This window comes from Aquarana catesbeiana, linkage group LG02 (assembly GCF_042186555.1).
Source record: "Aquarana catesbeiana isolate 2022-GZ linkage group LG02, ASM4218655v1, whole genome shotgun sequence".
Lineage (NCBI taxonomy): Eukaryota > Metazoa > Chordata > Amphibia > Anura > Ranidae > Aquarana > Aquarana catesbeiana.
The window spans coordinates 438748549-438892727 of NC_133325.1; positions in this window are offsets into that span (position 1 = coordinate 438748549).

Below are 144179 nucleotides of genomic sequence, written 5' to 3' on the forward strand. Positions count from 1 at the left end.
GGGACATTGAAGTCTCCCCCCAAGACTCCCCTCAGTCCCTCAGTGGAGAGTGAGGAGGTAGTGGGTGAGGGTGGCGGCGACCGATACTATAGTTGCCCGCCTCGGCAATGCCTTCCATTGATGTGGCTCTTTTCATCGATGGTAGGCAGAAGTCGCTGTACCAGTCAGGCAGATGTACAGGTGGAATATCCAAGGTGGAACAGAAATGTTCCAGGTCTTCAGGTACCCTGAGGAGAGCTGTACGGCCTTTTTGTGATGCTAAAAGGCCAAAAGGAAACTTCCAGCGATATACTATGGACTTGGCCCTCAGGATGTCTAGCAAGCCGTAATTCTTGCCTGCGTTGCAGGGTGATGTTGGATAGATCCTGGTATATCTTGATCACTGATCCTTGGAAGGATAGCTGGTTGCAATTTCTGGATGCACGCAGGATTTCTTCCTTTAGTGGAAAATCCATAAGATAACAAACTGTGTCTCTAGGGTGGTCTGTATCCCTTTCCTTCAGGCGCAGTGCTCTATAAATACGCTCAAAAGTGATCGTTGTGTCCAGGGGTATTTCAAGTAGATCATTGAAGATGGAAGCAACCATTTGGGAGAGCTGGTTGGGGTCAGGCCCAGACTGGCTATAGGGCAGACTGGGCATTTGCCCAGTGGGCCGGAGGCCGCCGGGCTGCATGTCTTGGACATGCAGAGTCAGTCAAGGGTTCTGACATGCAGGACCGGTGTTCTAACACCGGCTGCTGATGTTCCGCCAGTGGCGTACTAAGTGGGGGCGGGCCGCCAGTGACAGGCGCTTTGAGAACTGTAGTTGTGCTTTGCAGTGAGGGGTGGGTGCATGCAAGCCTCAGAGCCGCATTCGAGTGACACCCATCGGTACATCAGGGGGCCGGGACCCACAACAATCCCCTTCTCTCTGGCACGGTGGCCGTGGCTCTAATCAGTCTTGGCTTGGCTGTCTCACACAGCCGAGCAGAGTGAAGCCGCCTCCACCTCCTCCTTTATGTCTACACAGAGGGAGGGGACCTGACATACAGTCCCGGGCTGATCTGAGGTACATTATGGGTCTGAAGGGGGGTCTGTATTTTAGGGGGGTCTGTATTGTAGGGAGTTCTGTAATGTAGGGGGGGGTTCTGTAGTGTAGGGGGGTCTGTATTGTAGGGGGGTCTGTAATGTAGGGGGGTTCTGTAGTGTGGGGGGGTTTGTATTGTAGGGGGGTCTGTATTGTAGGGTGGGTTCTGTATTGGTGGGGGGATTCTGTATTGTAGGGAGGGGGTCTGCACTGTATGGAGGGGGTCTGCACTGTACAAAGGGGGTCTGTACTTTAGGGAGGGGGTCTGGACTGTAGGGAGGGGGTCTGCACTGTAGAGAGGGGGTCTGGACTGTAGGGAGGGGGTCTGCACTGTAGGGGGGTCTGTGTAACATGCAGGGGGTCCAGAACTGTTAGGGGGGTGTCGGTGTCTGTGTAACAAACAGGGGTCCAGAGCTGTGGGTGTGTCCAGAGGTACAAGGTGCTGTGTAATGTAAAGTGGTCCAGAGGTGCAGGGTGCTGTGTAATGTAAAGGGGTCCAGAGGTGCAGGGTGCTGTGTAATGTAAAGGGTCCAGAGGTGCAGGGTGCTGTGTAATGTAAAGGGGTCCAGAGGTGCAGAGTGCTGTGTAATATAAAGGGGTCCAGAGGTACAAGGTGCTGGAACCCCACATCCCATCATCAAGCGCCGCTGCGAAGCACCGCCACAGCGCTGCCGCCGCCCCCCCCCCAGGGTTGCTCAGTCTAAAATGCCTGGGCCTATTTTTTTCCCAGTCTGGGCCTGGTTGGGGGTTGATCGATTCTGGGACTCCCCTTACCCGGAGGTTGTGGTGCCTTCCGTGATTGTCCAGGTCCTCCATATGACGATTAATGTCTCTAAGATGGACAGCGTGCGATTCGGTTATCTGCTGTATGTGGCATAGGGATGAGTCATGGCACGCCTGTGTCATTTCTACTTCTTCCACTCTGAATGACATGGCTTGTATGTCAGACCTCATGTCTGTAATGGCTGCCATGAGAGTATTCTTGATGTCAGCCGCAACTCTGTGGAGGTCATCAAGATTTACTGCAGGGGGAAGCCTCTGTCCTGTCCCTGCTCCAGATGAGCTCTGAGTTCCGGAGCGGTGGGGGCTGTCACTCGGGAAGTGGGACTTACGTGAGGAGGCTGTATGAGAGGCTTGCATCCTGTCCCCGGGCCGCTAGCAGAAGATCTCGTGGATGTGTCTGCTGAGCTGTGTCTCTTGGCTCAGTGGGGATTGGGACCTTGTTGCTGAAGCGTTGCATGATGTTCTCACCACGGTAGGGCTTTCCGATTTGCAGAGAAGCTAAAGAACCTGAACCTCATGGACGGGAGCTCCAGTTCTACACGTCCACCTTGGAATGGCACCAGACCAAGCCCCTTTATTCATTTTTTATATCTCTCTTCTTATACTGTACTAGGCCTCTCAAGTGTCTTTCTATACTACCAGTAAGCTATAGTTCAATACCCAGGGGACAATTTTTGAGCAGGGTTTGGCAAACTTCAGAGGAGTTTGGATGCCAAACCTGAACCCCATTGAAGTCTATGGGCACCAAATTTGTAAAAATCAAAAATGCTAATTTTCTAAGCTACTAAGCAAAGGTCTGTCAATAAATAACATGGGGAGGGGCATCTGACAACAGATGCCCCATTGTAAACTTAAGGGTGATCTCATCACCCAGGCTCTGCAGCCATTGTCGCCACCTCTCTATACTAAAGCCGGTGCTGGGACCAGATCATGTGACCAGACCAGAGTTGCTACAGGATAGGTAATATAGACATTTTTTTCTTTTACAGGGTAGATAGAATATTCTTAGAATGGTATGGGAATAGGTTTAGCCTTATTTAGAATTTGACTGGAATTCCACTTTAAATTATTTATTCTGAAGACCCAAATAAGAAAGTTGTTACTGTACTGGGACACAAGACGATTATAATTACCAAAATGTCAGAAAAGCCATACAAGACAAATAGGATGAATAAATAAATAAAAAACAAACAGTAATTAATACAAATCTTTATTTACAATACACCATGGGTGGGGTCAAGAAATACACATGAATCACTGCAGAATATTTCTTTTAATTGTTTTCATGTTTGATGTTTTGGTAAAAATGCCTTTTTAGCTTGTCAAGTTTAAGGCATTCATTATGAAGAACTCGCTCACACAGAACACATTTTGTGCACCCTTCTCTATTTCTGCAAGCTTCAAAGGAGAAGCCCAGCCTGAGCTTTTTAGCAGAGAGCAGTCTGAAGTCCACTCTCCGCTGACGTCACTGAAATCAGAGACGGCTGTTCCCCGCCCCTCCACAGCTCAGCGTTCCAGTTAGCGTGGAGGAACAGAGCAGGAGAGCTGCTGACTGACAGTCAGTCTGCGGAGACTCCTGGGGACAGCTGCAGCATTGGTCTGATGCTGCATCCACCTAGGTAAGTATGAAAAAAAAAAAAAAAAAAACTTCTCTTTTAATAAATCCTTGGTTGTATTTTTGTTAGTAGCAGTTATTTATATATATAGTCTCTTCAACTTTTTCGTCATACAGTCTTATCTTGGTTGGTCTTGTCTCTGCCTCCACCTCACACACACTTGGACTTACAGTGTTACTAAACCAACAACAGTAAAATCACTGTGGAACCTAAGGGGTTAATCCTCCGCATTGTGTAAAAAGGTTGTTTGATCCTGTCTCCTCTGATCCTCCCCATTTTTCACTGTCCTCAATCCATCTCCTGATAAGGCAGAGCATTTGGAGTCACTCTGCACATGCTCAGTTTGGTGTGTAGTGCTAGAGTTTTTTTTCCTTGGGAGGGTGCATGTGATCAGCACAGGTCCAATCAGCACTGTCTAGACAGAAGGTCAAGGGAATTTCAACCTCATAGGACAGCCAGAGCACAATGAAAACTCCTCCTACAACTTTTAACTAGCCAAAGATAGAAGTCACAAGACTGCTATATACTGCTGATGAGAAATGTATTTAGCAATTTATATTTACTAAAATAATTGCATTTCCATATTCTGTGAACTGTGGGAGACCAGATATAGTGAATGTAGGGCCCTGAGTTTAGTAACTAGTACATTTATAACACTATACATATAGTACATATAGTAAATTTCAGGCGATGGCGATGACGAAGAAGAAGAAGAACAAGAAGAACAAGACGACCGGGCCACCGCTAGCAAAAGTGCTGGAAGAAGATAGCAGGGAGCCTGGCAGAAGAACCGGAGCGGAAAAGAACCGGACAGCGACAGAAGAACCGGACAGCGGGAGAAGACCGGGCTCCTCCACTAGCAAAAGAGCGGCAAAAGAGCAGAAGATAGCGGAGGAGCCCGGCAGAAGAGCCGGAGAGCGCAGAGAAAAACTGGAGACCGGGAAAAGATACGGAGAGCGCGGAGGAGACCCCCGAATTCGGAAGAAGACCCCCGGAGCTGCCTAATAAATTACTTTAAAAACCTATCTAGTGTGTTTTTTTTAACTGACACTTTTTTCCTAGGTGAATGGGTAGGGGTACGATATACCCCATACTCATTCACATAGGGTAGGGGGCCGGGATTCCGATAAGCCCCCCGACCGCAGACCCCGACAACCAACGGCCAGGGTTGTCGGGAAGAGGCCCTTGTCCTCATCAATATGGGGACAAGGTGCTTTGGGGTGGGGGGGCCGCAGCGCGCCCCCGTTCCCCAAAGCACCCATCCCCCATGTTGAGGGCATGCGGCTTAGTAAGGTTCAGGAGGGGGGGCGCTCACTCGTCCTCACCCCCTTTCCTGACCGGCTGGGCTGCGTGCTCGGATAAGGGTCTGGTATGGATTTTGAGGGGGGACCCCACGCCGTTTTTTTGGCGTAGGGGGTTCCCCTTAAAATCCATACCAGACCAAAGGGCCTGGTAAAAACCCATGCCGGTTTTTTATTTAAAATTTGGCATGGAGTTCCCCCTCAAGATTCATACCAAACAGTGCCGGGCATTGGCGGGGATCCAAGTCGGATCCCCGTTCAATACAGTCGGTACCCTGTCGGGTTGCTATGGAAATGGCAAACCGCAGCTAATCGCACTGTACCAATGCAGCTGATCGCAGTGCCTGGAATTAAATTTCACATAAAAAAAAACATGCTTTTAACTGCGGCAGTATAGCCGTCCGTGTGAAAGGCACCTAAGGCCCCTTTCACACTGGGGCATTTTTCAGGGGCTATAGCGCTAAAAATAGCGCATGAAAAACGGCCTAAAGAAGTGGGTCTATTCACTCCAGCGTGAATCGGGCTTTCACACTGGAGCGGTGCGCTAGCAGGACAGTAAGGCTCAATTCACATCTATGCATGTTGCTTTTGAGTGTTTCTGCAGTGCTTTTTGCGGTGCTTACCGCGTTTTTGGACCATCGTTTTTATCGTGATTTTTCTGCAATTTCAGGTTTTTTTTACACTGTATATAACCAGTTGCTAAGGAGGGGGCCAGGAAGCAGGCTGCCGCATCCTTAAAAACTGATGCGTCATCAGCTGACTTCCTGCTCAATGTAAAAAAAAAAAAATGCCTGCTAAAAAAAAAAAAAACGAGAAAAAAAACAGCGTGGAGTCCCCCCACAGGTCCATACCAGGCCCTTGGGTCATCAACACGGGGGCAAGGTACTTTGGGGTGGGGGGCGCAGAGCCCCTCCTGCCCCAAAGCACCCATCCCCCATGTTGAGGGCATGCAGCCCCTCCCTTTTCTGACCTGCCGGGCTGCGTGCCTGGATAAGGGTCTGGTATGGACCCAAGGGCCTGGTATGGACCTGGGGAGGGACCACACGCTGCTTTTTTTCATGATTTTTTTTTTTAACTGGCATTTTTTTCTTTACATTGAGCGGGAAGTCAGCTGACAGCTGATGACTCATAGGTTGTTAAGGACGCGGCGGCTGGTTTCCCGGCCCCCTTCTTAGCAATCAGCTATATACAGTGTAAAAAAAAAAAAAATTTTTTAAAAATGCAAATCGCGGTAAAAACGCGGTACTTGCATTTTGGATGCAGGTCCATTGAAATCTATTACAAATGCTGCATTTTGTGGGAAAAAAGTCCCCGACCCTTTCCAAAAACACAGAGGCACAAAAATGCATTGATGTGAACATGTTCCATAAGAACCCATGTTAAAAAATTCCCATGCATTTCTGCAAAATGCATCAAAAAATGCATTAGTGTGAATAGAGCCTAAGGCCTTTTTCACACTGGGGCAGGGGGGTGTCTGCGGTAAAGCGTCGCTATTTTTAGAGCCGCTTTATTGTCGTTTTAGCGTCATTATTCGGCTGCTAGTGAGGCGGTTTTAACCCCTCTGCTAGTGGCCAAAAAGGGGTTAAATCTGCCCGCAAAACGCAGCTGGATCGGCATTTTGCCGGCAGTATCACAGCGCTGCCCCACTGATTTTAATGGGGAGGAGCAGTGAGTTCACCACTCCAAAGAAGCTGCTGGCAGGACTTTTTGTGATGCCCTGCCAGCGCACCACTCCAGTGTGAAAGCCCTCACTGGAGTGAATGGAGCCGCTTCTTTAGGGCATTTTGCAGGCGCTATTTTTAGTGCCGTAGCGCCTAAAAATGCCCCAGTGTGAAAGGGGCCTAAAAAAAGTCCTGCTAGCAGCATCTTTGGAGCAGTGTATAAACCGCTCCTGCCCATTGAAATCAATGGGACAGTGCGGCTATACCGCTGGCAAAACGCAGCTGCGGTGGCGTTTTGCGGGCAGATTTAACCCCTTTTCGGCCACTAGCGGGGGTTAAAACCGCTAGCGGACGAATAACGCTGGTAAAGCAGTGCAAAAAATAGCGCAGTTTTAACGTTGCCGCCTGCACCGCCCCAGTGTGAAAGGGGCCTTAGGCTCCCCTCGGGACCTAAACGGACACTCCATAGACCTCTATGGAGGGTCGGATGTCAGTGGTGACATGTCCGCTGACATCCAACCCACTCCAATCCTAAAAAGTGTAACGGGGAAAAACCTATTTTTCCATCCATCTGCGGATCGGATCGGGTATCGACGGACTCTACGGTCCGTCATCATCCGATCTCCCATAGAGGAGAGTGGCACTCTGACAGGTCTGTCCTCTGCCTGCCCAGCGGGGATCGACGGAGCGATCCCCCGCTGAGCAGAGCGGGCTCCGTACATGGGGTACAAAGTCCCATCGTGTGTATGAGGCTTAAACACCAGTAATTCAAGTTTTCATATCTTTAAAGGTCACCATACACTGGCCAATCAGTTAGATCTTCCATAAATTAGATTCAGTGCAAGAGCCTGTTTGATTTTCTACAATTAGAAGTAATTCTTACAGTGCATCTTCCTATTACAGCTTTAGCCTAATGCTCTCTTTCCACTATTTCAACCCCAAAGTTGCGTGATTTACAATGTGCTTTTTCAGCTTGTTTTCCACTATTGCAACTTGTCATGCCAGTAGGGACTGAAAAGTTGCATCACAAGTTCTACCCCATGATTTATGAGTACCGTTCATATGTGTGCGACTTCAAGTCGCAGCAACGTCAAAGTAGTCCCTGCACTACTTTGGTCCCACTTTGATGCGACTTGAGGTCTATAGACCTCAAAAATACACAGGCATTGCTTCAAGTTTTGGCAAAAAGTTGCGGGAAACTCGCGGCAAAAAACACGCAACTTTGGGCTTGCAATAGTGGAAACCGAGCCTTAATGCCCTGTCATGCGACTAATTCAAAGCATCTGAGAAAAAGTCGCACTGAAGTTGGAAGAAAGTAGTGCAAGAACTTTTTTTGGAGTAGCTCCAATTAGAACGGGGGAACATTGAAATACATGTTTTTTGACTTGTCCTGTGACTTCACATGTGTCAAGTCACACAACAACTCGCAGTAGTGGAAAGAGAGCCTAAGGCCACTTGGGACTGAAAAGTTGCATCACAAGTTGTACCCCATGATTTACAATGAGTACCATTCATATGTGTGTGACTTGCTTACGCACATGCCGTATACACAGCGGGCACACATCTTTATTACAGAAATCCATATTTGGCACGGAAATTAACCACTTGCTTACTGGGCACCCCCCTGCTGTCCTGACCAATTTTCAGCGCTGATCCATTTTGAATGACAATTGCGTGGTCATACTTAGCCAAATGTTTTTTTTTTTTTAAGTTCCCACAAATAGAGCATTCTTTTGGTGGTATTTGATCACCTGTGTGTTTTTTTTCTTTTGTTCAAACAAAAGAAAAGACAGATTTTTAAAAATAATTTTGTATATTTTTGGAGATTTTGATATTAAATTTTGCAAACAGGTAATTTTTCTCCTTCATTGATGTACGCTGATGAGGCAGCACTGATTGGTTACACTGATAGGCAGCACTGCTTGGGATCACTGGTGGGCATTGATAGGTGGCACTGAAAGGTGGTACTGGTGTGCACAGATGAGGCAGAATTGCCTCTTCAGGACCAATGTCCCTTGCACCTAAGCCGGTGATCAGCTTTTATTTTTATCCTCATGCTGTCAGCATGAGTAGAAAAAATAAACAGATCGGCCCTTACTTCGAGCTGTGATCACCCGAGTCTCAGTGACTCAGTGCGTGCGCAGCAGGGAGCACACGGGGAGCCGTCCTATGACAGCCTCCCAGAAATTCAGGTCCACGCTGTGGCCGTCGTTTGGCTATAGCACAGACACCAAGTGGTTAACCACTTGAGCCCCGGACCATTATGCTGCCTAAGGACCAGAGGTCTTTTTCCAATTTGGCACTGCGTCGCTTTAACTGCTAATTGCGCGGTCATGCAATGCTGTACCCAAACGAAATTTGTGTCCTTTTCTTCCCACAAATAGAGCTTTCTTTTGATGGTATTTGATCACCTCTGCAGTTTTTATTTTTTGCGCTATAAACGGAAAAAGACTGAAAATTTTGAAAAAAAATGATATTTTCTACTTTTTGTTATAAAAAAAATCCAATAAACTAAATTTTAGTCATACATTTAGGCCAAAATGTATTTGGCCACATGTCTTTGGTAAAAAAAATGTCAATAAGCGTATATTTATTGGTTTGCGCAAAAGTTATAGCGTCTACAATCTAGGGTACATTTTCTGTAATTTACACAGCTTTTAGTTTATGACTGCCTATGTCATTTCTTGAGGTTCTAAAATGGCAGGGCAGTACAAAACCCCCCCAAATGACCCCATTTTGGAAAGTAGACACCCCAAGGAAATTGCTGAGAGGCATGTTGAACCCATTGAATATTTATTTTTTTTTGTCCCAAGTGATTGAATAATGACAAAAAAAAAAAATATTTACAAAAAGTTGTCACTAAATGATATATTGCTCACACAGGCCATGGGCCTATGTGGAATTGCACCCCAAAATACATTCAGCTGCTTCTCCTGAGTATGGGGATACCACATGTGTGGGACTTTTTGGGAGCCGAGCCGCGTACGGGGCCCCGAAAACCAAGCACCGCCTTCAGGATTTCTAAGGGTGTAAATTTTTGATTTCACTCTTCACTGCCTATCACAGTTTCGGAGGCCATGGAATGCCCAGGTGACACAAAACCCCCCCAAATGACCCCATTTTGGAAAGTAAACACCCCAAGCTATTTGCTGAGAGGCATGGTGAGTATTTTGCAGCTCTCATTTGTTTTTGAAAATGAAGAAAGACAAGAAAAAACATTTTTTTTTCTTTTTTCAATTTTCAAAAATTTGTGACAAAAAGTGAGGTTTGCAAAATACTCACTATACCTCTCAGCAAATAGCTTTGGGTGTCTACTTTCCAAAATGGGGTCATTTGGGGGGGTTTTGTGCCACCTGGGCTTTCCATGGCCTCCGAAACTGTGATAGGCAGTGAAGAGTGAAATCAAAAATTCACGCCCTTAGAAAGCCTGAAGGCGGTGATTGGTTTTCGGGGTCCCGTACGCGGCTAGGCTCCCAAAAAGTCTCACACATGTGGTATTCCCGTACTCAGGAGAAGCAGCAGAATGTATTTTGGGGTGTAATTTCACATATTCCCATGGCATGTTTGAGCAATATATCATTTAGTGACAACTTTGTGCAAAAAAAAAAAAAAAAAAAAATTTGTCTCTTTCCCGCAACTTGTGTCGCAATATAAAATATTCCATGGACTCGACATGCCTCTCAGCAGATAGCTTGGGGTGTCTACTTTCCAAAATGGGGGGGTTTTGAACTGTCCTGGCGTTTTATGCACAACATTTAGAAGCTTATGTCACACATCACTCACTCTTCTAACCACTTGAAGACAAAGCCCTTTCTGACACTTATTGTTTACATGCAAAAAAATTACTTTGAACCCCCAAACATTATATATTTTTTTAAATCAAATGCCCTACAGATTAAAATGGTGGGTGTTTCATTTTTTTTTTTCACACAGTATTTGCGCAGCGATTTTTCAAACGCATTTTTTGGGGAAAAAACACACTTTTTTAAATTTTAATGCACTAAAACACACTATATTGCCCAAATGTTTGATGAAATAAAAAAGATGATCTTAGGCCGAGTACATGGATACCAAACATGACATGCTTTAAAATTGCGCACAAACGTGCAGTGGCAACAAAATAAATACATTTTTAAAAGCCTTTAAAAGCCTTTACAGGTTACCACTTTAGATTTACAGAGGAGGTCTACTGCAAAAATTACTGCCCTCGATCTGACCTTCGCGGTGATACCTCACATGCATGGTGCAATTGCTGTTTACGTTTGACGACAGACCGCCACTTGCGTTCGCCTTAGCGCGAGAGCAGGGGGCGACAGGGGTGCTTTTTTTTTTGTTTTTTTTTTCTTTATTATTTTTTTGCTTTTTTATCTTATTTTTAAACTGTTCCTTTCATTTTTTTTTTTTTTTATCATTTTTATTGTTATCTCGGGGAATGTAAATATCCCCTATGATAGCAATAGGTAGTGACAGGTACTCTTTTTTGAAAAAATTGGGGTCTATTAGACCCTAGATCTCTCCTCTGCCCTCAAAGCATCTGACAACACCAAGATCGGTGTGATAAAATGCTTTCCCAATTTCCCAATGGCTCTATTTACATCTGGCGAAATCTAAGTCATAAAATGCTTGTAGCTTCCGATTTCTTAGGCCATAGAGATGTTTGGAGCCACTCTGGTCTCTGATCAGCTCTATGGTCAGCTGGCTGAATCACCGGCTGCATTCTCAGGTTCCCTGTTGAGACAGGAGAGCCAGAGAAAAACACGGAAGACGGTGGGGGGGGCATTCCCTTCCACGGCTTGTAAAAGCAGTCTAGAGGCTAATTAGCCACTAGGATTGCTTTTACATGAAAGCCGACCGCTGGCTGAAAAGAATGATACCAAGATGATACCTAAACCTGCAGGCATCATTCTGGTATAACCACTCAAAGTCGTGAATGGCGTACCTGAAGACAAAAAAATGGTTAACAATAAAGCACAGTAAACGGTAAAGTATAAAAAATTGCATACCTGAAAAGCAAACATGATAAAACATAATAATAATAAAACATTGCAGAATAGAATACAGTAAAAAAGAGCAGAACAATAGAGAGAATAGAGAGAGAGAGAGAGCAATGAAACGACAACTATTTTTTTTTATTTTATATATATATTTTTTTTTTTACACTTTTTTTGTAACTAACTTTTATAACGGTAACCGGTTCCAGGTTCGGGTCTCTCAAAATGCGATGGCATCTTGGGAGACCCTGTGAAAGTGTGCCTAGTTTGTGCAATGCTGTACCCTACGCTAATACTCAACTAGTGAATGGTAGCGTTCAAAACATTCACCAATGCAAAGACCAGGATTGTCAGGACAGGAGGGACAATAATAGCGGGTGTCATGCCTATATCCGCGCTTGCTGCAGACACAACATCTTTTTTTGGGGGGTTTGTTGGGTAGGGGTACTCGGGAGGACATAAAGAAAATGCCTCTCATGCAGCCGACTGCATTTGGTTGGGGATGTGAATGGGGAAAGTACGGGCGCTGCAGAAGTGGTGGGTTCCCAATTAGGATTGGCGAATGCAGCAGGAAGGGCATTATGGGCACGACGGGCCTGTGTTTGTCTTTTTGGTGGCAGCGGGACACTACTTGTGCTTGCCACCTCACCAGCTTGAACTGCACTTATGGGACTCGCCACGTCACCAAGTGTTACTGCAGTGCTGGTTTGACTACGACCGGGGTGTACTAGGCCGCTGGCGCTTGCCAGTTCAATAAAAAGCTACAAAAAAAAACTGTTAGCGATTGCAGGGATCAGGCCTGACTCTGCGAACGCTGCAGTTATGCGTTAAGTGTTTTGTAAGTGACAGTGATCGATCGATACTGCACTTGGGTGGGCTGGGCCGGGCCGGGCGGAGGGGCAAAACACAGGTGCTAGCAGGTATCTGGGCTGATCCCGCTAACACTGCGTTTTTGGGAACCCTAAACTGCTGGGGACACCAGTATAGATCTGATCGGATCAGATATTGATCCGTTCAGATACTATACCACTAAGGGAGGCGTATGCTGCGTGCGTGGGTGTTAGCGGTACTGGCGCTAACCTAAAGCTGCTTGGGGCTGGTGCTTGCCAGTTCACCAAAATACTACCAAAAAAACTGTTAGCGATCGCAGGGATCAGGCCTGACTCTGTGAACGCTGCAGTTATGCATTTAGTGTTTTGTAAGTGTCAGTGATCGATCGATACTGCACTTGGGTGGGCTGGGCTGGGCTGGGCCGGGCGGAGGGGCAAAACGCGGGTGCTAGCAGGTATCTGGGCTGATCCCGCTAACACTGCGTTTTTGGGAACCCTAAACTGCTGGGGACGCTAGTATAGATCTGATCGGATCAGATATTGATCCGATCAGATACTATACCACTAAGGGAGGTGTACGGTGCGTGCGTGGGTGTTAGCGCTACTGGCGCTAACCTGACGCTGCCTGGGGCTGGTGCTTGCTTGCCAGTTCACCAAAATGCTACCAAAAAAACTGTTAGCGATCGCAGGGATCAGGCCTGACTCTGCGAACGCTGCAGTTATGCGTTTAGTGTTTTGTAAGTGACAGTGATCGATCGATACTGCACTTGGGTGGGCTGGGCGGAGGGGCAAAACGCAGGTGCTAGCAGGTATCTGGGCTGATCCCGCTAACACTGCGTTTTTGGGAACCCTAAACTGCTGGGGACGCTAGTATAGATCTGATCGGATCAGATATTGATCCGATCAGATACTATACCACTAAGGGAGGCGTATGCTGCGTGCGTGGGTGTTAGCGGTACTGGCGCTAATCTGTTGCTGCCTGGGGCGACGCATATCACCGCCGGGCGATCAGGGGGCTAAACCTTTATTCGGTAATAAACGGCGGGTGCCCTGACACTATAAAAAATAAACGAACTAACCAGTGTCAACCGTAACACTTATACGGTGATCAGTGGTGAAAGGGTTAACTAGGGGGCAATCAAGGGGTTAAAACATTTATTCAGTAGTATATGGGGGTCCCTGTCACTATAAAACGCTGACGGCGAACCTAAATATTTACGTCCCTAACTAGCGTCACTAGCGACACTAATACAGCGATCAGAAAAATGATCGCTTAGCGACACTGGTGACGGGGGGTGATCAAGGGGTTAAAACTTTATTAGGGGGTGTTAGGGGGGTACCCTAGACCTAAAGGGGGCTAACAGTAACTGTCCTAACACTGTAACTGTCACAAACTGACACCAATACAGTAATCAGAAAAAAAAAAAACCTGCTTGGTGTCAGTTTGTGACGGGGGGGGTGATTGGGGGGTGATCAGGGGGGCGATCGGGGGGGGGATCGGGGTGTTTTGTGTGCCTGGCATGTTCTACTGTGTGTGTAGTGTGTTTTCACTCACAGTGATGTCTTCTCTCCTCGGTGCTGGAACGGAAACTACCGAGCCGAGGAGAGATGACATCATTTCCTTTGCTGCTGTTTAGCATACAGCAGCAAAGGAATGTTCCCATTGGCCGGCGGCGATCGCGAGGGGAGGGCCACGAACGGATGGCCTCCCCCTCACCTCCGATCACCGGGGAACAAAAGACGACCGCCTCAGGCACCGGGGGGGGTCCAATCAGACCCCCCACCCGCGGAAGGCAAATCACGTACATGTACGTGATTTTGCCTGTCTGTGCCACCTTGCCGACGTACATCGGCGTGAGGCGGTCGTCAAGTGGTTAATAGAAAAACAGATGCAGATTTCTAGGACTGGCCAAAAATGATGTTTAGAGTCAAAGGCAACTGATGACTTTCTATTAAAGGTCTAAATGGGCCATTAACATGCATCACAATTGAACTTAGGAATGTGTCTTTGCAAAGTTAAACTCATTAAAATCCTTTCTTATTTTTGCTTGGGGATAGACTGCAGAGGGATTATAAGTTTTGGGGGATGTCTACACCCCTGATAGGGTGAAGACACCTCACAAATTTTGCCAATTTCGCATTCAAAATTATTCACTTCCTGTCACATAGCCAAACATGAAGTTAGGATAAAACCCTACCAATGTATGTCCTTGGGGACACACAGGTCAATCCAAATAGTTTCCCTTTTCAGGAAATTGCACTCTAGCATTTTGCCATGTACATCCCAAATTATTATGTATCTTGGGGTTTATTTACTAAAAGGTAAATCCACTTTGCACTACAAGTGCATTTAGAAGTGCAGTTGCTGAAGATCCGGAGGGGACATGAAAGGAAAAGAAAAAAAAAAAGCATCTTTGCTTCTACATGATTGGATGATAAAATCACCAATGCTACCCCTCTGATTTTCATCAACTACACTTGTATTGCAGAAAGGATTTGCCTTTAATAAACCCCAAAATACCTAATAATTTGGGGTGTACACAACGAAGTGCTAGAGTGCAATTTGCATAATGGGTGCATTAGTTAGATTGACCTGTGTGAAAAATATTAGGGTTTTACTCACACTTCCTGTTTGGCTATGTGACAGGAAGTGAAGCCAATTTTAAGAAAAGGGACACAAAGCCCAACCTTTAAAAAAAATTAAAAAAAAAAATCTTGAGTTCCCTCAAATGTCCACAATTAGAATAGGATTGTCTGCAGCTTGATTTTAGTTCAGTGCTCTAAATCAGTGCTTCTCAACCCTGTCCTCAAGTACCCCCCCAACAGGCCATGCTTGCAGGTTTTCCTTCATCTTGCACATGTGCTTTAAATCAAAATCAATGGCTTTGTATTTTGGACAGCTATTTTAGATAAGATAACATTTCCTAAACATGTCCTGTCTGGGGGGTACTTGAGGACTGAGGCTGAAAACCACTGCTCAAAAAGAAAATTTAATATTTACCAGGAAAGTAACATTTCAGAGTGGTAACTATCCATGGCAGCATACGCACAATACATGCATGTGCTACCATGAAGGCATCAGGAAAGTATCTTAAAACTAAAATGAAAAAAGGGATTTGTCCAAGACATGCCAATCAGCCTAGTTAAGCTGCAGCTGGGACATCCATTGCATGAAAAGAACACACATAAAACAAAGAATTTGAAACAATTTTATTGGTCAAAAAAAAAAAAACAGGACTTGGAAAAGAAGCAAGGAAAGCAAAATACACATGTATGTTAATTTGAGACACTAACAGAATAGGTTTGAGGTTTGACCCTTTTGCAGTGTAAATTAACAGGCGTTAAAAGGAGTGGACCCACAAATGGACATCTATTAAGGATTAAAACAACATTAGGCACAACATCTTGAGAAAGAATTTTAAAAATAAGGGAGCACAGACAGTTAAATCAAAGTCAACAACGTAAAAACAACAAAAATTGCCAACATAAAAAAGATTTCATGGTAAAATAACCACCACCCAAAAAAAAAAAAAAAAAAAAAAAAAAACAGCAAACCAAAGTAACAAATAAATTACATAAAAACACATCTGTTTTGCAACAACATAACAAACAAAATACAAATAGAAAATACATGTGTTAGAAACTCAATAAGGACACCCAAATATACTCTCTTGCCGGCCCCACACACACAATCTTGGCTCTTTTCAGGGCAAAGTAAAGATTGCTATCTGCAAGCTTTATATAACATAGGTTTGTGTGCTAATGAGGCAATTGCAAACACATGAACAGTCCATTAAACACACAAAATGCAAGTTCACCCAATGTAGAGACTAAACTTCAAAGTGGGTACACCTGTTAAGGATGTCCTTAAATTACTAACCCAAAAAACACACTCTAAACATGCCCAGAAACATCCAAGTGCTGTTCACACACAAAAAGCACCACCAAAAAAACCAAAGTCCCTGAGCATGCCCAGAACAACCCAAATGCAACTAGCACAAAATAAGCCACCCCACTGTCCAAAATTAAGCACATCATCCAGCATGCACCGAAATTACAGATGGGGGGGCGCATGCGCGGCGCGATGCGGGAAGGTCGCGAGTGATTACAGCTCCGCCGGACCCGGATAATACAGGCCAGATCCTGCCGAAAATACCCAGCACCCCTGTGGAACACATCAGTGCATGCCAGCGAGGAAGTTCAGGAGATCACGCCGCTCTCAATCTAACCTGACAAACTTTCTTCTGCAAGCCGAGGCTAAACAGTACAAGATGTCCCAAAATGGCTCCGGCCCTCATGCAGCCTTTGTGAATCTCCTCTCTACTAACAAGAACAGTGAGTACTCTTCCCCCCTTTCTAAAGCAGACTTGGATGCTAGTCTCACAACTATATTTGACAAGTTAGTAGATAAAATTGAGAGAGAAGTACACAAATCTACCACTCAGGAGATAGCTTACATAGGCAATCGTTCAGATTTATTGGAAACAAAGCACGATGAGCTCTCATTGGCTCATAATGATTTGAGAAAGGATTATGAGACTTTAGCTGACAGTTTTGCATTCATGCAGGCTCAAGTTGAAGATTTGGACAACAGAAACCGACGCCAAAATATTAGCGTGCGTGACGTCCCAGAAACAATCACAGATCTTATGCCCACTGTCTCAAGAATCTTTCATAACCTCTTGCCTGACAAACCACAGTCAGCATTCACCTGTGATAGAATCCATAGAGCACTACACCCTAAGAACACTCCTGACAAACCTCCCAGAGATATCATCATGTGCATGAAAGATTTCCTAGTTAAGGAAGAAATCATGCGCGACTCAAGGAACACCCCCAACATCGAGCTGGATGGTAAAAGACTGCAGATATATCCAGATATCTCTCCAGCCACATTAGACAGAAGGCGCAGAATGAAGGAGGTAACCAACATCCTGCAAACAGCAAGAATTAAATACAGATGGGGTTTTACTTTCAAACTCACCATTCCACATAACGGCTCCACCTACACAGTTTACAATGTAATTGAAGGCAAGGAGCTGTTGGTAAAATTGGGCTTGCTGGATCCAGAACCTCCAAATCGCCTCCCATCCACCCCGAGATCTTCCCCGATTTGGTCTACCCCATCCTCTCGATGCAATCAAAAAGACCAAAGAGGTTGGCGTCAATCCCATTGGGATCAAGCCCCTTGATCAACGGTTTAGGTTCTCGTTCTCACAATGCATCTTTATTCTGACTACATGCACACCCTGCCTGCTAGCTAAAAGATAAGATAGCGTGTATGTGTGCTCTATAACTTTTCTTTGATGTTTTGTTGCCATATAAAAAATCTTTTTTTTTTTCTACAATTTTACTGGTTCTCTCCTGGAAATTCGGGATATACCCTACAAAATTCAATTCTAGGACGTCTATCAGTCGTCAATCCTCTATTGGATCGATACAGGACTGTACCCTTTTATCTCAACTCACCTTATAGCCTTGGAGAAAAAGAAAAGATAAGACACCCTCTTTCACCCTCGAAATGACATTTATCAAAAGTTATTATTTTTTGTCCCAACAAGTCTACACTCCATTGGTTACATGACTATTGGTCACATTCTCAACCGACCTTCAGTTTTTGGTCACTTGTTACTAACTTTTCTTTCGACAGGTTAATGCTACACCAATGATCCTGGTATTCTAATTTTCAAACCCCAGAAGATCCAATTATACTACACCCCCCCCTTTTTTTTTTCTTTCTCCAGGTATAGTTGTGAAAGTCATTTAAGACTTCCCAAGTCTTTTAGCGCAACTTATTTCATTTACTAATTGAGACACACAAATGATATTATGTAATATTTGGTATATTTTCCTCTATCCCCTGGCTGAAACTGCATGCTTTACAACATTCATATATTTTATTTGCCTGTTACATCCATCGTCGCTGGATTGTCCCCCATCCTCCTCTCGCGGTTAACTGCCTCACCCATACCCTGGGTGCTGCACCGGACCAAGACTGCAGGAAAAGGACGGTTTTGTCCTTTTGACCAATGTTCAGATTTTAGTGACAAGATATTTCTTGTCCCCATGACACTGTTATACCTTTTCTGTTCATTTGTTATTTTTACCATTAAGGCTAATGATGTATTTAAGTTAAATAATGGAAGTCACACGACAGTTATTTGTTATATGTCTATTTGCGCCGATATACTATTCATAATATTTGATATTCAACCCTTATTGTCATTTCAATTGTTACATTTGACCTCTCCCTTGGAGATAGTTGATAAATATATTGCTCCACATATTAATGAGTCTGACCCCCTCTCTTTCTCTAAACTTTACAGTTACATAACCGAATTCTACCATAAGCACCATTACATCATTCTTACCAATGGGTCTTAAAATAATATCACACAACGTGCAAGGTTTCAATTCCCCCCATAAAAGAAAGAAAGCTTTTCAACATTATAAGAGATTAGGTGCAGACATTATTCTTCTTCAGGAAACATATTTTTCCTCTTCCAGCCATCCCAAATATTTTGATAAAACATACAACCAATTTTATTATACCACTTTTAATAACAAAACCCGCGGAGTCGCTATCTTCATCTGTAACTCTATTATTCTAGACATTCAAAATATATACAAAGACACCGAGAGTCGCTTTATAATTATTAAGGGATCAATAAATAACCGCACTGTAACCATTTCATCTATTTATGCTCCCAATGAGTCACGGTCATCCTTTTTCACTAATTTTTTTGAGATTTTGGATCGTTATAGTTCAACCCCATATTATTCTAAGCAGTGATTTTAATCTAGCCTCACACCCAGCCTTGGATAGAAGTAAAGTGTGCCCCTCTTCCAAGGCTTTCTCTAAATCTCTTATCCATTCTATCAACAAGCTCCAACTCATTGACTCCTGGAGGGCCCACAATGTTGGAATACAAGCCTAAACTTATTATTCGCATCCCCACGAAGTCTATGCCAGACTTGATTATATTTTTTGCACTCCCATATTATTAGCTAACTCATCCAAAGCCCTTATCCACACATGTCCCTGGTCTGATCATAATATCACTTCATTTGAAACCACACACACAGGACTTGCACCCTCTCCATTCAATTGGCGATTAAATGACTCTATATTAACTGACACTTCAATAATACAATCTATCTCTACACACATAGAAAATTACTTCACAGAAAACACAAATGATGAAACCCCTCCCACGACACTTTGGACTGCTCACAAAGCAGTCCTCCGTGGACAATTAATCAGCTTAGCTGCAAATAAAAATAGATCGAGACTTACTGATATCAAGTGTCTTACTAAAGACCTAAACTATCTATATAATAAATTACAACACTCTCCATCCCAAGAACTCACCAAACAGATCCAAGAGAAATGCCAAGCCTTAGACCTTATACTATCAGCAAATATAGAAAAAGCTCAAAAGCTACATTTTTACTCCATGGTAATTCTCAGAAATCAAGCTGGCAACATCATCACGCATCCACAAGAAATTTTGAGTATTTTCTCTGCCTTCTATAAGGACCTTCTTTCAGGCCCACATATCCAGCCCAATCACACCTCAAAAACCTGGTTAGATGACTTACAATTACCTTCCCTTAATACAAAACAAATAGAATCTCTTATAGCACCTTGCACAGATGCAGAAATTGTCAAAATAATCAAATCCCTTAAAACCTCCACAGCCCCAGGACCTGACGGTTTCTCCTCTTCATATTACAAAAAATTTGCATCTCTATTAGCCCCCAATCTGACCAAACTATTTAATCACATTCTTAACGGTAATCACTTCCCAGAAGAGATGTTCCTGGCCAATTTATCCCTAATCCCTAAACCACTTAAAGATCATTCCCTCCCACAAAACTACCGCCCTATCTCAGTCCTTAACAACGACCTAAAAATTTTTGGTAGAATGCTTGCTGACAGATTGGCAGCAGTCATCACAAATTTAATACATAATGACCAAACAGGATTTATTCCCGGTCGCCAAATTGTTGACAACATAAGACTGGTCACCAATATTATTCAAGACGCCAACCTACATTCTCGCCAGCTTTGCCTCCTTAGTCTAGATATTCATAAGGCCTTTGATAGTGTCAATTGGTCCTATCTTAACCACCTTTTACCAAAATTTTGTATTTCTGATAAATTCCTCAAGGCTTTAATGCATTATATCATTCCCCCCAAACCAGAATTAGAATACCTGGATATAATTCGGAATTCTTTCCTCTTAGCAGAGGGACTAGGCAGGGCTGTCCCCTATCCCCTCTTCTATTTGTGCTAGCAATCGAACCATTGGCCCAAAAGATCAGGAATAGCATAGATATAAAAGGCTACTCTAAAGGAGACAAGAATTCAAGCTCAGCTTATACACTGATGATGCTCTCATATTCCTCACTGACCCTCTCACCTCCATCCCATCCCTCCTTAAAGAACTTAATATCTTTCATAACATTTCAGGCCTTAAAATTAATGTAAATAAATGTTCCGCTTTACCCATTAATTATACTCAACACACACAAACTCTCTTATTATAAAACTTCCCATTTATGTGGAGTTCTCAATCTTTTAAATATCTAGGCATCACAATCACTTCATCTCACAACCTTTTATACAAAATTAATTACCTCCCTCTCTTCTTCCATATTACCTCTCTTCTTAAAACATGGTCGATGATTCTCCCCAAACTCCTATATTACTTCCGTGCCCTCCCAATAAATGTTCCAAAATCTAAACTTGCTTCTCTCCAAAGAGAAATAAATAAATTCATATGGGCTGAAAAGAAACCCAGATGCAGTTATACTGTCATGCATAGAACACAATCTATGGGTGGTTTTGGTCTCCCTAACCTTTTCTGTATATTTTTCCTTGCTGCCAGACTGACGCAACTCTCTCAGTGGTTCACACCTACCCAGGAAACTCCATGGAAACCATTCAAAGACGCCTCAATTTCCCCACTATACTTACAGGGGATTCTATGGTCTAATACCACATCATACAGCAAACTTGTCAAACATAACATAATTGTAGCACATTTTTTTCAGCTGTGGCTCAAGGTCAATAAAACCTTCAATCTATCCTCAGATACTTCCCCACTCACCTCCTTCCTAGGCGACCCTAGATTTACTTTGGCATATAACAACAGACACTCCTTTTCCCTCTGGATCAGTAAACAATTAACCACATTAAAATCTTTACAGACAAAATGGGAATTCTCTTCATTCCCCACTTTACAAGCTAAATACAATCTCCCTTCCTTAGAGCTCCAACACTATCTTCAAATCAGAGCCTTTTATGCAGAGCATTTTTCGCTCTCCACTCACTCTACTAACACAATCTTTGAACAAATTTGCATCTTTTCAACCAGAGACAAAGGCCTCATATCATGACTATACAGCTACTTCAATAATTTTGGTTTACCAGACAAATCTGGTCCAATGCTCCATTGGGAATTGGATCTAGATTTCTCTCTCACAATAGATATGTGGCACACTATGTCAGACAACTTACGCAAAAGCAACAAAGCTATCTCTTTTAGGGAAACCCCTTTAAAAATATTCTCTAGATGGTACCTTACTCTCTTTAAACTCCATACTTACTATCCCTCAATCTCTCCAAACTGCTTTAGAGGATGCCCAGAACCTGGCACAATCTTACATACATTTTGGAGCTGTAAATATTTAGACCATATTTGGCGTAATGCTGTTGAAAAAATTGAACGTTCATCCAAACAGAAAATCACCCCCACCCCCCAAATATGCCTACTATATGCAAACATACCTAACATTCCTAGACCTTGCATGAAACTATTCCACTCATTATGCAGCTCCATTCAATGGATGATAGCATATAATTGGAGATCCAACAACCTACCATGGCCACAAGTACTAGCTAGAATGGAAATGCTCAAGCTTTCAGAATGGATTCTCCATACTTTAAATGACACCATCCACATATATGAGAAAAAAATGGTCTTACTGGAACTCAAACTAACTCTAATTTACCCCTCAGTATCTTACACTACCTCTTTCTACTACAACTCATCATACATAAACTGTTACTACCATCTGACTCTTACATTGGATATGAACCTTTTTCACATTTGAAGTATTTGGTATGTTACCTGCTGTTATATTTTTTCAAAGACATATTTTACTGCTGATTGTCTTTATTGACTCTGTTCGACTTTTGTACACTTGAACTTCCAAATAAAATATTTGTAAACAAAAAAAAAAAATTACAGATGGGACAAAACACCCCCCAGTCCAGCAACTAAAGAGCCTAACGTTCAAAAGTTATACAACAAATACCATTGCAGTCTAAGGGAACTGACTTGGCAATTTTACTAGTCCCCACTTGGCTGGCTTATCTTCTAGTTATTGGCCTTAAAATGAGTATGGGGCCCACCCTAAGGGACATATATCAATGTCACCAATTGGACAACCTCAAAAATGAAACAAGGAGAAATGCCTTTAAATATGCCAAATTGTTTAAGGGCCAGTTCGCACCAATGCAGTCCAGTGCATATTTTATGCATCATAAATGCATGGAAATTCAGTTATATGGTGTGCAATGGCATAGTTCACACCAGTGCTTACCGATCCAGTGCGCTTCAGTTCCAGAAAAAAAAGTAGAACATGCTGCATTTTTTCTGCACTGGACTGTACTGGAAAGCTGTAAAACGCATCAAAAACACACTGGAACGCACTTGTCCTTATTTAAGGTTAAGAAAAAAGAGGGGGGAAAAAAGCACTGGACTGCATCAAAAATGCACCAAAAATGCACTGGAACGCATCATCAAAAACGTGCATGCAGAAAAGCACCTGGAACGTGTCCGGACTGCATTTCTATGGTGTGAACTGGCCCTAAGGGCCCTAAGGGCCAGATCACACCATAGAAACGCAGTCTGGATACGTTCCAGGTGCTTTTCTGCATGCACGTTTTTTATGCATTCCAGTGCGTTTTTGGTGCATTTTTTATGCAGTCCAGTGCTTCCCCCCTCTTTTTTCTTAACCTTAAATAAGGACAAGTGTGTTGCAGTGCGGTTTTGGTGCATTTCACAGCGTTCCAGTACAGTCCAGTGCAGAAAAAATGCAGCATGTTCTACTTTTTTTTTGGGAACTGGAAACGCACTGGAACTGCAAGCACTGGTGTGAACTATGCCATTGAAAACCATATAACCTACTTTCCGTGCGTTTTTGATGCAGAAAAAAATGCACTGGACTGCATGTGGTGTGAACTGGCCCTTAAGGAATAAAAGTTATTTAAAACTACTCGCGGCTATAATGAAATGTCGGTCAGGAGACATTTCGGGAGCAATGATTTTAATAATGCTTAAAGTGAAACAATAAAAGTGTAATATTCCTTTAAATTTCGTACCTGGGGGGTGTCTATAGTATGCCTGTAAAGGGGAGCATGTTTCCCGTGTTTAGAACAGTCTGACAGCAAAATGACATTTCAAAGTAAAAAAAAAAGTCATTTAAAACTACTCGCGGCTAATAATGAATTGCCGGTCTGACAATACACATAAAAGTTCATTGATAAAAATGGCATGGGAATTCCCCACAGGGGAACCCCGAACCAAAATGAAAAAAAAAAAAATGGCATGGGGTCCCCCAAAAACTCCATACCAGACCCTTATCTGAGCACGCAACCTGGCAGGCCACAAGAAAAGAGGGGGGGACGAGAGAGCGGCCCCCTCCTGAACAGTACCGGTCCACATGCCCTCAACATTGGGAGGGTGCTTTGGGGTAGCCCCCCAAAACACCTTGTTCCCATGTTGATGGGGGCAAGGGCCTCATGCCCACAACCCTTGCCCAGTGGTTTTGGGGGTCTGCGGCCAGAGGAGAAGAAGATAAGAAGACGCCGTGGAGGAAGATGCCGGACGAGAACACCGGAGGAAGAACCAGAAGAACCAGAAGAAGAAGAAGATGGAGGAAGAAACTGAAGGAAGATAGAAGATAGGAGAAAGAAGATAGAAGAAAGAAGAAGCATTTAAATAAAGGAATTGTCAAAAACTGTCTCTTGTCATTTTTAACATTTTTGACAGTTTTTTTGTGAAATGGTAGGGGTACTTTTGTACCCCCTTACCATTTCACACAGGGGGGAGGGCCGGGATCTGGGGTCCCCTTGTTAAAGAGGGCTTCCAGATTCCGATAAGCCCCCCGCCCGCAAACCCCCACAACCACCGGCCAAGGGTTGTGGGGATAAGGCCCTTGTCCTCATCAACATGGGGGCTACCCCAAAGTACCCTACCAATGTTGAGGGCATGTGGCCTGGTACAGTTCAGGAGGGGGGGTGCTCTCTCGTTCCCCCCTCTTTTCCTGTGGCCTGCCAGGTTGCCTGCTCGGATAAGGGTCTGATATGGATTTTTAGGGGGACCCCACACCATTTTTTTTCTTTTTTTCTGGTGTCTTCACGCATTTTTTTTTCTGAATTTTGTTTGTTTTCTTAATGCTGTTTTTATCAATTAACTTTTATGTGTATTGCCGGACCAACATTTCATTAGAGCCGCATGAAGTGAACCAGCGTTAAAAAAAAAAAAAAAAAGTCTAGAGGTGCGCCCGTTCAACCTATGCAAATGCTTTTACGTTGCCTGACATTTACTAATATTTTGCTGGTGCAGTGAACCAAAGCATTGGAACAAGCGCAAATGCCGTTTGAGCATGCGCAGTGTATAAATTCACCTCCCGCTGTTTAAATGTATTTGCTGCCGGCTTGTTCAGAGAAAGCCACTTTCTCATTCTATTTTGGCCATATTTGTGACTTGGACAGTTAGAACTACACTTCCCCACATCACCCCACATCACCCCCATATTATTGGCACTTCCAGCTTGTTTAAATTTGAAGTTAAAGATGCGGTGCACCAGGTCTATAATGGCGTACAGATCACCTCTTCCCAAGCGCCGGGAAGAAAATAGTAAATGGAGGATCACGCTGTGTTACCGGCGCAAATGCTTCGTAAATCAGCCCCACAGTGTTATAAATGAGAGCAGCAAATTACATTTCTAAAGGAAAAATTTTAATTTAAAACTGCTTGTGGCTGTAATGTATTATTGGATCCCAGCAATACACATAAAAATCATTGAAAAAATGTCATGAGTTCCCCCCAGTCCATTACCAAGCCCTTTAGGTCTGGTATGGATATTAGGGGAACCCCATGCCAAAATAAAAAAATAACATGGGGGCCCCCCTAAAATCCATACCTGGCAGGCCATAGGAAAAGGGGGGATGAGAGAGCACGCCCCCCCTCCTGAACCGTACCAGGCCACATGCCTTCAACATGGGGATGGTGCTTTGGGGTCCCCCCAAAACACCTTGTCCCCATGTTGATGGAGACGAGGGCCTCTTTCCCACAACCCTTGCCCGGTGGTTGTGGGGGTCTGCGGGAGGGGGGCTTATTGGAATCTGGAAGTCCCCTTTAACAAGGGGACCCCCAGATCTCCCCCTTTGTGAATGGGTATTGGGTACACTGTACCCCTAATCATTGACCAAAAAAATAAAAATGACAGGTAACAGTTTTGAACAAGTCCTTTATTAAAAAATGTATCCTGCAATGTAAATCCATCTTCAATGAAATCGCAGACGGTCTCGAGAAAAAAAATGGAAAAACTCCACCTCCATGGGAGGCGTCCTGCAGACTGCAGCCTTTTCACAATGACAGCTGTTATACAGCTGGGGCGGGGCCACCCAGTGACATAAACGGGTTACCCCGCCCCCTCTGATGTCACATGACAGAAAGGGGCGGGGTCACCTGGTTACGTCACCGGGTGGCCCCGCCCTTAGCTATATAGCAGCTGTCATCGCTAAAAGGCTGCAATCGCAGGGACGCCTCCAATGGAGGCGGAGTTTTTCCTTTTTTTTTCTTGGGACTGTCAGTGCTGTGATTGAAGATGGATGGACATCGTGGGACACTTTTTTTTTAATAAAGGAATTGTCAAAAACTGTCTCCTGTCATTTTTACTTTTTTCAAACATTTTTTGGTGAATGAGTAAGGGTACAATGTACCCGACCTGAAGGGCCTGGTATGGATTTTGGATGGACCCTCATGCCATTTTTTTAATTTGACATGGGGCTCCCCTTAATATTCATACTAGACCCAAAGGACCTGGTAATGGACGGGGGGGACCCACACCATTTAAATGAAATGTTTTCCTTTAGAAATGGCATTTTGCTGTGTTACTGTTATGAACATGGGAAAGATGTGCTACTTTACAGGCATACGAAGGAGACCCCCCAGGCATGATATTTAAAGGAATATTTCATTTTTATTGTTTCACTTAAGCATTATTAAAATCACTGCTCCTGAAAAACTCCTGTTTTTAAAACTTTTTTTGCAATGATGCATGTCCCCTAGGGTAGGACCCCAGGTGAGTAACATGCACATGTCTGACCCGGTAATATTATGTATATCTGCCTTGGACACCGTTTACAGCATAATGCCATGTTTTTCCTCACAGTGTTCAGCTAAAATTACAAGTTAGTGTAGTGCGAGCTCTGCACAGTGTTCAGATAAAGCTACCTGTAGAATGTTGGTGGTGTTTTCCTGATCCTATCACTACCGCAGGTAGCTAAATAAGCTACAAGTTAGTTTTTTGCGAGCTCTGCACAGTGTTCAGCTAAAGCTACCTGTAGAAGGTTGGTGGTGTTTTCCTGATCCTATCACTACCGCAGGCAGCTAAATAAGCTACAAGTTCGTTTTTTGTGAGCTCTGCACAGTGTTCAGCTAAGACTACAAATGAGTGCAGTGCGAGCTCTGCACAGTGTTCAGCTAAAGCTACCTGTAGAAGGTTAGTGGTGTTTTCCTGATCCTATCACTACCGCAGGCAGCTAAATAAGCTACAAGTTAGTTTTTTGGAGGTCTGCACAGTGTTCAGCTAAAGCTACCTGTAGAAGGTTGGTGGTGTTCTCATTATAAATTTAGGCAGTTGATTTTGCTAGCTGCAGTATCAGTATATATATATATAGATATATAGATATATAGATATATCTATATATCTATATATCTATATATATTGTAACAAGCCCCTTGCTCGCTCGGTTCCACTCTCCCGACACTCCTCTGCAGCTATTGAATCACATTGCAACGTCTGATGGTTCGGTCATCCAATGCTCCGGGATTAGAACTAGAGCCCAAACACCCTGGAGAGAAGACAGGGTGTTTGGGCTCACTCCGTCATGCTGTTGGGGATCTGGGCCGACTGCCCAGCATCCCTGGGGTATACAGGTGGAGACTGAAGTCCCATCCACCTTCACAGGAAATCCATCCTCTGTTAGTTGAGGGCAGAGGCCAGCAGTACTTGGCCCTGTTGCCAGCCCTTCTGCTGGAAACTCCACACCATCTGCTCCGGGTAACTGTTGGGGAAGGACAACACACTCCTCCTCTCCTGATACTGGTCCTCTGTGCTGTATCTCCTTCTCTCACAACCTCCTTCTGAATTCCTCATCCATGGTGGCTGGTATCTCTCCTCTCCTGCTATCCTGCTACCTTGGATCCAGGTGATGGTTTGGATGTGTTCACGGCAAAAAAGCAGGATCCCACCATTCCCTCCACGGCTCTCAAGTAAGTCTTTCAGCGTGGCTCTCCTGCAGGTTGGTTTGGAGTGTCCCAGTAACTGGAGAACAAATCCCACGGCTGCCAACCAATGTAACGAGCCCCTTGCTTGCTCGGTTCCACTCTCCCAACACTCCTCTGCAGCTATAGCATCAGATTGCAGATCGCAACATCTGATTGTTTGGTCATCCGATGCTCCGGGACTAGAACTACAGCTCTGTGCTGTTCTAGTCCAGTTGTGATAGCTCAGAACAAACACCAGGCAGGCTGTATGTAAGTTCAAACAGGACTCTCACTTTATTGACAGGAATACAGTCTTATTTATACAATACAAGAGGAGGTGCAGACCTCCTGCTCATATTACTCTAACAATACAGCTGTAACCTAATTAACCTAATTAACATGAGCTAATTAACTAATCCCTTTAGGCAGCCTAGATGACTCAGACATGACCTTTAGGCCAGACTGGCCATTTTGTAGTTCAGAAAATCCAATCAACATTATCACAATCAACATAGACTCTTCTTCACACAATAGCAGAGTTAATTAACACAAACAACAATGGGGTTCTAATGACTCTTAGATCCCATACTAGAGACTTATTTACAATACACATTTTAGCAGACAACAGACAGAGAGGTGTTGGAATATACATCAGCATCTCCTAACAGTATCTGTCCCAGCATTATGAATCAGCCACTATTTCTAATATGGCAAATCCAGGGTCCCCAGAGTCTGTGTGTCCTGGGGGACCAGGACCCGAATCCACAGTAATACCGCCTCAAGGGTCCCCAGGCATACAGCTCACAAAGAGCACCGTTCCCCCAAATGCCAGGGCCCACGATCGATCGGCAAGAGGCTAGCATACAGTCCCCTCCAAAACTCTCTCTCCTGACTAGGTCTGTCACATATATATATATCTGTATATATATATATATATATATATATATATATATATATATATATATATATATATATATATATATATATATATCCCAGCTTAGTGCAGCTACAGGCCATTAGTATGTCTGGAAGGCCAACAAGGAGAGGCAGACAGTCACAAGCCAATAAAAGAGGGCAAGTAGGCCAAGCCGTCCTCATTCTCCTCATCCTCTCTCACCCATGCTCAGGGTACTTTGTTTGGCAAAGCAGCTGCCAACGCGGCCTCTTCCCTCGGCTCAATGGCATCAGTGACTCCTTCCCTAGCCCCACCATGTCCTCCTAAGGAGTCCCTCGAACTGTTTGACCACAGTGTTGGGTACATGATCCAGGAGGATGCCCAGCGTTTAGAAGGCTCTGATGGTGATACTGAGCTAGATGAAGGCAGTAACGTGAGCACAGACAGAGGGGGTGCCCAAGAAGGACAGCAATCTGGCAGTCATGCTCCCCCTGCTGCAGCATACTGCCAGGTTTGCTCCAGTGATGAGGAGGGAGGGGATGATGAGGTCACTGACTCAATGTGGGAGCCTGATAGGAGAGAGGAGGAGGCACATCACCAATGAGGCAGGATGCCCTCCAGGGGCCAGCCTAATGGCAACACACTGACTGTATCACACCCCAAAGCTCCGCATGTGCAGGGCACTGCTGTCTCTGCACGTTATTCCAAAAGTTCTTTGGTGTGGGCCTTTTTTGAGATGAGTGCATCAGATCGCACCGCTGCTATTTGCAACATATGTCTCAAGCATATCTCGTGTGGCCAAAACATCTCCCACATGAGCACCACATGCTTGACCAGACATATGTTTACCTGCCATGCAGTTCGTTGGCAAGCGTATCTAAAAGACCCACACCAAAGAACAAAGAGGACCTCTCCTTGCTCCTCATCAGCTGAGATCTCCAACCCCACTATACTTTCAGTCCTCTCTGAGACGTGCACTGAGAGGAATGAAGGTGTAGAATTAGGTGTGTCACAGCCAAGTACTTGTGGGCAATCTGCTTTCGGTACACCGACGTACCAGGCAAATTTCCCTGCCCCCGCTGCTGCACTGCCGAAAGAAGTTCGCTCCCAGCCATCCACATGCCCAGTGGTTGAATGCTAGCTTGGCAAAATTGCTAGCACTTCAACTGCTGCCTTTTCAGTTGGTAGACTCTGCCCCCTTTCGTGAGTTTGTGGAATGTGCGGTTCCTCAGTGGCAGGTACCCAAATGCCACTTTTTCTCATGGAAGGCGATTCCGGCTCTCAACTGGCATGTGGAAGGCAATGTCCATGCCTCGCTGGACAGGGTGGTCAGCGGTAAGGTACATATTACCGCTGACTCATGGTCCAGCAGGCATGGACAGGGACGTTACCTATCTTTCACCGGGCACTGGGTGACTCTTCTGGCAGCCGGGAAGGATGCAGGACAGGGTGCAGTAGTGTTGGAGGTTGTTCTGCCATCACGCCTCCAAAATACTACTAGTGGTGATTCTGCCACACCTCTCTCCTCCACCCCCTCCTCTTCTTCTTCCTCCATGGCCTCTTCCTGTGCTTTGTCCTCGGAACCAGCGGTGCTCCGTAGCCATTCAAGGGGCTACGCAAGTATGCAGGCCAAAAGATGCCATGCCGTGCTTGAGCTGGTGTGCTTGGGGGACAGGAGCCACACTGGGGCAGAGGTTCTGTCAGCTCTGCAGGGGCAGGTTCAGAGGTGGTTGACGCCATGCCAACTTAAGGCAGGAATGGTGGTTTGCGACAATGGCACCAACCTCCTCTCTGCCTTCCGACAGGGACAAATGACCCATGTGCCCTGTTTGGCTCACGTCATTAACTTGGTGGTGCAGCGGTTCTTGGGCAGGTACCCGGGCTTACAAGATGTCCTGGGGCAGGCCAGGAAAGTCTGTGTGCATTTCCGCCAGTCATATAATGCCAGTGCTCGGCTGGCAGACCTCCAAAAGGAGTTTAACCTGCCCAAGAACCGCCTAATCTGTGACATGCCCACCAGGTGGAACTCAACCTTGGCCATGCTGCAGCAGCTGCACACGCAGCAGAGGGCCATCAATGAGTACCTGTGTGACTATGGCACCAGGACAGGGTCAGGGGAGCTTGTTTTTTTTTTACCCACGCTAGTGGGCCATGATCAGGGATGCATGCACTATCCTGTCATCATTTGAAGAGGCCACGAGGATGGTGAGCAGTGACAGTGTATGCATCAGTGACACTGTCCCCCACCTGTTGGAGCACACGCTGCATGGAATAATGGAGAGGGCACTTGAGGCAGAACAGAGGCAGGAAGAGGAGGACTTCCTTAGCTCTCAAGGCCCCCTTTATCCAGACAGTGTTCCTGCGTGCCCGCCAATCACACAGAAAGAGGATGAGGAGGAGGAGGAGGAGGATTGTGTCAGTATGGAGGTGGAGCCTGGCACTCAGCATCAGCAGCAGTCTTTAAGGGATCAGTCCCAAGAAACACATGGACTTGTACGTGGCTGGGAGGAGGTGGCTGCGGACCATGTCGTCCTTAGTGACCCAGAGGACTCCGGACCGAATGCCTCAGCAAACCTACGCTGCATGGCCTCCCTGATCTTGCAAAGCCTGCAAAAGGATCCTCGTATTCGTGGTATCAAGGAGAAGGACCAATACTGGCTGGCAACCCTCCTTGATCCACGTTACAAGGGTAAGGTTGCGGACCTTATCTTGCCGTCGCAGAGGGAGCAGAGGATGAAACATCTTCGGGAGGCCTTGCAGAAAGGGCTGTGCAAAGCGTTCCCAGAGACTCCTGTTTTTAGACAACGTGTTGCTGAGGCTTCAGTCAGTCAAAGAAGGAGCAGTGGAGAAGGTTGCCATCTGACTGATGCGTTCAGACAATTTTTTAGTCCGCAGCCCCAAGGTATGATCGGTTCCAGTAACCATCGACAGCATCTGTTTTACATGGTGCAGGAATACCTAGGGGCAAGATCTGACTTGGACACCTTTCCCACTGAAAATCCTCTGGGTTACTGGGTCTTGAGGATGGATCACTAGCCAGAGCTTGCACAGTATGCAGTTGAGCTACTGGCCTGTCCTGCATCCAGCGTTCTTTCAGAATGCACATTCAGTGCTGCTGGAGGCTTTGTAACTGATCACAGGGTGTGTCTGTCCACCGACTCGGTCGATCGACTGACCTTCATAAAAATGAATCAGTCTTGGATCACCACCAGCTACCAAGCAACTGATCCTGATGTAACCGAATAATTTTTTTGAAATCTCAGATCCCTTCAAAGACTGCCTATGTTGATGCTGAGTGACTATCCTGAGTAATTATCCTCTTCCTCCTCAATGATCACGCTGATAGCTTGTAAGAACATTTTTGGTTCTGGGCACCGCCACCAGTCATCCTCCTCATCGTCTCTCTCCCAATTTTTCATCCCTTGTTTAACAGGGGCGTGTAATTACAATCTTTGATGCAATACTTTTCAGCAGGGCTCGTTCCTGCGTTCCAACTAGAGTATCTGTGAGGGGTTGCAGTGTTGTGGCACCAGTGCCTAAGGCCCAATTTTTCAGCCCCTGTTTAACAGGGGCGTGTAATTACAATTCTTGATCTAATATTTCACAGCAGGGCCCGTTTCTGCGCCCACCAAGAGTGAGTGAGGACTTACAGTGTTGTGGCACCAGAACCACCACCACCACCAAAGGCCCAATTTTTCTGCCCCTGTTCAACAGGGGCATGTAATTACAATTCTTGATCTAATATTTCACAGGGGCATGTAATTACAATTTTTGATGCAATACTTTGCAGCAGGGCTCGTTTCTGCTTTCCAACTAGAGTATCTGTGAGGGGTTGTAGTGTTGTGGCACCAGCACCAGTGCCTAAGGCCCAATTTTTCAGCCCCTGTTTAACAGGGGCGTGTAATTACAATTTTTGATGCAATACTTTGCAGCAGGGCTCATTCCTGCGTTCCAACTAGAGTATCTGTGAGGGGTTGCAGTGTTGTGGCACCAGTATCTAAGGCCCAATTTTTCAGCCCCTGTTCAACAGGGGCATGTAATTACAATTCTTGATCTAATATTTCACAACAGGGCCCGTTTCTGCACCCACCAAGAGTGAGTGAGGACTTACAGTGTTGTGGCACCAGCACCACCACCACCACCAAAGGCCCAATTTTTCTGCCCCTGTTCAACAGGGCATGTAATTACAATTCTTGATCTAATATTTCACAGCAGGGCCCTGTAAGGGCTTATAGTGTTGTGGCCACAACAACACCTAAGGCCCACATTTCTGTTGAGTATATAGGGCAGGCCCCTACTTTCAAACATCCAACTTACAAACGACTCCTACTTGCAAACAGAAGGAGACAACAGGAAGTGAGATGAAATCTACCCCTAGGAAGGGAAATTCTCTCCTGTAAGAGTTAATATGGGAAAAACATTTCTCCTTTCCACTGATGCTTTATCACCAATCTTTGTTTCACAAAAAAACCCAAATTTTCAAAAAACATTTGTCATTGGGACAAAAAGTGAGGTGAAATCTTCTGAAGAGGAGCACAGACAGCAAAACAAATGTCACAGGGGTGATAACCCTTCCCTATGTTTTCATAAAAGCTTAAAATAGATTTTTTGGCTGGAGCTAAACACGTTAAAAATGTACCAGTTCAAAATTACAAACAGATTCTACTTAACAACAAACCTACAGTCCCTGTCTTGTTTGCACCGCCTGTATACTGCTATTCAGAGTACAGAGCCTGTATACTGCTGTTTCCTTTTTTAATTTGGGTGCGGAGTTCCCCTTAATATCCATACAAGACCCAAAGGGCCTGGTAATGGACTGGGGGGTACCCATGCCATTTGTCTCACTGATTTTCATCCATATTGCCAGGACCCGACATTACATTAAAGCTGCAAGCAGTTTTAAATGACTTTTTTTCCTTTAAAAATTACATTTTGTGCAGGGACTGTTCTAAGCACGGGAAACACGCGCCACTTTACAGGCGTACTATGGACACCCCCCAGGTACGATATTTAAAGAAATATTTAACTTTTTTGTTTTTTACTTTAAGCATCATTAAAATCACTGCTCCCGAAAAAAACGGCCGTTTTTAAAAGTTTTTTTTGCATTGATACATGTCCCCTGGGACAGGACCCGGTCCCCAAACCCTTTTAAGGACAATACCATACAAATTAGCCTTTAAAATGAACACTTTTGATTTTGAACGTTCGAGTCCCATAGACGTCAATGGGGTTCTAACGTTCGTGTGAATTTTCGGTCCGTTTGCAGGTTCTGGTGCTAACTGAATCGGGGGGTGTTCGGCTCATCCCTAATACATATATATCCACTGCATACAGTTTAGCTAGATCTCACTGCGGTCTGTTCCTGGTGTACTGTTTCTACTCTACTTCTGGCAGGCAGGTGATTCAGTTAGCTGCAGTGTATTTCATATAAATATACAGTCAGTCTATTATATAAACAGTATCTCACAAAAGTGAGTACACCCCTCACATTTTTGGTAAATATTTTAATATATCTTTTCATGTGACAACACTGAAGAAATTACACTTTACTACAATGTAAAGTAGTGAGTGTACAGCTTGTATAACAGTGTAAATTTGCTGTCCCCTCAAAATAACTCAACAGACAGCCATTAATGTCTAAACTGCTGGCAACAAAAGTGAATATAACCCTAAGTGAAAATGTCCAAATTGGGCCCAAAGTGTCAATTTTTTGTGTGGCCACCATTATTTTCCAGCACTGCCTTAACCCTCTTGGGCATGGAGTTCACCATAGCTTCACAGGTTCCCACTGGAGTCTTCTTCCACTCCTCCATGATGACATCACAGAGCTGGTGGATGTTAGAGACCTTGCGCTTCTACACCTTCCGATTGAGGATGGCCCACTTATGCTCAATAGGGTTTAGGTCTGGAGACATGCTCGGCCAGTCCATCACCTTTACCCTCATCTTCTTTAGCAAGGCAGTGGTCATCTTGGAGCTGTGTTTGGGGTCGTTATCATGTTGGAATACTGCCCTGCGGTCCAGTCTCTGAAGGGAGGGGATCATGCTTTGCTTCAGTATGTCACAGTACATGTTGGCATTCATGGTTCCCTCAATGAACTGTAGCTCCCCGATGCCGGCAGCACTCAGGAAGCCCCAGACCATGACACTCCCACCACCATGCTTGACTGTAGGCAAGATGCACTTGTCTTTGTACTCCTCACCAGCTTGACACCATCTGAACCAAATAAGTTTATCTTGGTCTCATCAGACCACGGGACATGGTTCCAGTAATCTATGTCCTTAGTCTGCTTGTCTTCAGCAAACTGTTTGCAGGCTTTCTTGTGCATCATTTTCAGAAGAGGCTTGCTTCTGGGACAACAGTCATGCAGACCAATTTGATGCAGCGTATGGTCTGAGCACTGACAGGCTGACCCCCCCACCCCTTCAACCTCTGCAACAATGCTAGCAGCACTCATACCTCAATTTCCCAAAGACAACCTCTGGATATGACGCTGAGCATGTGCACTCGGCTTCTTTGATCCACCCTGGTGAGGCCTGTTCTGAGTGGAAACTGTCCTGTTAAACTGCTGTATGGCCTTGGCCACCGTGCTGCAGCTCAGTTTCAGGGTCTTGGCAATCTTGTTATAGCCTAGGCCATCTTTATGTAGAGTAACAATTCTTATTTTAAGATCCTCAAAGAGTTCTTTACCATGAGGTGCCATGTTGAACTTCCAGTAACCAGTATGAGAGAGTAAGAGCGATAACACCAAATTTAACACACCTGCTCCCCATTCACACCTGAGACCTTATAACACTAACAAGTCACATGACCCAGGGGAGGGAAATGGATAATTGGGCCAAATTTGGACATTTTCACTTAGGGATGTACTCACTTTTGTTGCCTGCGGTTTAGACATTAATGGCTGTGTGTGAAGTTATTTTGAGGGGACAGCAGATTTACACTGTTATACAAACTGTACACTCACTACTTTACATTGTAGCAAAGTGTCATTTCTTCAGTGTTGTCACATGAAAAGATAGAATAAAATATTTACAAAAATGTGAGGGGTGTACTCACTTTTGTGAGATACTGTATATATATCCAATGCATACAGTTTAGCTATATCTCACTGCAGTCCGTTCCTGGTGTATTGTTTCTACTATACATCTGGCAGGCAGGTGATTCAGTGAGCTCCAGTGCATAAAATATATAAACAGTCTCCTACATATATATCCACTGCATTCTAGACTAGCCAAGCCTATATCTGACTGCAGGCCATTCCTGGTGTACGTTTTAAAATATACTCTCAGGCAGGCTGGTGATTCAGTTAGCTGCAGTGTATTTCATATATATATACGGTCAGTCTAATATATATATATATATATATATATATATGTATTTACACTGCATACAGTTTATCTAGATCTCACTGCAATACATTTATGGTGTACTCACTGTTTCTACTATATTTCCGGCAGGCAGGTGATTCAGTTAGCTGCAGTGTATTTCATATATATATATATATATATATATATATATATATATATATATATATATATATATATATATATAAATACATATACAGTCAGTCTAGTATATATATATATATATATATCCACTGCATACAGTTTAGCTAGATCTCACTGCAGGTTCATGGTGTACTCTTTGTAATATACTTCAGGCAGGCAGGTGATTCAGTTAGCTGCAGTGTATTGAATATATATATATATATATATATATATATATATATATATATATATATATATATATATATACACCCAGTCAGTCTCGTGTATATATATATATATATATATATATATATATATATATATATATATATATATATCCACTGCATACAGTTTAGCTATATCTCACTGCAGGCCGTTCCTGGTGTACTGTTTCTAATATACTTCACAGTACCGTGCACCCCTAGTGCAGCTGCTACTACTTTTCTGGTGGTGTACACAGTACACAATACAGTGTAGTGTGGTGTTGCAAAACAAAATCCCCATCATGTCCGGAAGGCCACCAAGGAGAGGCAGACCCTCACAGGCCACTAAAAGAGGGCAAGCAGGCTCTGTGTCTACAGTCCACAGTGCTGGTCATGGACATGGTGCATCTTCTACAGGTGGCCATGGGGCATGCTTGTCCTTTTTTTCTGCTGCTGGGACAGGGGCAGAAAAATTGGGCCTTTGGTGGTAGTGGTGCCACAACACTGTGATCCCTCGCAGATACTCTTGTTGTCAGAAATTGTAATTACATGCCCCTGTTAAACAGGGACAAAAAAATTGTGTCTTAAGTAGTGGTGGTGGTGCCCTAAACTAAAAATATTGTTGGAAGCTAGCATCATCAAGATTGAGGAGGAATAGGATACTTACTCAGCATAGGCAGTCTTCAAGGGATCCTACATCCAATATTGCATTTCAGAATTTCGTTTTCATTCGAAAAATACATTTATTTAGTTACTCCCGAAATTCGTTTTTTTTATTTCATTTTCATTAAAAATTGCATTCGTCAGAAAATCCAAAATAATTAAGGTCGAATCTGTCATTGAAGGCTTATGGTGTCTGTCGAATGTTCAAAGAAGATTCGACGGAGCAGCTAAACTGTACGATGCCGCAATCATGCATTTCCGGTCGAATTTTCCGCCTACAAGCTAGCTGTAGTAGAATTCTAATGTTGTATGACTAGTAATAATTATATTTATTAATCATTTTACAAGTCAACCAACATTAGAATATTTCTATAGTTTATGGGCGGATGCATTTGACCGGAAATGTACGATTGCAGCGTCGTACAGTTTAGCTGCTCCGTCGAATCTTCTTAGAACTTTCGACAGACACCATAAGCCAAAGATTCTACGTTTGTATATTTTTCGTTGCTTTGTCGAATTTTCGTCGTTCATGTTGAATGGTCTACTCTACCCCAACAGTCAGCCAACTTTCACATTCGTTTCTCAACCTCCAAGTGCAATGGCGGGCGCGGCATCCGACGTTGTGTCAGATATTGATATGGCATTATAATATAGAATCTATAAAAATAAATCCCCCCACAACACGATAGCCTCTGAGGCTATCACAACACTAGCAACACTGGTATCACTATCAAGTTCATAACACTAGCACAATAGCAGCAGTTTATTATTAAAAAGTTAAGTTGAACTGTAGCTTGCTTCACTATTGTTCTGCTGCTGTGCTTATGCTTAATTGCTAAATAATTCAGGTTCTCCGACAAACGGACCAGCTAAGATTGACTGTCTTGTGAAATGATTCAGTGTGTGTGTCTCTCTCTGCTAGCAAATCGTAAGTGAAAGTAAGTTGGCTGTACGTGTGTACTTAGTTCTAGCTATTTTACTGCCCCTCCTCTTTGGTTACAATTGGCCAATAACATTCATCACATCATTATTTTTATTTTACTTCCTCCACCCAATTCCAGCAGCGATCTTTTCTCTCTATGTCGAATCTTTTCTCTCTATGTCGAATCTTTTCTCTCTATGTCAAATCTTTTCTCTCTATGTAGAATAATCTTGGACTAATAGAGTTGAGGTTAGGCACATTCGACCACAGGTTCGATAGACACAGATTGTTATTGTCAGCGTCATGTCTAATCTCCTATCCATATCGAACTGTTGTCGCAACGAAAACGAAAATAAAGCATTTGTTTATGTTGAATCTTTCGGTTTCCCTATTCTGTGCTTTTATCGTTTGTTAAAACGATAATGAAAATACCTGAAATTCAGACGAAAATGCATTAGGACGAAAAAGAATGCACATGTCTAGTGCATTCAGAAAGAACGCTGGGTGCAGGACAGGCCAGTAGATCAATTGCATATTGAGCTAGTTCTGGCTAGTGGTTCATCCTCAAGACACAGTAACACAGTGGATGCTCTGTTGGAAAGGTCTCCAAGTCTGCTCTTGCTCCTAGATATTCCTGAACCGTGTAATGCAGATGCTGGTGATGGTTGCTTGAACCGATCAGACCTTGGTGCAGGGGACTGAAAAATTGTCTAAAGGCATCGGTCAGCTGGCCACCTTCTCCACTGCTCTTCATCTGATTGAACGATGCTGTCATGGTTATGCAGTAATCTTTGTCTGTCAACTTACCTCTCCTCCATGTGTTTACCTTTAGAGGCCAGCCACACTCACCTGGCTACTTAAATAATTTCTTCTCAAAGCATGGCTCCACCCCAACCCCTATCAGGGAACTCTATATTAACCTGTGTACTGCAAGCCTGCCTTGCTGATCAACCTTTGCGTGTTTAGCTTCCGTGTGCATCTTGCTGTGTCTTCTACATCTGATTCCAGTTACCGATCTTGGCTTGTTCTCGACTATCCCTGTCTGCTTGTGACCCTGACCTTTGGCGTGTTCTATGTTTATCCTTGTCTGCTACTGCTAGTCGCCCTAACCTTTGGCTAATTTCCTTACTATCTCTGTCCTCCTGTAACCTACAGTGGGCGTGAGCTGGGAGACCCTGGGGGTCATGACCTGGAGCCAGTTGCAGCCCAGTCCATCCTCACCACTAGAGGCTCTGGTGAACACCCGCTGGCTCTTAGACTCCACACCCTGGGGAATCTTACGCTCTAGCCCCTGTGGGATCCGTGTTGGTGTTCCAGTGGACCTTCCTTCCTTAACCACCTAGACTCCCATCCACAGCAGTCAGCCGTAGGGTCCACTACCTTTGCGGTGCACTCCTGACCCCAACGGTGTGCATCTGTCACCTGGCCTCAGGTGACCTGACAGAAGCCTCAGCAACACGTTGTTCATCACCAGGAAATTGTAACCTCACAGGGTCTGGAAATGCATTGCACAAACCTTTCTTCAAGGCCTGCTGAAGATGTTTCATCCTCTGCTCCCTCTGCGAAGGCAGGATGATTTCTGCAACCTTACCCTTGTATCGTGGATCAAGAAGGGTTGCCAGCCAGTAATGATTACTTCTCTTTGATACCATGAGTCCTAGGGTCCTTACGCTGCATGGCCCCCCTGATTCTGCAAAGCCTGCAAAAGTTTCCAGAGGCATTCGATTCTGAGTCCTCTGGGTCACTAAGGATCACATGATCCTTAACAACCTCCTCCCAGCCACGTACAACTCCTTGGGTTTCTGTAGACTGAAAACCATCTCTTGAAGACTGCTGCTGAGTGTTATCCTCCACGTCAATGCTGACACTATCCTCCTCCTCATCCTCCTCCTCTTCTTCCTGTGTGTTTGCCGGGCCTGCAGGAATAATATCTGGATAAAGGGGGCTTTGAGAGGTAAGGAAGTCCTCCTCTTCCTCACACTGTTCTGCCTCAAGTGCCCTATCCATTATTCCATGAAGCGTGTGCTCCAAAAGGAAGACAAAAGGGACAGTATCACTGATGCATGCATTGTCGCTGCTCAGTGTGCTCACCATCCTCGTGGCCTCATCAAATGGTGACAGGACAGTGCATGCATCCTTGATCAGTAGCCACTGGCGTGGCAAAAAGAAGCCAAGCTCCCCTGACCCTGTCCTGGTGTCATACCTACACAGGTACTCATTGTTGGCCCTCTGCTGCGTGTACAGCCCCTGCAGCATTGCCAATGTTGACTTCCATCTGGTGAACATGTCACAAATGAGGTGGTTGGTGGGCAGGTTGCATTCCCTTTCAATGTCAGCCAGCCAAGCACTGGCATTGTATGACCATTGGAAATGACCACAGACTTTTCTGGCCTACCTCAGGAGATCTTGTAAGCCTGGGTACCTGCTCAAGAACCGCTGCACCACCAAATTCAAGATGTGTGCCAAACATGGAACATGGGTCAAGTGTCCCTGTCGAAGGGCAGAGAGAAGGTTGGTGCCATTGTTGCATACAACCATTCCTGGCGGAAGCCGACGTGGCATCAACCACCTCTGGGCCTTCTCCTGCAGAGCTGACAGCATCTCTGCCCCAGTGTGGCTCCTGTCCCCTAAGCAGTGGTTTAACCTTAAACTACATAGAGGGTTCTTTACTGTAAGAGTGGCAAGGATGTGGAATTCCCTTCCACAGGCGGTGGGTACTCTCAGCGGGGGGCATTGATAGTTTCAAAAAAATATTAGATAAGCACCTGAATGACCACAACATATATACAATGTAATACTAACATATAATCACACAAATAGGTTGGACTTGTGTTTTTTTTTTCAACCTCACCTACTATGTAACTATGTAACTCATGCACCGCATGGCATCTTTTTGCCTGAGTGCTTGCGTAGCCCCTTGAACGCTTACCGAGCACCGCTGGTTTAGAGAACAAATCTGCAGAAGAGGCCATAGAGGAAGAAGAAGAGGAGATGGTGGAGGAGAGAGCTGTGGCAGAATCACTGTGTCTGCGGTAATATACACCTTATTGCTGACCGCCCTGTCCAACAAGACAAAAACATTGCCTTCCACAAGCCGGTAGAGAGCTGGAATGGCCTTCCGTGTAAAGAAAGTGCGTTTTGGTACCTGTAACTGAGGTACAGCACATTCTACAAATTCATGAAAGAGGGCAGAGTTTAACAGCTTAAAAGGCAGTAGTTGCAGTGCTAGCAATTTGGTCAAGCTGGCATTCAAGCTAGCATTCAGAAGGTGAGCTTGTGGATGGCTGGGACCAAATTTCTTTTTAACGTTTAGCAACTGGGGTAGGGGAATTTCCCTGCTAAAATCAGATGGTGGTGTACTGCTAGCGGATTTGCTGCAAGTACTTGGGACACCTATTGCTAGACCTTCATTCCTCTCAGTGCAGGTTTTCCAGAGGACTGGAGTAGGGTTGGAGATCCCAGATGAGGAACAAGGAGAAGTCTGCATTTTTCTTTGATGTGTGTCTTTTGAAGTGCTGTTTCCGTAGGATATTGTAATTATGAATATATTTAATATATATTTAATTTATATTTGATTTATTTATATTGAATTAATATATTTAATTTATATTTCATTTATATTTCATTTATTTATATTTAATGAATATATTTAATTTAGCTTGTAGCTATGTAGGGCGGAACATATTATCTTCACCGAAATCTCTGGTAGACCAGACAAGTCGGTGCCTAGGCTTGTGTATACAAACAATGGGATCCAAACCTCATTGTTTTACACATACTCACTTCAAAGGATCACATGCTTGGATATGCAATGAAGGGAGACCAACTCGTAATCAATACTTAATTTCTCAGGAAAATTCAAGTTAAGCTCCTGCTCAGACCCCGAGGAGTCTGCTTCTCAAGCCTCTGCAAACTTGAGGCGCATGGGTTACCTCATGCTTCAAAGCCTGCGAAAGGACCCAAGAATACATGGCATACGTTACCACCGTTATAAGGGGAAGGTCTCTGAACTCATCCCGTCCCCACAGAGAGTACAGAGGATAAAATCTCTTGAGGACACATTAAAGAGGATTTTATTGAACATTTTTCCTGACTCTAGTAGGTTACAGTGTGGTGGAAAACGTTGTTTTGAGTCTTCCGTTGGTAAAGAAAGGAGCGTTGGAGAAGGCATCTGCCTAAGTGAGGCATTTCGGAATTTTTTTAGTCCTCGCCGCCCAGGGCTGTCAGCTTCCACATCCCATCAGCAGCGTCTGCATCACATGGTGGATGATTACCTCGGGGCCAAAACAGAGATGGATAGCTTTCCAGCTGATGATCCACTGGCTTACTGGGTTATGAGAATAGACCACTGGCCAGAACTTGCCCAGTATGCTATTGAGTTGTTGGGCTGCCCTGCATCCAGTGTGCTTTCAGAACGGGCATTCAGTGCTGCAGGAGGTTTTGTTACTGATCATAGAACGTGTCTGCTCACAGACTCTGTGGACCGTTTGACTTTTATAAAAATTAATGTAGAAAAAAGGGGAGGGGGAAGGGAAAGAGGTATGATTCAAAGAACCCCTAGTCGGACTTTAAAGGCACAGCAAATCAAGGAGATCATATGTAAAATAACAATATAATACAAATTTTTGGGTGTGGAGGTAAGTCAAGATTATCCAGTGTCACCTCTATGGGGGCATGGTCGGATATGGTTATGTCGTGAATGTCAGCACTGTGGAGCATGGGGAGAAGGTTGTCTGAGCCAAAGAAATAGTCTATCCTTGTGAAGACATTGTGTGTGTTGGAGTCAAAAGTAAATTCCCCGTCAGCTGGGTGAGAGAGGTGCCATAGATCCTGGAGGTGGATGGCATCCATAGTGGTTGCAAAGTATGAGGGGGCTGAAGGGGTGGAGGGGTCCGAACTAGATTTAGGGCGCTTGGGGGACGATCTGTCATCCGTCTGATGGATGATGTCATTGAAATCTCCTCCAACCAAATGGGGGGGTGGGTGTTGCTAAGTAGCCAAGTAGACAGTTCAGTGTAGAACTGTCCACCTGGGCTATTAGGAGCATAGAAATTTGATATCTTTAGCTCCTTGGAGCCTATTTGGATATGTGCCATGATAAAACATCCCTGGTTGTCTGATTTCACAGACAAGACTGTGCAGGGGAGGTTTTTGTGTATCAGCAGGAGAACACCGCTTTGCGTCCAACCGCATCCGAGCCTAAGACAGTGCCTACCCAAAGCTTCTTCATGCAATGAAAGTCTGGGGTTAGTAAGTGAGATTCCTGAAGTAAGGCTATGTCAGTTTTGATTTGTTTGAGATGTTGGAGAATTTTCATCCTCTTGTGGGGGGATCTGAGACATTTTACATTCCATTTTCATATTGGGGGGGTCGTGAGAGGGATATGGGCCAATATACTAGATTTGTCACTGTGTAAGTGGTGTGATAAAGTCACAGCTATATCATGAAGTAGGATATTGTTGTCATGAAGGGAATGTGGAGGAGAGAGGTATGGAGGTTTGCATGAGCCCCAGAGGAAAGGGAGCGGGGAGGGGGGATATGTCAGAGGTGGAAACCTGATTAGAAAACAAAACATTCAAACATGTGAACTTCTCTTTTTTCCGCATGAAGTCACTGTGTAGGTCAACTCCCAGGACGAGCCCTAATGATACGACCTTAGAGAGCCCATGGCTGGGTAGAGGGTTCTTGTGAGGCTCCTTTGGGCCGTGTATAGGGGGAGGATGAGTTAAGCCGTACACAGTGAGGCCAGTAAGGATTGTAGAGCATATTAGAAGACATTTGTAAAAGAAGATATTTGATAACTTAATAATGTAACATAGTAACATAGGGCATATTGGTGTACATACCGAAGCCTATATAAAATAGTGATATTTAGCAGGTATAGCTGGTGAGGTGAGAGGAGGAAGAAAAAAAAAAAATAATAAAAGAAGTAATGAGATAACGATAATCGCGCGAGTGCATGAGCACAGACAGAGACAAGTCCTGAAGTGGTGCAGTATGAGCTACATTAAAGGAATGGTTATCCCAGAACATAGACTGCGAGTCCTTTTTCAGAGAGGGGGGAAGCGATGCTGATCTGGGACCGATGATCTGAAACATTTGGGAGAGTCTTTGCGTGGGCTCCTTTGGTCCAGGGAGCGATTGATAGGAAGAGCTTTTGATGGGGTGTGCGGGTGAGAGTTTGGATGTAGAGACCGCAAATAGGCTTCCGCTTCAGAGGGGTCTTGAAATTATAGCTGATCGCCGCTTGGTGTCTTGAGACGGAGGGTGGCCGGGAAGGCCAGTGTGAATTTGATCTGTTGTTTAAAGAGTTCTGTGCAAACCTGCTGGAAGGCTTTTCGTTTCTTAGAGACCTCGATTGAGTAGTCGGCAAATATCAGAACCCTTATGCCATCAATTTGGAGTGAGTGGGTTTGTCTGTACTTTTGGAGGATAAGGGCGTTGTCAGAGTAGTTTAGGTATTTAGCGATTATAGGCCAAGGGTTCTTGCGTTCTGTGTTTTAGGACCCCATACGGTGGGCATGTTCCACTGTGCAAGAGCCTGAAAGGCCTAGAGCTTACGGGATGCATTGTGAGCAAAATTCAGATAGAGCTGGTGCTTGTAGGGATTCAGGTATACCCACGAATCGCAGGTTGCTCCTTCTGGATCTGTTTTCCAAATCGTCAAGTTTTTGGATAATATACTGATTTGTCTCGTTCTGTGCTTGTTCTGTGGCCTGGGCCTGGTACATCTCCTCTTCCATGCTGGATAGGCGGTGTTCCAGCTCGTTCAGCCTAGTGGTGTGTTCTCCTAGCTGAGCCTTTATTTGCTTCATCCCCGCGTTTACTGCCTTTTCCACTGAGGCAGAGATCATAGTGGACAGGAGGGCTGCCACAGCCTGTGCTATGCGCTCTGTGCTGTGATCCCCATTATGCTGTGGAGCAGAGGCTTGTGGAGAGAAGGCCTGTGTGAGGGAGGCTTGTGGAGAGGAGAGATGGGGAGGTTGTGGCTGAGCAGAGGAGGCATGTAGGGAGGTATGAGTGGCAGTAAAGCCGCTTACCTCCATCTCCGCCATCTGTGAGCCTGTGTATGGCTCTGTGTAGGCCGAGACCTGGGCCTCGATTTGTGGCTGGGCCGGCGGCGCCGTCTGGGCTGTTTGCGTGCGGGAGCCAGTTTTCTTCACAAACCGGTCCATAGGCTGGCAGATGTCACCCAGAGGTAGCTGAGGGTGGATGAGGAGGCTCTAGGTAGATTTTACAGGCAGATTCGGTCTGTAATGCAGGAACTGAGGAGAGGAGGAGCTACTCCATGCGGCGCTGGAACCGGAAGTCAAAGGCCAAGTTTAATGCACCCGTTACTTCTATCCAAAGTCAAAGTGATACCAGAATGTATCCAAAAAATCTCTAATCTTTTTCCCAGTGCACTACATTGTGGCCTCATCATACACACTGGTTCCCCAGTGGTGGTGAGCAAAATAAAGGCAGCTTGCAGGAAAAATGTCATTTTTTTGGCCTTATAAATTCAATTGTTGCTGCAGTAGATTCTAGACATGGTACAAGTCTGCCACTTTCCAGTTAGACTACGGGGACCCCCCTGGCACTATATTGGAAGGAATTTTAAATTTTTAGGCTTTCAATTTAAAAATCAAAAAATCACTGCTCATTTAAAAATGACATTTTTCACAAACTTTTTTTTATTGATCCATGTCCCCCAGGGCAGAACCCGGACCCCTATAACCATTGTATGCCTAATTACTTGAATTTAAGCCTTCAAAATTGGCACTTTTGATATTTGACATTCGGCTCCCATTGACTTTAATTGGGTTCGTTATTCGGGTCCGAACTTTCGCGGTGTTCAGACATTCTGGTCCGAACCAAACAGGGGTCCATTCGGCCCATCCCTACTCGCCAAAAATTGTTGTTATTGTGTGAAAGCTTTCACTCATGGTCAAAGAACTCTCATTTAACTCAAATCATATCTGAGAGATATTAATTCTCAATTATAGTATACGGGAAAAAGACTGCATGTGAGTTCGTCATATGTCTGGTCAAGCATGTGGTGCCAAAGTGGCTACTGTTGTGGCCACGCTTGATCTGCTTCAGACATAGGTTGCAAACAGCAATGATGCGATCTGCTGCACACGTGTCCAAAAAGGCCCACACCAAGGAACTTTTCAAAATCAGTGGGGAGTCAGCAGCGCCCTGCACCTGTGGAACTCTGTGTTGTGATGCAGTAGGGTGGCTGCCCTTAAGCTGCCCCGTAGAGGACATCCTGCCTCGTTGGAGTTGTGCCTCCTCCTTCTCTATTCTATCAGGCACCCAAGTAGAGTCAGTGACCTCATCATCCCCTCCCTCCTCATCACTGGAGCAAACCTGGCACTATGCTGCAGCTGTGGGTACAGGACTGCCAGTTTCTTGGCCTTCTTGGGCACCCCCTCTCTCTAGGCTCACATTACTCCCTTTCTCAACCTGGGAACCAACATCAGAGCCTTCAAATCGCTGCGCATCCTCCAGTAGCATGTACCCGACACTGTGGTCGAATAGTTCGGGGGACTCCTCTGTGCATGATGGTTGGGCTATGGAAGGAGTGACTGTGGACAAGGAGCCGGTGGAATAGGCTGCTTCGGCAGCTGCATAGGAAGGTAAACTACTTTGAGCTTGGGTGACAGAGGATGAGGAGGATGAGGAGGATAAGGAGGATGAAGACGGCTTTGTTATTCACTCCACCAACTCTTCTGCATGTTCTGGCACAATAACACGGCCAGCAGCAGAAAAAAAGGACAAATGTGCCCCACGGCCACCGGCAGAGGATGCACCATGTCCATGACCAGCACTGTTGACTGTAGACACATAGCCTGCTTGCCCTCTTTTAGTGGCCTGCTGTGAGCATCTGCCTCTCCTTGGTGGCCTTCTGGACATGATGTATATTTTGTTTTGCAACACCGCACTACACCATATTGTGTACTGTGTACACCACCAGAAAAGTAGTAGCAACTACTTTTACAATTTTTGATCTAATATTTCACAGCAGGGCCCGTTCCTGCGCTCAACAAGAGTATCTGTGAGGGGTTACGGTGTTGTGCCACCACCACCCACACCACTGCCTAAGACCCAATTTTTCTGCCCCTGTTTAACAGGGGCATGTAATTACAATTCTTGATACAATATTTGGCAGCAAGGCCCGTTCCAGCGCCCACCAAGAGTAACTGTGAGGGCTTACAGTGTTCTGGTACCACCAACAACTAAGGCCCAATTTTATGCAGAGTGTATACGGCAAGCTGTATAGTATATACAGGCGGTCCTCTATTTTCAAACATCCGACTTACAAATGACTCCTACTTACAAACGGAGGGAAACAACAGGAAGTGAGAGGAAATCTACCCCTAGGAAGGGAAATTCTCTCCTGTAAGAGTTAACATGGGAAAAAGGTGTCTCCACTGATGCTTTATCACCAATCCTTTTTTCCCTAATAACCCCAAATTTTCAAAATCCAATTGGCATTGGGACAGAAAGTGATGTGAAATCTTCTGAACAAGGGCACAGACAGCAAAAAAAATGTTACAGGTCTGATAACCCTGCCCTATATTATCCAAAAAGCTTAAACATAGATTTTGGGTCTGGAGCTACACTTACAAAATGTACCTGTTCTAAATTACAAACAGATTCAACTTAACAACATACCTACAGTTCCTATCTTGTTTGTAACTCGGGGACCGCCTGTATACTGCTGTTCAGAGTATATAGAGCCTGGGGGCCCCCAAGCCTTTTTTTTAATTTGGGTGTGGGGTTCCCCTTAATATCCATACCAGAGCCAAAGGGCCCATTAATGGGCTGGGGGGGCAACATTACATTACAGCCGCAAGCAAGTTTGAATGACTTTTTTCCTTTAGAAATGTCATTTTGTGCAGGAACTGTTCTAAACACGGGAAACACACGCCACTTTACAGGCATACTATAGACACCCCCCCAGGTACGATAGTTAACCACTTGCTTACTGGGCACTTCAACCCCCCTCCTGCCCAGACCAATTTTGAGCTTTCAGCACTGTCGCACTTTGAATGACAATTGCGTGGTCATACAACACTGTACCCAAATGAAATTTTTATCATTTTTTTCCCACAAATAGAGCTTTCTTTTGGTGGTATTTGATCACATCTGGGATTTTTATTTTTTGCTAAACAAACAAAAAAAGATGGACATTTTTGAAAAAAAAAAAATCATGTTTAATAGTTTGTTATAAAATTTTGCAAACAGGTAATTTTTCTCCTTCATTGATATGCGCTGATGAGGCAGCACTGGTGGGCACTGATAGGCTGCACTGATGGGCATGGATAGGCACAGATAAGGCGGCACTGATGGGCACAGTTAAGGCGGCACTGATGGGGACAGATAAGGCGGCACTGATGGGGACAGATAAGGCGGCACTGATGGCCACGGATGGGTGGCACGGATGGGTGGCACAGATGGGTGGCACAGATGGGTGGCACGGATGGGTGGCACGAATGGGTGGCACGAATGGGTGGCACAAATGGGTGGCACGGATGGGTGGCACGGATGGGTGGCACGGATAGGTACCACGGATGGGGGGGCACTGATGGGTGGCACTGATGGGCACTTATGGGCACTGGTAGGTGACATTGATGGGCACTGATAGGTTGCACTGATTTGGGTGCTGATGGGTGGCACTGATGTGGATGCTGATGGGTGGCATTGATGGGTGGTACTGATGGGTGGCACTGTGGGCGGCACTGTGGGCACTGATGGGTAGCACTGTGGGCACTGATGGGTAGCACTGTGGGCACTGATGGGTGGCGCTGATTGTTGGCACTGTGGGCACTGATGGGTGACGCTGGTGGGCACTGGTAGGCAGCACTGCTGCCTATTGCCTTGTGTTAGAAGATCGCCGTGATCGGGACTCATGTCCCGATCACGGCCGCCGGTGATCGGGTTTTTTTTTTCCTCCTCGCGCTGACAGCGCGAGGAGGAAAAATAGCCGATTACCGGCTCTGTTTACATCACATGATCAGCTGTCATTGGCTGACAGCTGATCATGTGGTAAGGGGTCGGAACCAACCCCTTACTCTGATCTGTGATCAGGCGAGTCTCATAGACTCGCTGATCACCGAGCGCGCCGCGCGCGCCCTGCAGGGGGCGCGCAGGCCGCTCATGCACGGGACGACGTCAATAGACGTCGTCCCGGCAATTTAGATCCGCGCTGTTGCCGTCATTTGGCAATGGCCCGGATCTGAAGCTGTTAAAGGAATATTTCACTTTTATTTTTTCACTTTAAGCATTATTAAAATCACTGCTCCCGAAAAAACATCAGTTTTTAAAACTTTTTTTTGCATTGATACATGTCCCCTGGGGCATATTAGCCTTTAAAATTCGCATTTTTGATTTTTCACGTTCGAGTCCCATAGACTTTAATGGGGTTCGCGTGTTCGCACAAATTGTTGGTCTGTTTGCATATTCTGCAGCAAACTAAACACGGGGGGTGTTCGGCTCATCCCTATCTGGAAGACTCTATGGGGGTTGATTTACTAAAACTGGAGAGTTCAAAGTCTGGTGCAGCTCTGCATAGAAACCAATCAGTTTCCATTTTTTTTTGTCTTAATTGAACAAGCTGAAGTTAGAAGCTGACTGGCTACCGTGCACAGCTTGACCAGATTTTGCACTCTCTAGTTTTAGTAAACCAAGCCCAATGTCTTAAATTAACAGTGTATTGCCCAGGAAGATACTGTATATTCACATATCACACCTCAGAAATGTGTGTTTATACAAAACATCTGCACCATTACTCCATCAGATTTTTTTTCTTTTTTACTGTTATAAATCAGAGAGCAATATACAATGAAGCTTTGTTTACTGGTGTAAAGTAGGTACCATGAGCATCTGTTGCTGTGTTCAGCACTGATCCTTAGAGATCAGCTTTTATGGATGGCACGTCTTTCTGCTGTTCTATGAAAATGTGCCAGGCAGTCAATTTCCAAATAAATTATAGTAGATTCTGTGGATTCAGTTTGGGGGTATGCCCTGCATTTATACAGAGTCTGTTTAGTTCTCACTGTCACAAAAGACCTACATTAATAGCAGTGATATATTAAGATTAATGTGTCGCTTCTTTCAAGGATTACATGCTCATCTGCGGCTCTCCATAAAATAGAGTGCATTTGTATAAAATAAGGAACACTGCATCCATATTTTTCAGCTTAATTAAAAACCTTTCATCTTTTTTATAGTCACTTATCCACACCTGTAAGACGTAAAAACGAACAACAAATTTTCAGATAACAAGGTTGTGCTCTGTTTATTGCATAGATGAACAGTGTCACACTCAATTTAAATTAATTTTAAAGTGTCCACCTAAATCATATTACATGCTATGCTTAAAGAAGAAGTCATGCTTGCTTTTTTTAACGTCCCTTGTCCACCCAGGGGACAAAGTACTTGTAGCACTTTTCCATCTTTCTACATACTGTCTGCATGATCAGACACCCCCTATGGCTGTCTGACTACATACCTAGCAGGAAAATGTATAAGACAATTTTAGAAAATGAAGCTTGTCTCTGGCTCCAATCCCTTGCCTGAAATAGGTGCCATTACTGGAAATGCAGAGGGAAAGGGGCATATCAACTAAAATATGTTTGGCGCATACAGCCCATGTCTCTCCTGCACAATCCCTCTGCTATACATCGGACCTAAGCCCAGACCCAACTGCCAGCTATTCTGGGAAGATAGCCAAGAGTAGTAGTTGGCTTGTGTTGCTGTAGGCCTGTGTTTTTGTGAATTACACCACTTGTCTACAGAGCAGTCATTCACAACAACTCAAGTTGACAGCTAATGCTCTAATATCACTTTCCTGGAAAAGCTAGTGGATGGGTCAAGGCTCAGTCTTTCATTTTAGAGCAAAGAAGTCTTTTCAGTACATGGCAGATGGTAGAAGGGTAAAGCATAAGAGGCACAGGGCAGGAAGATTTAATGACAGAGCTGAAGAATGCAGCGTTGGTGGTGACTTCTGTGCTGACTATAGGTCTCCCATTGGCATGCCCATCAATTGGGCACCAGCCGGGGGTGTATCTACAGCACACAGAGAAAAAAATATTGTTTTATTTGCAAATCACAGTAGAAATCGAAGCAGGGCCATGCTATGTGCACAGGGACCTCTACGTTTTTTTCAACTTCTGGTTATAATTCTTCTTTTACATAATTTATGATTTTCAAGTAGACACTTTATTTTTATAGTGTGGTTTCCAAGCAATACATAGTAATGCTAAAGCATTAGTAAAGCCTAAATGAGACATACAGTATATGTAGTTTTTGGTGACATTACTATTTGGTCCCGCTCAACAGTTCTCTTCACTCATTTCCTGCTTGGCTGTAATAATGCTAAAGTAGGTAGGACCAGCCTGTAACTCCAATCACTTTTCTAAGCTGCTGAAGGAAAAAGTTGTGTTAGTATAGACCACTCAGTTAAGTGGCAGCAGGGTAACAATGCAGTAAGTAATTTTAAATGCAGTTCACATCATTTTCAATGAGGAAGGAAGTGGACCATGAGAACTCCTTTTTGCAGGATCAATTGGAATAAACAATGTTTGGGCTGTTTTTGATTGGACCTACACGTTAAACTTTTCTAGGTCATTTAGTACTAAAGATGTTTCATACACCTGCACCAAAAAAGCCTAAGGTGGAAAACTGGTAAATCTATTATTGTATGTGTTACTGTATTGCTACGAGTTATCTCTGCCTTATTCATTTTTCTTTATTTTTTAACTTATTACCTAGCCAAAATACAGGTTTAGTCAATTGTTGTACTGCATTCAGGGGATTCATGTGGTTCCATATTTTCATATAAAACTAATAAGGATAGAACCCACACTGTGGAGAAAAATAAATACAATTGTAAAAAAAAAAATTCTAAATAAATATTGAATAAATACAAAATGTACATATATGTGTGCGTCAAGTGTGAGGTATAGGGCTGGCAACACGTTGATGTAATCTTGGTGACTTCCTGTGCTCCCCTCCTGGGTCCCCACTCACCAGATGAAGATCATAAATACGCCTGTGTATATCAAGATGGTGTCTCCTGTCCAGCAGATATATGGGTTGGTTGTGGCTGAGAGAATGGGATCTCCTCTCCTCCACCACTTGATGTAGATCCTACATACTTTACTTAAGCTGGGGTGTCAGTCACTCACTCGGTGGGGTGCAAATCTCGCACTCTTCCTCCACCTCTCCTTCCTCAAGATTGTCGGGTGGGCATGGTCTTGGGCTGGGGATTGGGGTAATTCCTGTTTCAGGCTGGTGACTTGGGGGGGTCCTGGGATCCTCGGACTGTTGTCTGAGTCTTTTCTTCCCAAACTTCAGTTCTGGGTATTCACGTACAGTTTTGTCTCAAGCATGGGATAGATCCAGTTCACCTCCTTAATGATAATCCAGGTGTCCCACAAGCCCTGGGGTCTGACTGTTAGCTATACATTCTTATAGCAAGTATCTAAAGGTTTCTTTGTCAGTGTTAGCAGGTGTTGGGGGGAAGGTCACCTACCAGAGGTGTGTCTTTTCCCCAGTTGTCAGGGAAGTGGGGTAAGCAGACATCTCTGGGTGGGGGGTACAAAGCATCCCAGCTGGTGACTAGGAGACACTGAGCGGTGTCTTACCCAATAACATCCGTCCCATCGTGGCTACAGGACGACACTCTTCTCCTCTTAATTCGCTGAGCTCGGTTACCATTCCATGTTGCCAGCACACAGCACAGACACTTCCCCATCCTGGGCTGTTCTCACTCCATGCTCCTCTCCATTCAGGAAATGGGTCACAGCTTCTCCCCAGCCAATGAGAACAGAGGGGTGTGGACTGTGGAAGGCAAAGTGGAAGCCCAGTATTGGAGTGTGGCTGTGAGGCCCTAGGGCAGATCTAAACTGGAGGATATGATAATAAGACAGGGAGGCTGCATGGGCACCCTGGAGCTAGGGGCGGGGTTGCGATTGTGACCCCTGCAACCCCTTATGCCTTATGCTATGCCCATGGTGGTGGACCCACATTGGATCTATGGTCTACCAGATGTAAACAAATGTGTATCTTTTTTATCAGGCTACTTTCGATCCATTACACTTAGGTCTGGACATTAGTCCATTTATGTTTGCCTACCCATAGATCTGTATGGAACTCCCATTTAGATCCGCCTGAAAAACTAACAGGCAGACCTGATCGGAAAGCTCATGTTAAAGGGTTCTGATTCCTCCTTAAGAAGACTATAACAAATCTGTACAAATTTCATATAAATTCAGTTTGCCCCAGAAATCACAAAATTATTTTACTTCCCAAACCTAATGGTGGGGACAGTACTCCCAACATTACTCTATCTTAGAGTCAGTATTTATTAGGTTAATTGACTAGATACATCATCAGACTTCCAAAACCTGAGTTACTTAGTTAGAACAATATCTTAACTTAATTTATTTACAATCTCTATCCTGGGTAGATTCCCTTCTGTAGAAAGCTGTGTCTCCCCTCCCAACTTTCACTAAACAACTACTTGCTATTTGAGACCATACAATCACTCACTTGCCCATTTCTTTCTTTACTGGCCCTATGGCTCCACTTTTTGATAAGCCAGCCCTCACTTAATTATTCTATATTCAGTGTTTGAACCATATCCTGTTACAGGATGGTACAAGCTTTACAATGTAGTACTCTGCCTACCCTTCAGTATAATCAACTATATCAATGGTTTGCTCATCATCACCAACAATTGAATCTATTGTCTGACATCCTTGCATACTTATTTTTAAAGGTACCACCCCCCAATCACAATGTATCTGTCAGGAACCATGAATCAGACTGAGACAGGAGTGCAGTAAAAATCACGCTATTTAATAAAATGGTAAAATGGTATAAATAGAGCAAACATAGTCAAAACATAACCAGAGTTTGGTAACCAGGAGGGGTAGTCAGAACAAGCCAGAGAAACAGGAGTCCAAAGATCAGTGAAGTTGAGTGCAGCAAACACGATCAGGAACCAGAAGGGAAGTCAGCCAAGCAAAAGTCTTTCACAGGACAACACAGCAGAGAGAGTCCAGATATGTTGACCAAGACAAAGGCACTGAAGATCTGATCCAAGGAGTTTATATAACCAGCAGCTCTAGCTGATGAGCAGGAAATGAAGACCAGGTGAGTCACTGTGGAAGGAAGAGACTTTGGCAATTAACCGTCAGCTGAGCACAGAGCTCTGAGAAGGAACGGCTGAGCCCAGCCCTGACAGTATCACAAATCAATAATATTCCTTTTCAGCTTGCATACTTTAATCCAGTAAAATGTACAGAAATTTGGGGGAGAGTGAAAGAGACCATGACAGACCCAGCAGACCCAGCAGACTGGGAGAAAGTCTACATTCTTTCAGAAAAAATATATATAGCAAGAAAAGTACAAGAAAAGAGTTTGACAATTTCCACTTGCCGGTGTAGATGCCTAGCTGCCCCCCATCTTTTCTACTCCATTTTCCAGATTGTAGCTGAGATGCTAGATAAAAACCAGTAATATAACTAATAATTGGTGGGAATGCTCCCCTATCTAACAATTCTGGACCCATATTTCATAAATCTACACTAGAGTGACAGATACCATAATACAATAAACCCCTTTAATCACTTTACTCTCCATTATTCCCAGTATGATTGCATCTATAAAAAAGACCTCCTGCACCATTTTCTTACTAATTCAAGTGCAATTATTCTCAAATATTGGTGCTTGATGCAAATACCCTCTATTCGGTAATGGGTTGTGAAACTGGATTTCATTATGCGCCTCATGAGCCTGGTTACTGTGGAACATGAATGTGTAGATCATTGCATTCTCACTTGGGTCACTTAGAAAGTTTTATGACATTCACAAGAGTTCTGGGACATGCTATTCAATTAAACTATTTCTCTTACTGCCTGGCTGTGGCAGGCATGGGATGGGAAAACTCTTTCACTCCCTCCTTTCCTCCCTTTTCCTTTTAGGTCCCCTTCACCCCCCCTTCCTTTCTTGTTATTTCTGCTCTATCTATCTTGTTTTCTTTTGTCCATTATTTTTCACTATCCCCACACCTTTTTTTTATTTCCTTGTCAAAAGAAGTTTATTGAGTATACAATGTTATAAAGATACATAAAGTAAGTTTACAAGGATCTATAAAGTAAGCTCATTGTTTTACAGTAGGGTTTCTATAGGTAAATATAATGAAATTTCAAATATTAAACATTGGGTTTACGTAAACCTAAATTAAAGATATATATCATTTCCTTAGTTACTTTTGTAGGTATTTAAATGATTTATAACTACTATACATATTGTTTACAAGTAGAGTGTATATAGGTCAAATAAATTCTGATAATGAGCTTTAATCGTAAGGTGGAGAAAAGGAAAGAAAAAGAAGAAAAAGGGTTGAAAGGTAGAGGTATGGTCCACAAGGTTGTCCCGCTCGTCAGTTTATTATTCTTTTTAGTTCTCTTTGAAGCCTTAGAATGGGTGTCTCTGTAAGTCATTTAATCTGTTACCATGGCAACAGGACAGAGTCATTGAAGTTTGACAGGAACTGTTGTTTTATCCAAGGATGCCAAAGTTTTTCAAATTTTGGAATTTGATTTTTTTTTTTCAAATTATTTTTTATTAAAGATTTTCAAGTACAAAACATAGTACAGACTTTCTTTTCCTTGTTCATTGACGAGCACATCATGGAGATATACATTAATCAAAGATAGGTTCAGAGTTTACATTGTAGAGGGTAAGTAATTTTTACAATGTTATTATCTTATTTATTATATATGATGTAATAATAGTTTATTTAACATAATGTATTTTCATGAGACCACAAAATGAAAGTGTAGCAAAGGATAGAAGGGGGGGGGAGGGAGGGATGTAGAAAGGGTGGGGAAGGGGGTTGGAGGGGTAAAGGGAAGGGAGAAGGAGAGGTGACGGAGTGATGTAGGTATGTATATTTTCCATTAACTATGTAAACTTAACTAAGAAATATCAAGGGTTATATATATATTTCAATTCAAAAACCACTAGTTTTCTTTAAACCAATCCGACCATATTTTCCAATGTTTGTCAAAGATTGGTTTTTGTTCGGTTCTTGCTGCTATTAGTGATTCAAAAATGTAATTGGTTCGTGTTATAACAAGGGCTTCCGAAGCATTGGGTACAATATTAGTTTTCCAATTTTTAGTAATCAGTGATCTAGCAGCTAGGAGTACATGTGTGACCACTGTACGAAAGCAAGGAGGGAAGCTTTCAATGCCTAAGTTTAACAGTGCTAATCCTGGGTTTGGTGGTTTTAGTATTCCTGTGATACGCGATATATATTTGAATATATTGTTCCAAAAGCTGGTGAGGTGTTTACATGACCAGAATACATGCAAAATGTTACCCACTTCTCCACATGTTCTCCAGCACAGTGGTGAGTCGGAGAAGGAGAATTTGGATAATCTATAAGGCGTAAGGTACCATCTTTGAGCTATTTTTAAGGAAAGTTCCCAATGATTTACACATCTAGTTGCTTTATATGTGGTTTTGAGTGCATTTTCCCATTGATTGTTAGTGTAGGATTCTCCCAGTTCTAACTCCCACTTTAGGAATGGAGGGAGTTTTGTAAAGGTAGATTTATTTTGGAGGAAATTGTAAAATACAGAAATACCTTTAGGGGTAGTAGGGGTATTTGTGTAGAATTGCCATATTGATTCATGTATAGGTATGTGGATTGATTTTAAAGATTTTAGAAAATGAGTCAGTTGTCTATATTTAAAGTGGTCAGCTAAGGGTAGTGAGTATTCCTCTACTAGTGTATTGAATGGTTTAAGTGTGTTGTTAGTATATAGATCAGCGATTAGAGATATACCTCTTGAAGACCAATTTGTGAAGTTGGAGTATGGTATGGAGTGGTTCAAGATTGTGATTGGGATTGGGATGTTTATACTTTTGGTTGGGGGTGGGGGAGACTTGTGTAGTTCTCTCCACGCAAGTAGAGAGGCCTGGATAGTTAGTGGTAAAGATCTTAAGGGATATGGCTTCCATGTGTCAAGTAGTAATAGTAATCGGAGATCTTGGGTTGGGCTGAGGGCTCGTTCTATGTTGTGCCAGAGGACGTCTGGGGATGGTGACAACCATTGTCTGAGCTGGGTAAGCAAGGATGCTCGATGATAGTCCCTGATGTCTATCAGGCCCATACCTCCCGCCAACCTGTGTTTAGTTAGAACATTTCTAGAACATCTGGGTCTTTTGGATCCCCATATGTAATTTCTGAGAAGATAGTTTAGTGATTGGAGATGTGTCTTTTTGAGATGAATTGGTAGAGTGCGGAAGACATATAGAATTTGGGGGAGTAGTAGCATTTTGAAGGATGCTAATCGTCCTGACCATGATAATTCTATTTTGTTGAGTCTTTTTACTTCTTTCGCTATTTTGTCAATTAGCGGGTCATAATTGGCATCTGCTAGTTTGGAGGGGTCAGCTGTTATTTGTAGTCCCAGATATGGGATACTGGATGAGCTCCAGGTATAAGGGAATCGTTTTTGTAGATCTATTTGGAGGGATGGAGGGATATTTAGACCTAGGATTAGAGATTTTGAGAAATTCACTTTGTAATATGAAACTTGGCTAAAATTCGTTAGAATGCCATGGGCACATTTTAGGGACTTAGTTGGTGAGGTCAAAAGAAGGATGATGTCATCTGCGAATAAGTTAATATTGTGTGATGTACCTAGCAGGGAGAATCCGGGTGTATCTGGGTGTGTTCTAATTTTTTCGGCTAGAGGTTCTATAAGGAGATTAAATATAGAGGGGGACAGGGGGCATCCCTGTCTAGTGCCATTGGTAATTGGAAAGGGAAGGGAGAGGGTACCTGAAGTGTAGACCTGCGCACATGGTGAAGAGTACAGGGCCAAGATAGCCGAGAGGATGGGGCCTGCAAACCCAAACTTCTTAAGTGTCTGTACCATATATCCCCAATGGATCCTGTCGAATGCCTTCTCCGCATCCAAAGAAAGCAGCAGAGAAGGCACCCGACAGGACCCAGCGCGAAGGACCAAATCAACAATCCTCCTTGTGGCGTCAGATGCTTGTCTGCCTTTAGGGAAGCCCGTTTGATCTGGGTTAATCAGAAGTGGTAGGAGATTTATAAGTCTATGTGCTAAGATCTTGGCATACAATTTAACATCTGTGTTTAATAGGGAAATAGGTCTAAAGTTAGCAGGTGTAATAGGGTCTTTCCCAGGTTTTGGAATGGTAACAACATACGCTTTAAGCATCTCGGCAGGGAATGAGGCAGAGGACATTGCTTCCAGGAAAATTTCTTTGAGTGAGGGGGACAAGATTTCGCAAAACACTTTGTAATAACTGTTTGGTAGTCCATCTGGTCCTGGAGATTTACCAGTGGGTAGTGATTTAACTGCTGTACGGATCTCAGCCTCCGTTATGGGTAGGTTAAGTTGCTCTAATTGTGATGCTGAAAGGGAGGGTAGTGTGAGATCTGCCAAAAATGTTTGAATGGCGTCATCTGAGGGCTGTTGTGTGTTTGTATCGTCTTTTAAATTATAAAGAGAGGAATAGTATTCTGCAAAATTGTTTGCTATGTCAGTAGGGTTGAAAATTTTGCTGTTATCTGAGCTACGAATTAGATGAGGAATCCTCATTTGTGTCCTACGGTCTCTCAGTCTCTGGGCCAAATGTTTGCCAGCTCTGTTGCCAGAAGAGTAGTGATTTAGTTTTAGGTACCTAATATGTTTGTCATATTGCTCTAGTAACATGAGTCTCAGATCCGATCGCAGTTGGTTTAGTTTGTTTGCTATGTTTGGGTCAGGTACGGTTTTATTCTGGGCCTCCAGAAGTTTATATCTTTGAGAAGGGAGTCTAATTTCAGTGTCCTCTGTCTCTTCATCCGCGCGCTAATCTGTAACAATATGCCTCTAATATATGCCTTATGGGCACACCACATAGTAAATGGACTGTTAACCGATTTAGCATTGATTTCAAAATAATCTTTTAGATGTTTGTTTACAAGAGCAACCTGGGATGAGTGTTGGAAGATTTGAGGGTTGGCCCTCCAAATGTAGGATGGGGCTGATGGGTATCTCTCCTCTATCGTGAGGGACACAGGGGCGTGGTCAGACCACGTAATGTCATGCACGGCAGAGGAGGACACCTTCTGAAGTAGAGTTCTGTCCACCAAGATTAGATCTATGCGTGAATACGAGTTATGTCTAGAGGAGTGAAAGGAGTAGTCCCGTTCGTTAGAGTGTTGGCACCTCCAAGCGTCGTACATCTCTTCTCTATGTAGTATGTTTTGGATTGAGGGAAGAGGGCGTCTTGATTTGGAGGTGGTGTCCATTTTGTAATCCACTGTGACATTGTAATCTCCACACATTATAACTGCTCCTTTTTTGATTGAGTTGATCTTTCGAAACAACTTTTTCAAAAAACCGAGTTGGCGCGTGTTAGGCGCATAAAGATTGACCAGCGTGTATAAATGGTTGTTAAGTTCTCCAATTAGGATTAGATATCGACCCTCAGGGTCTATATGGGTCTCTTGGATTGAGAGAGAAACAGAGTCTCTAATGGCAATGAGTACACCCCTATGTTTTTTAGAAGCTGATGCCTGAAAAATGTGTGGAAATTTATGGTGGGAGAATTTGGGGATTGCTGAGGTTACCCAGTGCGTCTCCTGCAAGCACAGGATGTCAGATTTTAATTTGAGAGCTTCCTTCCATACTGAGGCTCGTTTAGCAGGATGGTTCAGTCCGTGGACATTAAAAGAGGTCACTCTAACCGCCATATGTAGTATATAAGATGATGGTGTGTTGGTACCTTATGTATTCCTGGGTATCTTCTGGTATTCTTAGTTGCATTTTGTCTTCTTTCCAGATGAGAAGAGTTCCTCCAGTGGTATGAGCTTTTAGTCCGTCACCGAATTGAGGGGTTAAGGGGGGAGAAAAAGAAGAGGTAAAACAGAGAAGAACAACAAACAAAAACAGAACTGGTGTATAAAAAAGGTGAGATTCTTTCCAGAATCTGATGGCAGATGTACTGCGCATTTTTAGAAGGGGAAACTGCGTGGAGTGTTAGCTCCATTAGGCGGCAGGAGACTCGTAGTTGTGGGTAGTTTATGACATTCGAGGCGAATATTTGTTGCGGCTTTTCTGTTGCTTTTTGTATGACACAACCTTCCATTCGGCCTGGTCATCTAGCTTTGAGGAGGGAGAAGGCCCTGGAGAGGGTTGTTCTGGTAAGATGTCCCAGGTGCGCAACATTGATAGGCCGTCTTCCAGATTGGTGATCACTGAGGTCTTGTCATCATGGGTGACGATGAGTTTTGTCGGGAAACCCCATCTGTATATGATATTGTGATTGCGCAGTGCTTTAGTCACAGTTAGCAGTGATTTACGTTTCTGCATCGTGAACTGCGAGAGGTCTGCGAACATTTGAATATTTGAGTATTGTTCGGGTGGTTGTGGATTTTTCCTAAAGGCTAGCATGAACTGCTCCTTAACGTGGAAAAAGTGCACCCGCATCAGAACGTCTCTGGGGATGTTGTCTGATAGGTGTGCAGGCTTGGGAAGTCTATGGATTCTGTCAATGATTAACTCCGAAGAAGGGGTAGATGGTAGGTATACTGACATGAATTCCTGGACATATTGGCGGAGTTGTGATGGTAGGACACTTTCAGGGACCCCTCGTAATTTCAAATTGTTTCTACGTGATCTGTCCTCGAGGTCTGCGACTTTTTCTTTAAGCCAGGTTACCTCATCTGACTGGTCGCTATGAGCATCTACCAGGGTATTGTATGATGCAGCATAATCCCCCATTTTTTTCTCTACGTGGTCCACTCTGCCCCCCAGTTCCCTCACCTCTGTTTTAAAGTTCTGCATGCATTCCATCATGTCTGCGTGCAGTGAGCTGCGTAATGAGACTAACATGTCTCTCAGGGTTGTGTCTGAGAGGGGCTGGTTTACAGTGGGGAAAGAGTTAATGGAGTCAGCCATCTCTCTCGTGTCTTCCAGAGAGTTATGTCCCGTACTGACCTTGTAGTTGGTCGAATCATTCGACATGCGGGGTTTCGATTTGGCAGGGCTGCCTGAGAGCGGAGTGGAGGCGTCTGGGGAGCAGGAGTGTGGGTTTCGTCCGGAGCTCGGGCTTGGTGTGGCCGAGTGTGATTCGATTGATGGAACCGGAGAGCAGCCGGCGGCGCCATCTTGGATCTCGCTGTGGTTCTTAGGGGAGAAGAAATTGTTTAATTTCTTCGGTTGTGAGGGGTTCTGTCTCTTCCTTGTCATCTCGGAGGGTACTGCGGACCTTTAGGTAGGTGCTGGTATCAGAAGGAGCAGTCTGGATCGCCTCGGATTGTTGTAAATCCTGCCGTCAGTGCAGAGCTAACAGGTCATGCGTCTGTTCTCTAGCGCGGTAGCCACGCCCCCGGAATTTGATTTTGATCGATGGCTACCATCTTAGCATGGGACATTGTATTATTCATTCTGTGAATTGTTTCTGCTAGTACCAATGTAGGAGATTTCCATGCCTTGGCCACTGTTTGTTTTGCAGCCGTTATTAGTTGGCTCATAAGTTTGAATTGAGAGAGTGTTAACCATTCCGGTTTTAGATTAAGTAAAGTTAAATATGGATCTGGTTGTATTATTTTTTTAAATATTTTAGATGCAATCACGAAGACTTCCTTCCAGAAGGTTTGGATTACTGGGCACGTCCACCATATGTGTAAATATGTGCCTATTTCTGGGCATCCTCGAAAACAAAGAGCTGAGGTATTAGGTGAATATTTTGCCACTCTAGCGGGTACAAGGTACCAGCGAGTTAGGACTTTATAATTTGTCTCCAGTGCTAAGATGTTGGGTGAAGATGACTTAGATGTGAGCCATATGTTAGACCAGTCCGTGTCTTCTAAAGTTCGTCCCAGGTCCTCCTCCCACCTCTGAACGTAAGAGGGTCTATTAAGATTTGCTACTCCATATAATTGATTATAAAGTGATGAAATTGTACCTTTAGCAAATGGATCTTTTGTACAGATTGATTCAAAAATGGATAATTGGGATAATGGTGTATCCCCCTTTAGGAATGGTGTATAGAAATTTTTGATTTGGAGATATCTAAATATCTCAGAGTTTGGTAGATCATATTTTTCTCTAAGCGATGGGAATGAAAGGAATGATTTAGATGCTATGAAGTCATTTAGTGTCTGAATGCCTGATGTTGTCCAAGCTTTAAAAGAATTTGGGTAGATCCATGCCGGATAAAAGGCCGGATTTCTGATAAAAGAAAGGAGAGGATTGTGTGGAGATTGTAACTGATATTTGGTTTTTAGTTTATCCCAGAGAGATAAGAAGTGTTTAGTTATGGGATTATGAATTTTAAAGCGGTCTTTAGGATCAAGCCATAATAAATTTGATTAATAGTGGGTCATTTTCTGAAGCCTCTATAAATACCCATAATGGGATTTCCTGTTTTGCATGGTATTTGGACAGACTGGCCAAATGTGCTGCTCTGTAGTAGTTAGTAAAATTAGGGTATCCCAGGCCTCCTTTATTTTTGGGAAGATGTAGTGTGTGTATAGGTATACGTGGTTTAGAAGAGCCCCATATAAACGAAGTTGCTCTTTTTTGTACTATTCTCAAAAAAAATAGGAAGGAATTGGAATAGGGAGGACTCTGAATAGATAAAGCAATGTGGGTAGAATAGTCATTTTGATTGCATTAATCTTCCCTATCCAGAATAAAAGAAGTTGCGACCATTGTTTTATTAGATTTGTGATCTGTCTTAATACAGGAGGATAATTGGTTGAGAATAAGTCAGAATGAGATGCTGTTAAATGAATTCCAAGATATGGGATTGATTTTTCTGCCCATGTGAATGGGAGTGCAGCCCTAGCCGGGATCAATTCCATGTTTGTGAGTGAAATATTAAGCATTAGGCATTTCTTAGGATTAATCATAAGGCCGGATAGGGCTGCAAATCCATCAAGAGCTGGTATTAAGTTAGGACCAGAGACCTGTGGTGATGATAGAAAAAGTAATATATCGTCTGCAAATATACATAATTTGTGTGTAATACCTCCTACTTCAATGCCAGTTATAGTTTGGTTTGTTCTGATGTATTGGGCCATGGGTTCGAGTATAAGGGCAAATAATAAGGGAGATAATGGGCAACCCTGTCGGGTACCTCTTTCGATATTAAAGGCTTCAGATTTGTACCCAGCATATTTTATATAGGCTTTGGGTTTATTATATAATGCTTTGATCCATGTTAAAAAGTGGGGTCCAAAACCCCATTTTTGTAATGAATATTGCATATATTGCCAGGATACTGTGTCAAATGCCCTCTTAATATCGAGAGATAGAAAACATAAAGGGATTTTCAGTTTTTTAGCAATATGTGCCAATAACACTGCCCTGCGTATATTATCGCCTGCCTGTCTATTTGGCATGAAGCCTACTTGATCTCTATGTATTAATTTTCCTATAATGCTATTAAGGCGTTTTGCTATTATTTTTGCTAATAATTTAATATCGAGGTTTAACAGAGAGATAGGCCAATAATTTACACAGGAAGTATCATCAGAAAGGGGTTTTGGGATCATACAAACAATTGCCATTAGTGTTTCTTGCCGAAAAGAATGTCCATCTAGAAGTTTGTTAAACGTTTCAGTGAGAATGGGAGAGAGTATTTCTGAGAATGTTTTATAGTATAAAGCCGAGTAGCCGTCTGGGCCTGGTCTTTTGTTAAGTTTTAGGTCTTTTATGGCGTTAGCAACTTCATCTATAGTTATAGGCTCATCCAAACTGCTTTTTTGATTCTGAGATAACTCAGGTAAGGTTATTTTTGAGAAGAAGGATTCAGCCTCTGTAGGATTAAATTCATTGTTTGTCTTATATAAAGTTGCGAGATATGAGTGAAATTTATGGACTATTTTAACTGGATTACAAGTGTAAACATTTTTTGATAATTTCAAACGTATTGGTTTGAAAGATTTGTTAGTTGAATTTAATGCCCGAGCCAAATATGTACCTGGTTTGTTTGTATTCATGTAGAAATTGTGTTTGGAGCGTTTGAGGGATTTATCAACTGACTCAGTGAGAAATTGATCGTATTCCAATCTAGATTTTTCCAGATGAGATTTTGTACTCTGAGATGGATTATCTTGAAATGATATGTAGGCTGCATTAAAATTGAGTTCTAGTTTTTTTGCTAGATTTTTGCGTTCCCGTTTAAATAGTGCCATTTGTCTTTGTATTGTACCACGCAAGACAGGCTTATGAGCTTCCTACAGTGTTATTGGGGAGATATCTGTTGTATTATTAATTGATATGTATTCCTTTAAAGCTTGTTCAATGGCCATCTGATGTAGTGGGTGTTTGAGCATTATGTCCGGTAAGTACCACGTTGGGTCATGCGCTTTTGGTATGGCTGAGGCTATAGTAGTGTATACTGCATTATGGTCAGACCACGGAATCGGAATTATATCTGATGCAATAATTTCTGGTATCATTCCTATTGTTAGAAAAATATGATCTATTCTGGTAAAGGTTTGATGAGGGTGCGAGAAATAAGTGAATTTATTTTTCATTGGGTTACTTTCTCTCCACGAATCTACCAGATTGTATTTGGAAAGAAGTTGAGAAAAAGGTAATCTAGAGGTTATTTTGGATGGTGTAAAAGGTGATTTATCTAGAAATGGGAGGAGGACCTGGTTCGAATCCCCACACATTATCACTGTTCCTATTTTGTGTGTATTAATCACTTGTAATATATGTGAGAGGAATGGTGTAGGTTGTTTGTTAGGAGCGTAGTAGGAAATCACCGTGATTGCTGTATCCATTATATAACCCATGAGTATCAGGTATCTACCTTCTGGGTCTTTAATTTCTGATGATAAGGTGAATGGTGTGGATCGGTGAAATGCAATTAGAGTTCCCCTTTGCTTGGTACAGGCAGAAGCCGTGTAAATTTGTTGATAAAAAGGAGAAATATATTTTGGAGTAGAATCTTTGGTGAAGTGTGTTTCTTGGAGGCATACTATGTGAGCCTTCTTGTTATGGAAAGTACGGAAGGCTTTGGTCCTTTTTTGAGGGACATTTATTCCCTGAACATTCAGGGAAAGTATATTCAGTGGTGCCATGGCAATAGATCAAATAGTTTTGACTTACTTTTTGTTATGCAGAGCTGACTGCGCAGATCAACCTGTGTGGACTGAAGAGATGAATAGATATAAAAGAAACCAGTGAATTCTGGAGTAAAGAGTAAACAAAAAACATATGAGATTAGATGATACATTGTATAAATTATTTTTTGCAAGTAATCACAATTTACCCGTGAAAGAGAATAAATATCTCTCTCAGGGGAATAAGTGCCTTCGTCACACTCTCACATAATATGGTTGGGAGAATGAGGAGGGCTAATGGGGGTACACGGATCTTCCGCTTACAGGAGAGAAGTGCTATGTCAAAAGACATCAAAATGATGTTTCATTAATTGGAGTGCAGAATATAGTTTTTGTTGAAATTATTTATTCTAGGGTGGTTGTATATGGTTAGTCTTGCCCTAGGCTAAATAATTCAGTTAGAAAGGTACTGTTAATAACTTTGGTATTGATGAAGATAGTTTGAATTATTTTGGGATTTTAACCCTTTTAGAGTAAACAATTACATATTTTATTCATATGCAACTGTTTAGATATGTTAACTCATAAAATTGAGGTTGTATTGCTTCAGATTAGAATAAACAAAAACATAATTCTAGGAACTAGTTAGGTAATAATATATTTGTTTTAAGAAAAGAAAGAAAAAGCTTCCATTACTTCTGGATTATTGAACATATTTGTCCTAAAAAGTAATAAATCTATTGTTATTACCTGATAATATATAACTGAACAAGAATTTCCTTATTTCACTTATATATTCTAAGGCTATATGAATCAGAAGTAATAAGAAATATAACTGGAATGTAACATGATCCCACACAGTGTGTGACTACCAGAATGCAGTTACATTCAGTTATAAATATAGGTTTTTTATAGAGAACCATCTCTTAGTATAATAAATGAAGAGATATCAGGAATTAGGATGTCAGTCCATTGAATCTTCTTGGTCCATGGATGATGTGGCATAACGGCCTCTTTTGTGAGAATGATGATTCCCATTTTGTTCTGAAATTTTCTGGGTGCTGCCTGAAGGTGAAGATGATGCCATTCTTCTGCGTGTGGGAGTGTTGCTGCTTGTGGGTTCTGTCAGATTTAATTTTAAAAGGGTTTGTTGTAGTTCATCTGCTGATCTGCTTCTGTAAATTGTACCTTGGTAGTTAAATCTGACTGAAAAGGGGAAGCCCCATTGATACATAATGTTGTGGCGTTGCAGTTCCATTAGTTGGGGTTTCATGGATCGTCTTTTAGTAATATTAAGTTGGGATAGGTCAGCAAAAATTTGATAATTGTGTCCTTGAAAATTAAGTTCCTTTTTTTCTCTTGCAGCAATTAGTATTTGTTCTTTCGTTCTGTAATAATGAAATTTGTGATTAATTCACGTGGGGGTCCATCTTTCTTTTTGGCTGTGAGGGCTCTGTGTACTCTGTCCAGTTCTAAACGTTCAATAGGGATATCTGGCTTTAGTTCTTGTAATAGAGCAGTAATAGTAGATTGCAGGTCTGTCACAGTTTCAGGTATTCCCCTTATGCGCAAGTTTGAACGTCTGGCTCTATTTTCGTAATCTTCGAGCTTAGTTTGAAGTATTAAATTCTCTTTTTTTAATTGTTCCAATTCTGTTATATTTTCTTGGGTTGTAATTTCAATTTCATCCATTTTTATTTCTAGGCTGCGGTGCGGTTTCCCAGCTCTCTTATTTCTTTGGTTAGGCTTTTTGTTATTTGGTCTGAGGTTTGTTTTAAAGCCTTATGAAGCATCTTTTCAAATTGTAATAATATTACTGGGGATGCTGAGGAGGCTTGTGGAGAAGTTTGTGAGAGGATTTGTTCTGTATCTGACTCAAATGGAGAGTCTTGCTGTGACATTTTCTGTCTGTGAGAGCGCCCTGATGCTGTATCTTGTGAGGTGACTGGAGCTGCTTCAGCTGCAGTGAGTGCCTGTGATCTCTTTGTGAGGTGATTTTTATTTCTGCCACGGTTTCCTCCCAGTACCATATTTCCTGCCCAAACTTTCACAGTTTGTTCCCAGGGGCAAAAAAAAGGTTCAAATGGATACCTTTTGAGCCTGCAGGCTCCGCTTTGTCCTTCTCTTCTCTCCTCAGCGGTGTGGAGCTCTAACAATGCATGTCTGCTCCGCTAGGCTCCGCCTCCTGCCCCCTACCTTTTCTTTATTTCATCAATGTGACACAATACTACATTACATTATAGGATTTTAAATATCAATCACACAAATTGAATTGCATATTGCATTTACTGTAAACTACCTTGCCTTAACTGTAAAATATTACAAAAATTAGACTGAACCCCAAAAAAGACACAAAGTAAAAATAAAAAAACCCTCAAAATAAATAAAAACTACAAACTACTCCTGCCATCTGAGAATTCAGACAGCACACTTCCTGGTCCCTCAGATAATCTTGCTTTGTGTCTTATTTCTGCTGTACTTTGAACCCTTTGCTCCTCCCACAAATTTCCTAATCATGGGGACTGCAACCTGGCACTAGCATGCAGTGAAACCCATATCCACCCTAAGGAGCTCTGGTTAAGACCAGTTAGTGCTTAGCACCCGTGTCTCAGGTCAGCCTACTCGTGTACTTATGCTGCTGGTTGATGTGAACCTCTCTACTGCTATAGCTACTGGCTTCTGAGCCTGACCCCTGACCGTGATACCTTCTGAAACAAAAGTCCTTTTTTACAGGAAATCTTGCAGCAAAAAAAAAATGCTATGGATGGGACAGCAGCTAAAAATGACTGCTCAGATACAGTAGCTCACAAAAGTGAGTACACCCCTCACATTTTTGTAAAATATTTTATTATATCTTTTCATGTGACAACACTGAAGAAATGACACTTTGCTACAATGTAAAGTAGTGCGTGTACAACTTGTATATCAGTGTAAATTTGCTGTCTCCTCTAAATAACTCAACACACAGCCATTAATGTCTAAACTGCTGGCAAAGTGAATACAAAGTGAGTACACCCCTAAGTGAAAATGTCCAAATTAGGCCCAATTAGCCATTTTCCCTCCCCGGTTTCATGTGACTCGTTAGTGTTACAAGGTCTCAGGTGTGAATGGGGAGCAGGTGTGTTAAAATGGTGTTATCCCTCTCACTCTCTCATACTGGTCACTGGAAGTTCAACATGGCACCTCATGGCAAAGAACTCTCTGAGGATCTGAATAAAAGAATGATTGCACTACATAAAGGTGGCCTAGGTTATAAGAAGATTGCCAAGACCTTGAAACTGAGCTGCAGCATGGTGGCCAAGACCATACAATGGTTTAACAGGACAGGTGTCACTTAGAACCGTGGTCGACCAAAGAAGTTGAGTGCACATGTTCAGCGTCATATCCAGAGGTTGTCTTTGGGAAATAGACGCATTGCTGCAGAGGTTGAAAAGGTGGGGAATCAGTTTGTCAGTGCTCAGAGCATACGCCACACACTGCAGCAAATTAATCTGCATGCTGTCATCTCAGAAGGAAGTCTCTTCTAAAGATGATGCACAAGAAAGCTCGCAAACAGTCTGCTGAAGACAAGCAGACTAAGGACATGGGTTACTGGAACCATGTCCTGTGGTCTGATGAGACCAAGATAAACGTATTTGGTTCAGATGGTGTCAAGCGTATGTGGCTGCAACCAAGTGGGGAGAACAAAGACAAGTGTGTCTTGCCTACAGTCAAGCATGGTGGTGGGAGCGTCATGGTCTGGGGCTGCATGAGTGTTGCTGTCACTGGGGAGCTACAGTTCATTGAGGGAACCATGAACACCAACATGTACTGTGACATACTGAAGCAGAGCATGATCCCCTCCCTTCAGAGACTAGGCACCAGGGCAGTATTCCAACATGATAACGACCCCAAACACATCTCCAAGATGACCACTGCCTTGCTAAAGAAGCTGAGGGTAAAGGTGATGAACTGGCCAAGCATGTCTCCAGACCTTATTTGAGCATATTGAGCACCTGTGGGGCATCCTTAAGCGGAAGGTGGAGGAGCGCAAGGTCTCTAACATCCACCAGCTCCGTGATGTCATCATGGAGGAGAAGAAGAGGACTCCAGTGGTAACCTGTGAAGCTCTGGTGAACTCCATGCCCAAGAGGGTTAAAACAGTGCTGGAAAATAATGGTGCCCACACAAAATATTGACACTTTGGGTCCAATTTGGACATTTTCCCCTAGGATTGTGCTCACTTTTGTTGCCAGCAGTTTAGACATTAATGGCTGTATGTTGCGTTATTTTGAGGGGACAGAAAATTTACACTGTTATACAAGTAGTACACTCACTACTTTACATTGTAGCAAAGTGTCATTTCTTCAGTGTTTTCACATGAAAAGATATAATAAAATGTTTACAAAAATGTGAGGGGTGTACTCACTTTTGTTCTATGCCCTCCCTTTCATAGTTTGGGGGTTGGTTAATTTAAAAGCCTGCTAGCCATAGTTCAAAGACCATGTAATACATTATGGTTTTTAAAAAATTATCCCAGGAGAATCTGCAAATAATTTTACCAAGACAATACATACAATACCCACCTTTGTACTCATTTCAAACCCATGATAACAGCGAAGCCAAGCGTCATCCCAATACAAAATGAAAAGAGAAATCTTTGATTTTGACTTAGACCCCTTTCACACTGGGGCGGTTTGCAGGCGTTATTGCTCTAAAAATAGCGTCTGCAAACCGCCCCTAAACAGCCTCCGCTGTTTGTTCAGTGTGAAAGCCCGAGGGCTTTCACACTGAAGCGGTGCGCTGGCAGGAGAAGAAAAAATCTCCTGTCAGCCACATCTTTGGAGCGGTGAAGGAGCGGTGTATTCACCGCTCCTTCACCGCTCCTGCCCATTGAAATCAGTGGGACAGAGCGGCTATACCGCGGTAATACCGCGGCTATAGCCGCGCTATACGAGGGGTTTTAACTCTTTTTCGGCCGCCAATAGCGCTGTTTTACCGCCAACGCCCCCTACCGCCCCAGTGTGAAAGGGGCCTTACACAATTTATGTGTTACCTTTTGTAATCTTATATTAATAACATCACTAAAATCTGTGGTTTTTGAGGTCAAGGCAAGGTGGGAGGGTGGCTCTCCTGCGCACTTCCAGGTCTGGGGCTGCTGGCGGCCTGCTCCCACGGCAGCTCATCGCCGGGTACAGTGGACTCGATGTTGGCTGGCAACCACTGATGCTTTATTACACAGGCAGATCGCCATTCTGTCAGTACAGAAGGCATGGATCCTGTGTTACTGCTAAGCAGGGCCACCAAATCATGCCTTCCACTACTACTAATACAAGCACCTCCTACACCGTACAGTGCCTTGCAAAAGTATTCACCCCCCCCCCCTTGGCTTTTTACCGATTTTGTTACATTACAGCCTTTAGTTCAATTTTTTTTTTTTAATCTGAATTATATGTGATGGATCAGAACACAATAGTTTAAGTTGGTGAAGTAAAATTAGAAAATTATATACATAAAATTATTTTTCAGAAATAAAAAATTGATAATTGGCATGTATTCACCCCATAAAAAGCTCTGGTGCAACCAATTACCTTCAGAAGTCACATAATTAGTGAAATGATGTCCACCTGTGTGCAATCTAAGTGTCACATGCTCTGTCATTACATATACACACCTTTTTGAAAGGCCTCAGAGGCTGCAACACCTAAGCAAGAGGCACCACTGACCAAACACTGCCATGAAGACTAAGGAACTCTCCAAACAAGTAAGGGACAATGTTGTTGAGAATTAAGGGTTAGGCTATAAAAAAAATCCAAATCTTTGATGATCCCTAGGAGCACCATCAAATCTATCATAATTAAATGGAAAGAACATGGCACAACAGCAAACCTGCCAAGAGAAGGCCGCACACCAAAACTCACGGACCAGACAAGGAGGGCATTAATCAGAAAGGAAGCACAGAGACCTAAGGTAACCCTGGAGGAGCTGCAGAGTTCCACAGCAGAGACTGGAGTATCTGTACTTAGGACGACAATAAGCTGTACACTCCATAGAGTTGGGCTTTATTTCAGAGTGGCCAGAAGAAAGCCATTACTTTCAGCAAAAAACAAAATGGCATGTTTTGAGTTTTCGAAAAGGCATGTGGAAGACTCACAAAATGTATGGAGGAAGGTGCTCTGGTCTGATGAGACTAAAATTTAACTTTTTGGCCATCAAAGAAAACGCTGTCTGGCGCAAACACAACACATCACATCACCCAAAGAACACCATCCCCACAGTGAAACATGGTGGTGGCAGCAACATGCTGTGGGGATGTTTTTCAGCAGTCAGGAGTGGGAAACTGGTCAGAGTTGAGGGAAAGATGGATGGTGCTAAATACAGGGATATTCTGGAGGAAAACCTGTACCACTCTGTGTGTGATTTGAGGCTAGGACGGAGGTTCACCTTCCAGCAGGACAATGACCCCAAACACACTGCTAAAGCTACACTTGAGTTGTTTAAGGGGAAACATGTAAATGTGTTGGAATGGCCTAGTCAAAGCCCAGACCTCAATCCAATAGAAAATCTGTGGTCAGACTTAAAGATTGCTGTTCACAAGCACAAACCATCCAACTTGAAGGAACTGAATCAGTTTTGCAAGGAGGAAAGGGCAAAAATCCCAGTGGTAAGTTGTGGCAAGCTCATAGAGACTTATCCAAAGCGACTTGGAGCTGTGATAGCTGCAAAAGGTGGCTCTACAAAGTATTGACTTTAGGGGAGTGAATAGTTATGCACATTGACTTTTATTTGTTATTTTGTCGTATTTGTTGTTTTCTTCACAAAAAAATTTTTTTTTTAAATCTTCAAAGTTATGGGCATGTTCTGTAAATTAAATGATGCAAATCCTCATACAATCCATGTTAATTCCAAGTTGTGAGGCAACAAAACATGAAAAATACTAAGGGGGTGAATATTTTTGCAAGGCACTGTAGTAAAGCACTGGTCAGGCACACATTTAACCCTTTGATCTCACCTGATGATAATCCCTTCCCAGCCAGTGTCATTAGTATAGTGACAGTGCATATTTTTTTAGCACTGAGCACTATAGTAGAGTCACCAGTCCCCAAAAAGTGTCAAAAGGGTCAGTAATTGTCAGCTGCAACATCGCAGTCCTGCTATAGGTCGTTGATCGCCATCATTACTAGTAAAAAAAAAAAAATGAGTCTAAAAATATCCCATAGTTTGTAGACGCTATAACTTTTGCGCAAACCAATCAATATACGCTTATTGGGATTTTTTATTTTTCTTACCAAAAATATGTAGCAGAAAACATATTGGCCTAAATTAGTGAAGAAATTCAATTTTTTTCAATTTTTTTATTGGATATGTTTTATAGAAGAAAGTAAAAAATATTGTTTTATTTCAAAATTGTTGGTCTTTTTTTGTTTACAGCGCAAAAAATAAAAACTGCAGAGGAGAACAAATACAACCAAAAGAAAGCTCTATTTGTGGGGAAAAAAGGGACATACATTTTGTTTAGGCACAGTGTTGCACGTCTGCGCAATTGTCAGTTAAAGTAACGAAGTGTCGTATTGCAAAAAATGGCCTGGCGTTGATCATGAAGGGGGGTAAATCTTCAGGAGATGAAGTGGTTAACCATTTGTGAACACTGGACACACCATTCCCCATCCGTATACTGGATTGGATTAAATGTCAGTCAGGTGCGAATGGACAGGTGGTCTGTTTACATCCGACTGCCAATAGAGGAGGACAGGTTGTGTCTGCTCTGCATTAGTGGAGCGTACCTGGACCAGCTATCCGCCTGCTTATCGGGGATCAGTGTACAGACTCCCTGCTGAGCAGGCGGACTCCTGGCAGAGTCCACTCCATGTGAAAGGAGCCTAATAGCTGCTGCTTTAAAAAAAATTAAAGTTACGCTTACCGGTAACGTCTTTTCTTGTAGTCTTTCAGGACAGCCACTATTGAGAGATAGTCTCCTCCTCTTCCTTTAGGAAACACTGCGCCAGCCCATAAATTCTACTTCCCCTGCCGGACCTCAGTTTTTTCAAGATCACCTCCGGCCAGCTGGGGAGGCACAAGAACACATTAATAACATTACTATCCAATATCATTACCATGCTGCATTCTGGTCTTTTGTAAGACCCCCCAAAGTTTCGGGTGGGTAACTAGGGCTGTCCTGAAAGACTACAGGAAAGACGTTACCAGTAAGTGTAACTTTAATTTTCCCTTTTCATCATTTAGAACAGCCATTATTGAGAGGATAATCGAGTACTTACCAATTAGGGTGGAACTACAGCTTGCAGAACCTTTTGCCCAAAGGCCTGCTCACCTGCAGACACCAGGTCCACTCTGTAATGCTTAACAAAAGTGGAGTAACTGGACCATGTCGCTGCCTTGCATATTTGCTCTGGTGTTGCTCCAGCCTTCTCTGCCTGGGAAGTTGTCATGGCTCTGGTAGAGTGTGCCCTTATACCCATAGGGATCTCCTTCCCCGCTAATGAATATGCCTGACCAATAGTTAATCTAAGCCATCTGGCAATCGTGCGTCAAGACGCTCTGAGTCCCTTTCTGAAAACAAAACAAATAAAGAATCAGACTTTAATTTCTAGGTATTGTAGGATACACCTCCTTACATCCAAAAAATTAAATTTCAGTTCCCTTTCTCCTGAGGGATTGGGACAAAATGAAGGTAGGACTATTTCCTGGCTTCTGTGAAAACCTGAAGCCACCTTAGGCAAAAATGCTGGATCAGTCTTAAGGACTATCCTGTCTGGAAAAATAACACAAAAAGGAGGTCTAATTGATAAAGCCTCAATTTCACTGACTCTCCTGGCAGTTGTCATTGCTACTAAAAATACTGTTTTTAAGGTTAGTTCCTTTAACAAACATTTGTCCAAAGGCTCAAAGGGGATTCCTGTTAGGCTCTGTAAGACTAAAGATAGATCCCACCCGGGAAAGGGTGGACCTCGGATAGGTCTCTGTCTGGACAGTGCCCTAAAGAATCTGACTACCCATGGATTGGTGGCCAGAGATTTTTCCAAACAAGTACTGAGTGCTGACACCTGACTTTTAAGGGTACCCCTTGTCTGCTCCACACTGCAGAAACTCCAACACAGCTATGGGGCTCTTCACCGAGAAGGAGTTTCCTACGCACTATTTGTTGAAAAGGAGCCAGACCTTTTTATAAATCCGATGCGTCTCCTTTTTTCTACTGTTGAGGAGGGTGGAGATTAATCTCTGTGAAAATCCCTTAGATTTTAATATACCCTCCTCAGTAGCCAGGCCGCTAACTTCCACTGGTGTTCTTGTGGACAGAGGACTGGGCCCTGTGAGAGGAGATCCTCCTGAGGTGGAAGGATTAGGGGCGGCTCTGCTGCTAACTGACTGAGAATTGAAAACCATGCCCTTTTCGGCCAATGTGGAGCTACTAGAATGAGAGAAGTGCTCTCTAGTTGAAACGTCCTCAGAACTGCCCGTAATAACACCGGAGGAGGGAAGGCATAGCATATTTTGAAATGCCTGGGTTAGCGCGTCCGCCCCAGTGCTCCTTCTCCTACATTTAGGGAGAAAAAACAAGGGGTTGTCGCGTTGTCTCTTGAAGTGAAAAGATTCACTTCCCATTTTTCAGATATGAGATTGAAAACCTCCTGGTTGAGGGCCCAATCTCCCTCTTTCAGTCTCCTTCGGCTGAGAAAGTCTGCTATTACATTCCTCTCCCCTCTCAGAAAAACTGCTGAGAGTGAGAGAGTGTTGGTCTCAGCCCAATTTAGAATGTCTGTTGCTAGGGCCAGCAGACTTCTGCTTCTGGTGCCTCCCTCTTTGTTTATATAGGCCACGGCAGATGAGTTGCCTGACCGCACCTGGATATGGTGGCCCTGAAGTTCTTTTATGAAAAATCTGAGGGCTAGGCCAACTGCCCTCAGCTCTTTCCAATTGGACGATCTTTTTAGTTAGTCGTCCTTCCACATGCCCTGTGCTAGAAGGGATACCAGATGTGCCCCCCAGCCTTTGCCGCTTGCGTCCGTGGTTACAATCTGAGAAACTGGGATAAGCCACAGACGTCCTTGTGACAAGTTCGCTTTCTTCCTCCACCACCAAAGTGATCTCTTTATCTGATGGGGAACCTGTACTAAGGTGCCTAGATCCCTCTGACTGTGGTCCCATACCCTTAGTACAAATGACTGCAGGGGACGAAAGTGTAATCCTGCCCACTGCACTGCTGGGAGAGTAGAGGTTAGAAGGCCTAGCGTTGAAATTATGGACCTTTTGGAAACCAGATGGTTGCACTGGAGGGAGAAAACTGCTCTGTCCAGTTTTAGAATTTTTTTCCCCTGGGAGAAAAACTCTCAAAAGCGTAGTGTTCAGCAGGTATCCTAGGTACATAATTCACCGTGAAGGAATGAGGCTGGACTTTTCTAAGTTCAGCAGTCACCCCAATCCTGTTAGTACCTTCTTTGTTAGATCGAGATCCTTGATTAATTGTTCTGGAGATACTGCAAATAGGAGCAGGTCGTCCAGATAGGCTATAACTGACACTCCCTGGAGTCGCAGGGAGGCCATGGCCTCTGTCAGGACCTTGGTAAATATGTGGGGCGAGGAGGATAGCCCGAAAGGCAGTGCATGAAATTGTAGATGCAGTATTGATCCAGGTCTATTACTAAATGGAGAAACTTCTGAGAGGTTTCTGCGATAGGGATGTGTAAATACGCGTCCCTGAGATCCAGAGACACCATAAAACAATTGTGTGGTAGCAGGGCTCTGTCTGTGAAGATTGACTCCATGCGAAATCTTTTGTAGCAAATTGCCCTGTTTAGGGGCTTTAAATTCAGAATCAATCTGAATTTCCCTGAGGGTTTTTTCACCACAAATACGTGGGAATAAACCCCCTCTCCTTCCTCCCCCTTTGGTACTCTGCAAACTACGTTCTGAATTTCTAGTTCCTTTAGAGCGTCTAACAAAGCCTTGGCCTTTGCTGTGCAGTTGGAAGGCTGTGTGACAAGGAACCTTTGCGGGGGGGTCTTGTGAATTCCAGGAGATACCCCCTTCTTATGATCCCTAGGATGAAACGATTGGGGGAGATGGTCTCCCACTGTGGAAGGAAGGCCCCCAGTCTTCCTCCCACCGTACTTAAAGGGTCATTGATCTTTACAGACTTTTTCAGGAGGGCGAAAAATCGCCCCTCCTCTGCCCTTGCCTCTTTGGCCCCAAGTTTTCTTCTGCCCCCCTTGTTTTGGCGCTTCCCTGCTCTTTTGCGGATGAAACCCCTTCTTGTGCTGGGGTTTTCCATTTGAGTGGGAAGGACTTCTTTTTGTCTGCGGTACAGTCTAAGACTGTAACCCAGGATCAAAGAGTAGATCACCTGTCAAGGGTATCCCACACAACTTGACCTTTAGAGGTGGTGTCGCCCGGCCACGTCTTCAGCCAGAGGGCTCTTCTGGCCGAGTTAGCCAGAGCCGCTGATCTGGCCGACATACGGACTGATTCTACCATGGCGTCTGCTATGTATGCGATTCCTCGCAGAATCGTGGGGAAAGAAGATAGGATAGTCTCCTTGGCCGTGCCAGCTTCAATATGCTCTTGAATCTGGAAAAGCCAGTGTTCTAAATTGCGGGCTACTACTGTAACAGCCATTTCTGGTTTTAAGTTACCTACTGTTGAGTCCCACGTCTTTTCAAGTAGTGAATCTATCCTTTTGTCCATGACATCCGACAAGGCCCCCATATCCTCAAATGCCAGATCTGTGTGCCTAGAGACCTGAGAGAATGCGGCGTCCAATTTGGGATTTTTATTCCAAATGGACGCTGGATCCTCTGAAAATGGGAACCTTCTCTTTAGGGAGCTAGAGAAAAAGGATTTCCTTTCATGATCCTGCCACTCTTTTTTAATCATTTCAACCAGAACTTCATGTACTGGAAAAACTTTTTTCTTTTGATCCCCCAAGCCCTTGTACATTAGGTCATGGAGTGATAGGGGTTTTTTATCCTCATGTATATCGAGGGTTGTATAAATTGCCCCTAGGAGATCTTCCACCTCATCCAAGGAGAATTTATATCTGAAGATTTTCCTGGACTCCCCATCCTGGTCCTCCCCCTCTGATTCCTCATGGGAGTCAGAGGTGCCACTGTCTGGTTGCCTTTGCTCCACCCCAGAAGGGCCTTAGATCTCCGCTGCCATAACTATATTAGTAGATCTGGCAGGTGCAGAGCCCTGAGCATGTGGCGGGGTTGTGTCCTGCTGAATGGGATTAGAGGAAAGCTGAAATTTTTCAAAAAGCGTTTTAAAAGATGAAAAAGTGGATGAAAGCTTTTTTACAGAGGCTGCCCATCCAGACTGCTGTTCAGATTCCCTTTCCTTCACCAGGGAGTCTATGCAGTCTTTACACAAAACCTTGGTCCATGCTTCCCCTAAACTGTCTCTACAAGAGGCACACTTCCTTTTAGAGACATGAGTGGACTTTGTCTTTTCGGTAGTTTTCTGAAATTACTTACAGAAAAAGACATTACATTCAGCGTTTGTAACGGAAAACAACCCTGGGAGTGCACAAGACCCACCACTTAGGGATCTGAGCCACCCCCACCCCCTGACCACCCAGGGGTTCTGCCCCCCTTCTAAGCAAGGAACCATACATGAGGGGGGACAATCCTAGATAGAGAGGACCCCTCCCCAGGGAACTCTTACCTTCGGAAGGCTGGAGATAGTGTCAGTATGAGTCGCAGCATCTGCCTCCGGCATGACTGTAGGTGGTTGCCTGTGTTGAGTCTCATGCTGCCTGTGTGTGTTTCTGACTCTCTCCAGCCTGTGCCCGGCCCCCTATCAGCTCCGTGACCCGGAAACCGGAAGCCGCAGGTCAAAGGGAGACGTCGGCCCTCCGCCAGAAGCCTCCCCCTGTTTATGGTGGTGGTACTGTTTTTTTCCTTCACAGTTCATACCGGTGATTGGAATCCCCCATATGTCTAACGGGACTGCACATCTAATTGGATTTCTTTGGACTTTACAATTCACCATTTCTGTTTTTTGAACTTTGTTTATTGTGCAGTTATACTAGCACATTATTATACTAGCACATTTTTCAGAAATTATTCTCATTTTTTCTGAGTTTGAACTCACATTCATTATGTGTTAATCCTTGTTTATTTGATGTGTTTCTGTTCAATATTAACACCCAAATTTCTATCTCTCACCTTATTTATGGTATAGTCACCATACTAGCACATTTTTCATTATACCAGCATTTTTTTTCCTATGTTTCTTTTTTAACGGGACTGCACATCTAATTGGATTTTTTTGGACTTTATAAATCACCATTTTTGTTTTTTGGACTTTGTTTATTGTGCAGTTGTTATACTAGCACATTATTATACTAGCACATTTTTCAGAAATTATTCTCATTTTATCTGAGTTTGGACTCACATTCATTATGTGTTAATCCTTGTTTATTTGATGTCTTTCTGTTTAATATTAACACCCTAATTTCTATATCTCACCAAATTTATGGTAAAGTCACCATACTAGCACATTTTTCACCATACCATTTGCTTTTTTGCAACCTCAGCGCTGCACTTATTTATTTACCGCTTCTTCTTATCCTGGAAGCCCCTGCTTCCTTAGGGGTGTTATAAAGAGGCCACAATCTTCCTGACTGTTTAAGCCTGGTCCCATGCACAGTGTCTCCCCACCCGAGGAAACACTATTCACTGAGGTCCGGTAGGGGAAGTAAGAATTTATGGGCTGGCGCAGTGTTTCCTAAAGGAAGAGGAGGAGACTATCTCTCAATAGTGGCTGTCCTGAATGATGAAAAGGTAAAAATTGATTATTTGATAGTGTTTATAAACACAAAAAGTTATGATTTTGCTCTGCCTACATTTCTTACATGCCAGTGATTCAGAAAGGGCATGCTTTATTCAAATGGGTGATTTGGCCCAACAGATTTTACCATACCTGTAGGATCAGTTTGGGGTGAACTGAACCCTTGTTCCCTAAGATATTAGTTTATTTTCCCACTTTTTTTTGTATTTTTTTAATCTGCAGCTTTTACTAAAATAATATCTAGTGATTCTGTCATAAAGGCTCTTGTTCAGTCACTTACTTTTAGGAGGTGACAACTGTCTCCTGCACTTTTACCTTATGACATGCACAACTCCTTAGGTTTATAAGTGGCCACCCTAACATACATTAAGCATTGTCCACTGTTGTGAGCTAACTCATCCAGAGCAATTATGTGCAACCGATACTAGGAGCAGTCATGACAGACCAGGAGTGACTGAAAGGGGCTGGAGGAGATCAGCAGCACTGAGATGGAAAAATAAGCATAACAAAGGTAAAAAGTATATTTCATTGGAAAAAACATGGCTGTTGTTTACAATACCTGGTGCTTAAACAAACTGTCATCCAGTTAGGGTTTACACACACTTTAATATTTACAATACTATGCATACAATCTACTGTAAAATATATTAACCAGATATCCTAACTCTTAAACATTTGCATAAAATTATGTTGTAAACATCTACCTTTACAGATGTCATCTTCTCCTTAAGTAGTGGTTCTCTTGGATTTAAAGTTTTATTATTTTAAATCATAGCGTATAAGGGTAGGCTACTGTTAGTATAATAAACTTTAAGGACACACCTACATATACATTTAAATTCATTTTAGAAAGCAACATTTGGGTGACTGTTGTTATGCACAAAAATGGTTCCTGATAATTTATGGAAGTGTTTCAGCTCTTCTTATATTATCTTGTCTTTAAAGGCTTCTGCTAGGTTAATCACAACTTATTTTGCCAAAAATTCCACTCCACTGAAGCATGTTTTAGAAGTACTTTGATTTGAATGAGGATTGATATAGACCCTGAAAGGAAAGCATCAGCAAAATGAAACATTTATAACCAAGTACCAGGCTGAATGTTAAATGCTAAAAGTCACCTGAAAAGTGGTTGAACTATGCAGAACCACAGGGGAATTTTCTGTATAATCTAAAAAGTTACCAGAGAGAAGACACAAATAACTGGATGTGATATGTAAATAGGAAAACTACTATATATATATATATATATATATATATATATATATATATATACATACAATTGTGCTCATAAGTTTACATACCCTGGCAGAATTTATGATTTCTTGGCCATTTTCAGAGAATATTCTTTTTATTGAATGCAAAGCTTTCTGTGATCAGAGAAGGGGAGATTGTGACTTTAATCTACATCTCCTCCAATCACAGATTGGCTTTTTATGACTGAGGGAGGTGCTGAAACTAAAAGCCTTAGTGCCAGATGTTAAGTGCCAACAGGAGACTACTGTGCAAATGGCCAAAAATAATTTTTGGATGTACTTCAGCTTTAAAGAGTGTATGAGAATTTTCGTTCTTGGGTTAACACATACTTTTTTTTTCCAAATAAGTTTTATTGAATAAAAGGTTTTTGTAAGTACAAAGTCAGCATATATTCATTATATGGTCAGACATTACTACAATTGTTGAACTGCGGAAAACAGTATAGAATCTAGTGCAGTGAAATTAAATTTGTAAACAAGCAATTGTCATTGTGTAAGAACAAGGAAGGCGATGTATATCGAACAGATAATAAACAACAAATATAACTGGGCTAATCCCATACACATACTCTAATGAGGGGAGATGAAGACGTATGGCTAGTACTACACATTAGGTCACCTGACAGGATAGTTTTTAGGGGCCAGTATCAGGGCAGCACATTGTAACTAAATTGTAGACTCTAGACTAGAGGATCCTGTTTCTGCTCCTATTGTTAGTGGTTTAGAGGTGTGGAAGCAGCACAGTATGCATGGCAGGGGTCACTCATTTGTGTTAACTGGTGTTAAACCTGGATTTCAGGCAGATAAAAATACTAATGTTTAACGCAGTAATATATTTCCTGAAAATTCTTAGAGACATTACATGGCTCTAAACTCAACAAAGTGCTCAAAGTCATAAACCACACAATGTAATTGAAGCCATGTAACAGAATAAAATGTTTCCTCTCTCTCTCTTCTTTTTATTTAATTTCCAAAAAAAGTATCACTTGTGTCCATATTAGGTCAATGATATCATAAGCATTCCCACTCCTTTGTGTACATGCAGCATGAACACAGAGTGAATGAAACATTTAATGTGCTAACCACCACTGATTGAGCCCGCACTGGTAACTTCCTTCCAGGTTTGGCTAAATAATAATTTGGACCAAACCCAAATGCATCCTTACTCCTCAATAGGGATTAGTGAACTGAGCTCATTTCAGCTAGCTGAAGTTTAGGTGAACCCAGGAAAAATTAAAACCCATTGAAGTCTATGGTAGCCAAATCTTGTTAATTTTGTTGTTTAAAGTATTTTATTGGTTTTTCAAAACGATAACAGGATATACCATTACATTCAACATGTCTACTGAAAAATAGAAACATTGTACAGAATAATAAATCTCCTGATCAATAATATAGTCAATGGAATGACAGTCTTCAAGAAATCCTTGTGTGACCTGAGGAATTTAGAGAAACTATTACTAAACCGTCCCGGACCCTTAGATGTCTTGAGACCTGATATATCACCTCGTCTCCTAACACCCCAATAGGGAACTCACTGCGTAGGAGAGGAGAACAACATCTCGCTTCTAGAGGCCTCGAGTTGGATAATGAGTTAGCTATATCGTCAAGGTTTCTAATGTGGACTGTCTGGGTTATAAACATTCAAAACCGGATGCAGAGAACACTCTAGCATTAACTCCAGATAAGATTACTAAATATAATGGAACTAGTATACAATTAAAGCATATAAAATATGCCCCGTAATCAACTTGACACACGTTCTGTTACATGTCGTAGTTACCATGGGACATAACCCGAATCATCCTGTAAGGGGATAAGGGGATAGGTGGGGGGGGGAAGTGAGGAGGTAAAGCGGTGAAAGAGAGAAAAAGAGAGAACAATAAGAGTTAGCCGTCTGCCCGTCTGTTCCTGGATTTACTTAGTGCTATGAACTTGAGTGTAAGGGAGCTCCTACTCCTATGTATTTATTCCATGGTTCCCAAGTCTTCTCAAACGGTGCTGAGGTGTCTAGTATGGAACTCACCATCTTTTCTTGGGTCATTATCCACAAAATTTTCAGTTTCGCCGGTATAATAGAGACCTTGGGGAGCTTCCATGCTTTGGCCAAAGTGATTTTGGCACCAAGCAGAATAAAAAATATTAGTTTTTGCGTGTATTTCGGGGGCCCCTAGAATTTGGTGATTGAGTAAAGCCGTTAGAGGAGACTTGGGGACCGTCAGGGCTGTGACTTTAGAAATGATGTGAAAAATTTTATTCCAAAAGCTTCTGATTTTGGGACACTCCCACCAAATGTGCATCATGGTACCCCTCATATGACAACCGCGGAAGCATAGTGGAGAGACCGAGGGATACATGAGGGAAAGCCTGGAGGGGGTTAGGTACCATCTTGTGATGACCTTCAAGCTAGCTTCGATTAAAGTAATATTTAGTATTCCTTTAAAGGATCTAAAGAAGGTTTTGTGCCAGTGTTCCAGGTCCCAGGATTCCTGAATATCCCTCTCCCACTCCAGCATGAATTTTGTTTTCCTACCGCTTGTTGCAAGCGAGGAGTAGATTATGGAGATCCCTCCCCTCTGCTCCAAAAGCTGCCCACACCACTGTTCATATGGGGTGAAATGAGGTGGATTCGGTTTAGAGACCCAAATGGAATGAAGAAAGTGTGATAATTGCCTATATCTGAACCTCTCCGAAATGGGTAGGTCCAGATGTTTAATGCAATGGGCTAGAGAAATTGGTCCAGCTGAGGTAAAATAGTTCCCGATCCGGTACATTCCCCTGTCTAGCCACCACTGAAATGCTTTGATATCCAGGCCCGGATGGAAATCCGGGTTACGAAAAATATGGGCTAAGGGTTTGCTTTGTGATACCAAAGAGGGGTCCTTCCTAAGAGAGTCCCAAATCCTCATTGACTGTGACAAGGAGGGAGATAGGATGGGAGGCCTAGACTGTGGAGGGCACCAGAGGAGGAAATCTATAGTGAAAGATGGAACTGCTTGCCTCTCCATTTCTACCCAATCCGGTCTGGCTGATTTAGAATAAACAATTGATAGCTGAGCCTGTCTAGCAGCTTGGTAGTACCAAAAAAAATTTGGAAGGCCCAGTCCCCCCCTATTTCTCATATTAAATAAGGATTGTCTCGCAAGTCGATGGCCAGACTTTCCCCAAATAAATTTGACCACCTTGTTTTGAAACGCCAGGAGATGGTCCTTTCTAATGGCGATCGGGAGTGAACGAAATATATATAAAAGTCTTGGGAGTAGGGTCATTTTGATAGAGTTTATCTTACCTAGCCAGGATAGTTTGTGAGGGGACCATTGTTTAAGATCTGATTCCAATTTTTTGTAGATGGGGGGGTAATTAGCCTGGTATAGTTGTTCAAATTTAGGTGTGAGATTGATACCAAGATAACGTATGGAGGACTCACTCCACGAAAAGCGGAAGGAGGCCTTCAACCGAGATACTAGTGACTCTGAGAGTGACACATTGAGTGCTTGTGATTTAGAATAGTTGACATGTAATCCTGAAGTCTTGGCAAATTCCTCCAGGAGCTTACAGGCGACAGGGAGGGATGTAACCGGGGACGTAAGGTAGAGAATGATGTCATCGGCAAATAAGCCGCATTTGTGAATTTTAGGGCCACATCTGACCCCTGCTATGTCTGGGTTAGTGCGGATAGCAATCGCTAATGATTTAATTGCTATCACAAATATAAGTGGCGATAGCGGGCATCCCTGGCGGGTCCCTCTCGCTATTTTAATAGGTTCTGATAATTGTCCTTGTAATTTAATCCTAGCCTCGGGGTTAGAATATAGTGATTTAAGTAGTCCGGAGAATCGGGGGCCAAAGCCCCATCTTTCTAGAATAGAGAACAGATATGACCAGGAAACGGAGTCGAAAGCCTTTTGTAGGTCAAGCGACAACAACATACCTTTTTGATCATCACCGTCATCCCAGCCTGACTGTAAGATCGAGACCACATCAACTGTTCTTCTGATTTGGTCGGGGCCCTGCCATCCAGGAATGAACCCGACCTGGTCCTTATCTATATAAGACCCGATGAAGGACGCTAAGCGGTCAGCCATAATTTTAGTCATTATTTTAAGATCGTTATTGATCAGAGATATGGGTCTGTAGTTAGAGACTTCTCCCGGGTCCTTGTCCAGTTTTGGGATGACGGTGATGAATGCAGCATTCCTCTGCAGGTCCAGAGGTTCCCCTTTGATTTTAGAGTTAATAAATTTGGCTAGGTACGGTGCTAAAATGTTCGCAAAAGTTTTATAATATGGTGTGGAGAAGCCATCTGGACCCGGAGCTGAACGGCTCTTTAGGTTTTTTATTACTGCTAAGACTTCCTCAGTAGTTACAGGAGCTTCAAGTCTATCCCTGTGTTCTGCTGACAGAGTGGGAATCGGCAGGTCACTCAAGAATTTGGTAAGATCCCGAGTCCCACTCGACTTATGTTCACTATAAAGATCGGCATAGAATCCGTGGAAGGCTTCCATGACCTTCAGTGGATTTGCCGTGTGTTGTTGGCCTGCTATTTTAATTCTAGGGAAGGTGTACGAGTGAGTACGCGGTGTGAGTCGGGAGGCCAAGAGAGACCCAGTTTTATCTTTTTGGTAGTAGTATTTCGCTCCTTGCCATAAAATGCGTTTTTCTGCCTTGACTGTAAGAGCTAAATTGAGCTCCAGGCGTGCTGCATCCAGCCAGGACACCGGAATCTGGGCTGGATCTCTCTTGTGCTCCGAACATAGTTTTTGGAAGGTCTTTTCAAGATTGTCTATGTCCACCCTGTGTTTCCTTTTAATTTGGGAAGATATTTGGATTTGTTTCCCTTGAATGGTTGCCTTATGAGCAGCCCATAAGGTTTCAGCTGAGACCGCGGCAGTGTCGTTTAGTGTAAAGTAGTCAGAGATAGCCTTTTCGATTTCTACTTTCCTAATAGGGTCAGAAATAATTGTTTCTTTTAATCTCCAGAAGGTGGGTTTGTTTTGTGGGGCTTGGTTGTTTATTGTAACACTCAACAATGAGTGATCGGACCACACTGTGCCTGTAATCTGTGCTTATCGGGCTAACGGAATTAGGCTATTGGAGACCAACAAATGGTCCAGTCGGGCATAAGATTGGTGAGCATGGGAGAAATGAGTATAGTCTTTTTTGGTTGGATTTAACTCCCTCCAAATGTCCGTGAGACCTTGTGAGTATATCAATTTGGCTATCTTAGAGCTGGTCCTAGTTGGGCGAACGGTTTGAGCATGGGGTGGTTTGGATCTATCTAAGCCCTGGTCAAAGGCCACATTAGAGTCTCCGCCAAAGATTGTGGAGCCTTCTAGTAGGGGATCAAGAGTCTTAAACAGATTACTGAAGAATTTGAGTTGACCCGCATTCAGGGCGTAGTAGGATACCAGAGAAAATAGTCTACCCTCTATAGAACCCTTCACAAGGATATACCTCCCCTCTGGGTCCCGCAGCACCTGTTGTAAGGTAAATCTACAACTCTTGGAAACGAGGATAGCTACCCCCCTAGTTTTATCTTCCACGTTAGCTAAATAGAATAAGGGGAATTGGGCATGAAGGAAAGTGGGATTGTACCGGATCGTGAAGTGTGTTTCTTGAAGAAACAAGATATCAATTTTGCGGGACTTCATATAGTCCAGGACCTTCCTTCGTTTAGAAGGTGAGTTTAGCCCTTGGGTATTATGAGTCGCCACCCTTAGTGGGGAAGACGATAAATTATCAACAGCCATGGAGCAGAGGGGGTGGTCCTACCACCAATCCACCAACGCTTACCTGATCTAAGGAGCTGAGGGGAACCGCATCCAGTGCAGATAAGGGAGTCCTTCGCTTCTTGTGTGAAAAATAGACATCGACAGGCAGACGACCGACTGCAAAGACAAGATTAGTTAGAGAGGAAAGAATAAGAGGGGGAAAAGGGGAAGGCGAGGAAGGGTGCTTCAAGCCCCCTAGGGGCTTGAGAGAGTAGTGAAGGCATCGGAGCATATCACTCATTGGAGAACAAGACACGTCCAGTCCCTGCGTACAGGGCGGAGTCCTAACCCAGGGAGAAGGAATTACCTAAACCTTGGGGTAGGGGGAGGCGCGGCATGACTGCCCCAGCCTCAGCGCACCTTAAATTAAACAACAAAACTGTAAAAATAAAATCACTCTGATTTGGGGGATCAGGGGTCCCCAACCGCCCACCACCCAGTAATCCCCCCCCCGGGAAAAAAGAAACCGGGGGGAGGACTCGTCATTATCCAACCCAGGGGGAGCATAACCAGACCCAACCTGCAAGCTTTTCTACGGCTATTAATGGAGGATAAACTTCCACGGTTATTAACAGTAGTAACTATATACCTAAAACCACCGGGAGGCAAGTACTAAACGGGGAAATAATATTAAGCCCTGACCAATATCCATGAGAGCCTACAGCAACGTTGTAACCCTGTAGTTAGCTCTCATGAGAAGGACCTCTATAGGCCGCAATGGGTACAGATGCCAGTAATCAATTAACTAGAAATGAGAGGACAATAAAGAAGGGGGAAAAAAAAGAGAAAAAAAAAGGGAAAAAGGCAACTGAAACCAAAACCCCAAGAAACTTTCCCTTTTCTCCCCTCTTCCCCCCCTCGTCAGGGAGACATCTGTCCCAGAGTCTCTCTAAACTCAGACTGAACACTGAGGAGAGAGTCCAGGTATAAAGTTAGTGTTAAGAAAAATTCTTGACTCGCAGTGTCATGGAGGTCTGGGCTCTTTGGAGCGTTTGTATTTGGGCTTGTCCCAGACCGGCTGAAGGGGGCTCGCTGGAGAAGGGCGTTTGGAAGATCCTGCAGACGAATTCGTCATGTCCATTGCTGATTCTTGTGAAATTAGGTGAAGATCTAGGAGTAGCCGTTCACCATCTTGTAGGCTGCGGAAGGAGTGTGTCTTGCCTTTGTAGTCAAACTTCAGTGCAAAGGGGAAGGCCCATTTATATTTGATTTCATGTTGAGATAGAACAGTAAGCAGGGGTTTCAGCGACCTCCTTTTTTGTATTGTGGTTGGTGAGATGTCAGCAAATACTTGTATGGTATGACCTCTGCACGTGAGAGGGTGTTGATATCTGCATTTTTTCATAACTTCTTCCTTCACCGAAAAGTAGTGAGGTTTGACCACTATATCCCTAGGTAGGCCGTCTTTCCTAAGGGGTCCCAATGTCCTGTGAGCTTGGTCTATCTCCAACTTATGAGAAGGAATGTCAGGGATAATCAGTTTGAGAAAGTCTTGAACAACCGATATTGTGTCCGTTATCGATTCTGGGAGCCCCCTAATTCTGAAGTTCTCCCTTCTAGATCTATTCTCAAGATCATCGATACGAGAGATCGCAATGTCCAGCTGATCCTGTAATACTTGGATGTGGGCAGAATTCTGTCTGGTTTTAGAAATGGTCTGGTCAAGTTAATCCTCAATTGCTTCCATCCGGGAGCCTAGTACCTGAAAGTCTTCCTTGATGTCTCCCGTGATTTTAGCTGCAGTTTGAGCTAGGCCTCTGTCTAAAAGGGCTGACAGTTGGGAGAAGAGGTCTGGAGCTGAGAGCAGTGTGTGAGAGGGGATGTCAGCCATTACAGGCCCTGTCCCTCTATTAGGAGAGGTAGGCCCCATGGACATGTGCTGAGGCTCCTCCAGCGACTGTGGAGAACTGGGCTCTGTCAATGCTGGGGTGAGAGCAGCATGTTTGATAGTACTCACTGGGGTCCCAGGATGAGAAGAGCGGGTCACTGCAGCATAAGACAGCTTGTCTCCCTGCCTCTCCTCAGTGTTCTGTGTAGTTTGCAGCATGGCGTTCGCCATCTTGGATTCAGCCCGTCCCGCCGACGCTCTGAAGAGCGGCTCTAGGTCCCTCCTGTACGGTCCTGCCTTCATGGGCTTGTGCCCCAGCTGTTCCGCCCGCGGTGTGGGTGGTTTTTGCGGCCCCTGGGGCCCCGGACCCCCCGCTAAGTGCGCCGAGTGGCTGAGGCAGTGCGGAGCTCCGGACTTAAGCAGCCATCTTGGAGCAGACCGCGCATGCGCCCCCAAATCTTGTTAATTTTAAAGATTTTACTAAAACAATGGCATGGGTAGCTGGGCACTGCCATGGGAGATGTAATAATGCAAAAACAAAAATTTTCATCGGAAAGAGGGTATTTTAATGCTGCCTAAAGAGTAAAATTTAAAATACACCATTCCTTTAAATAACACGCTTTGGGGATGGCTTAATCCTTTATGTGAAGTTGAGGAGCAGTACAATGTACTCTTTTTTTTTCTTACAGAGGCTATTGCTGCTAAATGACAGATCCCAGCTTCTGTTTGTAAACAAACCAGAAGATATGTCAATTAATAGTGGTAGCACTTCAACCGTTAACTGACAGATCCCTGTTGACACGTTTTTAAAACAAAAACAGGCCAAGGAACCGGGGTTACATTGAGTAAATATGGCCATGACTATATTTGGACATTGACATTGACATGGACTTTTCACAATGTGGGTGTCTTTATTTACTAGTTTCTTTTTTAGGGGCATGATTTTTTTTAAAGGACAATGTACATTTCTGTAATGCAACAAAAGATGGTGTCCATACCAGAATCTCTACATACCAGATCCTTACAAGAGCATGCAATCTGACTGGGCAGGAAAGGGAGGTTGTGCGCCTCCCATCCTTAACCATACCAGACTATACCCCCCTTCCTTGCAGGGCACCTTGTCCCCATGTTGATCCCCATGTTGATTTCTGGCTGATGTTTACATACAAACATTAGTCAGAGGTTTGGGAGGGTGAACTAGTGAAATTTGGCTATTTTTTTCACCCATTTGCTGAACTGTGAACAGGCTGGCTCATCAAGCTCATGCTCAAAGTGACCCAGAAGCTCATCATCTCTGTAGAGATTTCATCTCATTCCTGATTTGACCCTGGGACAGTAATTTAAGGTAAATCTCCTCTATGGGACACAGAAGCAAAGAGTTAACTGGCAAGTATTTTAGGCCTTCCGTACTCTATTCAAAAAAGTGGAAAATTTGCCTAGCATGATCAGTCAGATATTTTGTCTTATTTTCCTGGGAAATAATATGTAACACAACAGTTTGAACAAGTTCTTGATACTTGGGAAAACTTTCTTTTGTACTGTTTTTAAAACATTTGCACACCACATGAGGCTTAGTTCTACATTTCTCATTAATGAAACTTTACTCATGTAAATGGGAAAGTTAAGCATACATAGAAAAGTAAAGTACGATTGTCGCAGCACAGGAGTGTCTTATATATTTGGTCTAAATTCATCAGTTGCAAAATACAAAAATCTGCAAATGGTCACAGGAACTGATTTAAAATGATGAGTTTTTTTAATTGCCTTTCCAACATTTCAAAGATCTGATTGTTTGGAGTACTGGTGTTATGTGATTTCACTGCTAAATTGACAATATGATAAAAAAAAGCCGCAGCTGCATTCAGTTTCTAACAGCTGCTGCCTATGGTTAGTGACTATTTCCTGTTTGAAAGCTCTGTGCCCACTGCAGAGCACAGATGCTAACCTGGCGCCCTTACTCGCTTGGCACACAACATTTTTTAATTAACCATCACTTTATTGCCTATGAGTAGCGACATTTGATTCTGCTGATTCTGGCATCAGCTGATGATATCATGGTATTGAAATCCTAAAAAAACAACTATTTATTTCCACTGGTGAGCTCTCCAGATTTTAGTATTGAAACAAAAGCTGTAATATTTTTGTAGAATTCAGGCTCAACATGTTAGCCATTATGAGCTATGGGGCCTATAGTTAGGGAAGCAGGGTTTTTCATTTACTTCTTGCTGTATGTTTAGGCCACTCTGGCATAGTGATAGTGCACTATGTAGATATAGATTTCTGTGACAGTTGCTGATCTCAGGGGTTCTAGCTCTGTTGCTAGCTCATATGGTATGTTTATTGTAACTGGTATGCATTGAATTGTAATATTATGAACTGTGGTATCTAAAACAAGTCCTAGCTAGACCCTTCATGCTCTCTCATTGTTCTTCAGTTACATTCAGGTCATTACAGAGGACCTAGAAAAGGCATTGTCTTCTTACACTTCAAATGACTTGAATAGCATCTGCTGTATTATACTGTGTAAAGCAAAACAGTGTTGGATTCAACTTCTGTGTCTTATTGAAGAGTTAAGCTGCCTGTGAATTCTGCTTAATCAGAAATGAGGGGTGGCTTCAGACAAATTTTGGGGAGTGCTGCGTTGGTGCTGAAAGTGGAGGAGCTAGTGGAGCTCATGTAGTGGGCCGCCTGCAGCTCTCTTGTGAGAGTGGCCAAAACTGGGTGTAGACAAAGGTAGACATGACCAAAAAGTGGGTGTTTATTCATGGTCTATCCTTGATGTATAGACAAAATAAGGCCTTTGGGCACAGTGAAGTGATTGTTGGAGTAAAATAGGCTTTCATGGACCAGAAATGATAACCCCCAGTAAGTGTCAGGGTCAGCAATCACCCCAGCAAGTGTAAAGGCTATCATGACATAATAATTAACCCCCCTGCATGGAACAAAAATAAACACCCAGCCTGGCACACGTTTTTTTTCGGGAGCAGTGATTTTAATAATGCTTAAAGTGAAACAATAAAAGTGAAATATTCCTTTAAATATCGTACCTGGGGGGTGTCTATAGTATGCCTGTAAAGTGGTGCATGTTTCTCGTGTTTAGAACAGTCTGACAGCAAAATGACATTTCTAAAGGAAAAAAAAGTCATTTAAACTACTTGCGGCTATAATAAATTGTCGGTCCAGCAATACACATAATAGTTCATTGATAAAAAATACATGGAATTCCCCCACAGGGGAACCCTGAACCAAAATTTTTTTTAAAAATGCGTGGGGTTCCCCCTAATTTCTATACCAGGCCCTTCAGGTCTGGTATGGATATTAAGGGGAACCCCTGGCCAAAATTTTTTAAAAAATGGCGTGGGGTCCACCCAAAAATCCATACTAGACCCTTAATCGAGCACACAACCTGGCAGGCCGCAGGAAAAGAGGAGGGGACGAGACAGCGTCCCCCTCCTGAACTGTACCAGGCCACATGCTCTCAACATTGGGAGGCACTTTGGGGTAGCTCCCAAAGTACCTTGTCCCCATGTTGATGGGAAGAAGGGCCTCATCCCCACAACCCTTGCCCGGTGGTTGTGAGGGTCTGCGGGCAGGGGGCTTATCGGAATCTTGAAGCCCCCTTTAACAAGGGGACCCCAGATCCCGCCCCCGTTTGAAATGGTTTAATGGTACATTGTACCCGTTACCATTTCACAAAAAAAGTGTGAAAATGGTAAAAAAAAACCACACACCGTGGGAGAAGTCCTTTATTAAAAAATTTAAAAAATAAAACTGTAGTCCCACGTAGTCCATTCACCTCCACCGACAGACTGAAAAAAATAAAGAAGATCTGCCTCCATGGGAGGCACACGCCATATGACGCATCCTCGCAGGTGACAGCTCTTTTAAAACTGTGGGCAGGGCCACACTGTGTCATTGCCGGGTGACCCCGCCCCCTCTGATGCAGGGGGACTTCCCCTTGACCCCCCCGATGCACGGGGACATCCCTATGGCTTCCCCATAGCATCAGAGGGGGGCAGGGCCACCCAGTCCGCCCCCCTCTGACGCATGGGGACATCCCTATGGCTTTCCCATAGCATCAGAGGGGGGTGGACCGGGTGGCCCCGCCCCCTCTGATGCTACAGGAGAAGCCATACGGATGTCCTCATGCATCAGAGGGGGCGGGGTCACCTGGCGACAACACCGTGTGGCCCCGACCCACAGTTTTAAAAGAGCTGTCACCTGCGAGGACACGTCATATGGCGTGTGCCTCCCATGGAGGCAGATCTTCTTTATTTTTTTTTCTGTCCGTCGGCAGAGGTGAATGGACTACATGGGACAGTTTTATTTTTTTAAGGACTTCTCCCACGGTGTGTGTTGTTTTTTTTTACCATTTTCACACTTTTTTTGTGAAATGGTATGGGTACAACCACCGGGCAAGGGTTGTGGAGATGAGGCCCTTCTCCCCATCAACATGGGGACAAGGTGCTTTGGGGGGGCTACCCCAAAGCACCCTCCCAATGTTAAGGGGCATGTGGCCTGGTATGGTTCAGGAGGGGGGTCGCTCTCTCATCCCCCCTTTTTTCCTGCTGCCTGCCAGGTTGCGTGCTCGGATAAGGGTCTGGTATGGATTTTTGGGGGGACCCCACTCCATTTTTTTAAAATTTTGGTGCGGGGTTCCCCTTAAAATCCATACCAGACCTGAAGGGCATTCATAACAAGCCCCTAAAAAAAGGGTGCAGAGCGAATGGTATGAAAGGTGAAGTGTCCATGAATTGCATAACATCACAAAGTAAATAAATAAATGGAACTTTGGAATTGGTAGACCCAGTATGGGGGGGAAGTGATTGTTGGGTGCATGTCGTAAGCCCAACGCGTTTCGTGTATCAAAACACTCTTCAGGAGCGATTAAGCACCAATATCTAAAGACAAAAGAAAAAAGGGAAGGCTGTTCTAGATGGAGTGCAATATGCATGGTATAAAAAAAAAAAAACAGAGTAACTATGCATATGGGGGGGGCATAAACGCCACTACACCAAATGGATACTCACATGCCGATGGGGTATGAACTCCATGAGGTGCACGGTCCCAGGGCCACCAAACATGTCAGTTCCGGGAGCTGAGGGAGGAGCTCAAACGAGGGAGGGAGAAGGGCCAAGCACACACAGGAATCCCCAATGAAAGGTATGTCCATACTGTTAAAGGCTGAGGGTGGTATTTCTGTAGTGATGAAAGTGCTGTATGAATGGTGAGGCCCCAATTGCTAGAGCCCCCATCCCCAACACATACATGAATGCCCATGTGTTGTCCTCCTTACCTGTAGGTGCTGGAGGGTGACCAACCGTGTCTAGCCCAGTGATGGAAGTGCTGCCCAGAATTGGGCTGTAAGGAGGTCAGTGCCTTATATGTGTGAGCCTCCGTTCGCCCCAGTGTCTGCAATATGTGTGACGTTGGGGGGAGTTTCTGTTCTTGGGAGGGGTTGGCCGGCTACACATATAAGGCACTGACCTCCTTACAGCCCAATTCTGGGCAGCACTTCCATCACTGGATCAATGTCCCCAAACACTTTTTAAGACAATACCATGCATATTACCTTTTAAAATTAGCACTTTTGATTTTTCATGTTCGTGTCCCAAAGACTTTAACGGTGTTCGCGTGTTTGAACAAATTTTTTGCCTGTTTGCCTGTTCTGGTGCGAATCGAACGGGGGGGGGAGCGGCCCATCCCTAGGCAGCATTATAACAGTCCAGAAACTATAGAGGATGTTCGATTCAAAAGGTTGCAAAACTTTCTAGAAAGATTATCAGAAGTTTGAAGAACTAAGTGACCTTTTCCTTCCTGGAACTTTAATTTTCCAGGGCTGATCCTCATCTACCAATCCTAAGCTACTCGCAGTGTGAATCCAATTGTTTAAAAACTGAAAAACAGAATTGCAGAAACTAAAACGTATTCAAGTTTAACAGTGAGCCTAGCACCCAGGGTCCAACTTTTCCCTAAGACAAATATGCTGACAATAAATTCAGAGACTGTAGGATTCCTGAATCTGTAAGAAATAAAATATGCTCCTCCAAGCCCTGACACAAGCCCTGAGAAGGGTGATCAGAGTGAGGAGTAAGAGAATCCTAATTGCCAATGTGAAATTCATAAAAACATATCCTTATAAATACATTGGGTTCCAGAAAAAAAACCTCTGCAAGAATGCCAGAAACTCTAAAAAGAATTTGGGATTTCCTTTAAGTGTAGCCATGCAGCCGGGTGTAGTGATTTTTTATCTTTGTAAATGTGATTTTTGGTGTCCCCCCAAAAATGCATACCAGATCATTTGAGTCTGGTATGGATTTTAAGGGGGTACCTCACACAAAATAAGCACAAAAAATGCATGGGGTTTCCCTAAAAATCCATACCAGACCTTTCATCCAAGCATGCAGCCTGGCTGGCCCCCTCGTGCCCTCAAGATGGGGAGATGCCTTGCCTTTCAGGACCTACTGGCAAAACACTTGTCCCTATGTTTAGGAGGACAAGGACCTCTTCCCCACAACCCTTGCCCAGTAGTTGGGGGGGGGGGTCTGTGGGCAGGGGGCTTATTGGAATCTGGAAGCTCACTTTAACAATAAGAGGGCACCCAAATACAGCCCTCTCCCCCATGTGAAGGAGTATAAGAAACATACAGTAGTAAGTGTAAGTGAATAAGAAAAAAAAAGTATGGGGTCCCTTCAAGATATATATATAACAGGCCACATACCCTCAGCATGGGGAGAGCACCTTGGCAAGGGGCCTTCACCAGCAAACACCAGCTAAGCACTTTGTCCCCATGTTGATCAGGACAAGTCCTCTTCCCCACATCCCTGCCTCGGTTGGTGTGGGGGTCTTTAAAGAGTTGGACTTTAAGAAACTGAAAGCCTAAAGCCTGCTCTAGTTCAGTGGGGGGAGCATCCCCCTCCTTTCCTGGCCATCAAAGCTGCTTGCTTGAATAAGGGTCTGGTATGGAATTTGTGCAGGACCTCACACTTTTCTTTCTTGTTTTTTTGCATTGGGTACCCCTTTACAGCAAACTGTACAAATGAATTACAATATACAGCTGTTCTATGGTATATGCAGCTCCAAGCATAAATATACAACCACATTCAGCTGGGTCATGTAATTCATTTGTACAAACCAAACCTCATTTATAGCAGTAACTTCAATGATACAGAATTTAGAAGGGGAAGTAGACATAAATGTTTTAATAGATATCAAAATATCATTTATATAACAGAATAGCATATAATTCCCAGCATAAACACAAAAAAATGGAAGAGTGACGGCAGAAAAAAGTCCAAGAGGTCCATCGTGTCTGCCTCATTTTTTCTGAGTATAGATCTATGGTTGTCACAAGCATGTGTGAATCCATTTACTGTTGCGTGACTCACTGGGGGGATTTATTTAAACTAGAGCATGCAAAATCTGGTGCAGTTCAGCATAGAAACTGTTCAGCTTCCGAGTTTTATTGTCAAAGCTTAATTGAAGCTGAGGTTAGAAGCTGGTTGGCTACTATGCACAGCTGCACCAAGTTTTAGCCCACTATGTTTGCTGGAAGTCTATTTCAAGTATCAACTACTTTTTTGGGGAAGATAACACTTTTTAGGATCAGTTTGGACTTTTCCCCTGCGAGTTTGAGGTAATTTCCCCATGTTCTTGGCTTCATATTTAAAATGCTGCCCTGTAAATCTTATTCACCCCCTTCATGTATTTAAAGTTTGCAATACTATCGCTCATTTCCTACAGACTGTACATATTAAGTTCCTGAAGTCACTCCTGATATGTTTTATCCCTCAGACCTATTTTTGTTGCCCACCTCTGAACCTATTCAATCTTATCAATATCTTTTTTGTAAGTGAGGTCTTCAGAAGTTACTGAATACAGTATTCTAAATGAGGGCTAGCTAAAGATCTATATAGGGGAATCAGGACCACCTTTCTTCTGCTGGTGACCCCTCTAGTGATGCAGCCTAGAATTCAATTTGCTTTTCCCACTGCATGGCCATACTCTTGCTCATTTTGTCAATTTAGGGGGACCCCCCACGGATCTAGCTAAACTGAATGCAGTGTATATATATATATACATACACAATATATATACACATTATATATATACATACACAACACCTAGGATGTATATATATATACACAATACGCTGTAAGTGCAGCTAACTGACTCTCCTGCCTACTCTATCTAACTTAAATCAAATGACACTGTCTCTCTATCTCTCTCTCAACGCCAGAACACACTACACAGGGCCGCCGTGCACGTAGCCTTATATAATGTGGGGCCTGTACTAAACCCAATGATAGAAAAAGAGAAGGTGCGCCAATCTAAGTGCAGTATCAAAAACTAGATTTTAATATAAATGATAAAAACAGCGGCCAAATGGCTACTCACAATGGATCAGTAAATTCAAGCATGTAAAGGCAAAGTAGGTGGCCCAAAGACATCATGCCAGCTGCTTCCAGTGCGGGATCCGGAGGTGTTCCGAAGCGCTGGGGGGAGGCAGACCACAATAGGTGATCCTCTGCTGGTGGGTTCTGGGCTGTGGGGGGAAGAAAGGACCCAAATGTCTGCAAGATGGAACCAGCGTATGATCAAGCACCAAACCAGGAAACAGGAACCGAATAGGACCAGCCTGGAGAGCACCAGACACTTTTTTATTTATAAAAATAAAAATGGAAAATAAAAGATAAAAAATAATAAATAATAAAAAATAATAAATAGTAATCAAAAAATAAAATATATATATGGAAAAATAATAAAAAATAATAATAAATAGTAAATAATAAATGAAAAATGAGGGCATGGCCTGGCGCCGGAGCGATATCGCCGCTTAAGGAGAGAGCTCCGCTGTCCGGGTTCCCAATTAAGCTCTTTCTGCAGCTCAAACCTCACCAGCAAGCACTGAAAATGACGGGTAGGAGCAACTCAACCACCCGCTCGCTGCTGGATCCGTCTACCCAGCTGAGCAGGAACATCCCGGCGATGTTCCGGACACAACACACAGACTCACAGGCCGCACCTCAAGCCGCGTTCTGTAGTAACACAGGCTACGCGGCCATGGCGGACGCTTCCGAAGCCTCTCAGATGGGCTCTCCCTCTGCAAGTCCCTCTCCCTTTCTATGCCTGGCGGACCTCCAGAGCGTTGCTTCGGATATAAAGAATACCCTATCGGTGGCAATAGTGGACCTGAAGACAGACCTCAAAGCAGTGGCCTCATGAGTGGAGCAGGTGGAAGCAGCAGCCATGACACATGGCACAGCCATTCACCAGATACAAGTTGTGACCACTCATAACTGACATCTCATCGAAATGCATAGACATATGGAGGACCTCGATAACCGGGGCCGAAGGCGCAACCTTCGTATCAGAGGGATCTCTGAGTCTGTGGAGGCCCCCCAATTAAAAGCAGCAGTCTGGGCTATCTTCAATACCCTCCTAGGTAGGCCCCCGGATGCTCCGGTAGAGATGGAGAGATGTCACAGGGCACTGAGGCCACGGGGTAGGGACACTGACTCTCCCAGGGATGCTGTTTGCTGTCTTGTCAGCTTTACCCAAAAAGAAGAGATCCTGCGACTGGCCCGCAACCATGCTCACTTGGAACATGAAGGGGCGCGAATTCAGCTCTTCCAGGACTTATCCGCCATCACTTTACAACACAGTAGGGACCTTCGACCCCCTTCTTCAAACCCTATGGGAGAGACTCATTCCCTATCGCTGGAAGTTCCCTTTCTGCCTCCAAGCAACGAGTGGCAATTACACCGCCCAACTGAGGACACCAGCAGACTTAAGGTCTTTTTGTGACAGCCTAGGAATCCCGATGACCCCAGTTCCGGACTGGTATGGAGCTTTTATACGACCTGAGCCCTGGATACCCACACAACCTGGAGACACCCCAAGGTCACAAAGAAACAGACAACAACGCCGCAGGCCCTCAGCAGAGTCGCCACCGAGACGCCGAGGAGACATGGAAACCAATGAAAGCCCACGTGTTTCCCCTTCTTCTGCCAGGCACAAGACAGATCACTGAATTCACAGTAGCCCAGTTGGTGAGATATGTTGTCACCTGTAACCGTTCCCTGGTAAGCCCCCTAATACATCATGCAAGGTAAGCTGAGAACCATTGCCATCAATGGTGCGTGCTATTGTCACATAACGGAGACAGAACTATTTGGCTCTTGATCACCTTCTGATCGCGTTGCCCCCCGCTTCCCCATATCTATTCTGTTGGAACTTATCCTCCCATATACACCAGGAATCCTCAGAATTTCTCTCAATAGCACTTGCACCAGAGAATATGCGGAGGGATTGTTCTCGACTACACTGCCATAGTAATGGCCAGAGGTGGGCGTTCATCTCAGCAGATCATTTGTTGTTTCCTCTTTGCTCTTGGCCATGGTCCTGCCATGATGTGAGACTCTCCATACAGGGTGATAGCAAAGGTGTTGGGAGGAAGCGTCTCCTCCCTCTTAATTATACAGACTATCTTTGCTATATATGGACAGTATTTGCTTGACACATATGGTGAATAGTCGCTCCCCATGGCACCTATTTAAAACAGCGATGGCAAGACTGAACACGTTACTCCTGGTATCTCATTAGTGCCACCCTCACCCCTTTTTCTCCCCTTAACATCACACTGTTTCCCTTTCCCCATATAGGAGAACAGAGAGGATCTGGAGTCACCTGACCAATATCATAGCACTCAAGATGGCATCCCAGGAACTTTTTCAGCAGTTTACTTATTTGTGTATTGGGGTTAGGAGCCTAGCATGGCTTTTCAGGATGGTACTTTAATCATTTCTGATTTATTGTTATAAAGTTTACCACTAGATTCTACAGAAAATGTCGCACGGTTGCTTTGTAGGCGGTGCTCTCTAGCCCCTGCGTCCATGACGGACCATGGGTGTTGGGGAGGAGGCCCCAGAATCCCTGGGAGCAGGCGAGGCCCTTACCCGGCTCGCATTGCTCCATTTGAGCGTACAGGTGTCTCTGTGGTGTGGGGGATATAGGGCTCTGTATCCCCCTTGCTGACAGATGGGAATGCAGGGATTCGCATAACACCTGAGTACTTACAGACTCTTAGAGCCTCCACTCCCCCGAGCTGCCCCGGTTTAGGGTGGCTCTGGGTATGGGGGTTCTGGTGGTCCTAGTCTGTCAGCCGGTAAACAGCTTAATTGACTCTAAGGTTACAATGTTTATATGCTAGAGTATCAGTTGTTTAGGTTCCTATCAGTTACTTCTCAATGTGCACACTGCAGGTGAGCCAAGGTTAAGTTATGATATGTTGAATTAGAGTATTGCTCCTTTCCCGTCAAGGCTCCCTAGGTTGCTGGTGGGGGGGACCGGTGTAGGCCCTTTTCACCCCTTATGGGGGGCCTGCTCGGTGTCACCTTACCCAGCAGAGCTGAGGTCTCTTTTGAACATTATAGCATGTATGTTTGGGTGCCTGGATGGTGGGAGCCGTACACATTGTTCTTTAGGTGCCAAGTCTCTTCCCCATCCCAAGGAGGCAAGTTTCCCCCTTGAAACTAGCCGGATAAACTTTACTTTTGCCTCTATCTTCAGCCTACACTAGGTCACTCAGCTGGACTGTATTACCTCCGGTATATGGATTGTGATCCCCATACGGGGAGTGATTGTATTAATCAGGGAGTGGGCCTTCCCGGGGTTGCTGGTTAACTCAGGGAGCCTTTCCGAAGTTGGCTTAACTGGTACTGCAACTCCTCCATTCTCAATAACTCCCCCTTCTTTCTTATTACTTTGTACGTTACTCCCCCCCTCCTTTTCCTCTATCTCATCCCTGGTCTTTATTCCCTACCCTCCTCCCCGCTAGCCTCTAACCCCCTTGCCCCCGAAACTGGGGGGTGGCACTGATAAGAGCTTTTAATTATCAAAACATGACTTCTCTGAAACATCTATTGACTCCTTTATCCCTCAAAGTCTACTCCTTGAACGCAAAAGGCCTTAATGTCCCGGAGAAGCGGAGCAGTATCCTTGCTGAGGCACACCGTCTCAGAGCTCAAATCTTATTTCTGCAAGAAACCCATTTTAAATCAGGTTCCATACCTCGCTTAACCAATAGCCAATTCCCGGAAGTCTATATGCGCCCTGCCCTGATTCCAAAACAAAAGGGGTATCCATAGTAATTGCTAAATCTTTTCCGTTCAGTCTAACAGACCAAGTCCTCGACCCGGAGGGTAGATTCCTTTTCCTAAAAGGGGTTTGGAAAAATAGGCCAGTGACTTTCGTGAACATTTATTGCCCCAATTCCAAGCAGGTAACCTTCCTAAAAGAAGTTCTTTTGCGGCTCACAACATTTAAGACAGGCCTTTTGATACTAGGGGGAGATCTCAACATGACCCTAAACCCACTTCTTGAGACCTCCACAGGTACCTCCTCACTCCCATTCTCGCCCTTGCGCCAAGCTAAGCTTGCATTGGCCTCACTTGCCCTACATGACACTTGGTGTACCCTACAGCCCCAAGGGAAATACTATACTTTCTTCTCACATCCACATAACCGCTACTCGAGGCTAGACTATCTATTTATCCACCAGACCAACTTGACCTTCTTACAGGACGTGACCATAGAGAGTATGTACATTTCTGACCACCACCCAATCACGTTGACTTTGCAGTTCCCACAATGGGAAATGACTACTAGAACCTGGAGACTGGACGCCTCCCTTCTTTCTGACCCAGGGGATTTAGCTGAAGTCACTCAGACCATTGAAGACTATTTTCAATTAAATGATACTCCAGATGTTTCACCCATGACCCAATGGGAAGCACATAAATGCGTCGTCCGGGGACAACTCTTAGCTATTGCTGCCAGGAAGAAAAAAGCACATCAAATCGCGATCCGGACCCTGACTGAAAAAATAGCCCTATTGGAAGCGCAACATAAGCGCTCTATGGCAGTAAGGACAGCACAGGAATTAGCGGACACGCAGGTGACCTTCCTTGAGGAACTGTTTAATCGAGCACGTAAGAGACAAGTTCTCTCCCAAAAGCTATTCTACGAACAGGGTAATAAACCAGGCAGGCTTTTGGCAAGGTTCACACAGAGACGTACACTTGTATCCACTGTGCATCACATAGTGGACTCGAGTGGAACATCCCACTCCAGAAATGAGGATACTGCCAAACAATTTCACCATTTTTACAGCAAATTATATCATCTCGATTCCCATGAACATAAACCCATATCGGCGGATGCATGCTCAGAACTCATAAAAGGATTCTTAGCCAACTACAGCCTCTGGCCACTTTCCATGGAGGACTGGCAGGCCATGGAGGACTGGCAGGCCATGGAGGCACCGCTGTCATTAGAGGAACGGGGGGAGGCCTTGAAGGCTGCGAAACCCGGCAAAAGCCCGGGGCCAGATGGCTTCTCAGCACAATATTATAAAAGCTTTGCTGACCTCTTGGCACCAAAATTTCTTAAAGCCTTCAGTGCCCTCTCTCGTTCTCCAGGTGCTTCAAGTAACTTATTGGAAGCATATATCACGGTAATCCCAAAGGACAATAAAAACCCTTCAGATGTGGCCAACTATCGAACCCATATCCCTTCTGAATGTCGATGTGAAATTATTCACTAAGATCTTAGCGACACGCCTATCCTTTCATATTGCGGCTTGGGTGGGGCTTGATCAGGTTGGATTTGTCCCTTGAAGAGAGGCCAGGGACAATACCATTAAGGCTATCAATCTACATCACTGGCTCACATCCACCAACAGAGAACGCTGCTTTTTGGCTATGAATGCGGAGAAGGCGTTTGACAGGGTGGCCTGGGACTACATGGACGCAGTGCTGGAAGCCCTGGGTCTGGGAAGCGTTATGCGGACCTTTATTAAGGCTCTCTATACCAGGCCCAGGGCTAGAGTTCGAGTTAACGGCCACCTGTCGGACGCCTTCCCTATCCATAATGGAACTCGACAGGGATGTCCCCTGTCCCCGTTGTTGTACATCCTCACATTAGAACCTTTCCTCCGGTGTATTCGAGCCCATCCAGACATCAAAGGGATCGAAGTGCACCAGCGGGAATATAAGATTGCCGCTTTCGCGGAAGATATATTATTATTTCTCTCATCCCCGCTGATGTCTCTTCCTAACCTAATGCCAACTCTAGAGCAATTCAAGATTATTTCGAACCTAAAGATCAATTTCTCAAAGTCCTATGTGCTCAATGTCTCTCTGTCCCCATGTACAGTACAGCTCTGTCAGGAAAATTTCCCCTTCAGTTGGAAAGCAGACGCCATCAGGTACCTAGGCATCCAGCTCCATAGCAAACTTAAAAATCTTTACGAAATGAATTTTCTAGCAGAGTTGCGGCTTATACAGCAGGATCTCCTTCCATCTCGTGGTTTGGGCGAGCCTCAATTGTGAAAATGACAGTTCTTCCCCGTTTACTGTATAAACTGCAGACTATTCCGATCCGCTTACCACCCTCCTTCTTTACAGCCTATAAACACATGTGCAGAACCTTCCTATGGGGAAATAAGGTAGCAAGAGTGGGGTGGGCTAAACTTGTTCTGCCAAAGTTGGGAGGTGGAATAGGACTCCCGGACCTCCAGAGGTACTACTGGGCTGTTCATCTAACTTGGGTGGTGGATTGGCAGATCCATATTAAATGTAAGGGCTGGGTTTTATTAGAAAAGTTAATTTCAGGTACTGAACTTCAATACACTCCGTGGTTTCCAAAGACACACGTTCCGACTAATGTCCAATCTCACCCTCTCATAGGGGCAACATTACATGCTTTTGATAGGGTGTGTAAAGTCCATTTACTTTCCAATTCGCATTGTGCGATAACACCACTTCGAAATAACCCAGACTTTCCCCTGGCTTTTGAGGGGACCTTCCTAGCAGCAGAATGGCCATATAAAGAAATGTAGGCTAAGCACTTTTTCTCCAGAGGAAGGTTTCTTCGACAAGGAGAGCTCGCAGCATTGTCAAATACAAAGTCTTTTCCCTACTGGGCGTATATTCAGTTGAAGCATTTCTTGGACAGTCCCTCGAATAGAGGGGATTTTGCAAAGAATCCTACCTTTTTGGAATGTTCTAGCTCCTCCCCCCAGAGTAATTTAATCTCAGGGCTTTATGTTACAATGTTTGGGGAACCTTATGCTCACCTGAGCTTGGAACATGCCCTATGGGAGACCGAGCTGGACATGGTGATTGACAAGGAGGCCTGGGATAAAGTACATCTATATATCCACAAGGGCTCTTTGAACGTTCATACTCAGGAGAATGACTAAAAAGTCAAAACAAGGTGGTAAAGAACGCCGGAAATGCTACACAAATTCATCCCAACAGTTTCTGACCAGTGTTAAAGGTGTGAACAAGGTACTGGCATGTTCCTTCACATATGGTGGACATGCCCTCTGATTCAGCCGTATTGGCGTAAGGTTCACAAAATCGCAACGGAGATATCCTCACTCCCGTTGGAATTTTCACCAGCGCAGTACCTCCTCCACATCTCCAAAATCCCCCGTAAAAAATACTACAGGTCACTAGCTATGCACATAATTAATGCCGCCAGGCTGTGTCTTCCGGTACACTGGAGATCCAAATTGCCCCCCTCCACGAAGGAGTGGGCGACTCGGATCAATCGAATAGCAGCAATGGAGGAATTGATTTGCACTGCACAAGACAGAATAACACATTATTTGAGAGTATGGGCACCATGGCTTGAATACCGAAGCTCACAGAGTTATAAAGACTTGTGTCAGGACAATACTTAAATAGTTCAGTAGATTTCACTATGGCTGGAACATACTGAGGAGGGCAGTTGGTGGAAACTCCACCCCCTCCTCTCAGGCCTCACTTATAGTGCTACCCCTGCCCCCCCTTCCCCTTCCCTCTCCACTCTCTCACCCCCCTCTTTCGTGTTCCCCTTCCCCTTTACTCTTCGCAACCCCTTTTCTTCTTCTCCTTTATTCTTAGCCCTCTGGTGCTTTGTTGAAAAGCGGAGGGGTTGCAGACCGGCATAATAGCCGGACACATATCCTACTCCTTGCCTATCTTACAATAATTATAGACATACTACTGGTTACTTCTATAAGGAGTTTTCTACTCCAGTGTACACCTAGCCAACTTGAATGGTGCTCCTCATGAGTACACGGGCCTTATCGTAGCTGATCCAATCACGAATTTAGAGGTAACAGAGGTTGACACAGGCCCTCTTAAGTTTGAATTCTATGCATCTTCTGGTTGGATTATTATCTACTCGTAACATGATTATGTGTTATGTGATGTTATTTGTATTGTATATGAAAATTCATAATAACATTTTTTTTGTGGAAAAAATAAATAAATGAAAAATAAAGAATAAAAAATAATAAAAAATAAATAAAATTTAAAAAACTGAAAAAAAATAAAAATAAAAATAAAAATTATAATAATGAACTAAAAAATAATGGTATTATGGAAAAATATGAATATGAAATTATATATAAAGAAATATATGTATATATATGGACAAAGGGTATAATACCATCACCTCATTAATACCTTTAATCTCCATATTCATTCACAGCTTCTTTTGACTTATTCATTATTATTTTTTAGTTCATTATTATAATTTTTATTTTTATTTTTATTTTATTTTGAGTTTTTTACATTTATTTATTTTTTATTATTTTTTATTCTTTATTTTTCATTTATTATTTACTATTTATTATTATTTTTTATTATTTTTCCATATATTTTTTTTATTTTTTGATTACTATTTATTATTTTTTATTATTTATTATTTTTTATCTTTTATTTTTATTTTCCATTTTTATTTTTATTTTATTATTTTTTTTTTTTCATTTTTTATTCTTTATTTCTTAATTTTCCCTCAAACTATTTCCATTCTTAATTTCATTTGCTTTATATCATTCTTCTCATCATTTTTTCTTTATTTTTTCACCTTCAAATACTCATTCTCATCTCATTTTATTTTAGGTATGTATTCTCATTAGCTCAGTTTTTATTCATATTATTATCATTGTTGTCCCTTCAATGTCTTCCTGCAATATCATTAGTATTTCCTGTTCTGGGTTAGGCCGTCACTTTGCGACGGTGTCCAGTTCTTTTATAGAAACCTAGCCTACCTTACTAGCCTATTAGATCTGAGGAAAATGCGGATGCATTGAAACGCGTCATCTGACACGTCCACACGACATTTCCGCCGCTCCTCCTCCAGTGTCTGGTGCGCTCCACGCTGGTCCTATCCGGTTCCTGTTTCCTGGTTTGGTGCTTGATCATACGCTGGTTCCATCTTGCAGACATTTGGGTCCTTTCTTCCCCCCACAGCTCAGCACCCACCAGCAGAGGATCACCTATTGTGGACAGCCTCCCCCCAGCGCTTCAGAACACCTCCGGATCCCGCACTGGAAGCAGCTGGCATGATGTCTTTGGGCCACCTACTTTGCCTTTACATGCTTGAATTTACTGATCCATTGTGAGTAGCCATTTGCCCGCTGTTTTTATCATTTATATTAAATTTTAGTTTTTGATACTGCACTTAGATTGGCGCACCTTCTCTTTTTCTATCATTGCTTTTCAGAGTTTTGCTTCGACTCCAAAGGGAGCTGCTGATGGTGTTCAGTATCATTTTGTTTGACTTTTTATATTTTGCCATTTGGGTCTTTTTAGCCATATTGCACATGTACCTTGCATCATCATTATTTGGGACTCGATACTTATGCTGAATTTGATTGTATTTTATTTTATTTGGTTATCATTTTCTTGCATGTTTTGGGGATATCTTGCGCCATTTTCTCCTTTTTCAATTGTTCGCATGTACTAAACCCCCTGAGCCATAATTGACCAAAGCCACCCTGGCTTTGGCCAATTACGGCTCTCTGTACAGACGGCTCTGTGATTGGCCAAGCATGTGGGTCATAGTGCATGCTTGGCCAATCATCAGCCAGCAATGCACTGCGATGCCGCAGTGAATTATGGGCTGTGACTCGCCACTCGAATTTGGAGCGAATGGCCCATATCGTTCGGAATTCGGCGAACGACCGAACAGGCAATGGGTTCGATTCGAACATGCGTTCGATTTGAACACGAAGCTCATCCCTAGTCCAAAGTACAAACACACATGCTCGGAAGCAAGGACGAGCCAGAAGCGGTCAGTCTTGTAAACTAGCGTTCGTAATGGAGAATTAACATTCATAACGTGGCAACTTATGAAATCTGGAAATTCTCTTCTTCTTTAATGGGATAATAATGAAGCTGCTTTACTGGTGATACTGATGGAGTTATTGCAAACGAATTTTCAAAGGCTTTTTTTTCTAATGATATCAAGAATAATATTATTACGCTTTTTTTTTTATTTGGGCAAGTTACCACAGTGCCATTATCCCGTAGTTTTTAAGGTCAAAGATACAACTATATTGGTGTCCCTTGTCAATTTTACATTCTATTTTTTTAAATGTAACTGCCTACTCCCAAACTGTCATTTGAAGTAAAACATATAGCCAAGTATTATTCTCCGCATATTTTTTATTGTGCATTAAAAAAAAAGAAAACAAATAAAATTAGACATGCTATCTGCCAATAGAACTAACCCAAAAAGTGCATTCTATGCATCCAAAAATATAGAAAATGTACCAAATCAAATCATTATTATTCAACCAAAAAATAAAATAAAAGCCTCATGCATGTGTCCTGCTTCTTAATATAGGGGGTCAACAATGCCAAGAGTTGGTGAAAGCAGGGGTCCGTCATCCAGAGATAATTCTGAAAATCATCTGGATTATTCTCCTGGAACTCCCGCAGCAAAGGCATATGACATAATTGGTCACGAATAATAAAGCAACCAATTTTTGGTCCAATAATTCCTCTTCCTCCTGTTCCTGGACTAGACTTGGGTCAAAGCAATAACTCCAAGGCCAATAATAAATAACACGTTATCTCCTCCGATTCCGCAACATGTTTGGTTGACGAACGGCCGTTCAGGACTGAAAAGTGCGAAAAGAAAAGTGCAAATCAACACTCACCAAACTTCTACTAACACAAAATTAGCAGAAGGAGCCCAAAAGGTGGCGCTAAAGAGCTAAAAAACCATGTAGTATGTCAGTACGTTTGTGTTTGTTGGCCGACAATTCCTTGCCATTTGTATGCAAGACAAAATCCAGGCACACGCCTTCGGACAAAAGTCAGAGGTTTTGTCTGTGGAAAATCTGACCATGCATTTGAGGCTTTTCCAGACTCAATATTTTGTCCACACTGCCCTTCACCTGCACAGTCTTTGAGAGGTGGCTTTTAGCAAGGCAAACACTGAACACAGGAATTTAGACAAGCAATTTCACCACATAGCCTGGAAATCTGCATACAGACAGGACAGGTGTCAGGGCTGGCTCAGCCCTTCCTTCTCTGAGCTGGCCGCTCAGCTGTTGGCTAATTGCCAGCTCTCATCTCTCTCCACAGTTAACCAGCTGTTGTGGATCTGCTCGTCAGTCCCACCTACTTAAAGATCTCCAACTCACCTCATCCCTGTCTTCGCCTTGGTCACATCAAAAGAAACCATCTCTTGCATTCCTGTTTAAAACTGGCTTTGCTGACATCCCTTCTGGCTCCTTATCCTGCTTGCTGTTCCTCTACTTGGATCCCTGACTTCTGGCCTGGCTGATTACCCGATCTGGTTACTGAACTCTGGCTTGGCTGACTACCCGATCCGGTTACTGGACTCTGGCTATGCTTTGACTATGCTTACTCTATTTACCTTTTTATTTTTATTAATGAACAAGTGTAATTTTACTGTACTTCTGTCTCGGTCTGGTTCATGGTTTCTGTCAGTAGGCGAAGGCCATGAATTCAGAAGATACAGTCAATCCACTTGTTGGTAATATTTTTTCCAGATTGGTTGAGCAAGATCACCACATGGATCAGTTTGCCATGGCGTTACATACGGCTCACCTGGAATCCCCTACTGTGGCTGCTCCGGTACAACCTGAGTTGCAGGCCATCCCTGCTGCTGTGCCAGTCTCTGTGCAGGCACCCGCCTTGAGAATTACCTCTATAAGAGGCATGTCTGGTTCCGCCCCACTTCCCCAGCGATTTGGGGGAGATCCAGTTCAATTCAGAGGGTTTCTCAACCAAGTTGAGATATACTTTGAGAGGCTGCCCCAGGCGTTTTCCACGGACAGAAGCAAAGTAGAGTTTGTGATATCTTTGCTTTCTGAGAGAGCCTTGGCCTGGGCTAACCCTCTATGGGAGACGCAAAAACCTGTTGTCTTGAGTTACCCTGAGTTTGTGGCACCCTTTAAAAGGGTATTTGACATTCCCGCATGCTCTGCTTCTGCTGCCAAGTGCCTCATGTCCATCAAACAAAGTACGAGAACTGTTGGCGACTACGCCATTGAGTTCCGTACTCTGGCACCAGAGGTTGCTCGGAAAAATGAGGCCCTCGTGGCTGCTTTTTCTCATGGTCTCTCAGATTCCATCAAGGATGAGATAGCAGCCCGAGATATACCCACTGAGCTGGAGAGCTTGATCTCGTTTGCCATCCTCATTGACTCCAGACTCAGAGAAAGACTTTCTTTTAAGGAGCGTTTGCAGAAGCCTCCTGTACGTTTGCCTCCGAGCTTTGCAGTTCCACGTGTGCCTCCATCACCTCTCATGCCTCTTGGTACTGAATCGGTCAGTGAAGATGAACCCATGCACTTGGGCTTCACGCAGCTCTGCGGATGAGAGAGCCTTTAGGAGGAGGGAGAGATTATGCCTTTATTGTGGCCAGGCAAGTCACTTTTTGAAGTCTTGTCTTAAATGTCCTGGGAACACACGAACCTTGAGGTTCTGTCATTACAAGACCTTAGGTGGTGTTGTGTCGTCCCCAGTTATCCAGAAGGATAAGCCCCTGGTTTCGGTCACCCTTTCTTGGGCTGAGTCTTCTTTCGAGATACAGGCTCTAATTGACTATGGGGCTGCAGGCATGTTCATTGATGCTGCCTTTGTATCAAAGCACTCAATTCCACTGCATTTGTGTGACAATCCACTTGCCATTGAGGCTCTTGACAGCTCTACAGCCTGCCCCTGTGACTCATGAGACGGTTCCATTGTCCATGGCCGTAGGGGCTCCTCACCATGACATAATCCAATTCCAAGTGATTTCCTCTACTAAGTTTCCGCTGGTTATTGGTTATCCTTTGTTACAGAGGCACAACCCCTCTTTTGATTGGCTCAGTGCTGAGGTTCTCTCCTGGTCACCACAATGCAGTGAAACATGCTTCCGGAAGGTAGCCAAGGTCCTGTGTACCTCTTCACTCTCCTCCCTGCCAGAGGAGTACCGTGATTTTAGCGATGTCTTTGACAAAGGTCAAGCCGGTAGTTTGCCTCCACACCAGCCGTATGATTGCGCAATTGACCTTCAACCTGGTGCCACTCCCCCTCGTGGCCGGGTTTACCCTTATTCGGTCTTGGAGGATAAAGCCATGGAGGAGTATGTTGCAGACGCACTTTCTCGGGGTTTCATCCGCAAATCCTCGTCTCCTGCTGTTGCTGGTTTCTTCTTTGTGAAGAGGAGCGGTGAACTGAGACCTTGTATTGATTATAGGGGTCTCAATTGTTTCATGATTAAGAATGTCTACCCGATCCTGTTGATTACAGAGTTATTTGGTCGCCTCAAGGAAGCAACGTTTTTCACTAAGCTTGATCTGAGAGGGGCTTACAATCTCGTGAGGATTAAGGAGGGTGATGAGTGGAAAACTGCGTTTAATACCAGAACAGGCCATTATGAGTATCTCGTAATGCCTTTTGGCCTTTGTAATGCCCTGGCAGTTTTCCAGGAATTTATTAACGATGTCCTCCAAGATTTGTTGCAGTTATGTGTGGTGGTTTATCTCGATGATATCCTCATATTTTCCAAATTCCTGGAGAGCAACCACACAGATGTCTGTCGTGTGCTTCAGAAATTAAGAGGGAACAATCTCTATTGTAAACTGAAGAAGTGTGACTTCCATCGGGAACAGGTTAAATTCCTGGGCTATGTCATTTCCACTGCTGGTTTTTCGATGGACCCAGAGAAACTTTCGGCAGTCCTACAGTGACCTCGACCCGTGGGATTAGTCCTCTGCAGCGTTTTCTGAGTTTTGCCAACTATTATCAGAAATTTATTTGTAACTTCTCGTCTCTGGTCTAGCCCCTGACCGATATGACCAGAAAGAACAGTAACCCACAGAGTTGGTCTCCGGAGTCCTTTAAGGCCTTTGAAAGTCTCAAGGCTGCCTCTGTTTCTGCTCCTGTGTTGGCACATTCTGATCCTACGTTACCTTTTATCTTTGAGGTTGATGCTTCTGAGACTGGTGTTGGTGCCCTTCTGTCTCCATGTCCTACCTCTGAGAGTGCTATGCATCCTTGTGGCTACTTTTCCAAGAAATTGTCACCTGCCGAGTGCAATTATGAGATTGGTGACAGAGAGCTATTGGCAATCATTTTAGCCCTGAAAGAATGGAGACATCTCCTCAAAGGTACCACTGTGCCGGTTCTCATTCTTACTGACCATAAAGAATCCCACATTCTTGTCTGAGGCTAAACGCCTCTCTCCCAGAAGGGCGTGATGGGCTCTTTTCTTATCAAGTTTCAATTACATTGTTTCATTCTTACCTGGTACTAAGAATGTAAGGGCTGACGCCTTGGCACGACAATTTTCCTCCACTGCCAAGTTGGAGTTGGTTCCTATGATTCCTTCTGATCGTATTCTGGCTATGGTTCGCACCAGTCTTACTTCTCCTTTGGGTGACAAAATTCTTGCTGCTCAGGTCGATTCTCCCCCTGAGAAACCTTGTGACTGCTGCTTTGTCCCAGAGTGTCTCTGTACTGCTGTGCTCTAGACTTACCATTCTCCCAAGGCAGCTGGCCACCCTGGTAAGGGTCAACTCGTTTGGGCCATTTCCAACAATTCTGGTGGCCTAGTCTACGTGCTGATGTAACTGCCTTCGTAGCTGCCTGTTCCATGTGTGCTCAGAGTAAGACTCCACGACACCTTCCAGTGGGCCTCCTACAACCCATACCCAATGGAGAGAGGCCCTGGACCCACCTGTCTATGGATTTCATTGTGGAGTTGCCCAACTCCCAAGGCAACACAGTTATCCTTATGGTGGTTGACCGGTTCTCAAAGATGTGTCATTGTATTCCACTTAAGAAGTTGCCCACTTCTAAGGAACTGGCTTCCATTTTTGCAAGGTAGATCTTTCGCTTACATGGGCTACCCAAGGTGATAGTCTCGGACAGGGATGGTCAGTTTGTGTCCCAGTTCTGGCAAGCCTTTTGTGCACAGCTGGGAATTCAGCTTGCTTTCTCCTCTGCGTATCACCCGCAGTCTAATGGGGCCGCAGAACGAGCGATCAGTCCTTGGAGCAATTCCTACTTTGCTATATTTCTGACCATCACAACAACTGTTTAGACCTATTACCATGGGCAGAGTTTGCGCACAACAGTGCCTTGAATTCTGCTTCCCAATTGTCTCCGTTTATGGTGAATTATGGTTTCCAACCTTCCATGTTACCTGACTCGTTTGTTCCGCAGAGTATTCCTGCACTAGAGGAGTATCTCTGTGGTCTTTGTTCCACTTGGGCACAAGTCCAGGAGGCTTTCCGTCATGCTAATGATAGGTACAGACTCCATGCTGACCTCAGACGCCTGCCTGCGCCTTCCTACCAGGGTGGGGACAGGGTCTGTCAGTCATCTCGCAACCTCCGACTTTGTGTTCCCTCACTGAAGTTCGCACCTTGGTTTATTGGGCCTTTCCGTATCCTTCACAGGATTAACCCAGTGGCTTACGCGTTGGACCTTCCTCCTAGTATGCACATCTCAAATGTGTTTCATGTCACCTTATTGAAAGTGTTGGTCTGCAACCGCTTTACCACCTCGGTGCCACGTCCTCACCCTATACAGGTTAAGAACCATGAGGAGTATGAGGTACAATCCATTGTTGACTCCCATAGGTTCTGTGGGCGCATACAGTACCTGGTGCATTGGAAGGGGTACGGTCCGGAGGAACGCTCCTGGGTCTCATCCTGGGACGTACATGCTCCTGCCCTCCTCTGTGATTTCCATAGATATTTTCCCCTCAAGCCCGGTGGTCCTCCGAGGGGGAGGGGTCGTTGAGGAGGGGGGGTACCGTCAGGGCTGTCTCAGCCCTTCCTTCTCTGAGCTGGCCGCTCAACTGTTGGCTAATTGCCAGCTCTCATCTCTCTCCACAGTTAACCAGCTGTTGTAGATCTGCTTGTCAGTCCCGCCTACTTAAAGATCTCCAGCTCATTTCATTCCTGACTTCGCCTTGGTCACATCACAAGAAACCATCTCCTGCATTCCTGTTTAAAGACTGGCGTTGCTGACATCCCTTCTGGCTCCTTATCCTGCTTGCTGTTCCTCTACTTGGATCCCTGACTTCTGGCCTGGCTGATTACCCGATCTGGTTACTGAACTCTGGCTTGGCTGACTACCCGATCCGGTTATTGGACTCTGGCTACACTTACTCTATTTACCTTTTTATTTTTATTAATAAACAAGTGTGATTGTATTGTACTTCTGTCTCGGTCTGGTTCATGGTTTCTGACAACAGGACAGCAACCCAGCTTCCAAAAAGTACCATGTAAAACAACTGCCAAGGACTGAGTTCACCTGCTGGTGGCACTGTGGTGCTCTGGGTTGATTGCTGCAGTTCCAGTGTCCACCAACAGGTGTTTCCCAGAAGCCAGCAGGCTTCAGTGATCAGCTCCACCAGGTGGCTATATAAGACTGACCCTACTAACACACCTTGTGTTACTGCTTTGAATGCCCTTGTCCCTCATGTTGTATTTATTTTTTATATAGTCAGTTGTTGGGTCTCTGTTGGGTTTATTAGGTATTTTGTCATTGGGGTTTGTTCAGGTTTACTGTTTGCTGGTGTGTGCTTGTCTTTTGTTTCACTGTAAATAAATCTCACTTAAAAGATATATACTTTGGTCTCAGTTTCTGTGTGTACAGTAGCTACATATATCTGGTCTCCCAGCTGCTGGATTCCTGCCATATTGCAGTGAACTAAAGCAGACATTTTAAAAATGCTTACTTAAAATCAAAGCATAGCTACTAATTAAAGACAGTTGGCTATCTCCAAACTCCTGTTGTTTTCACATAACCACTGTACATACTATGCACTTTTCTCCCAATGCACTCTCAATGAGCAAAATCCACAGAGTAAATTCTACAGAGTCGCTATTCCTAAATAGCACAATAATTAGGCACCAGTTAGGATAATAGCTCCCTTCTCTCAGATATGCTAATTGATAACATCCAGTACTCCCAACACTTAGGCCGGCCATACAGGGTTTGAATCTCGGCTGGTTCATGGGCAGGCTGAATGTACCAAGTTGATCGATTGATCAACTTGGGTACAATCAGCCTGCCGGATTCTCTTGCAATTATTGCTACCTATAATCACTGTCTTCTCTCGGTGGGGATGGCTTTTCCCGCCCATCTGCCCCCCCCCCCAGTCGGGAGAGGACAATTGCTGATTTCCCCCTGTCTGGGGGAATCCTACAAATTAATTTTCTGCAAGGAAAATAAACTTGCACCGTGTATGGCCTGCAATCCTGAATACACAAATACAAAAATACACAGTAGCTAGCAAGCAATCGCCAATAGCAACAGCCATAATGTCAAAGTAAAAAAAGAAAAGTAATCAATATGATGTTGTACACCTACTGTTGATCCCTGGTGTGGTGTGTTTTGCCTGTGTCACTCAGTAACCTTTGTGAGTATATCTGATTTTAATGAACCATGTGGTTTTAGCATACTACTCTATAGTCCTTTGTCCTTTATCCTACCTAACATTCCTCTGAGGTGCTGCCTTTGGATAACCAGTGAAGGACCATAGAGGCGGAGGAGTCAGTGGTACCCTGAGCGGTGGCCCCCAGTTTGGACGATTTCTGTACTGTTGATCACTGTTGATTTGGAGATCATTACCATTTGGTAAGGTAACCTGTACAATTGTCTGTGAGGTAGGTGGTTTAAGATTCTTACACGTGAATGTATGTATTTTTCTTAGAATGTTCCCCCTTTTGTTATGCACAATTCTACTAAGTGATTGTTATTTCACCATTTATGTGAGATACATAGTGTTTATTAAGGTTTAATGTAATTTTTTTTTTTCACACATATAACTTGTATTGATCACTACAGAAATGTTGATTTTGTGCACCTTTTAGATTATTAACTATTTCACCTTTAGAAAGTTTACAAATTTAACTGACAAATGAGAGGTCGTGTAACACTGTACCCAAATAAAATTTCCTTTTTTCCCACAAATAGAGCATTCTTTTGGTGGTATTTGATCACCTCTGTGTTTTTTTATTTTTTGCGCTATAAACAAAGAACAACCGACAATTTTGAGGAAAAAAAATGTATTTTTTATTTTCTGCACTAAAACACTCAGTTCAATAAAATTTAGGCCAATATGTATTCTGCTACATATTTTTGGTAAAAAAATCCCAATAAGCGTATATTGATTGGTTTGCACAAAAGTTATAGCGTCTACAACTTTTGGATAGTTTTATTTTATTTATTTATTTTTTACTAGTAATGGCAGCAATCAGTGACTTTTGATACGTTTTTGGGGACCAGTGACATTTATACAGTGATCAGTGCTAAAAATAGGCACGGTCACTGTACTAATGACACTGACAGGAAAGGGGTTAACATCAGGGGTGATCAAAGGGTTAACCATGTGCCTAGCTAATGTTTCAGACAAGTAGAAGATGACCCCTGTAAAGCCAATGGGGTTTGTTTACTAAATCAATAGCAATCGTTTACTTTTCGAAGTGAATGTTTACTTACCTTAACCAGTTCCCACCCGGCCTAAAGTCAAATGATGGTAAGCTCTGTCACCGGCTGTGCCCACCGGAGACAGCCAAGGACTGATCACTGTACGGGGGCCCTGCCAGTACCATGTGATCACTGTGACCAATCACAACAGATCACATGACAATTGTAAACAATGGATGGCTTCCTTTCATGCCATCCATTGTGTGCAATTGTGTTGCTAGCTGTGATAGGTCAAAGTCATCACATGGTACAGACAGGGCCAATTACATCCCATCTGTACCATGTGATTAACTGTGACCAATCACAGCTAATCACAACAATACACACAGAATTAATCAATTCCATTCAGTAAAATTGGTTCACTGGTATAAGCAATCATAATGTGTAAAAAATATCCTGATCACTTCCCTAGAGTAGTATAATGTTACTATGGTAAGACTGTATTGCTCTGGTCACAGAGTGGAGTGTTTAAAAAAAATGTGAAAAAAGAAAAAAAATGTAATACAAAATATTTTTTATTTTATATTTTTATTTATTTATTTATTTATTTATTTATTTATTTTTCACATACTATCACCAGTCAGTGTCCCTGATCACCATCACACCAGTTAAACGATGATGCTGCACTGCACTGGTGACTGTATGTAAAAAAAAGTGAAAATAAAACATTTTCCTTAACCACTTCAGCCCCGAAAGGATTTACCCCCTTCCTGACCAGAGCACTTTTTACAATTTGGCACTGCGTCACTTTAACCGCTAATTGCACGGTCATGCAATGCTGTACCCAAACAAAATTTACATCCTTTTTTCCCACAAATAGAGCTTTCCTTTGATGGCATTTGATCACCTCTGCGGTTTTTATTTTTTGCGCTATAAATGGAAAAAGACCGAAAATTTTGAAAAAAAATTATATTCTCTACTTTTTGCTATAAAAAAAAAAATCCAATAAACTCAATTTTAGTCATACATTTAGGCCAAAATGTATTCGGCCACATGTCTTTGGTAAAAAAAATGTCAATAAGCATATATTTATTGGTTTGCGCAAAAGTTATAGCGTCTACAAACTAGGGTACATTTTCTGGAATTTACACAGCTTTTAGTTTATGACTGACTATGTCATTTTTTGATGTGCAAAAATGGCAGGGCAGTACAAACCCCCCAAATGACCCCATTTTGAAAAAAGTAGACACCCCAAGCTATTTGCTGAGAGGCATGTTGAGTCCATGGAATATTTTATATTTTGACACAAGTTGTGGGAAAATTACAAACTTTTTTAAAAAGTTTTTCCACAAAGTTGTCACTAAATGATATATTGCTCAAACATGCCATGGGCATATGTGTAATTGCACCCCAAAATACATTTAGCTGCTTCTCCTGAGTATGGGGATACCACATGTGTGGGACTTTTTGGGAGCCTAGCCGCGTACGGGGCCGCGAAAACCAAGCACCGCCTTCAGGATTTCTAAGGGCATACATTTTTTATTTCACTGCTCACTACCTATCACAGTTTTGAAGGCCATAAAATGCCAAGATGGCACAACCCTCCCCAAATGACCCCATTTTGGAAAGTAGACATCCCAAGCTATTTGCTGAGAGGCATGTTGAGTCCATGGAATATTTTATATTTTGACACAAGTTGTGGGAAAATTACAAACTTTTTTTTTTTTTTTGCACAAAGTTGTCACTAAATGATATATTGCTCAAACATGCCATGGGCATATGTGGAATTACACCTCAAAACACATTCTGCTGCTTCTCTTGAGTACGGGGATACCACATGTGTGGGACTTTTGGGAGCCTAGCCGCGTACGGGGCCCCGAAAACCAAGCACCGCCTTCAGGATTTCTAAGCTCGTAAATTTTTGATTTCACTCTTCACTACCTATCACAGTTTTGAAGGCCATAAAATGCCAAGATGGCACAACCCCCCCCCCCCAAATGACCCCATTTTGGAAAGTAGAAGCCCCAAGCTATTTGCTGAGAGTCATGTTGAGTCCATGGAATATTTTATATTTTGCCACAAGTTGCAGGAAAATGACAAACTTTTTTTTTTTTGCACAAAGTTGTCACTAAATGATATATTGCTCAAACATGCCATGGGCATATGTGTAATTGCACCCCAAAATACATTTAGCTGCTTCTCCTGAGTATGGCAATACCACATGTGTGGGACTTTTTGGGAGCCTAGCCGTGCACGGGGCCACGAAAACCAAGCACTGCCTTCAGGATTTCTAAGGGCATAAATTTTTGATTTCACTCCTCACTACCTATCACAGTTTTGAAGGCCATAAAATGCCCAAATGGCACAATCCCCCCCAAATGACCTCATTTTGGAAAGTAGACACCCCAAGCTATTTGCTGAGAGGCATGTTGAGTCCATGGAATATTTTATATTTTGCCACAAGTTGCGGGAAAGTGCCAAACTTTTTTTTTCTTTTTTTTGCACAAAGTTGTCACTAAATGATATATTGCTCAAACATGCCATGGGCATATGTAGAATTACACCCCAAAATACATTCTGCTGCTTCTCCTGAGTATGGGGATACCACATGTGTTGGACTTTTTGGGAGCCTAGCTGCATACAGAGCCTCGAATTCCAATCACCGCCTTCAGGATTTCTAAGGGCGTAAATTTTTGATTTCACTCCTCACTACCTATCACAGTTTAGAAGGCCATAAAATGCCAAGATAGCACAGCCCCCCCAAATGACCCCATTTTGGAAAGTAGACACCCCAAGCTATTTGCTGAGAGGCATGGTGAGTATTTTGCATCTCTCAATTGTTTTTGAAAATGAAGAAAGACAAGAAAATTTTTTTTTTTCTTTTTTCAAATTTCCAAACTTTGTGACAAAAAGTGAGGTCTGCAAAATTCTCACTATACCTCTCAGCAAATAGCTTGGGGTGTCTACTTTCCAAAATGGGGTCATTTGGGGGGTATTGTGCCACCTGGGCATTCCATGGCCTCTGAAACTGTGATAGGCAGTGAAAAGTGAAATCAAAAATTTATACCCTTAGAAAGCCTGAAGGCGGTGCTTGGTTTTTGGGGTCCCGTATGCGACTAGGCTCCCAAAAAGTCTCACACATGTGGTATCCCTGTACTCAGAAGAAGCAACAGAATGTATTTTGGGGTGTAATTTCACATATTCCCAAGGCATGTTTGAGCAATATATCATTTAGTGACAACTTTTTGCAAAAAAAAATTTGCCCTTTTCCCGCAACTTGTGTCACAATATAAAATATTCCATTGACTCGACATGCCTCTCAGCAAATAGCTTGGGGTGTCTACTTTCCAAAATGGGGTCATTTTGGGGGGTTTTGAACTGTCCTGCCATTTTATGCTCAACATTTAGAAGCTTATGTCACACATCACCCATTCTTCTAATCACTTGAAGACAAAGCCCTTTCTGACACTTTTTGTTTACATGAAAACATTATTTTTTTTTGCAAGAAAATTACTTTGAACACCCAAACATTATATATTTTTTTTAAAGCAAATGCCCTACAGATTAAAATGGTAGGAGTTTAATTTTTTTTTCCACACAGTATTTGCGAAGCGATTTTTCGTACGCATTTTTTGGGGAAAAAACACACTTTTTTAAATTTTAATGCACTAAAACACACTATATTACCCAAATATTTGATGTAATAAAAAAGATGATCTTAGGCCGAGTACATGGATACCAAACACAACATTTTTTAAATTGCACACAAACGTGCAGTGGTGACAAACTAAATACATTTTTAAAAGCCTTTAAAAGCCTTTACAGGTTACCACTTTAAATTTACAGAGGAGGTCTACTGCTAAAATTACTGTCTTTGATCTGACCTTCACAGTGATACCTCACATGCATGGTGCAATTGCTGTTTACATTTGACGCCAGACCGATGCTTGCGTTTGCCTTTGCACTAGAGCAGGGGGGACAGGGGTGCTTTTTTTTTTCTTTATTATTTTTTTGCTTTTTTATCTTATTTTTAAACTGTTCCTTTCATTTTTTTTTTATCATTTTTATTGTTATCTCAGGGAATGTAAATATCCCCTATGATAGCAATAGGTTGTGACAGGTACTCATTTTTGAAAAAATTGGGGTCTATTAGACCCTAGATCTCTCCTCTGCCCTCAAAGCATCTGACCTCACCAAGATCGGTGTGATAAAATGCTTTCCCAATTTCCCAATGGCGCTGTTTACATCCAGCGAAATCTAAGTCATAAAATGCTCGTAGCTTTCGCTTTCTTAAGCCATAGAGATGTTCAGAGCCATTTTGGTCTCTGATCAGCTCTATGGTCAGCTGGCCGAATCACCGGCTGCATTCCCAGGTTCCCTGTTGGGACAGGAGAGCCAAAGAAAAACATGGAAGACGGTGGGGGGGGCATTCCCTCTCACTGCTTGTAAAAGCAGTCTAGAGGCTAATTAGCCTGCTAGGCTTGCTTTTACATGAAAACTGACCGCTGGCTGAAAAGAATGATACCAAGATGATACCTAAACCTGCAGGCACCATTCTAGTATAACCACTCAAAGTCCAGCAACATACTAGTACGTTGCTGGTCCTTGTTGGGCATATATTGTAAACTTTTTTTTCATGCAGCCTGTGGGCTGAACGAAAAAAAGAGATTGATCCGTGGGTATGCCCACCATTAGAATACCTCCCTTCATCCACCCACTTTTAATGATGGGCATACATGCACCGTTTATATATGTCACCCCAAAAGGTAGGAGCAAATCGCTCCTCCGCCCCTGCTGCCCCCATGCTTCAGCATATATGCTCTTTTTTTAACTGTGGTGGTGAAATCACCTCCTACAGCGCTGGAGTCATGGCTTTATGTATCGTGGGAGCAAACGCTGTTGCTGTCAAGATAGATAAATCCGCACTGCAACTGAATGGCGTACCTGCTAAGCAAATGATGGTTAACAATAAAACAAAGTAACATTACAGTGTAACAGTAATGCCCCGTACACATGGTCGGATTTTCGGAGCTTGTCGTCGGAAATTCCGACCGTGTGTGGGCTCTATCGGATTTTTCCATTGGATTTTCTGACACACAAAGTTTGAGAGCAGGCTATAAAATTTTCCGACAACAAAATCTGATCGCATCAATTCCGACCGTGTGTGGAGAATTCCGATGCACAAAGTGCCACGCATGCTCAGACAAAATTCCGAGACGGAACAGCTCGGTCTGGTAAAATTAGCGTTTGGAATGGATATAGCACTTTCGTCAGGCTGCAATGTTTAAAATTGTTTAATGCAGCGCACTCTCTTCTTCTTTATAATGCTAGAAGAATGAAGTAGTTTTGCTGCTCATATTCACACAGACTCACAAACTTCTTTCTTTATTATTTCTCGTGATTCCCTCAATATATTTTGATTTGTCACATCTGACCAAAAATCTATATATTTTTTTTTTTTTTGGTTTGTATTTTTTTCAAGCCTGATTATTTATTTATTTTTTTTTTGGTTTGTATTTTTTTCAAGGCTGATTTTTTTTTTTATTTTTTTTTTTTACTCCAGAATATTTTTGTGTGTGTTTTTTTCTGTCAAGTTACCACAACACCATTATTATCTTGTATTATTTAATCTCAAGGAGATTGTTTGGTGTTGGTGTCCCTTGTTAATTTCACATTGTATTTTTGAAATGTATCTGCCTACTCACAAACAAACTGTCCTTTTTCAAGGAGAACACACATAGGCAAGTATAAGTGAACCAAAAATTCCTTTATTAGGGGCTCAGAACCAAACAAAGAGGGAGGAAAGCTGGATAAACATCAGAAATTGGTGAAGCCTTTGGCCCCCAGGGCACACATCAATTATTTTACAGCAAAATTGGTGGCCTGAGGAGTCCATATTTAAGGGAGTGCAGTCTGGTCCAGAAGTCCCAGAGATGATGTAAGCAGCAGATGACATGTATGTCCCCAGGCTGTGGTACTACAAGAGGCTGCATATTTTGTCAGACCAGACTAAACTCAGGGCCATCACTCTCTAGTCTTCCTTCCACGCTTCCTTCCCAGCTGTGGCTCTGGTGTTGGAGGTGTGGCAGGAGGAGAAGTAGGACCTGGAGTCGGAAGAGGAGGAGGAGTAGGACCTAGAGGAGGAGGAGGACCTGGAGGAGGAGGAGGAGGAGGTGGACCTGGAGGAGGAGGACTATGGGTGAGGTGACAAATGTGGGTTGCACATGTGAGTTGGCCCCTCAACCCCCTATTTAGAGCTTCCAAAATTAAAAACTCACATAGGAGTCGTTGGCCCTCCTCCATCTGCATCATTTTGCATGCAGTTATGCCAGCAAAGTCCTCCTCCACACTGTGGGGTGTTCTGAGGGCCTCAGTAGCCTTCCAAAATAGGCCTATTGCAGCCTCCTCCAGGTTACTCCTCTTCCTGCCACTTTTTCATTGAAGGCTGAGGGGAGGGACCTGGGTATCAGGCAGCCTGCTTGGCCTGGTCACCTCCTGTCTGAGACTTCCCTGTGTATGAAAAAGGGACATGGTTTTAGTTTTTGCTTCATTAATCACAATCATAAATTAGTACTTTAAACTAACATCTATTTAACATCATTGATTGGACAACCAGAAATATTTAGAAGAATGCTATACCTGGCTCAAGCTGGCCTCCTCCACATGTTGCTGCCTGGAGCCTCAGCTGAGGGGGAAGGAAGCGTGGAAGGAAGAGTGGAGAGTGCTGGCCTGGGTTCAGTCTGACCTGTTAGAAAATGCAGTCTGTCATAGTACCACAGCCTGGGGACATAAATGTCATCTGCAGCTCCTGATCTCTGGGAATCCTGGACCTTCTTGTGCTCCCTTAGATAAGTGCTCCTCAGGCCACCAATTAGGATCTTCAAATAGGTGATGTCTGCTGTGGGGATCACCGGCTTCACAAATTGCAGCAAATTATCCAGCGCTGCCTTCCTCTTTGTTTGGTTCTTATATTCATGGTGGTTTATCTGCCACAGACAGGGCAGCTCCCTAAACATATCTATGAAGATTGGCATAAAGTCATGATCCTTCAAGATATGCATTTTAACTGCAAGACACAACACAAGACAAACCCTAAAGTCAGCCTAAAGTCTTCTAAACTTGTGCAAATACAGGCCTCAATCTAGAAGCAGTATAGGCCTAGTGTTAAATCTTACCTTTGCTATCATGATCGGCGCCTCCGTTACTCCTTCCTCCGCTCACAGATCGTACGTACTACGCACGCGTGTTACACTTTATAGACACTGCGCATGCGTGAAACTCCACTCGCCCCTGATGATCTTGCTAGTCTATTCCCCGCCCCTTCTCATTCGTCGCAGTGGGGGAAGAGCACATTGCGGAGACACAGCAGGTGTCTGATAATTACAGCAACGAGGAGGAGGAGGAAAGCCCGGAGCCAGAAATGTCCCGATCCCGGAAGAGACAATTTAAGGCCTCAAATATGTCCTTTGGGGAGATGTTGGAGATGGTCAACATCCTGAAGAAGGCTGACCATGACGGGAAGTATGGACCTTACCCCAACCCCAATGTCCGAAAGGCCAAGATAATGGAGAAAGTGGTCAAGAGTCTGCACTGGAATTTCGGAGTACGACGATCCAAGGATCAGCTCAGGAAGCAGTGGTCGGACCTGAAATTAAGGGAGCACGAGCAGTACAGAAGGATCAGGAGAGTGCTGCAAAAAAGTAAGTAGTTGTCCTGTGTTCCTATTCGTTATTTTTATTACGTTTGTGCTGCTCCATGTGCTTTTCTTAACTGTTGTACAGTTTAAAATGGCAACTTTCATGTTCATGGGCACATTATTCGTTCGTATGAAACATTCGTTCGGCCTAGAAAACAGCATTGTTTTGCCCATATGCATTTTAATACATTTTTTATGGCCTACTTCTCTTAAAAAAATTTGGTTGTGTAGATGGGTTTGTAACTAGAATGAAATGCAAACTAGATTCTGTGTAAGGAGAGGACACTCAGCAGCAGTTTTCACATCTGGACGCTGGAGCACTAGTGTGGGACACAAGAACACCCTTTTTTATTAGAGGGCCCACACAGGTGCTCCAGTGAATACTATAGGGGTGACTCCATCTGTGAAGCTTGTACAAAACAGGTAAGAATTCAAGCTTGACAAAGGACAAAATATTTCTTCATCTTGGAACTCTGCCATAACAGACAATTGTACCCCACTTCTAAGCAATGTTTCATATTTCTATTTCTGCCATGAAATATCTGTGTGCTAAGTATACCTATTTTTTTTAACATAGGGGAGAAAAGACTCGGAGGACACCCCTCATCCGAGGAGACAACAGACTCCCCACCTCTGGAAGAAGGGGAAATCCCACAAATCCAACAGGAGGAGGGAGATGTGGTGGAAATTGTCACCACAACAGGTGAGTGTCTGCAACCACGGGTTCGGGTAAGAGATGGATGCCGGCATATTTATAATACATGGTGTGTTTTTGTTTCTATTTTTTTAGGTGATCGTGATGTTGTGCATCCAGATCATTTCACATCTGAAAGTGCACAGATCCTGATCGGGGAGATCATGGGGTGTAATAGGGACTTGGAAAACATCCAGAAAAACATCAATGATGTTAAAAAAAAATGAAGAACATCATTGATGTTTTAGGGAGAGTTTAAAACCCCTCCAAATCCCTTCCCTTGTTTGTGCTTTTTGTGATCTAAAAATTTCTATCATTTTTTGACATATTCGCGAAAAGCCAAATTTTAAAGATGCACACAGTGTGTCAACATGTGCTAGCTGCCATCACCGGAGATCAATGGATGCATTTTGGGGGTGCAACTCCTTCCTCAATATTAAATTAGCTGGGAGGAAGGGGTTGCACCCCCCAAAACACGTCCCTTAATACCCTGTGATGGCAGCTAGCACATGTTGACATTCGGCAATTTGTGTGCATCTTCAAAATTTGGCTTTTCCAGGGGTGACTTCACCCCCTCTGAACGCAATATCAAACACAGTTTGTAAATACTCATGTCTGATATTGCCTTCAATTTCTTTAACCTCCCTGGCGGTATGATTATTTAGAATTTTAGGTGCTGAAAGCGGTACAATTATTTTGCATGGAAATTTGGCGTTTTATATTGTAGGCCTGTAATTCTTAACAATAACACACTTAAATCTGTCCACCAAGAGTCTAGTAGATATCCCGGGTATGATGAAGTTTGAAACACAAAAACATAAATTATAATCTAATAAATAAATATAAATAATAAAAAAATATATATATAATAATAATAAAATAAATTTCCCCATGATTTACTATCGCTCAATTCTGCAAGTGTTCTAATTTACTATCGCTGTTTTCTAGCTGATCTAAAGCCACTTTTGACATAAAGGGACACTTTTTGGTTGCTATGGACAATCTCCAGTTTCCAGGCAGAAAGAGCAGTATATATCATATAAAACTGCATGCAGGGCATTGGACAGAGCACTGGGGACAAAAGGGATGTGAAATAATTTCATACAGTACTGTAATCTGCAAGATTACAGTACTGTATGTGTTATGATTTTTACATTTTTTGAATTTGCCGCCAGGCTCCGCCCCCATGCGTCGCGCCGCTCGCAGGGAACGGAGCCTGGCACGGAGAGGCTTTGGAGGAGACAGAGCCCGCAGACACAGAGGGGGACATCACAGGATCCTGGGGACAAGGTAAGTAACGCCGCACCAGGATCCTGCAATATAATCCCGAGTGTGGCTCGGGGTTACCGCTAATGGGACTGAAATTTAACCCCGAGCCACACTCGGGATTACCGTCAGGGAGGTTAAAAGTTGAACTTTGTAAGTTCAAGATTTGTGTCTTTCTTGTTGGTTTGAAACATGCCTGTTTTATCTTAAATGGACATTTCTACTTTTTATAATGTAAAAAATTGTTATACAACAGACATGTTGGTTTGTTTTAAAAACCTTTTACAAATGCACATGTGATTGTGCTGGTATTAAAAAGATTGATAATCAAGAATGTGTGGATTATTGTTTCAACGCTCCAAAACTTTTGTTGTGCTCTAATTGGTGTTTACTGTGACAATGGGGGTTAGTTCCTAAGGGAAAATCCAATTTGCACTACAAGTGCAGTTTCACTTGCAGTACACTTGTGGTGCAAAGTGTCTTTGCCTTTAGTAAATAACACCCAACAGTGCTTTTTAATGTTACACAATCACGCCATTTTCAGGACTCACCACATTCCTGTCAGGGTCAGTTAAAAGAAACACAAGCAGTAAATGTCACCAAAGATTTTAGTAGTAGACATTGTCTGGCATATTGATGGCCCCCCTACCCGCAAAGTATTCAAGGTATCTAAGACGGACCTCACGGGCACTCAGGGGGGGCAAGCCAGGATGGCCACTTTCAAGCGCCTTCAGGGTTGGTTCATTAGGAATTCCGGCCTCAGGCCCAACTGAGCCAGCATAGTTGGCAGAATTTTGCCGTAAAAAGTTGTGTAGAACACAGCACGCCAGGATGATATGATTCAGTTTGTACTCCGCCATGTGTATGGGTGTAAGAAATAGGCGGAACCGGCTGGCCATGATTCCAAATGTGTTCTCCACCACTCTTCTGGCTCTGGCCAGCTGGTAATTAAAAATCCTCTGGTCCGGGGTGAGGGTCCTCATTGGGAATGGCCGCATAAGATGGTCCCCCAGCACAAATGCTTCATCAGCAATGAAGACGAATGGGAGTCCTTCCACATTGTCTTCTGGAGGTGGCAAGTTCATGCTGCCATTCTGGAGACACCTGTAGAACTCCGTCTGGGCGATGACTCCACCATCGGACATCCGGCCATTCTTCCCCATGTCCACATACAGGAACTCGTAGGTAGCCGAACCACTGCCAACATCACAATACTATTGAACCCCTTATAATAATAATAGTATGACCCCGAGTTGGGAGGTGGGATGATGTGGACGTGTTTCCCATCAATTGCCCCTCCGCAGTTAGGAAAGTCCCACCGCTGGGCAAAGTGGGAGGTCACAGTCTGCCATTCCTGTGGGTTGGAAGGAAACTGTGGAGTCAAACAAGAAAAAAAAAATAATCATTTTGCACCTAAACAGGGAAAGCAGATTAGACACAAACATTCTTGCCCAATATCAGTATAACATTTATTTTAGGGAGTTTTGAAAGACCAAGGTATAAAGGTCCACCTATCAGATTCCCCCTTCCCCCTCTCATGGGCCATTTCTAACATTATAGGGGGGGAGCTCTTGGACAGGTAACCCTCTCCACTTCATTGAGAGATGAATGCCTAAATAAGGGGTATTACTTTGGCCAGCCCCTCCTTAGTTACACTTTTGACAGCCCACTGGACAAGTAAGAAGTGTCATAATACAAAGATATAAATACACATTGCACACATTTGAGCACATTTGGAAATTCTGCTATTACCTATCAAGATAAAAATAGTATACAAAAACTTTAAACAGTACCATTTGAAAGTAAACAGGCAGGCCCTTGCACTACATGCTTTGGGGAATTCATCCATAAATCTGACCACAAAAGAGATGGGTATAGTGTGTATAGGTTTGGCAAATTCAGCAGATAGATGATTGAGGATAGATAGAGAATTGGTATCAGCTGACTTAGCAGTTGGGGGGAGGGAGGGTTCCAAATGATTTGGGGCCTGAATTTAAAGCACACACATTTGTAAACATTTTAGGGGGTATTTAGGGTAAAGCACTATTATGGAGCTGATAAAATACATTGCTAAGTGACTACATGAGGTGAATATAGGGCCAGGAGACCATGCTGGGGAGGTAAGTGAAGGCAAATATGTATTAAGGACAAAAAAAATAATTACATAAAAATCCAGCATGCATGAGGACAAAGGGGACATTCACAGCATATTCCAATCATGGTAAGTAGGGAATGAGCAAAGAAATACAATATATTATCAAACATTAAATACAATAAAATGTGATATTAAAGGATAAAAATCTTACCTTAATATAGTCCTTCTGCAGGACCTGGATGATGGCAGAACAGGTCTCTGGGATAATGATCCCCAGAGCCTGGGGGGAGATGCCTGTTGAGAACTTGAGGTCCTGCAGGCTTCTCCCCGTTGCCAAGTACTGCAGGGTGACGACTAGCCTCTGCTCCGGAGTGATGACTTGCCTCATGCAGATATCCTGCCTGCTGATATAAGGGGTCAGCAAAGCCAACAAAGGGTGAAATACAGGGTCCGTCATCTGGAGAAAGTTCCTGAAATCATCAGGATTATTCTAACGGATCTGGAGAGGCATATGACAGAACTTGTCACGCTAAAGCAACCAATTCTTGGTCCATGAACTCCTCCCCACCCTGTTCATGGACTGGACTTGTGTCAAGGTAAGGACCCCAACACCAAGCCCCGGCACAGCACAAACGCTACGAGGAGTACGTATACGCAACATGGCTAGAAAATGGTCGGCTATTCAGAACGAAGTAACAGAACGCACTGAAGAACAGCAAGACCTGTGAAGAGCGACCTGAAAAACAGCAACGAGCGGACAAGATCGCACAGAAAACTCCAATACGAACTGACTGTACGCACTGAAGAGCAGATACAAACCCACAAGCACAAACTGAACAGCAGAAAACGATCTGAAAACCACGAGTCTGAAAAAGCACGAATCGTCTCTCACCAAACTTTTACTAACACGAGATTAGCAAAAGGAGCTCCTCCTACCCTGCTGCCCCTATGCTTCTGCATATATGCTCTTTTTTTAACTGTGGTGGAGTCACGGCTTTATGTATCGTGGGAGCAAATGCTGTTGCTGTCAAGATAAATAAATCCGCTCTGCAGCTGAATGGCATACCTGCAAACAAAAAAATGGTTAACAATAAAACACAGTAAACAGTAAAGTATAAAAAAATTGCATAACTATAAAGCAAACATAATAAAACATAATAACAATAAAACATTGCAGAATAGAATACAGTAAAAAAGAGCAGAACAATAGAGAGAGAATAGAGAGAGAACAATAAAACGACAACTATTTCTGATTTTTTTATTTTATATGTATTTTTTTTAACTTTTTTTTTTGTTTACAACTGTAACTTTTGTAACTGTAACCGGTTCCAGGTTTGGGTCTCTCAAAATGCAATGGCATCTTGGGAGACCCTGTGAAAGTGTGCCTAGTCTGTGCAGTGCTGTACCCTACGCTAATACTCAACTAGTGTATGGTAGCGTTCAAAACATTCAATAAATGCAAAGATCAGGATTGTCAGGACAGGAGGGACAATAATAGCGGGTGTCATGCCTATATCCGTGCTTTCTGCAGACACAATATCTTTTTTGGGGGGCTCGTTGGGTAGGGGTACTCAGGAGGACATAAAGAAAATGCCTCTCATGCAGCCGGCTTACTGCATTTGGTTGGGGAAGATGAGGTGGAGCACCGTCTGGAAAAAGAAGGGCTCTGACGATCTCTTCCTGGAATTTAAGGAAGGATCCAGTCCATCCTGAAGCTCTGTATAGCACATGAGCATTCAGCAAAGCCAAATTAAATAAATAAACAGACACTTTCTTGTACCAGCGTCTGGCCTTACGGGCAATTAGGTACGGCACCAACAAATGGTCGTTGAGGTCCACCCCTCCCATATTTTGGTTATATTTGTGGACACAGAGGGGTTTCCCCCAGCCTAAGATGGGAATCTACAAGCCGCTGGGGAAAGCCCCGGCGATTAGGTCGCACGGTGCCACATGCTCCAATCTGCTGATCGAACAAGTGACTAAAAAGTGGCACGCTTGTGTAATAATTGTCCACATATAAGTGGTACCCCTTTCCGAATAAGGGTGACACCAAGTCCCACACAATCTTGCCAGCACTTCCTATGTAGTCAGGGCAGTTTGTCGGCTCTACGTGGCTATCTTTTCCCTTGTAAACCATAAAACTACATGTATAGCCTGTGGCCCTGTCACAGAGCTTATACATCTTGACCCCGTATCTGGCATGCTTGCTGGGAAGGTACTGTTTGAATGACAAGTGGCCAGAAAACTTAATCAGGGACTCATCAACGCAGACAACTTCATGGGGAGTAAACAAGTCTGCAAAACATTGGTTGAAGCGGTTTACGAGGGGCCGAATTTTGTAGAGCCGATTGTATCCAGGGTCTCCACGAGGATGACAGAATTCATTGTCATTGAAGTGCATAAACCGCAAGATTTGCTCATATCGTGCCCTGGTCATGGCGGCAGAGAACAAGGGCACATGGTGAATTGGGTCAGTGGACCAATATGACCGCAACTCACTCTTTTTAGTTAGCCCATGTTGAGGGAAAGGCCCAGAAAGAGCTTAAATTTGGAAACCGTAATTGGTCTCCAATCTCTGGCAAGGGAGGACTGGGGAATAGTGGCAATGTGTTGACCAGCGTTCAAATTGCTTTGGTCCACAATAGATCTATAGAGATCTTCGGTGAAAAACAGCGAATAAAAATCCAGTGACGTAAAATCAAATGTTTCCACCTGAAAGCCGGGTTGGCCAGTGAATGGGGGAAGTACAGGTGCTGCAGAAGTGGTGGGTTCCCAATTAGGATTGGCGAATGCAGCAGGAAGGGCACTATGGGCATGACGGGCCTGTGTTCATCTTCTTGGTGGCAGCGGGACACCACTTGTGCTTGCCACCTCACCAGCTTGAACTGCACTTATGGGACTCACCACGTCACCACGTGATACTGCAGTGCTGGATTGACTACGACCAGCGTGTACTAGGCCTCTGGTGCTTGCCAGTTCACCAGAAGGAATAGCGGCGCTAGAACTGCTCTGCTCCATACGAGGGACCTGCGGTTCTTGCACATCAACGACAGAAGAAGAAGATTGGGGTCTGGTACGCCTGACCTTGGCAGGGACCACAACTCCGTCGTCAGAACTATCTGTCATGAAGCCGCTGTCCTCTACAGGATCGTATTCTGAGCCTGAATCTGACAGATGAGTGACTTCCTCTTCACTATCTGTCATGCTCAGAAATGTGTAGGCCTCTTCACTAGTGTACCTTCGATTTGCCATTTTGAGCTCTAAATTTAGTGGTACACTAGGGAGACTCACAGGTAAAAAAGCTCCTGACTGTTAGCGACTGTATCAAAAGGCTACCAAAAAAACTGTTAGCGATCGCAGGGATCAGGCCTGACTCTGCGAACGCTGCAGTTATGTGTGTTTAGTGTTTTGTAAGTGACAGTGATCGATCAATACTGCACTTGGGTGGGCTGGGCTGGGCTGGACGAAGGGGCTAAACGTAGGTGCTAGCAGGTATCTGGGCTGATCCTGCTAACACTGTGTTTTTGGGAACCCTAAACTGCTGGGGACGCTAGTATAGATCTGATCGGATCAGATATTGATCCGTTCAGATACTATACCACTAAGGGAGGTGTATGCTGCTTGCTTGAGTGTTAACGGTACTGGCACTAACCTGACGCTGCCTTTGGCGACGCAGACCCTATCTGACCCTAAAACTTAACTTATATCACCACCAGGCGATCAGGGGGTTAAACCTTTATTAGGTAATAAACGGCGGGTGCCCTGAAACTATAAAAAACAAACTAACTAGCGTCACCCGTAAAAGTTATATGGTGATCACTGGTGAAGGGGTTAACTAGGGGGCAATCAGGGGGTTAAAACCTTTACTAGGTAGTATATGGGGGTCCCTGACGCTATAAAATGCTGACGGCAAACCTAAATACTTACCTCCCTAACTAGCGTCACCTGTGACACTAATACAGCGATCAGAAAAATGATCGCTTAGTGACACTGGTGACAGGGGGGATCAAGGGGTTAAAACTTTATTAGGGGGGGTAGGGGGGTACCCTAGACCTAAAGGGGCCTAACACTATCTGCCCTACTACTTATAACTGTCACAAATGACACCAATGCAATAATCAGAAAAAAAAAACTGCTATTGGTGTCACTGTGACAGGGGGGTGATCGGGGGGTGACTGGGGGCGTGAAATGTGTGCCTAGAGTGTTCTACCGTAAGTGTAGTGTTGGTGCACTTACTTGGATGTCTTCTCTCCTCGGTGCCGGAACAAAAAGACCAACTCGAGGAGAGATGACATCACTTCCTCTGCCGCTGTTTACATTACAGAGGCAGAGGAAGATTGTCATTCGTTGGGAGCGATCACGAGGGGGTGGCCACGAATGAGTGGCCTCCCCCTCAGGACGGATCGCTCCCCTGACGATGCCGAACGTTTTGGGCCCGCTGGAGGCAAATCACGTACCAGGTAAGTGATTTTGCCTGCCTGTGCCATTCTGACACAGTATATCTGTGTTAGGCAGTCGGCAAGTGGTTAATTTCTGCATGTTCTAAAAAATTTGGACAAAAAAATTAAAGCTTCAGAAAACTTGCCATGCCTCTTACTAAATACATTGGGCTGTCTACTTTCCAAAAAAGGGCTCGTTTGGGGATTATTGTACTGTCCTGGTGTTTTTGGGCCTTAAGAAGTGAGATAGGCCTTTAGTACATCAGGATTGATACATTTTCAGGAACACAGTATACTGCATACCATAGTTTGTGGACTTTATAACTTTCCAATAGACTAAATAATAAACACTGATTTGGGTTATTTTCACCAAAGAAATGTAGCAGAATACAGTTTGGCCTAAATTTATAATGAAAGATCATTTATTTGCAAATTGTTATAACAGAAATGAAGAAAAACATTTTTTTTTTCAAAATTGTCTGTCATTTTTTGTTTATTTAAAAAAAAAATAAAAAACCCAGTGGTGATTAAATACCACCAAAATAAAGCTCTATTTGTATGAATAAAATGATAAAAATTGCATATAGCTACAGCATTGCATGACCACGCAATTGTCATTTAAATTGTGACAGCGCTGAAAGCTGAAAATTAGCCTGTGCAGGAAGGAGGTGAAAGTACCTGGTATTGAACTGGTTAAGGAGAAGCTATGTGCCCAATTATATACAAGCAAGAATTTAAAAAAGCAGGATTTTCCTTGCACATGATTGGACGATTAAAGTAAACACAGCTTCAACTTATTCAGCAAGTTCATGAACATTTACATTTTAAAATGAACACTCTTTTTAGTAAATCAAACTATAATGCCGCGTACACACGGCTGGACTTTCTGAGAAACTAGGTCCGACATTCTTCCCGCCGGACTTCCAGCAGACTTTCAGAATGGACGGACTTGCCTACACACGACCGGACTTTCCGGCAGACTAGGTCCGCCCTTCTTCCCGACGGACTTTCGCCGGAGTTACGGCAGACTTTCAGAATGAACAGACTTGCCCACACAAGGACAAGTCCGTTCATTTTGAACATGACTCGGGTACGAAGGGACTAGAAAAGGAAGTCAATCTTGCCGCTTTTATCGGTGAGACTGACATCTTGCGAGCCCCATCGCAGAGCATACCAGGCCCTTAGGTCTGGTATGGATTTTAAGGGGAACCCCCTACGCTGAAAAAATGGCGTGGGGTCCCCCCAAAATACATACCAGACCCCTATCTGAGCACACAGCCTGGCCAGTCAGGAAAGGGGGTGAGGACGAGCGAGCGCCCCCCTCCTGAACCGTACCAGGCCGCATGCCCTCAGCATGGGGGGTTGGGTGCTTTGGGGGAGGGGGGCGCCCTGCAGCCCCCGCCACCCCAAAGCAACTTGTCCCCATGTTGATGAGGACAAGGTTCTCTTCCCGACAACCCTGGCCGTTGCTTGTCGGGGTCTGCGGGCGGGGGGCTTATCGGAATCCGGGAGCCTCCTTTAATCCCAGCCTCCCCGACCCTATGTGAATGAGTATTGGGTACATGGTACTCCTACCCATTCACCTGGAGGAAAAAGTGTCAATAAAAAAACACTACACAGGTTTTTAAAGTAATTTATTAGACAGCTCCGGGGGTCTTCTTCTGACTTGGGGGGTATTCTTCTGACTTCAGGGGTCCCTCCGGCCTCTTCTCCCGGCATCCGGTTGGTTCTTCTCCGCTCTCTGGCCTCTTGTTCTGGTGTTCGACCTCTTCTCCCGGTATTCCAGTTCTTCTGCTGGCTCCTCTGCTATCTTCTGGCGCTCTTTTGCTAGCGGTGGCCCAGACTTCTGCCTTCTTGCCTTCTTGTCTTCTTGTCTTCTTCCCTCTTCCCTCTTCTCTCTTCTCATCTTCCAATGTTGACACAATGCTCTCTCCGGCTGCCATGCTCTCTGAACTCTCCGCTATGGCTTACATAGGCGGTGACCCCGCCCCCTTAAAACGACACAGTCTCTGGGCATGCTGGGACTGTGACGTTTTAAGGGGGCATGGTCACCGGGTGATGTTGAGAAGAACCAACCGGACGCCAGAAGAAGAGGCCGGAGGGACCCCCAAAGTCAGAAGAAGACCCCCGAAGTCGGAAGAAGACCCCCGGAGCTGTCTAATAAATTACTTTAAAAACCTGTGTAGTTTTTTATTGACACTTTTTCCCCCAGGTGAATGGGTAAGGGTACCATGTACCCCATACTCATTCACATAGGGTGGGGGGGCCAGCATCTGGGGACCCCCTTATTAAAGGGGGCTCCTGGATTCCGATAAGCCCCCCACCCACAGACCCCGACAACCAACAGCCAGGGTTGTCGGGAAGAGGCCCTTGTCCTCATCAACATGGGGACAAGGTGCTTTGGGTTGGTGGGGCCGCAGGGTGCCCCCCTCCCCCAAAGCACCCAACCCCCCATGGTGAGGGCATGCGGCCTGGTACGGTTCAGGTGGGGGGCTCTCGCTTCTCCCCACCCCCTTTCCTTGACCAGCCGGGCTGCGTGCTCGGATAGGGGTCTGGTATGTATTTTGGGGGGACCATGCCGTTTTTTCAGCGTAGGAGGTTCCCCTTAAAATCCATACCAGACCTAAGGATCTGGTATGCCCCGCGCTCTCTGCAATAGGAAAATTTGTTTTTCCTATTGCAGCGAGCGCGAGATGCAGTACCCTGCCCTTGCGTCATATCTGGTCCGTCGGACCAGCATACAGACGAACGGGCTTTCCGTCAGGAACTGAGTCCAGTGGAGTTACGACATAAAGATTTGAAGCAAGTTTCAAATCTAAGTCCGTCGGATTTCCAAACGAAACGGTCCGTCGGAAGTCCGATGCAGCCCACACACGGTCGGATTGTCAGCCGGATTCGGTCCGTCGGACCAGTCCGGTCAGAAAGTCCGCCCGTGTGTACGCGGCATTAGGGTTGATATACTAAAGGAGTAGAGCATGTTTTCTTTGCAAAGTTATTTTTCAATTAGCTTTGTAAATAAGGGGAAGCTGTGCTGACTTCGGTCATCCAATCATGTGCAACCAAATATCTTTTTTTTACTTTTCCTTGCATGTGATATTCTCTGCAAAGTGAATTTCGTTCTCTTCAATATGCTTATTCGTTTTTCAAGAAGACTAATAATAATGGCAACAGTAGGAACAGCCTACAAGGCCTCATAAAATGATTGTATAAGAACAGAGAACATGCTTGTAAATTAAGCTTAATAAACATCATAATCTCTCTTGAGTAATAGACATCAATATGCTATCCATTAGGTTCAATCAAGAATCTGCGCTTCTCCTTGTGGGAGTTATGCTGAGAGTGGTTAATGACAAAGTACAGGTATATAAGGAGATAATTAGGGCCCAACTATCTCGGCATGGGTCATCCACGCCACCCCTATTGGTTCACGCTGTAGACTAGAAGACTCCGCCAGGAATAGCCTGAGCTCATCTCAGTAAAACCTTGTGTTTTTTTGTCTCAAGAGCTTACTGTCAGACCAGGATGTTTTACCTCCTGGTCATTATCTGTAAATATATAGTAAACAGTGGAAATCTAAGACTGTTTGCCAGTGTGACAAATGAGCAGTAGAGGAAAGAATTGAAAGAGAGAAGCAAAGAAATTAGAGTTGATGGACCCCATGACAGGGTAGGGGAGGGGAAAGGTCTTCCAGGAAGATCCATTTAAAGTAGTACTTCAACCAGAAAAAGAGGCACTTTTATATAGCATGCCCATAGTTCCAGATAGCAAATAGCAGGAGCTTGGCTATAATTTATTCCTAGGACATGATCCAGGAGATTTTCCGCTGTGTTGCTAAGATGGAGATCAAGGGTTTCTTCCAGGCTCCTGCAATCGTGATTTTAGCACCCAAAAACAAAGAAAGATCCGAGTTTGAGTGTGTTTAGGGACTTTGCTTACTCTATGGTTCAGAAGGGCGATCGTAGGGTCTTGGGGAACAGCTACTCCCATAAGTCTCTGTACTATTTGGAAGAACATGTTCCAATAGCTTCTGATGCGGGGACAAGTCCACCAAGTATGGTACATGGTGCCATCAGATTACACCCTCTGTAACACAAGGGGGAGGGGTCTGGGTAGATCTTGACCAGTCTAAAGGGAACATAGTACCATCTAGTAAGGATTTTAACATTTGCTTTGATATTAAAGAGATATTCATGACGCCTTTAAAGGAGCGTCGGAATGAGTTAAACCTTGTCCGGAAATAAGTGTAGTTCTAACTCAGATTCCCAGGATCTCAGGTAATAAGGTTTGTCCAAATTGTCCACCAAGGAAGAATATATAATAGAAATGCCTCCTCTCTGATTCATGATATTGGAACACCATGTTTCATAAACGGTAGTTTTAGGGAGGATCGGGTTTATTCAGCCAAATAGAATGTAGGAAATATGTGATTTGAGAGAGTCTGAATTTTTCATCATTCGGCATTTTGAGTTTACTAACACAATATCCTAACTAAATAGGACCCAACGAGGTGAAGAAGTGGCCCCTTATGAATAAACCCTTATTCAGCCACCATCGGAAGGCTAAAATATTCATGCCTGGGGGGAACGCTGGTTTATGAATTAAGTGAGAGAGGGGTCTGATTTTGGATACTAACGTGCCCTGTTTGTGGAGTGCATCACAAAGTGCTAGGGAGTGGGATAGGGTAGGTACCAATACAGTAGGTCTTAATTTAGGGGGTCACCAAAGAAGGTAATCGATTGTGTGAAGAGGAACTGCTTGTCTTTCTATATAAACCCAATCAGGTTTAGGACCTCTGGAGTATACTATGGAGATTTGAGCCAATTGTGCGGCCTGATAGTACCACCATAAATTGGGAAGAATTTTTTCCCCAGATGAAGCTAATTATTTTAGATTGAACTTTGGAGAGTGGCATTTTCTTTATAGGTATGGAGAGGGAGTGAAAAGTGTATGTTAGATGTGGCAGCAATCTCATCCTAATAGCATTTACCCTACCCAATCAGGACAGACTGAACTTTGACCACATTTTAAGTTCCTCTTCTAGCTTCCTAAACATGGGAAAGTAATTAGCTGCAAACAGATTGTCAATCCTGTTTGATTTCTAAATATGGGATAGAATCCGCGGTCCGAGTACATGGGAAATGGTGTTTGAGCTATTCCACTAGTGGGGATTGAAATGTTTAAAGCAGCAGATTTGGTGATATTTACTTTGAGACCTGAGATAGAGCCAAAGTCTTGAAGAAGCTGAAGTACATTGGGGGTAGATATCAGTGAAGAGGTAATAAAAAACAGCAGGTCATCTGCAAACAGCATGCATTTATATTCCTGAGATCCGCAGGAAACCCCTTTAATATTGGGGTGGGATCTAATGGCAATAGCTAATCTTTCGATAGCAATCGCAAATATTAGCGAGGATAAGGGGCAACCCTGTCTAGTCCTTAGTGTCTAGTGTCTGAGCAGTGGCTGAATTTGAGCACTAGGGTTAGAGTATAATGAATGGATAATTCCTAAGAATTTAGGGCCAAAACCCCACCTCTCCAGTATTTCAAACAGGTAAGTTCAGCAGGTGGAATCAAAGGCCTTCTGAAGGTCAACTGATAAAAGAAAGCCTTCCTGTGGAACCCCCCCGTCCCATTGGGAATGAAGTAAGGAAAAATATCTATGGCTGTTCTAATTTGGTCTGGACCCTGTCTCCCCAGGATGAAGACAACATGATCTTTATAAATATATTTAGCAATAAAGCTGGATAATCGCATTGCGAACATTTTTGCCATCATTTTGAGATCATTGTTTGTAAGGGAAATTGGATGGTAGTTACTGACCTCACTCACATCTTTCCCTGGTTTGGGAATGACCGAAACAAAGGCTGTGTTTAATTCGTTATCCAGTGTAGCACGAGCCTGAAGAGAGTTGAAGAACCGTGCCATATAGGACACCAGGGAAGGGCCAAACTTCTTATAGTGACAAACCGAAAAACTATGAGGACCTGGAGATGTGTTTGTTTTAAGCGATTTAATGACCTCTAAAATCTCCTAATTTTAGTTCAGCAGTCGTGCTATTTTTAAACTCTGGGGGGGACATCTAGATTTCGAGGTCCCCTGGTTTTATTTATCCAGGGAGAGGTCAAATGGTATGTTCGAATCATCCCCTATGATAACAGTACCCTTGAAGTGGGGCCTCAAGACATGCATCATAGATTCAAAAAATTTCCTTTGGCACTAAATTGGGGTATAGTATGGCACAAATGTATAAGTCCCTGTCTATAGTACCTACGATCAATAAATAATGACCTTCAGGGTCTTTAAGGATTTTTGATTGGGAAAAATGTAATTGTTTAGAGAAGCATATTGCTACACCCCTTGTTTTGTTTTCTGCATTAGCTAGGAAGAATTGCAGATAACTTTGGTGGATGAATGAATGGTCCCTTGTACTAATATTACATCTGTCTTTAAGGAGTGATAGTATTTGAATAGTTTTCGTTGTTTTACTGGGAAATTAAGTCCCTGCATGTTATGAGTTACAATCTGTAGCTTCAGATTGTTAAAAGTGGATTTAGACATGGATCAGAGGGTTAGGCAACTCAGAAGAGGTATATTGTATATCTCACCCCATTAAAGAGAATACCCTGGCAGAGTTCATCCTTCATATTTTGGTTAGGGTCCTGGTCCTGTGTGTTGCTGAGGGATGAGCTCCTGGAAGACCTTAAGTAGAAGGAAAGTTGTAAGGAAGGGAAAGGGTAGACAGATAAAAGAAAGAAAGGAGGGGATCAGGAGAGATAATCATTAATAAACAAATATGACTGAAAATTCTAAAACCCACCCAGTACAAGAAGGGCCCAGCCACTTCCTGTCCCATGCCCTGAGAAGGGCGATGCCCCCAAAGTTGGGAGTCATCAATCTGACTCTGAGACGTAAACACGGTCATCTCAGTGGCAGATGGAGGTGCACTGCAACCGCTATAGTCACCCCGCCTAGTGAAACTTTAACAAATACCTATATAAAAATACAGAGTCTTGTCCCTAAGTGTTAAATATAGATGGAGCCTGGGCAGCTGTCCCCAAGCTGCTCCCCGACTGTCACGTACCTGGTATCAGAGCCCAACTGTAGAAGGAGACCTCTCTTACAGCCCTGGCTCGGGGACCACTGGGGTTGCAACAGTGGTGCAGGAGCACAGTGAGGTAGGAGCGCCTGTATGATCCATGGTAGCTGATGCAGGTAGTAGAGGTGATCCACCGGATGGAATGGTAGCAGAAGCAGTAGGAAGCGGTGGTATATGTGCGGGTCAGCGACCCCTGGATCTAGGCGGAGCTGGATCAGGAACGGACTAAGCAGAGTGAGACAAGCCGGGTCAGAACGGGCAACAGATAGTACAATCAGCAGGCAAGGGGTAATCAGCAGGCAGGCAGAGGTTTGGCAACAGGAGATCAGTAGTTTCAGAAGTAGCAAGGTCAAGCAGGCTGGGTCACGAGAGGAGAAGGCAGCAGTAGTCAACGAAGCAAGGTCAGGTAACACAGCAGGTCCAGGATCAGACTGAGGTTAAGCTGCAGATCAGACAGCACTGTACCAGAGCAGCTGCTGGCCTTTTAAAGGGGAACTGGTGCTAAGCTGAGTCAGCGCACACGCACGTGTGCCTGCCACGTGCTCTCGCACACGTGCGCCTGCACTCTGGGCACGTTCACACGCCGCTGCCTGGTACAGCGTGCTCCCATAGGAACATGTGTGTGCATGTGCGCACGCCTGAGTGTCTGTCCTGCCACAGGATATCCCTGACACCAACAGTGACAGGTAACCCCATAATAGTCAGGGCACTCCATTGTCGCCTGGGGTGAACTGTGAAGGCCCATCCAGAATTATTTGTTTATCGTAGCTCTAGCTTTGGGTAATTATCCTATCATAAGAGGGATCTCTAGATAATACTGTGAGGGAGAACTTAGTTAAATTGAGGCTATTAGCAAGCTGGTAGCATACGGATAGTGGGGAGACCCTGAGCTCCAGTTACTGCAACATATAAAATATAAACAACTTGTAAACACTGTATAACATCGGGTCCAAACCTTTTCCACTCCCCAGAGGAGCCCCTTGGAGAACCTGGGAAACAACTCGGCAGGAGAGAAAAAAGAAAAACAAAAAGGTAATTTGGGTAACTTGTGAGGGGAGGGATATCACCCTAAAGTTTAGTTCCAAAGAGAGCAAAACAGGGCGACTTGTCCACAGCCTGTGAGTCTACATCAGGGAGGTTGAGAGTCTCTTGACCTTTTGGATTGTTGTTTTTGCCAAACAGGACTGAGTGGGCTCAGTGGAGAGGGCCTTTTCGTAGATGATGAGCCTCTGTTGGTGGGTGGGTTAGGGATTTCTTGGGAGATCAGCCCTAGATGTAGAAGCAAATGCGAGCTTTCCAAAAAGGATGAAAAATCATGGGCTTTATTCTGTTAAGAAAAATTCAGGCAAAATGGAAAGGACCATCTGTATGATTTATTTTTGTGTCAAAACCTGGAGAAGGGGCTTCTAAGAGTGCCGTTTTTGGTCTGTGTAGGGCGAAAGGTTGGCAAACACTTGGATTTGTTGACAATGAATTGTAAGTCTATCCAAATTGCGGGACTTTTCATCACCTCTTCTTTGACAGCATAGAAATGGGGTTTGACTATAATGTCCAATGGTAGGCCATCTGTGTGTGGTTGTTGCAGAGCCCTTTGGGCCCTGTCTAGCTCCAAACGGTCCTCTGGGTTGACAGGGATCAGTTCTTTAATAAAAAAGTGTACTGCTGGGTAGACATCTTTCACTGACTCAGGAAGGCCCGGTATTCGAAAGTTATAGCGCTTAGCTCTATTTTCCAGATCATCAATTTTGGACATAGCACTCTCTAGATGGTCCTGGAGTTGCTGTATTCTGACTGAGTATTGGTTAATTCTGGCAACTGATTGGTTAGTTTTCTTTTCCATTATGTCCATCCGTGCTCCTATTTGTTAGAGATCAGCATGTATAGAAGATGGGATCTGAGCTGCTGTTTGGGCTAGGCCCCTGGAAAGCATTTTGGAGAAGGCTAACATAATGGAGGGGAAGTCAGTAGGTGTTGGAGGGTAATTGTGGGCCCCCATCTCAAGTGTATCGGGGCTGGCCAGCATATCACTCATAGGAGTAAGGTTGAGACCTTCTAATGTCCTCCCAATTAAGAATTCAGTGGATGCAGGGGATAAAGCAACCTGCTGTGGGGTACACACTGTGGCTTTCCCCTGTAGAAGTGCTGGAGTGTTTGTCTCATCCTGATCAGCATCCTGATCTGCTATGGACTCGTTTGGCTCAGTGTATGGGCCACATGGAGTTGCGACTGCCATTTTGGATAGGCCGGTGCTGCAGCAGAGCAGAGTTTAGCTGATGGGAGAGGTCACCAGGTGACTCCCGCAGTGGAGCAGGACCAGAACGAGGGCTCTGATGGCTGTGGCAGGGATCAAAGGACCGGATCGGTTCGGAGCTCCAAGACTAAGCGGCCATCTTGGACGCGTCCGAGCATGCCCAAAGTAAATTTTTTACTTACAGTAAATTCATCTCATTTACTATGCAAAGTGAAAATTTATTTGCAAAGATCCGTTACTTCTTTAGCAAATAAACCTCAAAGTCTTTGAAACCAAATTTACTCTAGATGAGATGATGATTCACTATATCAACTGTAGCACTTAATAAATCTTTTACTGTTCTGATTTCAGTTAAGTGAAATTTGATTTGCTTTCCTTAATGCGTTGCATTTTGCTACTTGGTTTATTTCTTGGGAAGGCCATTTAAATGGTAAGGTTTCAATTTCTAATATACATTAGGCTACTTCAGATGTGCAGAAGGGTGGATATATATATATATATATATATATATATATACTGAATAAATTATTTAAATTACCTAAAGTAACACATATAATTATCAACTTTCTTCTTTTGTACTAGGGTGACAAGTTTATTCTAATTAAGCATTTTTTTGGACCCATTTAAATTGGAACTGTACTTTTAGTAAAATTATTCTTAAAAATAATTCCCCGCCTCTAGTAGGTTCTAGATTTTAGTAAGTTTTCACTGTGCGCCCACTAGGAACTGCACAGTCACCTAATAAAGAACACCTGGCTGGATTGTGCTTACTCAGTAGAATCTTCCTTCATTCTTATGGACAGGCAGTCCAGCAATCATCCCTATGGGATATAGACATGTGCGGTTCGTTTTGTTCAGAATAAATATTCAGACAATTTTTTTGTTATTTGGAGATTCGGATATATCTAAATCCCCAAATTACAGTACAAACAAATTTTACTGAATTCTCCAAATAACGAAACAAAATTTGTCTGAATTTCCAAAATTCAAACTGAAATTCGACTCAAATTTTACATCAAATTCCATCTGAATTTGAACTGTAAACATATTGTTGAAATCAAAGACTGTGTGTGTTATTATTGTATCAATTCAAAATAATGCTGATTTTGTTAAGCCAAAGGTAATTTAACCACCTCAATACAAGGCACTTAAACCCCCTTCCTGCCCAGACCAATTTTCAGCTTTTGGTGCTCTCACATTTTGAATGACAATTACTCAGTCATGCAACACTGTACCCAAATGAAATTTGTGTCCTTTTTTTCACACAAATAGAGCTTTCTTTTGATGGTATTTAATCACTAATGGTTTTTTTATTTTTTGTGCTATAAATAAAAAAAGACGTACATTTTGTGAAAAATTGCCTTTTTTCTTTGTTTTTGTCATAAAATTTAGCAAATTAGTAATTTTTCTTCATACATTTTGGCCAAAATTTATACTGCTATATATCTTTGGTAAAAAATAACCCAAATTAGTGTATATTATTTGGTCTTTGTGAAAATTATAGAGTCTACAAACTATGGAGCCAATCACTGAAAATTGAAAACATCTGATCAGGCCTTCAGTACATCAGGTGAATCTAATTTTTTGAGGTACTAACAAGTCAGTAAAGTACAAATACCCCCCTTTTTATAAAGTAGACATTCCAAGGTATTAAGTAAGTAGCATGGTGAGTTTTTTTAAGTTGTAATTTTTTCCCACAATTCTTTGGAAAAGGAAGATTTTTTTATTTTTTTTTACAAAATATTTTTTTTTACAAAAATGCATACAACAAATTACACCCCAAAATACATTCTGCTACTCCTCCTGAGTATGGCGATACCACATATGTGGGACTTTTACACAGCCTGGCCACATACAAGAACCCAACATTGAAGTAGCACCATTAGGCGATCTACGAGCATAAATTGCACATCTCATTTCTCAACCACCTATTACACTTTTGAAGGCCCTGGAGCACCAGGACAATGGAATTGCCCACAAAATGACCCAATTTTAGAAAGCAAACATCCCAACGTATAATCTATGAGGCATAATGAGTCTTTTGAATGGTTATTTTTTTTCCAGAAGTTTTTGGAAAATGTGGAAAAAAAATCAAAACGCATTTTTTTTTTACAAAAGTTGTCCATTTATAAGATATTTCCAACACATAGCAAATACATAGCAAAAATGACACCCCAAAATACATTCTGCTACTCCTCCTGAGTATGGGGATACCACATGTGTGAGACTTTTACACAGGTTGGCCACATACAGAGGCCCAACATCCAAGTAGCACCATCAGGCGTTCTAGGAGCATACATTACATAGATAATTTCCTGGAAACCTATCATTTTTGAAGGCCCTTCATATCTCTAACACATAGCATGTACATACCAAGAATTACAATCCAAAATAAATTATTTTGCGGAAAGGGTAAAAAAAAGTATTACCTGTGCTTTTAGTGGTGTTCACAGAAGAGAGCAGTGGTCCAGGCAGCAGTCAGGGATGTGTTTAACGACAGCAATAGTAATTATCCAGGCAGCAGGCAGGAATATTGTCTATAGTCAGCACAAGGATATTGTCAGCACAGCCAAAGCATTTGTCCATAGAAATTGTCCAGGCAGTCCAGACACTCATTATTATACCACTCTCCAGCCCTTCATAAACATACTGCCTCTTTCTACAGCTAATTATTTGCATAGTCCAGGTAGCAGGCAGAGGTGTGGTCCATTCATGAGGCAGGCAAAGGCATGATGGCAGTAAGTCAGCAGCAGGCTGAGGGCCGCAATTGGGTAAGACCTGTGCACAGGGGCACAGGGTTAGAGGTTTCGACCCACCCAAATCTCTATAAAGGCCCCGGACTCCAGACCCTAGTCTGGAAATTACAAAACACGGAGAAAACAAAAAAATTGTTTTCTCCATGAGTGGTCCATTCATGCGGCAGGCAAAGGCATGATGGCAGTAAGTCAGCAGAAGGCTGAGGGCCGCAATTGGGTAAGACCTGGGCGGCACAGTGGTGTAGTGGGTAACACTTTCGCCTAGCAGTAAGAAGGGTCGCTGGTTCGAATCCCAACCATGACACTACTTGCCTGGAGTTTGCATGTTCTCCCTGTGCCTGCGTGGGTTTCCTCCGGGTACTCCGGTTTCCTCCCACACTCCAAAGACATGCTGCTAGGTTAATTGGATCCTGTCTAAATTGCCCCTAGTATGTGTATGAATGTGAGTTAGGGACCTTAGATTGTAAGCTCCTTGAGGGTAGGGATCGATGTGAATGTACAATGTATATGTAAAGCGCTGCGTAAATTGACGGCGCTATATAAGTACCTGAAATAAATAAAATAAAATAAGACCTGTGCACAGGGGCACAGGGGTAGAGGTTTCGACCTACCCAAATCTCTATAAAGGACCTGGACTCCAGACCCTAGTCTGGAAATTACAAAACACGGAGAAAAAAATTGTTTTCTCCAACCGGAAAAACTATTCTGGAGCCCCTCACATATGTGAGACCCCTGTGTACTACAGTAGCAGGGCAACAGATAAGTCCAAGCAATAGGCAAAAGCATAGTCCATAAAACAGGCCAGGGTCAGTTCACGTGCAAGCAGTTCAATTGGTTGGCAGAAGCATAGTCACAAAACAGGCCAGAGTCAGTTCACGTGGAGGCAGTCCAAACGGTAGGCAGAGGCATAGTCAAAAAGCAGGCCAGGGTCAGTTCACATGGAAGGCAGTGGCATGGTTATTTGGGGAAGCATGGAAAATGGTCAGCACAGATGATGAAAATGGGGAAAATATGGGCTAATATTTTAGGGATGTATGATAAAGTTCGAAGCATTCACCAATGCAAAGGTCAGGTTGGGAGGGACACTGGGGACAACGGAAGCTGGTATCTTTTCGAAACCCTCTTCTGCTGCACATGCAACATCTTTTTTGCTGTCTTCGGCCTGCTTCCGATGGTGGAATGTTGTACGGGAAGTGGCGTTCATGAAGTCGGCTAACAGCATCAGAGCGAAGGTCTTCTGGGGCGAGTCTTTGTTGATAGATGAGGGACGTGACTACTACTTCTATGAATTTTAGGAAGGGGGCGGGGCTTTCTGTGGATTTTGTGTAGACTATGTAGGAATTATAAACGGCCAAATGGATGAAATAAATTGCTACCTTCTTGTACCAGAATCG